We start from the raw sequence: 144,179 nt of genomic DNA, 5'->3' as shown, positions 1-144,179 counted from the left end.
TCTTCCATGAAGTTCTGGTAATGTTCACCAGTGAATCCATCTGGGCCTGGACTTTTTTTGTTGGGAAACTTTTATAACTGCTTGAATCTTCATACTTGTTATAGGTTGATTTAAATGGTTTATTTCATCTTGATTTAATTTTAGTAGGTCATATGAATCAATGAAATCTTCCATTTGCTTCAGGTTTTCAAATTTAGAGGCATATATGATCTTAAAGTATGCCCTTATAATTTTCTGAATTTCTTTGGTATCTGTTTGTTTTGTGCCTTTTTCATCACTGATTTTATTAATTTTTTTGTCTCTTCTCTCTTTCTTTTGGTCAGAGTTGCTAAGGGTTTATCAGTCTTATTTATCCTTTCAAAGAACCAAAACTTTGCTTCACTGATTCCTTTTTTTTTTTATTTTTTTATTTTTGGTTTGTTTGTTTCTGTTTCATTAATTTCTGCCCTAATCTTTATTATCTGTTTCCATCTACTGATTGTTGATTTGCCTTGTTCTTCTTTTCCCAAGGTGTTAAGGTGAAATATTAAAATTTTTACTTGTGAACTCTCTAATTTTTTAACATAGGAACTTAGAGCTATCAATTTCCCTCTTAGGACTGCTTTCATTCTGTCCCAAAGGTTTTCATGTTGTATTCTTGTAATCATTTTTTTCTAAGAATTTATTAATTTCTTTTTTGATTTCATCAATGACTCATTAATCATTGAATAGTGTACTGTTTAGTCTCCATGATTTTCTGTATGCTCTGCAGTTTTTATTGTTGCTGATTTGTCATTTAATCTACTGTGGTCACATAGAGTATAAGGGGTTATTTCAATTTTACTGTATTTGTTAAGATTTACTTTGTGCCCTAATATATTTTCTGTCTTGGAGAATGTTCCATTTCCTGCTGAGAAAAAAAAATGTATATTTGCTTATTTGTATATTTGGAATATTCTATAGATATCTGCTAGATATTTGCTCCTTGACACCATTTAATCCAGATGTTTTTCTGTTTCTGTTTTGCCTAGATGACCTATCAATTGATTAGAGTGGAGTATTGAAGTCACCCACTTACAATTGTACTTTGTGTTATCTGTGACCTTAAATCTAATACTTTTGTTTGATGGAATTGGGAGCTCCTATGTTAGGTGCATATACATTTAGAATTGCAATGTCCTTCTGTTGGAGTGTTCCTTTAATCCATACAAAGTGCTCTTCTGTATCTTTCCCCACTAATGTTGGTTTGCAGTCTGTCCTATTAGATATTAGGATAGGAACCCCTGCTTGTTTCCTAGGCCCATTTTCTTGAAATATGGTTTTCCATCCTTTCACCCTAAGACAGTGTCTATCTTTATTGAGAGATGAGTTTCCTGGATACAACAAAGAGCAGGATCCTGCTTTTGAATCCAGTTTGTAAGCCTGTGTCTTTTGGTTGGGGCATTGAGGCCAGTGATATTAAGAGTTATTATTGAAAAGTTTATTCTTAATCTCACATTCTTCTTATTTTGTAGTGCTTCTTGCTTGGCTTTACTCTCTAGTTTGATGTTGAGTATGTTTTTTTTTTTTTTTTTTTTTTTCCTTATGGGTGTGCTTTGCTTTCTCTTCTGCGTGAAGGATTCCTTCAAGTATTTTTCTGTAGAGCTTGCTTAGTTGTCATAAATTCCTTTACACTGTTTTTGTTGTGGAATGTCCTTATTTATCCTTCAATTTGTATATATAGTTTGCATGCTAAATTATTCTTGGTTAACAGTTGCTATCTTTCAGAACTTGTAAGACATCATTTCAACCCGTTATGGCTTTTAAAATTTGTGTTGTGTAATCTGCTGTGATCCTGATGGATTTGCCTTTATGTATGACTTGCTTTTTCTCTCTCACTGCTTTCAATATATATCTTTGTTTTGTATCTTTAGTAGTTTAATTATAGCGTGGTGAGGAGAGATTCTTTCCAAGTTTTGTCTGTTTGGTACTCTAAAAGCTTTCTGTATCTACACTGGCATTTCTTTCCCAATTTGGGAAATTTTTTTCTCTATGATTTTGGTGACATGCCTACTAAGTTTCCAGATTGAAATTCTCCTTCTTATACTATACCCTGAATTCTTATGTTTTATATATTCATACCATCCAATCCAGGATATCTTGAAATACTCATTCATACCTTCCTATTAGCTTATCTTTCTCTTTGTTGGACTGTCTTAAATCTTCCACCTTGTCTTCTAGTTTTGATACTCTGTTTTCTCCTTCATCCATTCTACTGGTAAGTATTTCCAAGGGTTGTTGTTTGCATTTTCTTTGTTTCTTTTTCTTTTTCTTTTCTTTTTTTTTTTTTTTGAAGCTTTACAAAGCTTTTATCAGAGCTCAACAGATCATTCAGGTAAGAGCTTGAATGCTCAAACTACTGAACAAAGTGTGGACTATGGAGACTTGTAAGGTTTCAGAGAAGAAATGGATGCCAATTCAACTTGGGCTAGGGCTGTATTGACATTGTCCTGAGAAGCTGGGCCAAGTTGAATTCAAAGGTGATGCACTAATGCATTTGGCAGAGGAAAATGCAGAGCTGCATTATACGAAATAAGTTTGGCATAACAAGAAGTATGGATAGGTTTTAGAACAGATCTAGAGATTGTGGCTTTTGAAAGGCAGAGCTCAGGTGGATGGCCCTTCGTCCTCTTCTTGGGAATGGCCTGCTTCCCTTCTGCCTTCAATTTGCTCCGTGATTAGTTTTGCTCTTCTCATTTCTTGCATTTTTTTTTTTTCCCTGTGAGAGGTTTGTGATTTTTTTTTTTTTTCCCAGAGACTGTGTTTTGCAATGCAAGTATTTCTGTCTGGTTTTTCTTCAGTATTTCTATTTCCTTACTCATGTCTTGTAATGAACTCCTTATTTCATTGAGCTTGTTTCCTTTGTTCTCTTAGAATTCCTTCAAGAGTTTCCTTTCTTCTTTAATTCCTTTGTTTCCTTCTTTGATTCCTTTGATTTCTTTGAGTATAGATAAAATCATTTTTTTTTTAAAGTCTTTATCAGGCATTTCATTTAAAACAGTCTCATTCAGAGCTATTTCTGATGGATTTATCATTTTGGGTAGGATTCTATTGTCTTGAGTCTTTGTGTTTCTTGTCTTATAGTGTTACAATTTTTGCATCCTGAGTTGACTTGTTGCTTGGGTTTTCTAATTATCTGTTATGCTTTTAGATTTGGAAATCCAATTTTATGTACCGTCAGAGTAGGAGTTTAAGGTGCCAAGCGACCACAGAAGTAATCCTATATGTTTAGTTTGCCTGTGATTCAAATATTCTAGTGGGCTCAGTAGAGCATTTTACTGTCAAATTCTAAAATTCAACTGAGCAATATACACATTCAGTAAAAACCAGCACAGAGTAGGCAAATATGGGAATAGAAACAAACAGATAACCTTATGAAGCCAAAATCCCTAAGAGTGTGTGTTGCTCTACACCCTTAATCCTGTCAGCTGGTTAAGATTTCTTTTCTGAAATTGTTTCCAGTTTAGCGGGTGTGATTCAGATCCTGCCCACAATAATGACAGAAGAAAAATACAAAAACCCTATGAATTTGAAAACATCAAAGGCAACAACAGTCAACCCCCAAATATAGCTTAACTGAGAATGGTAAATCCAACCAAGAATATGTAACCCATATCCTGCCCTAAAATGGAAAAAGAGATTAGCACTTCCAGTGCAGGCCTATGTACTTGCTTTAATGCCAGTCATCCTCCTTTTGGGGTGGCTTCAAATCTCACCAATGCTGAGTGCCCGCCTTGACCCCTCCATGCAGTCCTTTGAATCTGGTGTTCTGATCAGCTGTGTTGGATGCATTGCTGCCAGGCGCTGAATGTATGTGTTACAGTCATGTTTGCATTGCTGGTAGAAATCACCCAACCAAGAGGAGCTAGCGGGAAAAAGAGGTTTATTTTAGCTTATGGACCAAGGGGAAGCTCCAATATGGCAGGAAAAAATGATGGCAAGAGCAGAAGGTGGACATAACCCCCTGGGCAACATAAGGTGGACAATAGCAACAGGAGAGTGCACCAAACACTGGCAAGGGGAAACTGGCTATAATACCCATAAGCCCACACCAACAATACACTTCTTCCAGGACATGTTAATTCCCAACTCTCCATCAGCTGGGAATCTAGCATTCAGAACACCTAAATTTATGGGGACACCTGAATCAAACCACCACGTTCTACCCTTGGGCCCCACAAACTGATAACCATTCATGATGTAAAATGCAATGCATTCCGTTTAACTTTAAAAGTATCCATATTTTTTTACTAATCCCAGTTAAGTTCATATATCCCCATAGTCCAAGATCTTTTAACTGAGTCATAATACCAAAAAATAACATCAGAAAAATCATAATGGCACAGAATAAACATTCATACTGAAAATGTGGCACAGTCAAGAAATACTTAAGAAATATATGATTTAAACAGGGCAAACACCAAACTCTGTAACTTCAAGTCCAGCAACTCTAACCAGTGACAAGTCTCTAATTGTAACCAACAAGTCTCTGGAGTTCCAATTCTGCCCCTCCAGCTAGTCTACTCACAATCCTTGAAAACTTCCTTTGGGCCAGCAGCATTCCTTAGCTGCCATCTCATGGTCCCAGTATCTCCACAGGGTCTCGGCTGCAATACACAATTCATCCTCATGGCCCCATTGGGTCTCCTTTCAGGCAACCAGCAAACCTGCTTCATACTTCCCATGGCCATTTCCAAAGCACAAGACCATGTTGCAAACTCAATGACCCTCTCTTTCCTGCATTCCATATGCTCCACAATACCAGGTAGGGTGCCAATTTGTTAATCCAGAAGGGAATAAAGCAGACTTTGAAGAACAGGACACTTCTTGAGCACTCAGGCCCCTTCGAAAGAGTCCACATTCTTCCTGTTGCCCCAGTGCAGATTAGCTAGCCCAGTCTCAAAGTTTTTAATCACTCAAACAATTTGAAAGTGAATGGGCAGCAGTTTAGGCCAAAATATTTCATTTATTTTCTGTGCCATATCCCTTTGCTTGCATACTAGTTCATTCCTATGCAAAGTAACCCTGCACAACTTCTCAGAACATGGGCATAACTGCAAACTTTTCAGTCAACTTGCCTCTAGCCCAGTCCAAGCAAAGCTCTTTCTCACCTTCATAAGCCAAACCTCACAGTCCATCATTCTTACTGCATTCAGGTCTTTCAGCTCTGACCAGAATAGTCCGTGAAGCTGTACTTACAGCACTGCAATGCATCACTTAGGCCTTCCACAATCCTCTCAAAAACCAGCTACAAAAGTCCAAAGCCACACAGTCAGGTGTCTAGCAGCAATCCCACTCCTCGGTACCACTTTACTGTTGCAGTCAGGTTCGCATTGCTGGACGCAATCACCTATCCAAGAGCAGCATGTGGGTAAAAGAGGTTTATTTTGGCTTATAGGCTTGAGGGGAAGTTCCACGATGGCAGGGGAAAATTATGGCATGAACAGAAGGTGGACATCACTCCCTATCCCATGTAAGGTGGGCAATAGCAACAGGGGAGTGCACCAAACACTGGCATGGGGTAACTGGCTACAACACCCATAAACCCGCCTCCAACAATACACCACCTCTAGGATGCTTTACTTTCCAGTTGTCATCAGCTGGGGAACCTAACATCTGGAACACCTAAGTTTAAGGGGGACAACCGACTCAAACCACCACACCGTCCTACAGAGGGTCTGTTGGTTGGGGGATGGGAGGGTGCTGGAACTGCTCAGCTGCTCCTGCCTGTGTCCTCTTCAGCAGCTCCTCAGCTAACCTCTGCGTCTCCCCTTCAGGTTTCTTGACCTCGCGAGGAGGCTGATGTGGTTTGAAAGTCCCTCTGTTTGGTCTCTGCTCCTGCAGCTGGTGTCAGGCTGGCACGCAGACCCACACAGATCTGTGTGGACTAGGTCTGGCTCTACAAGTCCCTCAGTGGGATTCTGGCTGATTTCCTACTTTCTGATAGATCTTATTCTCTCCAGCTTCTCTGCTGTGGTTGATAAAAACCTATACACTTTCACTTTTTGGACAAAGAGTGCATTTCATTGTGGTTTTGCTTAACTCCCTCCCTAGGCTTGATTGGTGTGACTCCTATGCCTGGCGGTATAATTTTTTTATTGATACCAAAGGAATCAGTCTTTCATGGCCTCTTGCCCAAATTGTGAATATGCAAAATTTATGCCAGGTTTTACTCATGCTCATTTAAATTCATATTATACTCATTTCTGAGATAGATTTTTCTTTTTCCTTTATTTATTTATTTATTTTTGAGGTAGTGTCCTGCTTTTGTACAGGCTGACCTGTAGTTAATCTGTAGTCCTAGGCTGGCCCCAAACACACAGAAATTTTCCTCCCTCTGCTTCTCAAGTGCTGGGATTAAAGGCAGGTGCCACAATGCCCAGCCACTGAGATTGATGTATTTCTGAAAGTCTTGTCATTTTCATTAAAAATGATCCTGCATTCAACAAAATAACATGTTTTTCATTGTCTTACATGTTATGAATATATCTGTAAATATATAAAGACAGATACAGGCATTCATACATATGTGCCATGAAAAAAAATATTACCACATATAGATTATACACATATCAAAATGAGAACTCATAACACGTCCAACACTGGAAGCCCAGACTGAAATAAATCATTGCTATTTGAATTTTAAAGGAATTGTAACAGTGGTGAAATTAACAGATAAAGGACAATGACCATAGTGACATTTGAAAGATGGGAAAATACTCATTTACATACAAAAAAAAATCTTGTTTGGGAGGTGGAGAATAGGAAATGAGAATCAACAAAAACAAATTGTATATGAAAATATCAGAATTAAAATTTTAACATACTTTTAAAATTTACTTATGAAAGACAGAGAGAGTGAGAATAAAAGAGAGAGAATATGGGTATGCCAGGGCCTCTCACCACTATTGATGAAATCCAGATGCATTTGAAACCTTGTATATTTGTTTTTTATGGATACTGTGGAATTGCACGTTGGTACTTAGGCTTCATAGGCAAGCGCCTTAATTGCTAATCCATCTCTCCAGCCCCAGGATTATTTTTTCTGTATAAACTAAAATATCAAAAATAAAAGTTATATAGGATTTCAACTCCCCAGGGTATACTAACATTGCTTAAGTATTAATATGATACAAAGCAGAAACTGACCAACACAAATTGTTCGGTTCTTTTATTCAGTAGAAAAATGCAGTGAATTGCTTTATAAAGATAAAATGAATTTATATTTCATGAAATATTAATTATGGGTTTAAAAGTAAAAGACATCACTATATTTTATAAAATGTAAATTGTTTCCACTTGAAAAGAAATTGGTTTGCCAACTAATGGTACCTGTATTAGTACCATATGTGTGTGAGTGTGTGTGTTTGTGTGTTCATTATCTAGGTTTTTGAAAATGTGGCCTGAAGATTACCAGAAGAGGCTGAATGACTGCCAGTGTTGTTACTATTTCACTCTGCTACCTAGATGTTGAATAAAAGGCTATCATTGTAATAGGCAGTTTCTCTCATGAGTTCAAATCCTTAGGATAAAAATGAGATATTATGGTATATATTTAGTTGTTTTAAATGGCTATAGATATTTGATGATTTGACAATGATAGACCATACTTACTGTGTATATACTTTATACCAGTCATTCACTTTAACACATTATCCTTAATGCACACCACAGTCTTTGACATTTGGTTATTAATAGTCCAATTTTACAGAGAGAGAACTGAAGCTCAGAGATGCCAAGCGCTGCATGCAAGCCCACACAGTATGCTAGCAGTTATAGTGGGATCCATGTAAGATGTTGCCTCTCCCACACCAGGATGTCGGAGGACCACCATAAGTGAGAAAAGCATATATAGCCAAAGCTAGGACTAGCTGGAGACCAGTGTAAAAAAAAAAAATATATGTATATATATATATATATATATATATATATATATATATATATGTATATATATATATATATATATATATATATAATAATCCCCATGAGGATAAATATTTTGATTACAAAGTTGCTTTCCTAATCTGTGGTCCTACATTATTATCAAGAACCTTGGAGCTGAAAAGTCTTTACCAATCAATGTTTCTTGACTGAGTAACTTGCGTAGCTGCTGTGCTACAATTTGATCTCCATTCAGAATGAAGATGGAATCCAGGCTGGGTGTAGTGCAGCACACTTTTCATCTCAGCAGAGGGGAGGCAGAGGTAAGAGGATGTCATGAGTTTGACAGGACCCTGAGACTCCAGAGTGAATTCCAGGTCAGCCTCAACTAGAGAGAGACCCTTTCTAAAAATGAATAAATAAATAAAAGATAAAATTCAAGAATAATCCTCAACACAGATTCTCAACAGTTTCTGCAGAGCTCCTTTCTTGTGATGCTATGTAAACCTAAAAACAGAAAAGAGCTGGATGAGACAACCAGGTTCATCCATTGCACTTAAACACTTGTATGAAGGTCTGAGAAGATGCTGTACTCTAAAACATATTTAGCACCTCAAGGAATACCATGCTCTGTGGTCACTGAATCCAATGCTCACAGAGGTTATATACATCTGTGACCTATAGCAGACAAATAATGACATTGAGACCATCACAGAGAAGTCTTTGTAAACAATGAATAAATTCTAAAGAAAAGGCTAATTTAGAAACATCCTTATAGGTATTACCATACCCAATCTAAAGCTATTCTACAAAGTCATAGTAACAAAACAACATGGCTCTGGCATAAAAACAGAAATATAGATCAAGTTAACAAAATTGAAGACCTAGAATTAGTTTAAGTAGCTACTTCTATTTGATCTTTGGCAAAGGTGCCAACAACATAGAATGGAGGAAAGACAGAATCTTCAACAGATGGTGCTGGACAAACTGGATAGACCCATTCTTCTCAGCATACCCAAAAATAGAGTCCAAATGGATGAAAGAGCTCACAATAAGACCTGGCACTCTTCAACTACTGGGAAAAGATAGGAGCAACACTCTGTGATACAGGAGTGGGGAAGAACTTACTGAACAACAGCCCAATAGTCCAGGAAATTAAAAATTCCATCAGCCAATGGGATCTCATGAAGCTAAAATGCTTTGGCACAGACAAGCACACCATAATCAGAGCCAATAGATTACCATCTGAATGGGAGAAAATCTTCACCAGCCATACTGCTAACAGAAGTCTAATATCTAGACCCTACAAAGAACTCAGAAAAGCTAAACGAAAACAACAAAATCAACCAACACACTGAAAACACTTAAAATATTCTACATCCCTAACCATCAGGGAAATGAACATCAAAACTTCTAGGAGAGGGCTGGAGAGACAGTTTAGCAGTTAAGTGCTTGCCTGCGAAGCCTGAGGACACTGGTTTGAGGCTCAATTCCCCAGGACCTACGATAGCCAAATGCACAAGGGGGCACATGCACCTGGAGTTTGCTTGCAGTGGCAGGAGGCCCTGGTGCGCCCATTCTCTCTCTCTCTCTCTCTCTCTCTCTCTCTCTCTCTCTCTCTCTCTCTATATATATATATATATATATATATATATATATATATATATATATCTGTCTGTCGCCTTCTCTCTCTGTCTGTTGCTTGCAAATAAATAAATAAAAATAAACAAAAACTTCTAGGAGATTCCATCTTACTCCACTAAGGATGGCAGTCATTAAAAATCAAATGACTACAAATGTTGAGGATATGGGAAAAGATGAACCCCTCATTCACTGTTGGTAGAAATGTAAACTTGTTAAAGCACGATGAAAATCAGTACTAAGATTCCTGAAAAATATTAATATAGAATTGCCAACAGATCCAGTTATTCCCTTACTGGGCATTTCCCCTAAATGTTCCATACTTCACTACAGATATATGTGCTCAACCGTGATTATAGCTTCTCATTTCATTACAGCTAAGAACTGGAATCAACCAAGGTTCTCTTCACTGGATGAATGGATAATGAACTTGTGGCACATATGCACAATGAAATTCTACTCAGTGTTAAGAAAAAAATAATGATATGAAATTTGTAGGAAAATGGGTAGGATAAGAACAGATCAACAAACACACAGAATCACAGAAAGACAAAACTTCATGTTCTCACTCATGTGCACTCCCTAACCTGGATCAGCTATAGTCGCTGGCCTACCAAATAGGCAACTTGAAGCCCAGATAATAAGGATGGAAGCATCTGGGTGCGGGGGAGAGGAGAGGGGAAGTGAACACAAAACTGAATTCAAAATGAACTGTTATGATAGAAATCTTTCTCCTTGAAGGTAGCCTAAAAGGTATAACCCTTAAGATGAGTATAGGAGGAGCATGCAAAAAGAAGTGCCCTGGTCGGAACAAGCAAGGGTGCTGTCTTCCCGATGAACTGGATACCAGCACAAGGGTGAAGGAGATCAACACAGAGAAAAATTAACTCCTACCAAATCAGAGATCCAGAGCCCCAGAGGCCCCCAATACCTCATCATTGAAGCAGACCAAAAATGAACCCAACATGGCTCAGGGAAATTTTGCAGAAGAGGGGGCAGAAAGAATGTCAGAGCCACATGTTGGGTCATGATATGCAGAGACATTTATCATACCAATAACTGTGGGCTAACTCCACAATGCACGACCCATATACCTCAACAAGGAGGGGCCAATGGGAGGGGGTAGGTTACGGATGTACCAAACTGATTGTATTTGCTGAATACAAAACTAATTAATAAAAAAAAAAAAAAAGAAGTGCCTTGGAGAGGGTGAGATGAAGCCTAACCTTCAAAACTTTAGCTTTAACCTGTAATTTGCAGTACCAGAAATAGGTGCTACCCACACTGAGCTATTGATCAGAGAGACTTAGGAGGTCCCCAAAACAGGACAGGCTTCTGTCAGAGCACTTGATTTGCTGCCTGAGGTAAAAGTAAGACCCTATTGCCGAAGATACCATATGATGCTTTTATAGAACGTGGAGAGAACTGGCTGGAATCTGGAAGACAGCCAGTCTCCAGACAGACACTCTAGTGCTGGAAAATGCTACATGAGCTACTGGGGGAATGTGGCAAACAATGTTGTCAGCAAACAGGGGTCTAAGCTACTCAGAAGCAACCAGCCTGCTGAGAAGTACACATCAGTGCAATGGTGACACACAGCCTGGTGGGTAACCAGTGGCTTTCTGATTGGCTATGTGATCCATTCAGTACAAAGGAACATATATATGGAACTGGCAACCACATTAGAAACCTATGGAGACAAAAATAATGCTCTCCAATGTCAAGGTCTCACTAGTCTTTGGCTAAAAGAGGTGCTACATCCATCTAACTCTCCTCAAATTAATAATACTTACTCAATTTAACCTAGGCTGATTTTACTCTCAGTTGTGGGATCTGTTTTCCTTTTTCATGTGGAGATAAACCACCCCCATATCTCAGTCAAGCTCAGGCAAAACCGCAGAGAAAGTGCAGAGACTAGACAGTGTGGATTACATGATGAGCCTGACACCACCAGGGTGAAGGAGACAGACACTTAGAAGACTCGACACATACCAGAGCAGAGATCCAGAGTCTCCAGAAAGCTTATCTCTGAAGGAGATTTTTAAAACAGAACCAACCAAGGCTCAGGGAATTTTGCAGAGGAGACAGAAATATTGTAAGAACCACAGCTTGGGATGTCATGCCCAGAGGCACTGTATCCCCCCAGTAATGGAGTGATGCTCCACAATGCATAAACCACAACCCCAAGGGGAATACTAGCAACCCCAATTAGGAGGGACCCTTGCAGAATGGGGGCAAGGAAGAGGGAAAAGATGGTATAAATACATAATGGATTCATTCAAAATATGTTCTTAGTAAAAAATTAAAAAAGAAACACTTTCAAACTGGACTCAATTATTCATGAATAGGATAAGATGTGAAAATTCCTTAGTAAGACAAGTTAAAGTTCATATGTATTTTATTTTTATAATTGTATCTTTTTATATTTTTTATTTAATTACTGGAGAGGGAGAGAGATGGCGTAGAGAGAGGATGAGAAAATGGGTGCACCAGGGCCTCTAGCCACTGCAGATGAATTCCAGATGCATGCACCACCATGTACATCTGGCTTTTGGTGGAGACTGAGGAATCAAACTTGGATTCTTGAGCTTTGTAGGGAAGCACTTTAAAAGCTAGGCCTTCAGCCCAAAGTTTACATTTATGATCATTAAAGAGAGTTCTTGACTTGGGTCTGTTCTGTGGTTTTTTTTTTTTCCATATTAAGGGGTAAAAATAATTTTAGGGTACTACTAATGTATTTTTTCTCATTTTTAATTTTTGTATTGAATTTTTATTAACTTTATACCCATATCTACTCTCTCTCACTTCAATTATACTGAGGGTCTTCTTTGATAGGATTATTGTTATTCATTGTGGGGACCAAACAACATCAGTTAGTCTCTGCAGGTTGTGGGGGCATGGTGACTCAGGCTATTTCTACCCACCCTGAGGGTCCAACTCCTCTTCTACTATGTTCCCTAAGCCTTGGCAGGCAAAACAAAGATGGAATTTAGTACTGAGCTCTCTGAAGCCTCTGGGTCACTGATTTGCTGAGGTTTGAAGGAACATAATGTTGGTGACCATCTCCTTGCACCTGGTTTTCAGGCTGGCTTTGAGGTCAGTATTCATGTCACTGCCTCTTCTGAAATCACTTCTCAGTCAGGGAAGATGAGTTGGAGGTGGTCCATCTCATGGTAGATAGCTGATCATTTTTGATGTATTTATTTATCCTGGTCACCCCAGTGTTCTCCAACATCTGTAAGGTAGACTAGATTCTCCAACCAAGATTACCAAACCAAACAAGATAACTATGGTTACTAGAGAGACTTATTAATGTGGTTGTCTACTCTTTTTAGTTAAAGAACTGTGGGGATCCTCTATGGATCATATTGGTTTCCTGTCCTAGGGAATCTGGCTTGGTTCCCAGAGCCAGACATGAGTTCTTCCCCACTAAGTAGCTCTCATGTCAAATCCATGAGCAGTGGGTTACCCGCATCAACTGTGTGCCACTATTGCATAAGTGTGTGCTTTTTGCTGAGCTAGTTGCTTTGTAACTGACAGGATTTCTTCCTTAGTCACTCTGCTGGCAACCATTGTTACCCAGCTGCTCTCATAGCAGTTTCTAGCACTATGTGGGGTAGCTGAGAAGGAACTGGATTCCCTCTCAGTTCTACCATGGTCACCTGATATCCTGTGGCCACAGGCTGTGGTGTCTTCAGCAATAGGGACTTACCTTTTAGCCTTTGCATGTAGGCATGGCTTTGGCAGTAGCCTCTGTTAATTTGGGGAACTCATGTGTCTCAATGACCAGCAGCTCACTGTGGGGGCAACCCAATTCTGGCCCTGGTATTTACCAGCCAAAGCCCATGGTTTTAAGGTCAGGATGTCTCCACCTTCTGTGGAGTTCTTCTGTTCTTCGGTTTCCCCCTTGGCCTGTCCAAGGATAATGGTTTGTAGAATGGTATCTCGGAGCAAGTTTTCTATGGAGTTGAATCATGCTGCCATTAGATTTGTGACACCCCCTCCCATGCCTTCTTTCCCTTCCCCTACACAACTACTGGTGTTTTTTTAACAAATGTATCTTCCTAAAACCCATCCTTTCTCATTTAAAGTAAAAGAATTGTTCATAGACCACTGGCCTGGGGACAATAGTGAAGGAAGACGATGTGCAAATGATACATCCATTACATGGTGTACAAACGTCATCATTGCTGTATGAATTAAGTAACAATTTTGAACCAGACAGAACATGTTATATAGGTTGAAATTTTACTTCATGTGTGCTGACATGTACTCATGGGAGGGAACAAGTCAGGCAGAAGTGCTAAAACCTTTGCAGATCATGATAGTATCGGGAAAATAAAACAGTAATAGCGATCTTATACCTATCAAGACACCTCTCAGACTTTGAGGTGAACGGAAATTGGATGAGCCAAGAACAGGCTTTAAGTAAAACGAGATAAAAATCAAAACTAATCTTTCCCAAGTATTAATTTAACAAATATCCACTGATATCTTTATGTAACGGGCACAGACACACATGCAACAAACACCAAACAGGCTTTTACATTTCCATGAAGCTCACAATTTACAGAGCCAAACCAGATGATTAAAATATGCCAAAAAGTTCTATACTGTAATAGAGGAATAAAGTGAGAAAAGTTAGAGAGTAACATAGGGAGAAAATACATTTTAAACTGAGGAGTCTTGGCGTATCACTTTGGAAAAGCGATTGGGCAAAGTTCTAATGTGGTAAAACATACAGGTTATGGAGACTGCTGAGTCATATTTCTGGTGGAGAAAACCGCAAGTGCAAAAAATTCTTTACTAGGAGCTTAACATGTGCACATAACCAGTGTTTGAATGAGACTAAAATAAATTGAAGGGGAAAACGCCAGTGCTATTTATAGATCCTATTGTGTGGAGAGATCGTATTTTTACACAGGATCTTATCTGTCGTCTCTCTCTCTACTATCTATCATCTATCTATTATTTTATCTGTCTACTTTTATGGTCATATAGGTGTTGATGAGCAGGACTTGTATTGCCCGAATAGGCAATGTTATGCTGGCTGAGGCTGTGAATTGTCGTTGAAATTTGCATGTGCTTGTGTTATTTTCCTGCTTCTAAAGTGCTGGAGTTGGAAGCATGCAAGTTGTTCTCTTGAGGGAATAGCATGTGGCACTTTCGGTTAGAGTCAGATAAGATACAGGATACCTGTCTAATAACCTATCCTCAACTATGACAAATGTGCAGCGAAGGACATTCTAGTTGGGCAGGCTCAAGCAGGCAGTCCCTGAGCACCATCTACCTCATCTAAGGTAAAATAGTACTTTAATCTTTATGGCATTTAGCCACGGATTAAGTGGGCTTGTCAGTTTTAGTATAAAGCATTAATTATGCTAATGCCTATAGTTTTTTTTAAGAATATTTATTTTTATTTATTTATTTGACAGAGGAAGGGAAGAGAGAGAGAGAGAGAGAGAGAGAATGGACATGCCAGGGCCTCCAGCCACTGCAAACAAACTCAATGTGTGCATCCCCTTGTGCATCTGTCTAATGTGGGTCCTGGGGAATCAAATTTGGCTTTGCAGGAAAATGTTTTAACTGCTAAGCCCTCTCTCCAGCCTACATGTAGTTTTCATATGATGCTTTAAACTCATTAAAAGCCCCATAGTCAGCCAGAGCTCATGACATTGTACTTAAAGATAAAATCTAATATGAAACTATATACTTAGTGTGACACCAAACTACATAAGGTCAAACAATTGACAGAAATTTCCCCAATATATTGACCACATTTATTGTTAGGCAGACATTTTCATTCTTATTTATCCTTAGCTAAATTTTCTATTTTCAGACATTGGAAAAGTTATATGTAAACAACCACATATATTGGAAAAGAGAATAAACAAAACAAACCTTTAAAGGATGCAGAAGTGTATTCAATTCCTATGCTAATAACTAGCAGGGAAATGAGAGTCAGTCATTTGGTCTTAAGTTCTGATTAATAAAATAAGAATGAAATTTCATCTGAATATAGCCCGACTCACACAAATCACCTTTGAAGTGCCACACAGACGTTTGTCTTTGTAGCTAGTTTTCACAGTTTCAAAAAATGAGCTTCTTCTAATTCACAATTAAATTATGGGAGATGTTGCTCTAAGTCTTTTGCAACATTTCCCATGTTTTTACTTCCTACGTTATACAGAAGGCCAGTAATGTTAACTCACCTGATAAAACTCACATATTATAATCTTCTCTATCTCTTCGTGCTGATTTCTGTCCAAAGTTTTCATCTATACTTCACATGGAGCACAGAATACCAATAATGCTGCAATAAATGTGGCTATGTTTATGTGTGTGATGTTGAGAAAACAAATTTTCATATAGGAATATATGCATCTATATTTAGTACATGTACATATACTTATACATATTTACAGAATCATAAAATATTCAAATTATTTCATGATTAATTGCAAGCTTTCATCCTGAGATACTCTTGAGGTTATTTTGGCTAGTATTCAGAGTCTTTTTCTCAAAGTCCTGCCTTCCTATTCTGCATATACATGGAAAGCAGATTGGAGGCCATTGCGGGGGTGTTCCAATAGTACACCAGCATATGGCTTATATTTGAGATGGAATTCATGAGGCAGAGTAGATGGCAGTTGCTGAATGTTGGGATGGTCAGAGAAGTTGAAGTGTGTTTCTTCCTGTTTACCTCTGCAAGCATGGCCCACAGAGATACCTTCTCTTTGTGTTTCCATATCACCTATGAACAGGCTGACAGTGTTTTTATAATCCAGGGTATGCCTTTCTTGTCAAGGTCAGCTAACTCATCTCTTGCTGTTTATTGCCAAAGCAGAATTCTTGCTGATAGATATATGGTTGTCAGGCATTTAACTGTTGTTCAGGTTTTTTTTTTTTTTTTTTAAACTGGGATTAGTTCTTCTGCCACTCAAAGAGCAGTAATGCAAAGTATATGAAAAGGATTTTACCTTCCTTCTTGGAAGTAAGTTATGCCAGTCTCCATTCCTCAAGCAGTCTCTGGAACTAAATTTGCAAGTAGGGATTTTAAAACTGAGCTTCTGAACTGGAGAAATTACTCAGGGGTTAAGAGCACTTCTTGAGCTAGCATGAGAGCAAGAGCAGATCTGAAACTGCCAGAATTTGAATCAACACATCAGTTATCTCCAATTTGCATGTTAGAGACTTGAGAATCACTGGAGCTTGAGAAAAAAAAAAAAAAAGTCAATCCCCAAGATCAGTAGGAGACTCTGGCTCAAATAAGAATGAGTGGGGAGCAAACATTCTGCTCTGACCAGCACAGGTGACTGCACCCACTGCAGGTGAGCACGCAGGCCGGGAAGATGGCTCAGCCATTAAGACGGCTCATTTTACGAGCAGGAAGACTCGATTCTGACCACCAGTGCCACCAGGTCAGAACTCAAGCATAATCTATAACCCTATGACCCTAGTACTAAGGGAAGGGTGGTGACAAGGGGAGCGGTCGGGGCTCCCTGGTCATTCAGTGTGACCTGAAAAGTGGGAAGGGCCACTGACACTCTCCAGGTTGAGAGAATGTCTTAGGAAAATTTGGCAGAAGAACAATAGAGGAGGATACTCGATTACCTCCTCTGGCCTTCACATTCATGAGCAAAGTGTTCATGGACGCACACACATCGATGTACCATGCACACCACACGTACTCCACACCCCCCAGCAAAACTTAGCACATACTTTTGTGAATGTTTTCAGTGTGTGTATAAGCGTGTGGTATGTGTGTATGTGTGGTGTGTGTATGTGTGTGCACTGGGAATTATGTGATTGCTATTCACTTTATTTTATTTATTTATTTATTTATTTATTTATTTGATGTAGGGTCTCTTCTTTGAATCCGTTTTGCTGGGGACTCCCCAGTTTCCACCTCCTGAGTTCTAGGATTATAGGCAAGCTGAAACACCCACATTGCATTTAGTGAGTCCTGGGGATCCAAACTCAAAACATCTTCACTCATACAGGACAAGTGCTTTATCCACTAAGCCAACTCCCCCAGGCACTTATCATGTATTTAAAATTAATCTTGGAATTGAGTGATGTTATTTAACTACACCAACAGGGGGGACACGAAGCTCTTTGATGTCCTAGGACCTGAACTCTCTTTGGGGAATATTCCTCTCTTGAACACTGACAGTAATATCTTCATTTTAGGACTGCTGTCTTGTAAATGGATACAAATTATCTTGAATATTCCCCAATGCCTTCTAATTACATTACAGCTCACGACTCTAGTTATATTCAAAGTGTTCTGGGGCTGGAACTGCAAGATGTTCTGTAGAAGACAGCCCCTATTCCAAAACATCAAAGGTCAGTTTTCATCATCCATAATCAGAGATATATGCATAGTAAATCCAACCACCATAGATTAAGGAAGAAAATGTACAACATTGTTTTGGGCTAAATTTATGGATCTGAGTATATGTCTTCACACACTTGGAAGTGATTTCAACAGTGTCTGTTCTCTTTAAATGAAAATGTGTTCCCACAATGACCTACTTTCAGTAAGATTGAGATGTCTGGTATTTCTTTTAATATTGTGAAGGTGGAAATCCTGTGTGAGGGAACATAATCCTGCTGGAACATTTTACTCAATTATGAATGTGTAGTAAGCTACTCTTTTCCTTCTTTATTTGTATAAGCAATGGTTTCCAAAGGATGGACTTGGTTGGGAAATGTAGTTATTAAAATGGGACCTATGAATTAAAAAATATTGTTTTAATTTATTTATTTGAGAGATAGAATGAGGCAGATAGATAGATGGAGAAAGAAAGAGAGAGAAAGAAGAAAGGAATGAATGAACAAAGGAAGGAAGGAAGGAAGAAAAGAAAGAAGGAAGGAAGAAAGAAAGAAAGAGAGAAAGGGCACACAAGGGCCTCTACTGCAAATGAATTTCAGGTATATGCACCACCTTGTGCATATGCTTTATGTGGGTCCTGGGGAATTGAATATGGGTCATTTGGCATTGCAGGCAAGTACCTTAACTATTAAGTCATCTCTCAAGCCCTGGGAACTATGATTTTAAACAAAACTATAGAATTCCTGAACAAATAAAACTCATATATAGCATTTAACATTAAAAAAAAAAACACTTTTGAATTCCCACAATAGAAGACAAAAATATCTGGAAGTGCCTAGTATTATAAGTTATTTGACTATAAATTAGATATATAGACCAGGAAAATATATAAGTGGAAGCATTCTAGGTCAGGCGATCAGAAGCTTGCTGCGTTTTTGCAAACAGCTCAGGCATAAAGAGTACCCAATAACAGCCCAGTTACTGTATCCACAACCCTATAACTGAAAGGCAGCTAGGTAGAAGACATTTCCTACTATCGCAATTAATCACTCTCAAAATTACTTGGAGATATATATATATATATATATATATATATATATATATATATATATATATATATATATATATACACATACACATACATACATATATGGTATGTTCCCCAAAGGAATATACTTGTAGCTCATCTTGTTCGTTATGGGGAAAGGAAAGTATTCAAAGTTCAAGACACCAGGAATATCGGGACATGGATTAATTCCTATTTCTGGCCATGGACTAGAAGTCTCCAAGTTCTGCTCATTGCTTTGGAGTATCATTAAATCCATTCAACAAATGGTCTTTTGGTGTGAAAGTAGTATAACTACTAGGTCCTCTAATTCACATGCCTATCCAATAATTATTTCCTCAGTTACTATGTCCACAGTTAGAATAAACACATCCAATATTTCACCTGGCAACTTATTTCAAACAGAGTTGTTGTTTCTCCTAAAACAAGTGACCAAAATGGAGAAAAGCCTCTGCTATTTTTGCTTTTCAATTTTGAACCTTAGCTTTGCTGATTTGATTTAAAGTTCTTAGTTGCCAAGGGCAAAACGCTTCCAATAGAAGACACAAAAACGGATTCATAAAATTGGAAGATAAAAATCAGCATCTGACTCTATTTGTCTCCTAAAACACACAAAACAATAAGCACATAAATAAAATAGTTACTTTTTTGATTGCAAAGTGGATGCCCATCATTTCCTCAAGTGAACATATGTGTGTGCTACCAAATTAGGGACACTTAAGACTATGCCAAATTTATCCAAGTCTGCTTAGCTGTAGGATCCCAATATTATCTACACAAAACAAAACGAACACACAAACACACACAAATGTGCACAAACACAAACTATGGGATCAGACACCTCAGTCATACATCACCAGGTTATTCCATGAGTAAAGAATAGTATATAAAGTATAGTGAGACTTGTTTTCAAGTAATGCTGTTATGAGATGGATGCAAAGAGCAAGAAATCGTCAGTGTCCACTCTATTGGAAGATACCATTTTACTATCATTATTTGAAGGCAGACATATGAATCAATTGAATGAGAGTGGAAGAGCAGGGGAGGAAAAGGCATGATAAGGAAAAAAAAAAAACTGAAGGACTGGAGAGATGATTTAGCAGTTAAGCACTTGCCTGTGAAGCCAAAGGGCCCTGGTTCGAGGCTCGATTCCCCAGGACCCACGTTAACCAGATGAACAAGGGGGCGAATGAGTCTGGAGTTTGTTTGCAGTGGCTGGAGGCCCTGGCGTGGCTATTCTCTCTCCCTCTCTCTCTCTCCTCTCTTCCTCTCCTTTTCTCTCTCTCTCTCTCTCTCTCTCTCTCTCTCTCTCTGTCACTCTCAAATAAATAAATAAAAATTAAAGTGAAATATGGAGCATGCCAACTTCAGTAACATGAAACCTTTGCCAAAGGTTGATTTATTTATTTTTCATTTTACCTGTGAGGGGGGCAGTGGGGTACATTATGTATGTGAGTATCCTGTGGCTGGGCTTTTGGAGCCAGAGAAAATTGCATGTCCTCCACTATCTCTAGTCTGTGTATTTCTCTTGACAGTCTCTCCCTCAACCAGGAGGTGCTGTTTTTCAGTCAGAAATCTCCAGTGATTCTCCAGTGAGTCACCATTGATACAGGAATTTTGGGTCCCTTGTATGTCAAGGCACTAATGATTTGGGCTGTTCCTATGTCCTCATCATATGAATTCAAAAATGAAATCCATAAACCCGAGTGTAAGGTTCAGAAAGATTTTATTATAGCTTAAAACTTTTGGAGGAAGAGGAGAAGGGCGCCTTAATCCTAGAACACAAAAGAAGGAAGTAAGGTGGAGCTTTTAGTCAGAGAAGCAAGATGGGGTTTGAGCAGCCCCTCTGGAGATTCAGATCTGGGATTTTATGGGGCATGGCTGCATAAAGAAAGTTGGGATTACGGTATTTTCCAAGCCCCTTGGATAGATGGCTGGTGTAACCAGGGTACTCCTGATACCAGGAGTATGGGATCAGGAATTTTGGAATTCTCTAGGAAGGGAAAGGAAGGATCCCTAAGGGAGCAGAGATAAGGAAGGGCCAGATCCTTCCAATATGTCTGACCTGTGGTATCTAGTAATGAGCTAGGTTATTCCTACAGGCCAAGGGACAATTTCTGCACGTGGGGAAGAGAAAACTATTCATTTTGGCATCTGTCATCCCTAAGCAGCTTAGCCAATATTTGTGTCATTTCCTCACGCCAGAACTGGGATTCCAGATGTACAAGACCACACTCAGCTTTTAACCTGAATACTGTGGAATTGAGCTCAGACAACCTCAGGCCCTCTCAGCCTGCGGGCTTAGGTGGCAAGCAGTCTTAGCTACCGACCCATCTTCAAAGCCCCCCATTTTTAAGTTCTTTGAGATGGATGCTGATTTCCTTGCCAAACCCTGAGTAATGCATTGCACATATACTAAGCATGCTCACAATAGTTAAATATTGTTCTGAGCCTTTTATCTCAATGTTGTTATTTTTATCCATACTATAAGCTGTATTCTAGACAATGAAAAATCTATTTTCCTAAAGAGTATGTATGACACATATGAATATCAGAGGAGACAATCTCTCCAGGGTGCTTCATTTCATGCTCTGCAAAAGCCCGAAGACAGATGCAATGCCATCTTTTCTCCATCATTGTTTTCACATCAGTAGGCATATTGATTTAATGTCACCACGGAACTATGTTCTCTCTTGATTTTTTTTTTTTTTTTACATTTAATCAAGCTGGGATTAATTGGTAGCTCCAAGTGATATTGCCTTATGACCTCTTCAGTTAAAATTTGGAAATGCAATGATTTGAGTGGATACCTCCCTTTGCATCTCTCTAGGAGGAAATACTTGGTGCAACATAAATTCTTTACTTAATTCTTCTGGGTAAAGACATTCTGAGTTGATAGTCATCATTAATTTTAATTTACACAAATATTTATTATTTTATACTTTAGTTCCAAATTTCAGTGATGTAGGAACACCTGGAAAATAGATTGTGTAAATTACAGAAATATGCTAGGGTATTTGACCAGATGTCCTGGGAAAACTTAGAAAATGTGTATTGCCTCTAGTCTCATAATTTTCATTCAACAATATGGATTCTCATTCACCTGTGTTTTACCTGGTCACCATTTCATGAGGCTTTCTTTTCTTTTCGTCCACATGTCTCCAGTACAGGAATGTGTACTAACCAGGAACTGCTCTGAATAAGGCTAAATAAACCTTCCCCACCCAAATGTCTTCAATTCTACATAAAGTACTATGTTGAAAGTCTCCATGCTGTGTAATGATGTGGAATTCACTATGTAGTCTCAGGCTAGCCTCAAAGTCACAGTGATCCTCCTACCTCTGCCTCCCATGTACTGGGATTAAAAGAGTGTGCCTTTTTAAAATAAAACTCAAAATATTTGGCTTAAACAAAAAAGCTCATGTCAGATTGCTGTTTAAAATAAATTTCAAATTATACTATCATAGATTTTGGTTCAGAGCATCAAAAAGATTGTATTTTTTAATTAGTATGTCACAGATTTTTTTTTCTCAACTGTCCTAAAAATAATAGTTTAAGGGACTCTGGGTTAAGTAAAAGCCATCCCTTAGCTTCAGACTAGCAATATAAAAATGAAAACACTATAGTCTCTATCTTGTGGTAAGGTAGATCCAGGTGTACTCCATATATATTAATATGATATCTGAAGTATTTAGATGTATAAATATCATATCCTAACTAAGTATTTCCAGATCACATCCTCATTATATAAGTTAATTTACCTACAAAATCTGTATAAATTCTTCTATTAATAGATTATATACATTTCTGGGAGACAAAGTAATTCAGGGACTAAGAAAACAGAAACTGAATAGAAAAATTGATTTATTTTGTCATTCTCAAGCACTACTCGTTACACAGGGGAGACCATTGGTCTGCTTTGGTGTCAAATGAGAAGACAATTACACAATCATGTATTAGACAATTCACTGAATTTATCAGTGACAGCAAAGTTTCTAGGGTACTTCTAAACAAATGTAACTGTACTTTTAACTAAACAAGAATTCCACAGGTATGCTAGTCATGTCTTTTTGGATAGAAAGGAGGGTGGAATGCTCAAAGAAAGAGATAAGGGACACATAAAGCAGCAAGGTATTTACACATCTAAATTTGTTAAACTGTGCCATGAAGGGCCAATGTTTCAAGACATGATCAGAGGGAAGCCCAGTCCTCTGTTAATGAAAATGTCCAAATCTTACCCACTCCCTGGCGATTTCATCAATTACTCTCTTCTTGTTACTGTGATCAATATCTGATGAGCAGGTTGAGGGAGCTGGTCACAAAGCTCTGGGCACTGCTGCTCAGCCTGTTCTCTTCGTTATCTGTTCCAAGGTCCCAGCCCGTGAAATGTGCTGCCCATAGTTAAGGAGAGTTTAACCTAACCCTTCACAGGCAGACTGAGAGGCTGAATTCTGCACTGCTTATAGAGGCAATGCTACCCTACTGACACTATGAGGACATTAATACCACAATCAATTTATGGGTGATGTGTAGTGTCCCAAAGAATACTTCCTCATCTGCTGGATCTTTCATCCTTACCAACCTTTCTTCTGCAAAGCTCCCTGAGCCTTGGAGGGTATGATGGAGATGCTTCAACTAGTACTTTGTGCTCCCAGCCTCATATCCTGAACACTGTGACTAATGTTGGCTCTCTTCAGTGTTTAAGGCCATCTACATAAAGAACTTTCTCTGACCAAAGATGAGACTACTATAAACCTATGGACATAAACAAATTACCTAGAGGTAAATTGGATAAGCACATCAAAGCTATTTAGTTAAATATAAAGCTATTTAGTTAAATAGGAAAAACAACAGCAAACAACAAAACAGCCTTCTACATGAAATGCTCTTGTAGTGTGCATAGCTAGTCTTACTTCTTTACTTTAATTATAAATTATATAATTTTTAGCATTAACTTTCCTCCTGTGGTCTATACCATTTGCTGTGATCGTATTTTGAATAGGTTTTCAGTGCTGGGCATAAATTCTCTTTCCCAGTGGAGCCACCACAGAGCCAATCAGCGGAGCAGTTAGTTACCCTCACTATTGCACTTGTGGACATATATTTACTGGCTGGTTGGTTGTGTAGCAAGCAGGGAAGTTTCACCATCACATAAATGTTGATAGCTTCTGTCCTGTCAGCCTGCAAAGCACTGCATTGAGCTATGACAGCTGGCCAGCAGGAGTCTTCCAGCTCAGCTCAACGTTGATTATACAGCGTCCCGCAGTTAAGGCAGTTGAGGCAGTTGATGTCTTCAGTCTTACCATTTAGTTCTGGTTGGCAACTAAGACCTTTGACTATATCCTGTATAATTTTGAGGAATTTCGATGCTTCTCTAACCAGCAGCTCACTGGGAGATATCTGACCTTTGTTGCAGAACCTGTGACTTCAGAGTAAATTATTGTTCACCTATACAGGTATGTTTTTGTCCAAACTTTCTTTTATAATCTTAATTAGCTAAGAGAAAAATAGGTTACCCTATTACTTTTTTTAACTATGTCTTTCCTTTTGGTTAAACGCCTGTCCTTCTCCTCTCTTCCATTTTCTTCCCCTGACCTGTTTAATCTATCCACCCTCAGTAGTCCACCACTCTGCTTACCTGTCTGAAGTGCTAACCCCTCCATCAGCTTATGGAATTTATATTTGCTTTATAATCTACTTATCATAAGATGGATAAAAGGAAGTGCGAATATAATTTCAGCATCTATGAGATATGGGCAATAAACTATAAACAACTTAAAATTAGATAACATTTCAACCTATTTGAACATAGATAATTTATTCCTTCATAATTTTTATGTTTCTTTTCTAAAATTGTAATGACACATCTCATACACGCCTGAAACAAATGGTAGTAGGTTCAGGAGGAAAAACAACAGCAAACAACAAAACAGCCTTCTACATGAAATGCTCCTGTAGTGTGCATAGCTAGTCTTACTTCTTTACTTCAATTATAAAGATGTAATTCATTATTTACTATGTCCCTTTGTCATTATCCTTTTGTTAAAAATGTACTATTTTTCATCATTTTATTTTATCCTGCATCAACCCCATTCAATCAACTTATCATGAATATTAAAATTCAAAGATAACACTGACTTTCTATATTTGTTCGTTAACCTTTCTATCACTAGAATCTGTTGCCTGTCTGATTCAGAGCTCATGTGACCATCCCAGAATCCCACATTCATTTCAATATAATCTGACGTCTGTCATAGAAACAGTTCCTAAAATGCATGATTCATGTCTTACACCCATTAAATCTGCCCTCTTATTTCCTGATTTATTGAAAGTACTGGTTCAAATGTGAAGCCAGGTTTAAAAAAAAAAAAAAAAAAAAAAAAAAAAAAAGGTCAAGCTTACTCCGGTGCTTCTAAGAAATGATTTTGGAGTAAACCTTTGAAACTTCACTCATTTCTCATTCCTGCCATCATCATGAAAATGCAACAACAGAAATGCAACATCTGTCTTTGTTTGTTAGCATTAATTCACACAAGCTTTTGTCTGCATTTACTGGTACTCCTTCTGAGAAATCAGACATTTAAACACTAATTCAGTGATAATTGATCTAAATTTTAATTTTTGTTTATTTTTATTTATTTATTTGAGAGCTACAGACAGAGAGAGAGAGAGAATGAGGCAGATAGATAGAGAGAATGGGTGAGCCAGGGCCTCCAGCCACTGCAAACAAACTCCAGATGCGTGCACCCCCCTTGTGCATCTGGCTTGGGTCCTGGGGAATCATGCCATGAACCAGTGTCCTTAGGCTTCACAGACAAGCACTTAACCACTAAGCCATCTCTCCAGGCCCTAAATTTTACTTTTTTAGACAAAAGCAGGTGGGATCTCATTGGTCAAAAATAAATTCAATTTATGTTTTCATGTGTTTTTTTATTTAATTTCTTGACAGCTATAAAAGAAGGGTTTTTTTTTTTTTTTCAAATTTTGTTTATTTGAGAGCAACAGACAGACAGAGAGAGAAAGAGGCAGATAGACAATTGGCATGTCAGGGCCTCCAGCCACTGCAGACAAACTCCAGATGCATGTGCTACCTTGTGTATATGGCTTATGTTGGTCCTGAGGAATATAAGGTTTGAACCCAGATCCTTAGGCTTCACAGGCAAGTGCTTAATCACTAAACCATGTCTCTAGCTTTAGAAGCAAGCTTTTATATTTATTTATTTATTCAAGAGAGAGAAATAGGCAGGGGTAGAGAGATTGAGAGAATGAGAGAGAGAGTAAAAGAGAGAGAGGGAGAATAGGCATGCCAGGGCCTCCAGCCACACTGCCAACAATCTCAAGATGTGTGCACCCCCTTGTGCATCTGGCTGACCTGGGTCCTGGGGAATCAAACATAGGCGCTTTGGCGTTACAGGCAAGCACCTTAACTGCTAAGCCATCTCTCCAGCACCAGAAGCAATTTTTAAAATGTGATCTGCATCTTTGTGCAACAGTTAATTTTTTTTAAAGGGGGGCTTTTATGAAGAAACTGTAGAAATGGTCCCTGATAGTAGTCTTAGGGAGGCCTTCAAAAAATATCTCAAGAAAGTCAAAGTAGCACAAACTAATCAAAGACTGCACATCATGGAGACAATTAACCAGCTGATTACAGAATAAGCACAATTACACACAGGAAAGAGATCTTATCTGCACAGAAAATTGGCTTTATATTTTTTTTCTAAATTAATGGACATAAGCGAGCTCTAATATAATTATGTTTAAAGATGGCCTCATCCAGATCCAACTATATTCCCTTGATATTCACCTCCATGCAGCCCTTGTAAAGGGCCTTAATGGAAGTGGCACTGAATGGAACAATGGGAATTCCACTAGCTAAGTGACCACTCTTCCTTTCATTGTTTTGTCCAAGATAGCCGGTTGGGGCTAAAGGTATTTTAAGTACATCATATCATCTCTAAATGAAGTCCACAGCTCCAAGGTATTTTGCTGACTTTGACCACCAGGAAAAATTGCTAATTATAACACAGGTAGATGACTTCTATTGGAGACAGTATCATATTTTCGACAGATTCTAGGATATCTTGAGAATTTTCAGAGGCAGATTCCACCACATATAGGACAAAGGACACTGTTTGGTCAGTAATCACAGCAAGCATGACACCCGTGTCCACAGATGGACAGATATTCAAGGTCATATTCATCTGCGTACGATATCGTCTCATTGCTGAGACAAATATTGGGACAAAAGCAGGTGATAAAAGGAAAGTCATTCATTTTTACTTACAGTTTGGAGAGGAAGCTTCATGATGGATGAGAAACGCATGGCATGAGCAGAAGCTGGAATCACCTCCTTGCCTATATTGGGCAGACAACAGCAGCAGAAGAGTAAATCCCAGTTTTTAATTAATTATTATTATTTTTTTTTTATTTTCAAGGAAAGGTCTCACTGTAGCTCAGGCTTACCTGAAATTCATTCCCAGGCTGCCCTCAAACCTACAATCATCTTCCTACCAATGCTTCCAGATTGTTGGGATTAAAGGTGTGCATCACCACTCCTGGCACCAGTAGTTTTATTTTTATTTGTTTGTTTGAGAGTAAAAGAGACAAAGAGAGAAACTCCAGACACAGACACTACTCTGTGTATCTGGCTTTAAATTTAGGCCAGTAGGCTTTGCCAAAAAGTGTCTTTAACCACTGAGCCATCTACCTAGACCAGGGTCATTCTTAATAGCTCTACCTTGACTGCTTTTCTCCATTCCTATTGATGATATTTTGTCAACCCTTCAAATACTATAAATTCTTTAGAGATGGAATTAGCTAAGAACTTGTTCTGTGAAAATAAGATCTGATCAAACAGGAGCCTGCAAGCTTTTGACATTATATTCAGGGTTGTGAGACCCAGAGTGCTGTAGATATAAAACAAAAAATAAAGTTTGTGCTTATTTCTACCCCGTCGATGTAAACATAAGATTCTTTATTGTTTTGCCTAATGTGGTCTTGTGTTACTGAATTTGGGGGTTCAGGAAAGGTTTCTCAAACTTGTGAAGCTCAATTATGGTCCTTCATAAAGAATTGATAAAATGGGCTCAAGAAGGAAAATTATGAATTATTGGGTTCCTTTAGCAAGAAATCATACTTTGTGAGTTTATTTTTTAGTAGGTGTTATCTAGGAAAGGATAGAGTAGACACACACACACACACACACACACACACACATACACACACAGAGAGAGAGAGAGAGAGAGAGAGAGAGAGAAGATTGGGTATAGAAGTCCATTCAAACAACAGAGAGTGTAAAGAAAAAAATGAGACTTAGAGATCCAACATAAATCTTACATATAAAATCAAAGTGAGAAAGTACCCCTCCCCCAAGCATAACAGAGAGAAGGCAAGAAGAAAAATATTAGGGTTAAGAAAGTTCTGTCTCCTTCCAAGCCACTCCTGGAAGGAGAGGCAGACTCATATAGATCGCTCGCACCAGGTAGGCGGGCAAAAGGAGGAAGAGAGGGGAGAGAATTCAGTATTGTTCTTCTTGGAAGTATTGTTTTGTTTTCACACCCTCAGCTTTCTTTGTCCCGATCCAAGAACTAAGTGATAAGGTTGAGTTATCCTCTTACTGAGGCGGAGCTGTCCTTCTGCAGGTGCCTGAGCAAGCCTCCTTATTGTACTGCTTATGCCGAGAATGAACGACCCTGGTGACCTTTCACTCAGGTCGTTTTGCAGGGTTGCTTGTGTGAGAGGCTGAACACCCACAGCTCCACATTTCTCTCCTTAGCTCATCTACAGGGACAGGTACCCAAGATGTATCTTCTGCATTGATTCCATGGGACATGGACTTTGCGATAGGGATAAAAAATATAATGCAAATTATCTTTTGTAAGTCTGTTTTCTCATTTTTCTATAAGTTATAACAATTTTTTTTGTCCTCTGACTCAGATCTGCCAACTTTTTTTGTAGATATGATAAAGTGCCAGACACTGCACATTGATTTATGGCCTTCGCAACTTCTCTTATATCTACAGTTCACACTATGGACTGGTTGAAATTTCTTAAACTTATGTGTCAACTGGTGTTGCCTTATTTAAAAATCTTTTGATTGCTGTGTATGTAAGCTACCCCTATAGCTGTTGCTATTAGGATCTATTAGGATGAAGCATTGTATCTTTCTTCTACACATATTTAATTTTATTTTTCCCCATGTATTATAGTGAAAGAGAGAGAGAGAGTCAGAGAGAATGGACACACAAGGGTCTCTCGCTGCTGCAAACAGATTCCAGATGCATGCTCCACCATGTGAATCTGGCTTATGTGGGTACTGGGGAACCAAACCTGGGTCTGTAGAATTCTCAGACAAGTGCCTTAACCACAGAGCAATCTCTCCAACACCACTATATATATATTTTTTTATTTTTTTGTTTATTTTTATTTATTTATTTGAAAGTGACAGACAGAAAGACAGAGAGAGAAAGAGGCGGAGAGAGAGAGAATGGGAACACCAGGGCTTCCAGCCACTGCAAATGAACTCCAGACGTGTGTACCCCATTGTGCGTCTGGCTAACGTGGGTCCTGGGGAATCGAGCCTCCTCATAGTGGTGTCTTTAGGCTTCACAGGCAAGTGTTTAACGGCTAAGCCATCTCTCCAGCCCACTATATATTTTTAAATAAAAATGTTGGATTCATATCATCCTATATATATATTTGTGTGCACATATATGCATGTATATTCAAACATACCTGCCATGATGCATATATATTATGTCAGATATTATTTTGTAGTAGTAGAATATAATAAATATAATATAATATGTATGTTTGAACCTGCTTGTTAAAATAATTGAGTTGGTAATATAACTAATATCATAAAATTAATGGTCTATAAAAGGAAAATGAAAACATTAAATATGAAATAATATGTTTCTTATCTAACTCCTAGAAAAGTAACTAAATTTGAAGCACTATAATAATTATATTTCTTACTAGTAAAGGTACTGTGTCAAATTTAAATATTATATTGTATACTGCATATGGCACAATGATTCTCAATTTTGCCTGACTGGCATTTTATTGACTCAACAAACAAACACACAAAGCATTATGGTAAAGTATTATTTTTAAATTAGATTTTATAAAAATTGTTGTCAGTCAAATCTATCACTGTTTAGTCTGTCACTTAGTCATATTCTCCTGAAATTGCATATAGAATTGTGTACAGATAATTCAGTTCTGCACCTTATAACTTAAGCCTGATGCATACAACTACATTCTTCAAAACATTGGAAACCTTATAGCAATTTGTTGATAAGAACACTAATGTGTTGGTTTTTTGAGTCTGATTTTCTTGAATTAGTTGATCAGCAACAACTAGGAATAGTCATTAAAAAATCCTTTAAAACTGAAACATTAATATCCACAACAAGTTGAAGGTAGAGGGAACCACTAAATGGAGTGTGTTATTAGGTGGCAAGAGGTTTTCATTCAGTGTTTGATTCCTGAACACTTCTTTGTAAGATACATTAGCCAGTGTCCACTAGTCACTGAAAATATAATATAGATGCTGGAACTGATGTGTTTTGTATATTTATAAAGATTTTATGATTACAATTCAATGTAATTTTAACCTATTTTTATTAGTGCCATATGAGATGAACAATAACTCATCCTGTTCATGTACTAGTTGAGCTATATTGGGACTGAACCGATAAATCTCACAGATATCAATTCACTGATTCTCTTCTTTATCTGATAAATGGCGCCTTTGGCTGGAATTAATATAGAAAGAAGCATATCGATAATATAGAATATAGAAAGGGGGGTTCTAGAAATATCATGAATGTTAGAAAAGCCAAACTAAAACTCATGTTAATTATTCAGTAAGAATTAATATCTGACAGAAGCTGAGGACATGGTTGATGACGCTGTGTCGCAACAAGAACGGTGCAGGTTGCTGGAATAACTCACAATAAGGAACCTGGTTTTGTTACGTTTTACTGACTACACTGTGGGTAACTTCCATTCCCTTTACCATACTTGCTTTTTCCACAAGTACAGGAAATGTCATCCTATGCTGCAGTGAGAGGTGAAAGTACCTAAGCTCCAATTCTACTCCTCCAGGTGGGCTGAGCAGCCCCCGGGGGAAACTCCGTACTTAACCAGGAGTGCCCCACTGGAGCTGTTCTTCAGTCCTGGTACATCCAAAACACCATTAGTTCTACAATGAAAACCATAATTCATCTTCCTAGCTCCATATAATGGCTTACTTGGTGTCCTGAAGAGATTCCCACTGTGTTTCTCAGGCCACCTATCAGCAGTAGATTCTGGAATGAGTCCATCTTTTGCAATGACCTTCCTGGACCTCCACATAGGAATTACAACCATTTCACACCTCTTAGTGGCTTCTACAACCGTGTGCATTTCATGACCCACTTCCATGCATTTTTCATGCTTCCAATTCCAGTAACAGATAAGTGGAATGGCCAAATTTGTGCATCCAATGGGGAATAAACCTTGACTTGATGAACAGGTTATGCCTTTAGAATTCTGCCCTCAAGCTTTCTCCTCTGAAAAGACTTTTCATTCTTACTAACTGTATCATTCCATGGAAAACCCTCAGTGCATCATTTTCATTGTTTCAAAGCAGAACAGTGGCCTGTCCTTAATGGTGGTAATCAACTTAAAAATTGCAGCTTAAGTAACCTAAAAGTAGTCTCTGTGCCAGAAATTTCAAACCTGCTTGAATTTTTCCTGTCATAAACTATAGTATATCTTTCAGACAATTCTACTCCATACCTTCTGCCAAGTTCATTGCTTTTAAATTAAAGCTTGATAAAACTCTCTGGGAAGTAGAACATAGTCAGCCTTTCTGCCAATAGTCCAATTCCAAGAAAGTTCTCTTTCCCTTTGAAAGTTCATATGCCAAGCCTTCACCATCCATAATTCTCTCTGCATTTAGCATTTTTAAAATCTTACCAGAATAGTCCACATGGTCTACTTACAGTACTGAAAGTCTTCCCCAGTCCCAAGTACCCAAAACTTCTACATTCCTCCTACAAATATGTTCCAAGGGAAGAAAGACTGCATGGTCAGACTATTCTCAGCCACAGCCCCACTTCTCAGCACCAGTTTTCTGTGGCAGTTACATTTTTATTCTTTCATGAAACAGTAACAGAAGCAGCTTATTGGAGGAAGGGGTTTATTTGAGGCTTAAAGATTCTAGACGAAGCTTCATCATGGCAGAAAAATCTGACTCACTTCCATACATTTATGGCAGAGACACAACCAACAACCAGCTACCATGAATAGTCAGAGCTCAAACTGGATCTTTATACACCTTAGTGCTGGGTTAAATGATCCACCTGACGTGGTACCTCCTCTGGCAGGCAGCTGGAGACTTAGTTGCAAGCTTAGTCTTAATAAAAAAAAAAAAAAAAAATCCCTAAGGTTAAAGGGGACATAAATTTACATCCAAACTCAACACAAGTTTATTACATTTATTTTGACAATGTTTCAAATTACTGAGTATCATATTATATTATATTATATCATATCATATCATATCATATCATATCATATCATATCATATCATATCATATCATATCATATTTATTATATTAGATAATTCACATAATATCATTTTTAATTACAATATGGTATTTCCCCCCAAGGTTTTTTTTTTTTTTTAATAGGTTTCCTTGTATGAATGTAGTGTAAATTTGGCAGGGCTAATGAGTTAGCAATTGCAGTGTGCTAAACCGACAGGAATACATCACTGGCTCCCAGGCACATGTTTTATGTTTTGTGTAAGAGTCTGATACATCTTTCCTAAGTAGATGCCATTTGCATAATTCAAGTACTTCATAATTCACTATGAAAGCTTTGTATATCATGTGATTTCTGGAACATGGCTGTTGGACACGTTATGTGGTCCCTGCATCACCACTGGGTCTCCACTCCAACCCATCCTTACCGCTCCCTTGAGTCTCCATGCAGGCGATTGGCAAACCTGCTTCACACTGCCCATGGCTGTTTCCAAAACACAAGACTGTGTTGCAAATTCAATGACTGTCGCTTCCCTGCATTTCTTATACTACATAATACCAGGTAGGGTGCCAATTTGTTAATCCTGTGGTGGGGGGCAGGAATAAACCAGACTTTGAGGTACAGGGTGCTCCGTCAGCATTCAGCCCCTCCAAAAGACTACATTCTTCCTGCTGTTCCAATGCAGGTCAGTTATCACAATCTCAATGGCTGTAATCTCTCATACAATTGTGGTTGAACAGGCAGCCGTTTCATCCCCAAGATTTCTTTTCCTTCTTTCCTTTCTCTGTGTCATTTCCCTCTGCTCACACCAGTCAGTTTCTCATACAAACTGCTTCTAGTTCAGTCCACACAAAGCTCTTTCTCACCCTCATAAGCCAAAGCTCACAGTCCACAGTTCTTATTGAATTTAGATCTTTGAACTCTGTCCAGCATGGACCATAAAGTGGTACTTACAGTACTTCAAGTCTTCTCTTAGGCCACAATTTCAAATTCATCCACATTCCTTTTGAAAATCAGCTCTAAAAGGCCAAAGCCCCACAATCAGGCTCCAAGCAATAGTGACACGACTCTTTGTACTAACTTTACTGTTGCAGTTGGATTTTCATTACTGGCAGAAATCACCTAACTAAGAGCAGCTTGCAGGGGGAAAATGTTTATTTTGGCTTACAGACACAAGGGGAAGCTCCATGATGTCAGGGGAAAATGATGACATGAACAGAGGGTGGACCTCACCTTCTTGTCATTTATCGGTGAAAAATAGCAATAGGGAGTGTGCCAAACACTAGGATGGGAAACTGGCTATAACACCCATAAGCCCACCTCCAACAATACGCAGCCTTCAGGAAGCATTAATTCCCAAATCTCTTATCAGCTGGAGCCTAGCACTTAGAACACCTAAATTTATGGAGCACACCTGAATCAAACTACCACCACTATGCACCTATTATATTTCATATTTTTTTTTGCTAATTTGCTAACTTGACTGAAATATGAGGTATCATCTATTGGCCCTCACATATTTTCCCTATCACCCTAAATATATTGTCATTTTTCTGCTGCTTTATTGGATGGTATGTCTCATATTCTGTAATTAAAAACGTTTATATGTATATTTATGTGTTTATGCTCTCAAGTTTCTGACTTCTTTTGATTTAATAATGTATTTATCCTATTACTCATTTAGTATTTTGAATTTGCTAGAAGTTGAGACCAGGTCTCCTGTATTGTCCATGTCTGTTCTTGAATTTATAATCCTCTGCGTTTAACTCCTCGGTGATGGGATTTCCAGTGTACAGAATTACATTCAGCTATCCTCATTTTCTTTTTTTCAAGTTGAGTAAATTCCACATCTCCTTAAATCTATTCTTTTCTTTTCTATTTACTCCCTAGTGGGAAAAAATGTACAAAATAAGTAAAGACAAAGCTCAGAGACACAAGTGTGCATAATGGATGACATATGCTCTCTAAAGAGTGTGTCAGCATTTCTCATCTGCCCGACATAAGCCCTAAAATTGCGGATTGCTGCACAGACATCCCTTTTAAAATTATGCTTAAACATCACATAAAATTGCACATGTTTATGTGATACTACATGATACGTCAATAGTTCTGTATATTATAGGATGTTTAAATCCACAGGAGCATATACAGATCCTCAGGGGTTGATCATTTCTTTATAGAGGAGGCATTCAGAATCTTTCATCAGACTTTTTGAAATCCATAGTACGCTATTTTTAACCATAGTCATTCTACCATGAATTAACTTTTTAAGGTTATTTTTAAATAACCCTTTAATTTATGATTTCATTGAGTAGAATGTACTAATTGTACTGTTTGAGGGAAGTGGCCAAAGGTATATACATTTATAATTACTACCACAGTAAAGTATGTGCATAAGTGAACAAAATATCCTCACACCAATTTTATACGTTTTCTGCCAGTTTGTGACCCAGAATGTCACTGATAAGAGTTCTGTTACTATGGATTAACTTTGTACATTTTTTTGATTTTCCAGTAAAAATATAACTTAGTCTGCAGTATTGTTATGTTGACCCATTCTTTAAGTCGGCAGTCTTTCACATGTGGATGCATGATATACACTTAGTTTTGTATTCCATCTGTGTCTTATGTGGACTAGTGGCTAATAGTGTTTCATGGAGCACTAAGTCACCACGTGGGCCTGTCCACATGTTTTTATGCTTTCATAGTCTGGTGTGCGTTTGAGCTGTTTAGGATCCTTCACTATTAGGGATGTAGGTTTTACAGCCATTCACACACATCTAACTGTGGCCATGTTTATATATTTCCATGTAGAAGCCTAAGAGAAGAGATGGTACTAGCATCGCAAAATAATTGTTAAACAGGATTGTGAGATATAAATAATATATACTATAAATATAATATAATAATATAAAATATATATTAATATATTTTATATTATTATATTATTATTACATATAATACATATAATTATAATATCTTATATTAATATATTATATATTAATTATATTACTAATATAATATATAATATATATTCTTTTTCATGTAAGTATGTGTGCGTGTGTATGTGCATGTGTAGGTGAGAGAGGAAGAGAGAGTTGGTGTACCAGGGCGTACATCCACAATCAAACTCCAGATGCATGTGCCCGCTTGTGCTCATGTGAGACCTTGAATGCTTGTGTCACTGTGTGTCAGGCCTATGTGGGACATGGAGAGTAGAACATGAGCCCATAGGCGTCACACACAAATTCCTTAAGTGCTAAGCCATCTCTCCAGCCCTCTTTTATTTTCTTTTACTTTCTTTTTTTATATTGTAAACAGTCAACATGAAATTGAGACAGAGTTGTTACTTTTTATAAATATTAAAACAGAAGGCCTTTTACAATTATGTTTACCACTGGCCTATTGCCGGATTTGATTGATCTATGTGGTAGCTTTAAAAAATATATTAGTTTTATTTACTTATTAAAGAGTATGGGATAATTTATGTGATTATAATGGGTGATGAATAGTATTATGTGCAAATCAACACAATTATTATATTACTATTTTTTCAAATTATATTGCCTATAGTTATGGGGATATTTGCTCTTCTCTCATTTATAGTACAGAGTCTGATATTAAACTTTTTTGGACTTTTATGACTAAATATTGCAATATATACACAAAATTAATAGTAACATTTCCACTAAATTATATGAGTGCATTTGCTTTGAAGCTCTTATTTTACATTTTAAAAATTTTATTTCACTTATTTATTTGAGGGAGACAAAGAGGCAGATGAAAAAGATGAGCACACTGGGTCCTCAGCCTCTGCAAATGAGCTCCAGACGCATGTGCCCCTTTGTGAACCTGGCTTTATATGTTTAGTGTGAAATCGAGCCTGGGTCCTTTGGTTTTGCAGGAAAGTGGCTTAACTGCTGAGCCATCTCTCTAGCCCAAAAGTTATGCTTTTAAACTATTTGTGTCTTTACATTTAAGCATGCTTCTTGTTGACATCTATAATTAGACATTACTTTTATCCATTAGTAACTTTCAGCCTAGTAGAATGTTGTACTTAGCCAATTATCTTATATAATTACAGCCATTTTTCTTCCAGGTTTGTCCATTTGTCCCTTGATCCTGTCTTCTAATTGTCCTTGTCAACTAAGACCAGTTCTGTGCTTTTTGTGATTGCATTTTACATTTGCATTTATTTTCATAAATGTAACAAGTGATTAAATTACTCAATATTCTTAAAAGAAACTAGAGATTTTTATGAAATCAGGCAATTTCTTAGAATTTTAAAAACAAATTTTGCTTCTCTGCTTTTTTTGTTTTAAGTTTGTTATATTAAGATATAATCAATATATAAAATGTTATACTTATGGAAAATGTATACCTTGATAAATTTCCTGTGCTTTGCATTTCTATGTTCTCAAATTTTCATAACCATCTCACTGTTTTCCCTATATTTATTTAGTTGAGACAGATAGACAGAAAGAGAGAGAGAGAAAGTGGGCAAATGAATAGAGAGAATGGGCACACTAGGGACTCTATCTACTGTGAATGAACTCCACATGCATCTGGATTACATGGGTCCTGAGGAATTGAACCTGGGTCCTTAGGTGGCTTCCCTTTAGATTGTGTTCTATGATAAATTTAAAAAGCAAATTCATTTTTGTTGTAATTATTTTCTTTTTCTCATTTTATTTGCTTGAACAGGGAGTGATTAAGAGAAACACTGATCCTTACAGACTTACAGTGTGAAAAGTAACTTGTGAAGGGCCCATGCAACTTAGATATAAGAAAGAGACTGTCTAAACATCCCAATAATTCTTTCTTTTGACAAAAGTGTATACTTTCAAAGGAAAATACACACACAAAACCACTGTAAATGCATGAATGTAACAAGGATGTGCTTTCATTATTATGAAATTCCATTTTATTGCTGTAAAAGGAGGATGGTGGCAATCTCAGTGGTGCATTGTGATGAGAACAGAATAATAGTTCTTATTATAGTTGTATAGCATATTATACTATATGATATATTATAGTGGTACTGTAATTGCGGTAAAATTGTCTGAATAGCATGTTTACACTTTGTACAAAAAAAGCAGAACCTACATTTTTGCAATACATTTTATTAGAGTAAATAGTACTTTCTTTGCTCACGCAGTATGTTTTATTATTTTTGCAACTATGGGGCACAACTTCATTGTGAAACAGCACATTATTAGCCATTTGAACTCAGTTTAAGTCTTTTGCAAAATGCAAATGGCCATCCATCTCATTTCAGAGAGGACTATTAATTTGCATAAATCTTCAAAGAGAGATAAACTTGGAATGGGAACACACATCCTCACCATCTCAGCAGGGCATCCTGGCTCATCCCAGCCTTTGTGCTTACATGAAGCATTAAATATATGTTTTACTATTCGTAAAATTATATTTCTGTCAACTACTGCCATGCAGCTCCTGACTCCATGTCACTTTGAATGATACAGTCATTGACAATGTCCTGACAGTGTCTTGGCTGCCAATCTGCCATGCTGATAGCTATCACATCCCTTCAACCTAATTAAAGATTTATTATTTTCACCAGACTAAAGATGTGTTTTTCTCTTCCCATCAACTTTAACCTGGAGGTATCTGCGTGTACTATGTCCGTAATGATCTTCTGAGCTCATCCACTTTTCCCTATCCTGAGAGAAAAAAAAAATGTGGTTGTTTCTTTTTTATGAAGGAAAGTTTTAATGAAAATACCTAGAAAGTTTAACAGGGTCTCCACACTGCGCATAACACAGCATCAACAGCGTAGGGCTGTATATGTGAAATGGCAGTAACTGCTTTTAGACAGGAACATAGGAACAGGCTGGTTCTTTACAACAACAAGACATCTGCTCGATCTTTCATATATATAATTCCTAAGATCAGGTAATAAAATATAATATGTTTTATATTATATAATATAAAAATTAATGTGAAGACATAAAGTGCTATGAAAAGATGTGACAAACAGCCACTAACTCCCAGTGTTGTTTCCTTGTGTGTCCAGAATATGCAAAGGCAAACATGATTTTACTGGTCTTGCTCTAGTGCATATCATTGTAACTGCGATTTCTCTGATTATGTATCTCTCTTCCACATACAATAATCCAATAATCAAGCAAAGCATTGTGGTTTGAATGCAAATGTGCCTTGTGGCCTACTGTGTTTGAACACCTGGCTGCAGCTAGTGGCTATCCCAGGGAGGTTTTGAGAACGTTTGGGGCAGAGCCTTGGTGGAGGATGTGAAAAACTGAGGGTGGCCCTTGAGGTGATACAGCCCAGCCCAGGTCCTATTGTTTCTAGACTTCCTGTCTGCAGATGTGACTAGCAATGCTCCACCTCCTGCTTCTAGGCCTTCCTGTCATGAAAATTTACATCAAAACTATAAACTGTTTAACCACTTTTCTTTCCATTAGTTGCTTCTTGTCAAGTTTGGAATTATCTCCTGAATTGTAATAGCATCCTGGAGAGTTTATTTTATTTTTTCTTTGTAGATAGCTGGAGAAATTTTTCCAACAATCACTTATATATTTGGAGTTATAACACAACTTATTCTTCCCGCCCTCAAGGATTGAACCCAGAAAGTCATACCTAGTAGGGGCAAACTCTCTAACAGTGAACTGTATTCCCAGAAACACCTTTTTGAATGGCTCTATTTATGAGTTATTATTATCATAAGGATTTAATTGTTTTAGATTTTCCAAGAAGACACATCTCATGTGAAAAAGCTGTCTCATATTGTAGTCAGCTGTAATTACTTCATGACAGACTCCACTAGCTTAGTGATTTTGAAAGCAAATGATGTGTTTTAGTTAAGAAGTTAGTCTATGGAAAGGATGAATATCATGTTATGACAATTTGCTGTTTTCATTGATGGTACTTGAGAGAACTGGATTCTTGAAATCTCCCATAATTCTTCTTTTTCCTAACATCTATGAATTTATGTTCACCAATATAAACACAGACACACACACACACACACAGACACACAGAGTTCTGCAAATGTCTGAATCCCCCAAATAGACTGATTTGTTACATCAAGACACTAAACAAAGAAGTTGAGGACAGGACAGAATGGAAATACCTTCTATTCTCCTGGATTGGCACAATCAACACTATGAAAATGTATATAAGTCAAAAAAATCTATATATTTAATGTAATTCCCATCATAATTCAAAGCATGTCCCTCACAGAGCTCAAAAAAATTAATCTAGGAATTTATATGATAGCAGTGAAGACTTCAAACAACCAAAGTGAAGCCAAGGAGAAAGAACACAGCTTGAGGTGTCATACTACCTGATCTCAGATTATAACACCTGGTACTAGTGATAAAAACAGCCTGACAGTGGTACGAAAAGAGACATGTAGAACAACGGAACAGAACAGAAGACCTAAAAATAAATCCATACTATTTTGGATACTTACTCTTTGACAAATGAGTCAAAAATATCTAATGGAAAAATGCTTATTCAACAAATGTTCCTGGCAAAACAGGATATTTACATACAGAATAATGAGACTAGGTCTTTATCATTCTCATCACATAGAAATATCAATACAAAGTGGATCAAAGACATTGTAAGGCTGGAGATATGTCTTAGTGGTTAAGATACTTGCCTGCAAAACCAAAGGACACAGTTTGATTCCTCAGGACCCATGAAGGCCAGATGCACAGGGTGGCACAATTGTCTAGTGTTCATTTTCAGTGGATAGAGGCCCTGGCATTCCCCCCCTCTCAAATAAATAAATAAAATAATATATTAAAAAGGCATTTATTCTAAAGTTTGAAACACAGAAAGTACTAGAACAAAAAACATGGAATATCTTCAAGATATAGGCGTAGGTATGAACTTTCTGAACAGGATGTCAATAACACAGGGCATAGTTAAAAAATAAAAATATTGGACCAATTAACATTAAAAGGGTTCTTAATGGTAAAAACAACAGCAAGCTACTATCAATCATGGGGTACAAGAGGGCCTACACCTATTAAACTCTCTATCAAAAAAGTAAGTGTTATCTCAATTTTACAGGTGCTAACTTACTCTCTGTTGGAGAATCTGCTTCTCTTTTTCAGATAGATGCAGATCCTAAGGAGAGAGCTGCCCCAACATACCTCAAAAGGGGCCTGACTGAAACTAAGGACAGTTGGCGAAACAAGCAAGGGTGATGTTTTCTTGATTAACCGGATACCAGCACAAAGGGGAAGGAGACCAACACAGAGAAAAATCAACTCCTACCAAATCAGAGAGCCAGAGCCTCAGAGGCCCCTAACACCTCAGCACTGAAGCAGACCAAAAATGAACTCAACATGGCTCAGGGAAATTTTGTGGAAGAGGGGGCGGAAAGAATGTCAGAGTCACATGTTGGGTTATGATATGCAGAGACATTTATCGTACCAATAACTGTGGGCTCACTCCACAATGCACGACCCATTTACATCAACAAGGAGGGTCCAATGGGAGGGGGTAGATCATAGATGAGCCTAAAAAATGGTACCAACTGCCTGTATTTGCTGAAAAGAAAACTAATAAATTAAAATTTAAAAAGAAAAATTTAAAGAAAGAAAAAATACAACAGCAAAGTGAACATATGGACTATAGAATGAGAAAAATATTTGTTACCTGTATATTAGACAGTAGGGTAATAACTTGATTCTACCAAGAACTGCAAAAATTAAACACCAAAAAAAAATAAATTTGCCAATCACAAAATGGGTTTAATAAATGATCAGACAGTTCAGAAAAGAAGGAGCACAAATGGCAATGGGTAATTTGAAAAGTGTTTAACATCTGTAGCCATTAGGGAACAGAGAAATTAAAAAAAAAAAAAGAAAAGAAAAACTGAGATACCATTTTACCCTTGTCAGAATCACTATCCAGAAGACAGAGAAAATGCTGGTGAGATTAAAGGAAAAGGGGAACTTTCATCTACTGTTGGTGGAAGTGAAAAATGGTATACCCATTATGAAAATCACCATGAAGGTATGTTAAAAATTAGAAATAGAAATATATTTTGATCATATGCTTAGTAGAGAGTTAGCATTAACAAATCATAAACACTTTGCTCATTAAATTATTACAGTATTACTTTATATAACTTTATATATGTATACATATAATGTTTGACATAAAATATTTCTGCTAAACTAATACTATACATTTATTTCATAAAGCATTCATTTCTGGGAAATAAGAAAAATGGGAAGGCCACACACACAAATAAAAACAAAAAATAGTTGGCATTCCTACATAATGAATCATTACTCAGTGTATTAATTACATTTCTTGTTCCTGTGACCAAATATACAACCTGCTCGATTTATTGAAAAATGAGATTATTCAAACTCATGGTTAGAGGATTTAGTTCAACTTAGGGAAGAAGGCATAGTGACAGGAAGCAGTTGGTCACATTTTATCTCATGTGGGAATGCTGATACTCAGATTACTTTTTTCTTTGTTCCTTTTGTAAAAAAAAAATTAAATTTGTGAGTTCAGCCAATGAAATGATGCCATGCATATCAAAAGAATGTCATCTCTTCTTAGTACTAACTTACTGTTTATATCACATCACTGTGTAGTGACTCCCATTTAAACTTCTAAGAAGCAGAGTTGTAAATGAGATGAGAGAGATATGAGATATCAATGTGCAAAGCATTATATTTTAATATGTCAGTAAATACAATTGAATGAAAGATAGTATGTTAGCCATGAAAAGGCATCATTCATATATCCAGACACAGGAATCATCAGTTACTGCCATGCCTGCCAAATACTTCAGTCTCAATAACTGAACAGCTGTGATGAGGATACCAAGACAAAATCATGAAGGAGACACAGAATCAGTGCTTGGATGACTTACCAGCCCCCATCATCTGACTTGGAATGGCAGGACAATGGGAAAGTCCTTCCGTGCAAAGGCCCTTCCTTTGCTTTCTTTGATAGAAACATCGCCTTCCCTGGTTCATTGCACTAATCACATACAGCCATGGACTCTCCATTATTCTATATTCTCTCTCAGTCTATTGCCTTTTTATATCTGTATCTAGAACAGGCAGAATTAAATTTCTGCATCTGATACTGAGTATAAGTGAAGGAACCGGTAGTGAGGTGATGTCTGAGGTCTGGATAAATCACTACCTCACTTGTGAAGAAGTTATCACTGAGGTGAGACTGCAGTCAGGTTCACAATGCTGGTGGGAAACACCCAACCAAGCTTGTGGGGAAAAAATTAAAAAAAGAAAGGTTTATTTTGAATTACAGGCTCCAGGGGAAGGTCCACAGGGCAGGGAAAATGATAGCATGAGTACAGGTTATACGCCATCTCCTGCACAGCATCAGATGGACAGCGGCAATAAGATAGTGTGCCAGCAACGGGCAAAAGGAAGCTGGCTACAACATCCATAAGTCCACTCCCAACAACACACTGCTGCCAGGAGGCTTTAATTCCCAATTTATCATCATCTGGGGATCTAGCATTTGTAATGCCTAAGTTGATGGGGTCCACCTAAATCAAAACACCCCATTCCAACCCTGGCCTCCATAAACTGATAGCCAAATATGATGTAAAATCCAATTCATGAAAAGTCCCCATAGTTTCTGTAAATTCCAATGATGTTAAAACATCTCCAAAGTCAAATATCTTTTAACTGAGCCATAATACTAAAAACACCCCCAAAACCCAAAATGACACAGAATAAACATTTGCACTGCAAAATATGGCACTGGGCACAGCAAAGAAATGCGCAACCAATACAAGATTTAGACAGGGCAACTATCAAACTCTATGGCTCCAAGTTCAACTACTCTAACCAGTGATGAGTCTCCATGTCCAATAATTCTTACCAGTGATAAATCTCTGGAGTTTCAATTCCACCCCTCCAGCTGGGCTACTCACAGTCCCAGAAAGCTTCACTTGGTGCCAACAACTCTCCTTGGCAGCCTTGCCATAGTCCTGGTACCTCCATTGGGTCTCCACTGCAACCCAAGCTTCATCCCCATGGCTCCATCAGGTCTCTATACAGGTAATCCAACAAGTCTCCTTCACACTGCCCATGGCCATTTCCAAAATAAAAATGCTGTGTTGGAAATTAAATGACACTTTCTTTCCTGAACTTGTTATGCTCCATAATGCCAGGTGGGCTACCAACTTGTTAATCCAGGAAGGAATACAGCAGACTTTGAAAAACAGGACACTCTTTCAGCATTCAGACCCCTTCCAAAGAGTCTGCATGCTTCCTGTTGTCTCAGAGCACCTTAGCTAGCTCAGTCTAAATGGTTGTAATCTCTCATAAAATTGCAGCTGAACATTTCATTTTTCTGTGCCAGATCTCTCTACTTCTCACTAGTCTGTTTCTATGCAAAGCAACCTTGTAGAAGGTCTCAGGACACAGGCTTAATAGAAATACAAACTGCTTCTAACCCAGTCCAGGTAGAGCTCTTTCTCAACCTCATAAGCCAAACCTCACAGTCCATAGTTATTACTGTATTTAGGTCCTTTAACTCTGACCAGAATAGTCTATCACACTATACCTGTAGCACTTATACCAAGATTTCAAATTCATCCATTTTCCTCCTACAAAGCACTTCCAAAAGGCCAAAGCCACAGAATCAGGTTTCTAGCAGCAGTGATCCCACTTCTTGGCACCAACTTTACTACTGTTGCAGTCAGGTTTGCATTGCTGGCAGAAAATACCCAACCAAGAGCAACTTGTGGACAAAAAGGTTTGTTTTGGCCTACAGGCTGGAGGGGAAGCTCCACAAGGGGGAAATGATGGCATGAGCACAGTTTGTAGACTACCTCCTGGCCAACATCATATGGACAACAGCAACAAGAGAGTGTGCCACACACTGGCAAGAGGAAGCTGGACATAACACCCATGAGCCCACCCCCCAAAATACACTGCCTCCAGAAGGTTTTAATTCCCAAATTGCCATCATCAGGGGTCCTAGCATTCAGAAAGCCTAAGTTTAGGGGGGACACCTGAACCAAATCACCACAGGTGGTGTCTGAGTTCTGCATGAATCCTTACCTCACTGGTAAAGTCCTAGGATACCAGAGAGGTGAGGTCTGAGGTCTACACCTCAATGGTGACAATGATAACATACTGTGATGAGTGGGGCAGACAGGTGACAGCCCAGATGTTGAAAATGTTCATTCTGGATGACCTTGTAAAACACCCTTACTGAGGACAATCGTATTTAGCTATGCTGATTCAGACTAGTTACATAGGAGGGAAATAATTTCTCTAAAGATAGAAGTGTTAATGGTTTGAAAACTATACTGACACTTTAGAGAGGGATTGTTAGAAGCTTCCTCCACTGAAAATAAGCAAATAGAACCTCACAAGTGGCCATTTCCTATAGTCAAGGGGACAGACATAACCTGAGAAGCAACTGAAAAGTTAGTGGAGTCAGATCACTACAATCATTTTTTGTTCCTTCTGTTGAGACATATCCAATAAGCAAAGGTGTGGCTGTTGGCAAATGCATGACTCTGAAACATTCGCTGGGGTATCTTGGTGGAAGCAATGAGAGAGAACATTTTCAATGTGCTTAATCAAAGTGTACCTCAGCTTGTAATGAACAATCTTAAAAATGGTCACAAGTGAGAATAAAATAATAACCCAAATTAATTGAGGTTATTAGAAATATCCTCTTGAAGAAGGAAAATTTTCCTACTAAAAGAACTTCTTCAGTCAAATGAAAAATTTAAGTAGAACAAGTGGGAATAATCAAGAGCAATCAAGAAAATTGATATAATACTTTGGGTGTTTTAATACAAGTATAGACTATAATTGTATACATAGGAAGTTTTGCATAATTATGTAATATTACTATATTATATTTTCAGTAATGAAAGAAAAAGTTAAAATTACACAATAGTATATGTAATGCAGAAATTGGTTACTTCATTAGTTATGTATTTCTGTATCATTTAATGACTTTTAAAATCCTACTTGGTTTATGCTCATGTCCTTGAGCATAGAAGTTAAACACTATAACAATGAGTTATATCGACAGCCCCACAGCAATGTATTTCACATTAAAAAGTCAGTAATTTTCCTTGTTGATAAGGTTGGTAGAATACAGAATGAATTTATTCATTGTTAGACAAAGGTATAATTATGTTATTATACGGAAATAAACGGCTAAAATAAGAATTATTAGATCTGTATATATCATGTATTGATAAAATGAATAAATCTGTATAGTAAACAGTAAAAAGAAGCAACACTAAAACAAAGAAAAATCCCACTACATGACATAAAAAATTAAATGAATTTATGAAACCTATTTAAAATTAGAGATTAGTTCATTAGATATCAGTGCTGTTGCTATATACGGCTTATAAATGTTATATGTAATGAATGACTTCATTTTTTCCAGTTCATGTTATATACTTGTGGTGGTTTGATGCAGGTCTCCCCCATAAGCTTAGGTGTTCTAAATGATAGGTCTACAGCTGATGGAGATTTGGGAAATAATGTCTACTGGAGGCAGTGTACTGTTGGGAGTGGGCTTGTGGATACTATAGCCAATTTCCCCTTGCCAGTATTTGGCACACTCCCTTGCTGCTATTGTCCACCCTCTGCTCATGCCATCATTTTTCCTGCCATCATGAAGCTTCCCCTTGAGTCTGTAAGCCAAAATAAACCCTTTTATACCAAACGCTGCTCTTGGTCATGTTATTTTTGGCAGCAATGCACACCTGACTGCAGCAATACTCATGAGGAAATAAATCCCAGTCTCTTCAATCTCTGTCTTAATTGTGAACATTTATACTTTCTCACCTATAAACACTGACAATCGTACTCCTAGAACATCCTTATAAGGATCATGTATGATACAATAAAAGTGTAACATCAAGCATATTTAGAACTTCAATAAGTAGTTATAATAAGAACACTGTGTTCATTCAAAATTGCTAACACAATTCAGCATTGGAGTAATAATTCATTTAAACACTGTGCCTTTTCTGTTTATGTAGCTTAAGACTGATTTAATTTGGTTGGGCACTAAAAAAAAATCTAATATTGTTCAGAGAAAATGATTAGTTTAAATAAAAATTTTAGCCCTGAGGGTTTGGCAGTTTATCATATGGAAATTATTTATTGCCTTGCTAGGAGAAAACAAAATGAAACCCTTCTATTTGTGTACTTATTATCTATGACAAGAGAATGGATCATGATTGTCTTTGCTTTGCTAGAAGTGGACACAAGGGGAATGAAATGATTTTGTTCACTCAAGGACTATGAATATCACAGTTTTAAAAATATTTGCAGTGATAAATATTGCATTTTATTCCTATTTTCTTCCTGGAATGTTATTTTCATACTACACATATATTTTTTTCCTGGTCTTTTGATTCTCCTAAGACTTCATTTTTTCTTCTCATTTGATTTTAGGCTCCACTGTGTTCACTATTTTACTTTAGAACACTTAAAGTCAACAGATTTATTTAGAAGAGTAATCATATATAAGTGGCTTCTTAGAGAGTGTATCATTAAAAATATTTTCCTTTAAACATCCCTTATATTTCTAATCAAGTTATTAAGTAAATAATTAAAAGATCTAATTAAATTATTTAAATAATAGTTATGTTCGTATGAAGAAAATGGAATAATAGGAGATTGAGGAGCACAGGTTCCTAAATCTCATTATTTGTTTATTTTTTATTCTTATTTTTTGTGTATTGGGTATTGGGGATGCCAGGGACTCTTGCCACTGCAAATGAACACCAGATGCTTGCATCAGTTTTTATATCTGGCTTACTTTGGTGGTTGGGAATTGGACCCAGGCCCTACAGGTTTTGCATCCAAGTGCCTTTAATCCAAGTCATCTTGCCAGTACCTCACCTTTTAAGTTTTCATTGTCTAAAATGGAGCTTTATATTTATATCATGAATAATATATTTATAGTAATAATTAAACCACTTCAATCAGTGTAATCTGGAACAGTAGAATGCGCAACTAGTATTAGAACTTTCTACTTGTCTATCAGAGATCCAAACCTATGCATGGCTAAATCAGAATATATGTGTGCATGTGTGACCTTAATCACTGTAACTCATATGTAGCTGTAGGACTAACACAACCACTATTGTGCACAACAAAAATTGTACTTTTTAATCCCATAAAAGTAAAGCATTCCTTTTTTGCTACCTGTGCCCCTACTGGGAAACAAGATATATACAACAAAAGTTGTAGTGTCCGATAAAACTTGGTATGCTCTTTTAAATGATGAAGGATCTTGCTGGTTCATGTACCTCCATGAAAACATAGAATTTCTGCATAATCCTGCATGACTTCCTCACAGCAAAAGAAAAATGGAAAATTGGAGAAGGAGTAAGACTTTCATTTAAGAATATTTAGTGAGGTAAATATTTACACTGCTTCTGGGGCTGAGATTTCCTCTTCTTGTCTAGATTCCTAAGTATCAATTCCTATTTATTTGTACACGAGTCATGATATGGGGAGTGGAGCATGAAAAGGGAAAATAGTTATCTGAGAAGAAAACAGTCATGCCAGTCATAGGTACATAGACAGTTGTGTCAAGAGTAAATGGCATGATGAATCAAAAGAGGGTCCTACTGCAGAACAGCACTAAAAGCAAGTTCTATCCCAATCCTTTACAAACTACATAGGAACATTGAAGAGGAAAAATATACTAGAGAAGCTTCATTTCATTGGTCAATTCATGGCAGTTACATTTCACATAGGAGTCATATCAATAAAGGAGGGATCAGTTTATGAAGATGAGCTAAACTCTTGTGATGGTTTGGAAAACTAAGCTTCTCCTTAAAAAAAAAAAAAAATACTGGAAATTTTCTAAGCCTGACAAAAATAATACCGGAGGCCCAGGCTGGTAAAATTGAGAGTCAGAGATTTATTTGGAGAAGGTGATGAATGGCAAGGCTGCAGGGTAAAGTGTGCAGCATCATGAACATCCTGCCAGGTCCTCTGAACACTTGAAGCATTCCACAAGGAGCCCTTGGAAGAAAGTTCAGCTCATCAGCATGTGTAAACTGAGAGATGAGTAGGAGAAGATGAGATACATTCAAGAGTGTTTGAGTCCTCACAGAAAATTGAAAACATTTAAATGAAAGTATTGTTTAAATTCCAAAGCAGTGGAAACTTCCAAAGACATTTGAAAAAAAAAAATAATATAATACATGACACTAACTTGTGAATAAGGAATTATAAATGTGTAATAAGGCTCTTAAATGTATTTGTACATCTGAATCCATAAGTTCAGAGACTCAGCCTGTCACATAGAATCAATATGAAGTAAGTCTTCTCAACTGTGATCTTAATTTAGTGTTGACTGATTTGAGGGTGATAAACACTCTATTTTTGTTGTCAGAGTGAGGACAACACAGAAGCAACAAACAAGTCAGCACCTTGCAGAGCTGCCTACATCTTGTTGAGAATTTAACTGGGCACTTGTGACATGAGTGGAGAGATTATTTGAAGGAAGAACACTTGATATGTAATTGGAGGGTTGGCAGTTTATATTTGGGTCCTTGATTTCTATTACATATTGGCAGAAGTTCAGTCCAGACCATATGAATTAGCTAAATCACAGCAGAAATGATGAAGCCTACAGAATTACTGAAAATAGTATTCAGGGAGTGTTCAGACAACTGATATCCATATTTATTCATACTGATTTATATGACATCTGTGGAACTTTGCTGATACTAGTTGATATAATAGGTTAGTACGATTACTGTATTGTATATCACTATGTGAGTTTTGAGGCAGTCTAAGATTCTCTTTCAGTGATTCAGTCTTCTCATGGCTTAGAATCAGGATTAAGTGTGGAGTCACATGAATGTTACTGCCTGCAGATATATGTTATAAGGACAAGAATGAACCAAATGAGGCTATGTTCAAAGTGATAACATTCACATCCATCTACAGGTGGAGGCAATTGAACTGACCAAAGGCAGATGACTGACTGAACAAAGGGTATGTGATTCAGCCTGATATCCTTCTGTCCTCAAGAAGAAGGGAAGAAGAAGAAGTTTGGGAAGGTGAAAAAGCTCTTCGCAGTGGATGGTAGTGGTAGAAACCTAGAATGTGAGCACATTTACTAGGCAGAACTATACTTGGTAAAATGGTTGTACTAGTAATTGGCCATTATATACCTTATGCCATAAAAAAGTAGTCATCCAAAAACATAAAATGGAAAGTAGAACTTAAGAAACAGATATAAAGAAAATACCATTTAGTTAGTGTATTTACTTCATGTAAGAACTATGTCTGTCAAGTATTTAGGCTAAAATAACAAGAGGTGGGAATGTCTGAACTATTATGAAATATATACACATCTCTCCTTCTTCTGAAGCATAACAGATTAGGTGAATTCCCAAAATTTCTTGCATCTTCAAATGTATATTACATCATATATATATATATATATATATAATTTCACTTAAACTTTGGCATATCTCTTCATAGTAAACTCTAGACAGTTTATTGTAGAAAATGACTGCCTATATTTGAGTTACAATATGACTCTTCAGTGTTGCCCATCAATTATCAAAACTCAGTAGTCACTGCCAATATTCAGTGCCATTTATTCCTGAAGGGTATCATGCTTCATTAAATGCCTTTTGTTCTACCAAATTTCATTTCCTTACAAGAGGACATACTCAGTGGAAATACACATCTATACAAATCATATATGTGTTTTAGTGCTTATCTATTATAATGATTTTCCTAGTTTCTAATTTTCTAGTCTTCCATTTGCCCATAGATTTGTATTGGGAAACAGAAATTGACAGAAGAATATAATCTTAGGCAAATGTAATGATTCCTTTAAATAAATTCTGCCATAGCTCATTTTAATTTAAAACAAACCAGAGCTGAAAAGTTAATGAGAAATAAGGTGCCTAGAAGTGAAATTATTTTACTCTTTTTTTCCCTTTATGATTGAATTGTTTATTGGATAAAAACAAATAATAACATGATATAAAACTCTTCTTTAAGTAAGAAGAAGGAAACAAAAGGTGAGAAATTTGAGACATGGACAATAAAATATGTGTGACAGAATCTGTCCCCTTTTAGGTCATATGTTTACTTTGGGGTACATAACAATGCTGGAAGGTTAGACGATACATAGCACATGTTAAATGAGATTTTAAACACTTTGATGTAGATTTATCAAAGGTTTCAAATTTATGTTTTGAAGAGACTTGCAATACTACCTGAAACCTGGCATTGATGTATACTACCAATACCTGACAAGTTCCAGGAGTGTGAAAGAACCCGGGGAAAACTTAAAAAAAAAAAAAAAAAAGAAAAAAAAGAAACTAAACAAAACCTTTAAATCATGTGCCTAGTGTGCTTTGATATAATTACAAAATATTGAAGACGTCAGGTCAAGGTATTGGACTTCTGGTTTAGATGGCGCTGCCTAACCATGCATCAGCTCCTGGGGTAATATCAGGCAAGTATTCTGGGATTCAAGGGTGAGCATGTCTTAGCAGACCTCCACTGGGTAGTCAGAGGTGAGGGGTCACAGTCAGGAATATGCTGATTCCCATTCTTCCTGGTAGTCCACTAGCCCTGCAGGTCCCACTCACCACTGGCCAGCCTATTGGGAACAGTCTCGCCCACCAGCTTCCCCTCAGCACACAGTCGCAAGTCCATCTTGCTGCTTAGGTGCCTCTGCCTGTAGGCTGCTCTGACTGTGCCTCAAGTGCCCTGTCAGATGCATGGATACCTCACTGCTTTGGAGATCTGGCCTTCAGGCACCAGTGAGTGGCCCCCTCGCCAATGAACACTTCCCTGTCTCCTAGCTGCGCTATCCCTTGGCCTATGTGCCCCATCTTGCTGCACCAGTTCACAGCCCCTCCGTGCTCTGGGCTGCCTGCAGGCACTTGAGTGTGTCCTTGGGCCTGCACTTGGTTTCCCCTACGCCAGCCAACTTGCTGATCCAGCCTAGCCTGTGGAACCCAACAGTTTTCAGAATTGATAGCAAATCAACAAAAAGCAACAGCTGCATAAATGAAATGCACACAGATGTTTTCACAAGGATTAATTTAATTGACAAAAAAAAAACAGGGAGACCTAAAAATAGAAATAAATGAATTGAAGGTGATCCAAATAATAGAGGATCTGAGTAACCACCTGGTTAAGCTTAATGGAGACATAATTAAATGCAAGAGTAGATTCCAACAAACACTAAGAAAAGCAAAACATAACCTGAAATTAGAACTTGACAGAGGGATGTATCCTACAGAAATAAAAGGCAACATAAAATATAAAACAAATCATGTTTGTGAAAACCTCTCAAGAAACCGTTAGTAACAGAGTTAAGCACCTGGAGGACAGAACCTCAGAGCTGGACAACAAGAAAGAAGAAACAGCTCAGGAGTTCAAAAATTATGATAAGTTCAATAAATCTTGTGAACAGAAAATGAAGGAACTATGGGATACCCTAAAACAACCTAATATCTGGATCATGAGTATACCAGAAAGGGATGGAATTCAGACCAAAGTCATGAAGAATTTATTCAACAAAATTATTGAAGAAAACTTTCCCAACTTCTTAAAAGAGACTTCTACTCAGATAACAAGAAGCTAAGAGAACTCCAAACTGAGTGGACCCAAAAAGAAACTCTCCAAGGCACATAATCATAAAAACTCTAGACAGGGACTGCAGACATGGCTTAGCCATTAAAGACAGTGCCTGCCAAACCTATGGACCCAAGTTCAATTCCCCAGTGCCCACATAAGCTAGAAGCATGTGGTGGTGCAGGCATCTGGAGTTCGTTTGCAGTGGCTAGAGGCCCTTATGCACCCATTCTCTCTGTCTCTCCCTCAAAAATAAATAAATATATATATTTTTAAATCTCCATACAATGAAAACAAAGACAGAGTGATAAAAACAGCAAGAGAGAGAAACACATTATGTAGGCAATCCCATCAGAATTACCTCATATTTCTCACTGGAAATCCTGAAAGCCAGAAAGGCCTGGACTGGTACATTTCAAAGTCTAAAAGATCAAGGCTTATAAACCAAACTACTGTAACCAATGGAAGCATCCCTCACAATAGATGGTGAAAGGAAAACTTTCCATGATAAAAGCAAGATCTATGATTATATTTATATGAACAAAAAGCCAAACCTACATACCTGATCTTTCCTGTGGTATAAATTTCAATGAGATAATCATTCTGCATATTCAGAAATTTGCAAGCTTGGTCAGCATTGGCCAGTGAACTCCAGATTCCCAGGCTCATTGATTTCCCAGTGTCAGAGGAGATTGCACAGGCTGGGAAACAATCTATCAGAAAAAAAAAAAAATCATTCTAAACTTATTTTGCCCACTACTACACTATTACATGCACATAATTGTACAATAACATGCTCGGCACGTGAGCATTCTGTCTTTTTGCTGATTCAAAGCTGATAAAGTCACCGTTGTTTTGAACTGTGCCTCAAACTGAATTTAGTTTTTATACACAATCTTTTATAATTGTGATATACCATTGAGCATATCAAGTCCCTTAACGGTACAGTGGTGATATAATTTATCATTTCAACAAAAACACTTTTCAGGATGAAGAAAAGAACAACACAGTAACTAGGTGAATCTGTAAGTGAAATCCAGTCCTGATGAAAATGGAACATGCGGCCATCCTACCTAAAATAGTATATTTCTCCTGAATAAAAATAGTGCCTATTAATTTAGATTAAATAATTTCATTATGACATTTCCACCCAAGAAATTAACCATGGGGGAAAAAAAAAAAACGAAGAAGTTTTGGAAATACTTTTCATGGACTTTATAGGTAACATTTCTGTGAAATTACTTTTTCTGTTAAACTCTTGGCCTGACTTGTAACTAAGTTCTCCAGTTAACTAGGAACCATATAAACGGTCTGCTTAGAACAATGAAGCCAAATTGTAACACCCTGGAATTTCTTTGTCCTGAATTTCACAGGTGATTATATTGACAATATTAGATATGCTGACATGACCTTAAGGCATATTTTCTTCTTTTTTTCCTCAATGACTTAGCTGTGTTCATAGGCCAGGGCAATATTTTCTTATTCTGGGATGTGTTTGCCATTATTGAAAGCAATGAATGTCAAAAGTAAGGATTTTCTACAAGAATTTTGGAAAAGTCACGTGTGGACTTAGAGTGATAGCATCTGTGAAGGGCATGTGTGTATGTGCATGTGTGTGTGTGTTCTGGATCACCAGAATTCAACCAATACTCCCTTTAAGTTCCTTTCTTTCACTAAATATTTAAGGGATTTTTTGGCATCAAAGTTCATTGTCCCTTGTCCACATATTGCTGTCACTTGCTCATATGTTAACGTTTTCTATGTTCAATGGAAACACCAGCTGAGTGCATGCCAGCAGAAACAGCAGCTACATGAGCACCAGCGGCAGTGGCAGCAGAAGCAGGAGGTTCATTCTTGGTTTAAAAAGGCTCCAACATTTAGTTTCTTTATTTGAGGTTTAAAAATAAAACATTCATTCATTCATCCATTCATTCATTCATTCATTTGACAGAGAGAAAGATGGAGAGAGAGAGAGAGAAAGAGCACACAAATGGGTGTGCCAGGGCCCCGAGCCACTGCAAACAAACTTCAGATGCATGTGCCACCTTGTGTGTCTGGCTTATGTGGGCCCTGGGGAATTGAACCGGGGTCCTTCGGCTTCACTGACAAATGCCTTAACTGTGAAACCATCCCTCCAGCCCTATTTCAGGTCTTAATCCTGGATTGTAGCTGGGCCAGTTTCTGGCAAATGACTCTGACTGTCAATATCTGTATTCAGGGCACTGCTGCATTTTAGCACCATATGGCTTATAATATGCTCTGTTTATGCTCACACATATGTTACCTTTTGTTATCCTTCATCCGCCCTCCCTCCTATTACCACATCCCTAGTAGTTCCTCCTTTAATTTCACATTACTTTATTTACATATATTCATCGTGTGATTGAATTATTCATAGAGCATGCAACTCCAGTTCTACCATCCCAAACACGCAGGCAAGGTTGTGAGTCCTCATCAGTACTAGCATACTTACAAAAATATCTGGTTTTGTTAAAGAATTCATAGGTTAAAAAAGCAAAGAAAAATTGATACCTTTAAGTTTTAAACATTGCAGAACCTTGGGGAAAATCAAACAGATAATTCAACATGGTTGAGACTTACAGTCAATGTTAGAATTGTGAATTAGCATATAGCTGAATTATATAATGGCGAGATTCACTGTTTTAGCTTCTTTTGCAAATGCATGTGTTCTAAAACAGGTCAACAGCGAAGAGGATGACCAGGAAGCCCCTGGGGTCTTCTATTGAGTCCCAAGTAGCAGATCCAGACTCTGATGCTCAGACAGGCGGCACGAGCTTTTCAAAGAAACAGAGCTAAGCCAGGTGGAGTTAGATTTGGAACTTGGTTCTCATCCTGAAACTACTTTTTGTAACAATGGACACTTCATTCTTTTTTTTTTTCTTTTCCTAAAAGTAATTCAGATATCTACAACTTTTGTTTTCTTTGTCTGATGCTTCTTTCTAGTAAGAGTATGAGACAAAGGGGAAATGCATGATGCTGTGTTGGTCATCTTTACCATCACCTTGACCGTATCATTGAGGAGACACAACTGTCCATGTTTATAAGGGCATTTCCATAGAGACCTAAATGAGGTTAGAAAACCCAACATTATTTGATGAGGGTGATGCCATCTCATGGGCTTGGGTCCAGGAATGAATAAAAAAGATGCTGCGCCAGCATCAGCCTTCTCTTAAGTGGCTCCCGACTGAGAGGAAAATGTGACTGGCATCCCCCTGTGCTCACTGCTGCGCCTTCCCTGCCATGATGGATTACTCCTATAAACTGTGGTCCAGAACAGACTCTCCCTTTATTGTGTTGTTTTTAGGTGTCTTGTTCCACATTGAAAAATTAATACAGATGTAGATATATGTATTTAGGTTGTAACTGCATTAGAATGGGTCAGTGTTTTCTGAATCCTCATCTAAATGGTTAGCACTATATTTAGTGACATATGATATTTAGAAAATGTTAATTTTAACCATTTTACAAGTTGACAGTGTTTTATAATGGACTGCATTGTTTTAAAACTTTTATAGAATTAAAGAAAATCATTAAGCCATGGAAGAATGCTATGTTTGAGTGTCCTGTCCTGCGGGACCTAGTTATTCATGGGGGCGAGGAGGACCCTAACCTGAAATAAGATGGGCGAGAGAGAGGAAGACACTCAAGCAAATGTACACTTGTCAAGAGTCCAATTTTATTGAGCCGGAGTGGTCTTTTAAAGGGTTAGGGTTAGGGTTAGGGTTTTGGGTGGGGGTGGGGGCTGGAGGAGGCAGGTGGTGGAAAGTTACAGAATCTTCTTGACCTTTGGCCTAGGACAGTTTGCGGTTATTCCAAGAATTCAGGGTACAGTTCTCACGTCTCTGCAGTTGCCAGGCAGGGTGTTAATTAGTTAGGTGGCGGGGTGGGGGGATGGAATCAGTTAGGTGTGGCGGGGTGGGGGGATGAGGATAGGTCAGAAGTTGCTCAGGGCAGAAGTTGCTCAGGGCTTGTCTCTAACAGTTTGAGTATAATTAAATCTATCTATATGTAGGTTTTTGGTACTGAATTTGTGGCCATTTCTTTACTCCAGATCTGACTCGTGATGATATTTATTTAAACAAATCAATACAAAAGGATATGATCTAGAAATTTTGTCTAGAAATCTACATCTGTCCAAATGATTTTCTGATTTAATAATCCGCAGCTAAGTGACCAGAGAAAAGAGTACAGGCATGCAGTGGGATGCTCACCAGAATTCAAAACAAGCTCCTCCACAAAGTGGTGTTGAAGTCAATGTTACCCACAGGAAGGGGCACAGGAAGATGGTATTTTCCACTGAAGATTTGTGTGTATAATGGATGCAGAAGCTCCTGACTCGTGGTAGTTGAATGGAAAATTCACAGATACAGATATAAAGCCTACATCTAATTATGTGTGCTTTCTCAGATAAATAATCGACTCCTCATGTCTCCAGAGAAGATGTTGGCCAAAGCTGTAATCAAACGCTTTTTCCTTGCCTAAGAATATGTGCTAAGGGTAGTATGATGCATGTGGTGTATGCATATGTGTGTGCAGATGTGTGTAGCTCAATGACTACATGTGGAGAGACCAGAGAACCATTTGGGAAACCTTCCTCTATCAGTCTCTCTCTGAACCCAAAGATGCAGTTTTCATGAGCCCCAGAAATTCTGTGGTCTCATTTCCCCCACAAGACTGTGGCTACAGATATGGGTGGCTACACTCGCATGTTTACATTGCTGCTGGGGAATTAAACTCAGGTGACCTCTCTCGGGCACTCTTTACTTATAGCAGACACTCTGACCTAATGAGATATATCTCCAGACCCTAATCAAAGATTTTAAATAGCTGATAGAAAAAATGGAACTTTTCTCCCCAAAATTTATTGTTCCAAGCTATTCCATAATGCTTGTAAGCAAATATTGCATATAATTTATTTTTAAAAATATATCACATTGAATTGTTTTTTAGAGGTGATGTTTAATTATAAACTAATACTATAGATTAGTTAAAAGGATAATGGAATTCAGTTTTTTCTTTCATTTTTAAAATATTTATTTATTGTGCTATTTACAAAGAGAGTGAGAGAGGGAGGGAGGAAGAAAATGAGTGTGTCAGGGCCTTTAGCTTCTGCAAACAAACTCCAGATGCATGTACCACCTTGTGCATTTGGCATTACATGAGTACACACTACCCATGTAATTAGGCTTTGCAAGAAAGTGCCTTATACTGGTGAGTCATCTTCCCAGCCTAGAATCCATTCTTAAAATGCTTCAACCTCATTTGTCCATGACTTATATCTGTAACACCATCATAGCAAAATATTTATTTACACTGCTAGAGATCCTGATACAAGTTGGGTGAAGTACTGAAATTGACTTTCATTATAAAATTACTGATGTGTGGATTGCTCATTTGATTTTTTAATTCATTTTTTATTACAAACATACTTGGTATGGATACATCATATGTTGGTACTGTCCCCTTTTACCTAGTAAGGGATGAACATATCTTATTCTGAATATCACAAAATAATATTAATACAATAGTCTATTTATAATCTTAAGGGAATTTGAATATACACCTGAAATAATATTTCAGAACCTCTGTATAAAACCATCTGACTAAAAGAATGACTGTATGGTATTTCCAGAATGTATAAAAATTTGCTAAAGATATTCAAATTGTTAATCAACTTACAAGCACATATTTGAATGACAGTCTTTAAAATGATAACATTTTATAATTGAATGTTAATACATATTGTTTATTAAAATTAGTTCATTATTTATACAACAGAAAAATAAAGACATTATAAAGTATATGTTCTAAGAGGTAAAGGTTTAAAAATAAGACAAAGTAGAGGAAATGAATAGTAAGAAAGTGAAACTATTACAATGCAAATGATAAGCTGAAAAATGAAAAGTAATATTTGGCAATGTCAATTTCTTGCTTTGTTTTAATTGTCAATTGTATATTCTAAAAGGGAAATTTACATTAATTTGACAATGTATATTAAATAAAATAGGCAAATTATCCTTTTATGTTAGGGGTCAATGCAGTCTTCAGTAGTTTTTACACAGATTTTATTATGTTATCCATAAAGGTTTACATTCAATCTACTTCTAAAAAATACAAACTTATATGACTTCTAAATTTTACAGATAAAAACATAGTAACCACAATAACTAGTTCTTATGAAAGTGAAACAAATATTAAATTAAAACATGGAAACTTGTAGATTTTTCCTTCCCTTGTGATTTTGAGTATTTCTTTTATGGCTTTAAGTAAAGGGTTATTATTGTAGAGGGAATGTTAAAAGTAACAAGGATGTCTGCAACACAATAATCTGGGAATACATTGTCCCAAGAAACTATAAGTTACTCTTTTATATTATCTCTCACTTCAATAAAAAGAATATTAAAGACATTTATCAAAATGTACTTTCTTTATATTTTCTTAAAAACAATACAGGTATAGATCCACTTATAGTAGTACTTCAACAATTATTTAAACTTTACATACAGATATTTCTTCTCATCCTATCGTATTTTAACTTACATTTTACCACATTAAACAATAAACTTTTATGTGTGATTACCTTATAGCATTGATTTTTGACATGAGTACTCCAAAGAAAAATAGAAATAATTGTATTTTAGCAATCACAAGTACAGATATGTGCTATTCAATTTAGTTTATCTATATGTATTTTACAAACACTTTGGAAAACAATTGTTTAACTGAAAATGATTTTGTTCAAATGAAAAATTAACTTTAAAGCATAAATTCCTGTATTTATATTTATGTTTAAATTAATCAATATAAATGGATGGCTAGTATTCAAATATCATAGCAGTTATATAGTAGTCCATAAAATGTAACTTTTGGGAATAGAGAAATGGCTTAGCAGTTAAGGTGCTTGCTTGCAAAGCCAAAGGACTTATGTTCAGTTTTCCAGGACTCATGTAAGCCAGATATACAGGGTGGCACATGCATCTGGAGTTCATTTGTAGTGGCTGGAGACTCAGTCAACCCATTCTTTCTCTCTCTGCCTCTCTCTGTCACTCTTTAAAATAAATAAGTAATAAAGATTTAAAAAAGTAAAATTCCTCAGATTCAGTTTTCTAAATGACTCTATGCTTATACAATTATATATTATTATAATTATAATTATAATTATAATTATAATTATATGAGTGCAACCAATTGTTACAATTTTTTGTAAGTTCATGATTCTATTTTTTTTGGAGTATTCATGTCAAAAATCAATGGCTATAAGGTAATCACACATAAAAGTTTATTCTTCACAGGATTTGAGGGCCCTTTTCCACTAGGAATTTCAACTTTAAATATTTTTCATAAGGACCCCGGTTCGAGGCTCGGTTCCCCAGGTCCCACGTTAGCCAGATGCACAAGGGGGCACACGCGTCTGGAGTTCGTTTGCAGAGGCTGGAAGCCCTGGCGCGCCCATTCTCTCTCTCTCCCTCCATCTGTCTCTCTCTCTGTGTCTGTCACTCTCAAATAAATAAATAAATACAAAATTAAAAAAATAATAAATAATTGCCTACATAATGTATAATAATTTAGAGTATGGCTATTGTCAACTTCTATTTTCATTTGAAAAGAAAAATGTAATGTCTTTATCTTCATAATGAAAACATAAATATTAACATATGATAAAAAGAAGTACATTGATATGGCAAGATTAACAATCTAAAATTTAAATCTAAGACTGGTAAGATATTTATTTCTTTTAATTGCATTTGAATAATACAAAGACTCTTTCTGGAATGGATTGTGAATTTCAGACCTTAAGTTAGCTAATATAGAGGCATCCTCTTCAAGTTCCTAAAAGATATGAAAATGGTGCTTGAGGTATTGATGATTTCAACTTAACAAAAATTAATAGAAAAAAGTTATTAGATTCAAATCTTGACAGACATTTCTGAGTCTATGGGCTTGTAACTGGAAATAAACTATAGAGGATTTTGAGTTAAAATTAAAGGCACAAGTAAGTGGGGTTTTATAAAGCTAACAAAATGTAGTAGCAATTAGCATGAACAATCCACATGAAGCTTATTGAGTCCAAGGAATAAGCCTATCACAAGGTCAATCCCACCCTGCAACACAGAAATCATGCTTAAGAATTTTCAGTAGTGAAACAGAGTCAATTTTCTAGAACTGAACTATGTTTAAAAATGCCATTTTAGTTAGCATATAATAACTTAAGTGTGATTTCTTATATATATTTGTACTCATTGTAATATACCACATAAATAAACTGAACTATAAGTACCACATGGTCATCTCAATTGATACAAAGAGACAAAATACAACACGACTTTATCACTAAAACCCCGGAAAGAGAAGGCATGGAGGGTTTGTACCTCACTACAGTAAAAAGTATATATAACATTCTTAAAGCACAAATAATGCTTAATGGGGAAAATCTCAAGGAGTTCCTATTAAGATTGGGATCAAAATAAGGGTATCCACTCTCACCACTGTTCTTCAACATAGTACTAGAAGCACTAGCCCAAACAATAATAGAGGAGACAGAAATAAAAGGAATTCAAATTGGAAAGGAAGAAACCACGTTAGCCCTATTCTCAGATGGCATGATCCTATATATAAGTGGCCCAAAATTCTCTATCTCAAAACTTCTAAAGGTGATAAATTCCTTCAGCAAAGTGGCAGAATACAAAATCAATGCACAAAAATCAGTAGCTTTTCTGTATGCAAAGGACAAATCTACAGAGAAAGAAAACAGTGAGGCTGTCCCATTCTCAATAACAACAAGAACAACAAAAACTTTGGAATTATGCTAGCCAAGGATGTGAACAATCTACATAAAGAAGACATCAAAACACTAATGAAAAAAAAATTGAAGAGGACTTGTGAAGATGGAAAGACCTTCCATGCTCCTGAATTATATAGAATTAATATGATGAAAATGGCAATTCTACCAAAAGCAATATAAATATAAATAAAGATATAAAGCAATACCAATAAAAATTTCTAGTAACATCCTTCACAGAAATTGAAAAAAACAATCTCAAAATTCATATGGAATGTCAGAAGGCCACAGATAACCAAACATATGCTCAGAACAATAAATAAATAAGTAAAAGACCTCTGGTGGTATCACTGCAAATAGATAGACACAGAGAACACTCAACATCTACCACCTCATCACTGAAGTAGACCTAAAATGAACTCAACGTGGCTCAGGGAAATTTGCAGAAGAGGGGGCAAAAACAGTGTTAGAACCATAACTTGGGTCATTATATGCAGAGACATTGCCTCTCCCCCATCACTGATGGCCACCCCCACAATGCAAGACCCACAATCCTCATGGAGGAATGATAAGCAGATGGGCAATGATAGTATCATCATGGCTGTCTACACACTACAAACATAACTAATAAAAAAATCAAATGAAAGAAAATGTTGTGAGGATGTGGAGAAATAGGAACACTCATTCACAGTTGGTAGAAATGTAAGCTGGTACAACTACTATGGAAATCTATATGGAGACTTCTGAAAATAATGAATATAGAGTTACCAACAGAACCTGTTATTCCCTTCCTTGTCATTTGCCCTCAAAGCTCCATGACTCAGTTCAGAGATACTTGCTTAACCATGCTTATAGCTGCTTAATTCACAATAGCTAAGAACTGGAATCACCCTAGGTGCCAATTATTGGATGAATGGATAACAAAGATGTGGTATATCTACATGATGGACTTCTACTCAGCAGTAAGAAAAAAAAAATGTCACAACATAATTTATAGAAAAGTGGTAGAACTTGGAACACATCACCCTATATGAACTGACACAAACATGGAAAGACTACCATTTCATGGTCTCACTCAACTGCAGGTCCTAATCTGGATTAGAGTGAGTTATGAATTGAACTGATATCACAGAATTCTATATCCTGGAAACAGAGTAAAAGGTGGAACCCTCAAGAGGACCTTAGGTGGGACACCTGAATTGAAGGGCCCTGGTGGGGATGATACAAAATGAAACCTTAAATTTTTCCTGTTTCTTTTCTCTCTGTCTTTTTCTTTATTCTTTTCCCTTGGTACTGGCCTGTAATTCCCTATACCCGGGTGTGGTTTACATCCATAATGCACTGTTGATCAGAGAGACCTTCTTTATCTCCCAAATTAAACAAGACAGACTTCTGTCTGAGCACTTGATTACCCATCAGAGGTTTATGCTAAGACCCTACTATTGAGGAAACCATACGCTATTGCCCCATACAATGGGGAAACCTGGTTAGAACCCAGAAGAAAGCCAGTGCCCAGACATTTAGCCTAACAAGTGCTGGAAGGTACTACGTGATCAACCTAGGGAAAGTGGCCATCATCTGTCCAAGTGACTCAAAATCTAAATAACTCAGAAGGAAACAACCTAATGTGATGCTCACACAAGTGCAATAGTTGCACACACAGCCATGGTGGGTAACCAACTGCCCTTGGATTGGCTAACTGATCTGCTCAGTGGAAAGGAAATCATACCTGGAACTGGGAAACAAGTCAGAAACATATCCAAATAACAATTCTGCTTTCCATTTTCAAGCTCCCACAAACCTTGAGCTATAAGTGGGTCTAAACCTTTTAAATTCTCTCTAAATTAATAATGGTTATCCCATTTAACAGGCATTGACTTCACTCTGTTAGAAAATCTGCTAATCTTTTTCAGACGGGAGCTGTACCTGAGGAGATAAACAACCCAGTACACTTCACTCTGGACCCAAGTGAAACCACAGAGAAATAGGGGAAATGAGCAAGGGTATTGATTTCTTAGTAAATCTGATATCAGCACAAAGGTGAAGGAGATAGACACTGAGGACACTCAACAACCACCAAACCAGAGATCCAGAGGCTCCTAAGTGCCCATCACTGAAGTAGACTTAAATTGTCCCCACCATGGCTCAGGTAACAGAAAGATTGTTAGAGCCCCAAGTTGGGACATTTTGCACAGAGACCCACAATCCCCATGGGATTGGCCTTCATCCCCAATGAGGAAGGTCTTTTCAGAAAAGGGACAGTGGGGTGTTGTTTACATACTAAATATGCCCATATCTAATTTAAAAAGAGAAAAACACCCAAACAGAAACAGCTTATGGTATGAAAGGATTTATTTCAGGCTTACAGAGTCCAGGGGAAATTGCATCAGTGGTGGAAGAAGGTGGTTCATTTCCATAGATCCAAGGAAGAAACAACTGCAGCAATCAGCAAGTACCAACAGCCAGCCAGTAAACATGGATAGTCAGAGCTCAAACTGGTTTGAATTCACCTAGTAGGGATGGTCCTGTTCCCAGGAGGGCTTCTGAAGATTCAACTTACACAATTAGTCAAAAATACCTCGGGCTATGGGGGGCATATTTTCACATAACCACCACATAATGTACATCATACCCTAATGAGAAATACCAGTATGAATAAAACAGATCTGTTGTTCTACCTTAGATACAGTGACATGCAATAGTTAGATGCCATAGAACATTCTGGATACAATGATAGAAGCTTATGTCAAGTTCAAGGGAGAAAAAGACTTAAGGATTCACTTTACTGAGAAGGTTAGGTAAATATATGATGTGGTAATGTTTTATATGAGAAGTGTCCTTGTAACTCACTTATGAAAATGCAGGTTATATGTGAATAATAATTGAAAAAAGAGCATTTACTCCAAGATTAGTAGGATAAGCGAGTGGTGTCGGGCTGCATATGCAGTAACCAAAATGCATAGAAATACTGAAAGCTACGTGTAGCCTGGGAGTACCAGGTAGGATCTAGATACTGGAGAATCTTCTCTCTTAAAACAGAAGTAGAGGGCTGGAGAGATGGCTTAGCGGTTAAGCGCTTGCCTGTGAAGCCTAAGGACCCCGGTTCAAGGCTCGGTTCTCCAGGTCCCACGTTAGCCAGATGCACAAGGGGGCGCACGCGTCTGGAGTTCGTTTGCAGAGGCTGGAAGCCCTGGTGCACCCATTCTCTCTCTCCCTCTATCTGTCTTTCTCTCTATGTCTGTTGCTCTCAAATAAATAAATAAAAAAATTAAAAAAAAAACAGAAGTAGAGCTGTTGCTTAGGAGACAATGTGTAATCATTACACATTAATATGTACAGGAAGTTTACTCCTAAAGTTATATAAACAAGTGATTCGTGTGACTATGTAAAAAATGGTATTCTAATTAAAAAAATAAAAATAAAGTGGTAAAAGAAACACAAACACACACACACACACAAAAAGATAGAACTGGAGAACTATAAAAGCCAAACAGCAGCATAAATAAAGAATATGTCAGATGAATGAATGAGCCTGGGGAAAACTGCTTTCCTTATAGCAGTTAATGTATCTATTTGTGAACAGTGGGCATTTTTACACCGAGTCAGGCACTGCAGAGATACTGGAACTTATCATGGTTATTAACAGTTTGTGCCATTTTACAAGGTGTAAGAGCACGCACCTGCCTTACCTCCCTTCCTCCTGGGTTTAAAATGCTGACAACATATAATGTCATCAGGTTGCTCAGTCCATTTCTTCCTGAAGATGTTGACATGATGTTCACATGTGGCACTTGTTATTTTATTTTTTCAGATAATCCCTTCTATTATGTTTCAAAAATGGAACTTTGTAGTGCTCATATAAATATTGACAGATGTGAAACATTGTTTTCCATGAAATAAGTATAGATTTCCATTGACAACAAATGTGTATTCCATGAGAGAGATGGGACACTAACTCAGTGACATGGTTCATGGTTCATATCCATTATATTGCCCTTAAATATCTTTTTTTTTTTAATTTTTAAAAAAAATTTATTAGTTTTCTTTTCAGCAAATACAGGCAGTTTGGTACCATTGTTTAGGTTCATCTATGATCTACCCCCTCCCATTGGACCCTCCTTGTTGATGTAAATAGGTCGTGCATTGTGGAGTTAGCCCACAGTTATTGGTATGATAAATATCTCTGCAAATCATGACCCAACATGTAACTCTGACATTCTTTCCGCCCCCTCTTCTGCAAAATTTCCCTGAGCCATGTTGGGTTCATTTTTGGTCTGCTTCAGTGATGAGGTGTTGTGGGTCTCTCAGGCTCTGGCTCTCTGATTTGGTAGGAGTTGATTTTTCTCTGTGTTGATCTCCTTCCCCTTTATGCTGGTATCCTGTTCACAGGAAAACATCACCCTTGTTTGTTTTGCCAATTGTCCTTAGTTTCAGTTGGGCCCCTTTTGAGGTATGTTGGGGCAGCTCTCTCCTTAGGATCTGCATCTATCTGAAAAAGAGAAGCAGATTCTCCAACGGAGAGTAAGTTAGCACCCAGAAAATTGAGATAACAATTACTTTTTTGATAGAGAGTTTGATAGGTGTAAGCCCTCTTGTTCCCCATGATTGATGGTAGCTTGATATTGTAGAGTGGGCTTGTGTTTGGATATGGTTCTGACTTGTTTCCCAGTTCCAGCTATGAGTCTAGTACCACTGAGGGGATCAGTTAGCCAAATCAAGAGTAGTTGGTTCCCCACCATGGCTGTGTGCCACTATTGCACTTGTGAGGGCATCACATCAGGTTATTTGTTGCGAATTAGGTTAGACAATGAGTTGCTTGGACAGATATTGGTCATTTCCCCCAGTGGCCCATGTAGCACCTTCAGACACTAGACACGCTAACTGTCTGGGGACTGACTCTCTCCTGGCTTCCAGCCATGCCATTCCATTTTACGTGTCAGCTGCGTATGGAGTCTTCAGCAATAGGGTCTTACCACTGGCCTTTGGTGGGTCATCAAGTACTCTGACAGTATTTGATGACTCTTAAATATCTTTTATTTTTCAGGAATTGAAGTCCTAACTTATAATGTGTTATAAGGTCAGTAAGCCAAAAACATTATTTAGTATTAAGTTTTTCTAATTTAAGAACACTTGTTTGCTTTGGCAAAAACTATGTCATGATCCATAGCATTTGCCAAAATGCTTATATATGACCCAGATAATATTTCAGTTATGTACATGTGTTTCCATTACAAGTTCTGTAGACCCCCCACTTGAGACAAGCAATGAAAGTTAGGAATGACTTCAACTTCCTTTTTCTCCCCAGTACCATGAGCTCATTCCCCTGGCTCTGCTTCTGAACTCTCAAATGTCATGTTCACAGGGAAATAATATCCAAGAAAAAGTGGCACAGTCTTTTTACTATGCTATTTGAGGCTTGGTGTTGACACTTAAAGCTACATTTCTTTTTATGAAAAATTGATGGTTGCAGTTACTTTTCATTGCTAGGACAACACACAACCAGAAGAAGGTTATGAGAGGCAAGGGTTCATTTCAGGTTTACAGATTTGAGAAGTCCCATTGATGGCAGAAGAATCTGGCTCAATTCGATAGATCATAGCAGAGAGACACCATTAAACAGGCAACAAACAGGAATATCTAGAGTTTTAACTGTTCTGAACACCTCTTAGAGCCAGACTTAAGATCTACTTCCAGTGACAACATCTGCAGCAGGCTGCTGTGGCTTAAGTTGCAAGCTTAACCAGAAATACCTCAGGCTATGAAGGACATACATTCACATTCAAACTACCATGTATATATTTTTCCTAGAAGTAGTGTTTCTAGAAATTTTCTAATGCAATTGTCCAGACTCAAGTATACTTCCACACTGAGCTTATGTTTTTGTTTCTGGAAGGAAGTAGTTCTCCAAGTGGTAGACTCTAACCTCAAGGTCCTTCTTTTAGACATGTCCCTTGATAAGTCAATCCAAGTTTCCAGTAATATTCCTTTTGTCTTCCTCTTCAATAGGCACCTAATTGTGTGGAAAAAAGACTTGGCCCTGTTAATTCCTCCTCTAATCCTCTTAGTTATCTTCATTTCAGTTTAGTTTCAACACCTGAGGTCAAACTTATCCTCCCTGAATTCAAAATGTCTCAAGGTTTCTGGCCATCTTCTTTTCTTACATCTTGGAAAAAGCCCCTGGCCATCAATCCCTTCATAGATATGTCTCTGCAAATAATCTTTCTTCTCTCTCTTCTTTCTGGTTTGTGTGTGCATATATGGACACACACATAAAATGAAGAGCATGTGCTGGCAGCAGAAGACAACCTCAGTGTGTCTGTCCTCACCTCACACCTGATTGAGACAAAGGGTCTCCTCTTATTTTGCTGTTGTTACTGCTAGACTAGCTCACTCATGAGTTTAAGGTTTATCTTGATTCCTCCCCCATTTATCAAAGGCACTTCAGAATTACAGACAGGGGTACCACATGTGTGTCTAACTTTATGTGGGTTCTAGGGATCTGAACTCCAGTCATGAGCTATGTAGAGCCACTGAGTAATCTCCTTAGCCCGTGATTTTCTCCCATGCCTCTCCATTAATTTCTTGAGAACTTAGAATTTTCTCCAACAAAATCTGCAGAGACTTCTCAATACCTCAGAGGAGATAGAAGGACATTTGATAAAGAGTATATTTTGGAGTTCATGAATTAGTATTTTAAAACTATAAATTAAGCCAGACATTGTGGCATATGCCTATAATTCCAGCACTTAGGAGGCAGAGGTGGGAGGCAGAGGTTGAAGTATACTATGAGTTTGAAGCCAGCACCATAATACAGAGTGAGTGTCAGGTCAACCTGGGCTAGAGTGAGACCCTTCCTTGAAAAACCAAACAAAAACAACTATAAATGACATTAAAAATCCGTGTTTTTACTTATTTTTTAAGAAACCATCTTTTACCTGAAATGTGATTATTCTTTGCTCAATGGTGTCAATTTGTTCTCTTCCTGACATTGCTATTAAGTTTGATATGAGATTTTAAAAAATGGATGTAATCAATCTTTATTTGTTGTTAAAAATACTTTATTAGTTTGAGAGATATTAAAAAAAAAGAGAGAGAGAGAGCCAGATAGAGAGACTGGGCATACCAGGGTCGCTAGCCATTGCCACAAATTCCAGGTGCATATGAACCTGTATTTATATGGTACTAGGGAATCAAACTTGAGTGCTTTGGCTTTTCTGGGAAGTGCCTAAAACTCTAGGTCATCTATATAGCACAGATATATACCTCTAGAAATAACTAATGATTTTTTTCAGTCTATTTCTTGATGGTGTTAATTCACTACTGTGTCCATTAGTTCATTTTTGGACTGTAACTTCATAATTCTCTGAAGGAGAAATAGAGATCTTCAATAAATGGTTGGCTTGTTCTTCTTTGAAATAAGTAACTCAATTCTGTAATGAAATGTGCCCAACAATATAGGATTTAGACATTTGCTAGAAGTACTTCTTGATAATATTTACTAATAGCATTGAGTTTAAAATACTTATACTAAAGAAAAATCAAGAAGAAAAATGGATATGCGTAAACAAAACTACCTACCTATAGCCTCATAAATAAGTGGTATAGAAATTTAAGACTCATTTATTTGAATTTTTGTTTAGATTTAGTGTGTATATATGTGTGTGAGCATCTTTGTAAGTGTGTGTGTGTGTGTGTGTGTGTGTGTGTGTGTGTGTGTCAGAGGAAAAGTTTGGGTCAATCATCATTTTCTACCTCCTGATGAAGAAGGACGTCTTGTTGATCACAGCTCCACTTCTTTGGTGAGCTTTTGGGAAATTCATGTCTCCACCTCCCCCATCACCATAGTCACTCTGAGATGACAGAAGCCTGTCACAGCTTTGGCTTTTTATGAGTTCTAGAGATCGAAAATCAGGCACTGAGAGTTTTGTGACAAGCTCTTTATTGACTGAGCCATTTTACAGCTCTTGAATCTAATTTTCATGACAGACAAGTGTCATGTCTTCCCAGATCAAATAGAAAGCAGACTCTGTGATTTTTTTTTTTTTTTTTTTTGAGGTAGGGTCTCACTCTGGCTCAGGCTGACCTGGTATTCACTATGTAGTCTCAGGGTGGCCTCGAACTCACGGCGATCCTCCTACCTCTGCCTCCCGACTGCTGGGATTAAAGGCGTGCACCACCACACCCGGCTTTTTTTTTTTTTTTACTGATCTTGACACAAAGATGTTAATATCATCATCACTTCTATTTCTTTGTAAGGACTAAGGTGAGTGAATTTGGATATACCAAGCACAGGTGAAGTAAGGGAGAGCACATGGGCATTTTCTGAACCAGCACTGACATTATACTCCTATTAATTTTATGCATAATGCAGGTTGTTTCAGACAAAATAAATATTCTCTTCAGTTTAAATGAAACATGCAGCTGGGTTTCTGAGATTAAGGTTACTGTGCCTCCTAAAATATATGGGATTGACCATGTAAAAAAAGGTTTCTTTCATCCACTAATTGGTCATAGGCACTCTGTCTTTATCCTCCATGTTCATGATAATAATAAATATATGAAATGCCAATGCATGTTTTAGAAGAAAGAAAGAGAAAGAGGAGAGACAGGAAAGAGAAATAAAAATAGAATGGGAGAGATAGTAATAACAGAGAGGAGAGAGAGGATGGGTTATTTAGCGGTCCAAAAGACAAGAAGTTGAGATTACATTTCCTTAGGAGTATAAGATCTGTGATTGAAATACATGAGCATTTGTATGCATCTAGTGTTATGGGTATTGAGCACTACAAAGATAATGAGCAAAAGCGAGATGGATATGAATATCCTCATCCTGCATTCCCATGACATAGAGGAAACATCTTTCTGTAGAAATTTCTACCAATGATAATTACACAAGCCATATTTCCAAGAGTTTTGATATTGATTGTCTGTTATATGCCTATGATTTTATACCCTGTCATTTCCCTAGTTGATTGGGAGTTTTTATGCAAATACTATGCTATCTTAGTTAATATATCCTAGAAACATTTTACTTCTTCTTATTGAAAACACATATATTTGTCCATTTTTAGTGTTTTGACTATATTTCGTTCTTTATTCTGCTATCTAATTTGAGGGAAATTAATGTTGTACGTCTAAGAGAGAATCTAATATAGTATAGAACAAGCCATGTGATCTGCCCAAAAGGCAAAACACATGTAATATCAGGAAACTCACTAAATCATTCACTATTTACACTAACATCATGGAAAGACAGATGAATTTATAAAATTCTACAACATGTTATTCTTTGGAAGAGCTAAGATGAGAATAGCCTTTTATTCAAAAGTTTAATAAAAATCCCCAGATGGTTTGGACCATGTCCTTAATTTCAAAATTTTGGAGTTCAAGAGAGAGAAATCATAAGTTTGAGGCCAGCCTGGGGTATAAGGATAGAATTTGTCTCAAAAAGATGTTTCGATAAAATTACTCTGAAAAGCACCTAATGTTTCCACCCATCAACCAAACTCTTCACTCCACCAGCTTTCAATTTTAAATATTTTATCTTTATTTATTTATTTGACAGAGGAAGAGAGAGAGAGAGAGAGAGAATAAATGGGCACAGCAGGGCCTGCAGCCACTACAAACTCCAGATGCGTGTACCCCCTTGTGCATCTGGCTAACGTGAGTCCTGAGGAGCCAAACCTGGGTCCTTTGGCTTTGCAGGCAAATGCCTTAACCATTAAACAATCTTCTCCAGCCCAGCTTTCAATTTTACTTCTTCCTATACTTACTTAAGAGTTGCCTTTTGGAAAATAAACTTCCTTCTTGCCACTTGAAAGCATTATTGAGACCCAGAATCAGAACTAGTTCAAAATAATCCTTTATTTTTGCCTTGGCCATTTTTTAAAAAAATTTTTATTGAAAATATCACTGGTTATTTTTTTCAATTTCTTAACTAATTTTAAGGTCACTTATAGATCAACTGTTGATTTTGTTTTGTTTTATTTTTTTTTCTGTTGCTATTTTCCTAATTCCATTCTTTTTACTCTTTTTATTTATTTTTAATATATTCTATTTTTACTTATTTATGTGAGAGAAAGAGGGAGAGAGAAAGGAGCAGACGAGAGATAATGGGTGTGCCAAGTTCTCTGGCCACCGCAAGCAAACCCCAGACTCAAGCAGCACTATGTGCATCTGGCTCTTTGTGGATACTGGGAAATCGAACCTGTGTCCACAGGCTACACAGGCAACTGCTTTCACTGCTAAACTAAGCTCAAGCCCTCTTTTTATTCTTAAGTTACTATTCTGCAAGACTTAGAAGTGCAACTCTTAGGTCATTGTGTTTTCCTCTACTCTTGGTTAGTATTTGACTTCTTTGGTTCATGAGATATTTAAGGGGAGGTTACATGATTTATGATATTTGGGTGTTTATAGTTATATTTTTATCATTTCATATATTGAAATCTTGTAATGAAAATGTAATTTGCAAACCACAATTTTTGAAATTAATGTTCTGATTTTATACCATAATACTTCACCCTTACTAAAGTTTCATATTTTCCAAACATGTGATTCTACAATTGGCAATATATACAGTCTGTATCTATCTAGCAAAATCAAATCATTGTTATAGTTAAAAAACCATGGATCACAGTAACTGCTAAATTCAGAAAAAATATAGAAATAACCTATGCTTACATTTATAAATTTCTAAATTTTTTAAAGTAATTTTGGTAATTCCTAATCAACTGAGTGCCTTTTAATAGCTTAGGTAGTATAATATTTTTTTTTATTTTTTTAAATCCTGGTTAATTCAACCTGTTTCCATTATCTATATCACTAATTTTGTTAATCATAAGATTGATTTTACTCATGTTTATTGATTATTTTCCTTAATGGTTGTTTATTTTATTCAGTATGATTTCTTTTAATTCTTCTTTATGCCTGAGTAACTCTCAGCTGTTTTTATAAGTTATACCATCAGATTTTTTTCTGTTTTGTCATCTCTAAATGTTTTATTTATTTGTTTCTTTGTTGTTGTTGTTTTCTTTTATATCTCTGCAATGGAGTTCTCACTGATTAGTCCAGCCTGTTCCCAAACTGATTAACCCCATGTCTCAGCCTCCCACTTATTGAGGTTATAGAAAAACCCCCAACATTTCTGTCCATCAGTTCGATTGTTTGCTTTACAGTAAGAGTTATTAAATTCAATAAAATATCTGCCCTTATGTTTATGTTTCTTACTTTTATTGATACATATTTATTGAGAGATATTTGGAAATTTTTATTAACAATTTTGATATATGCTTTCACAAATTTATTAGAAGCCTTGAGAATTTTGGAGCTTTCTGAACTTCCTGAATTACCTGGAAGTTGGATGTGTTTTCTCCACTCTACTAAGAGAATATGTGTAGGTAGTATCAGGCACTGTGAGGTCATGGATATCCAGGCCATATTGTGTTTGGAGCTACAGGTTGGAAAGAGACCTATCCTGTCCTTCCTTTGGCTCTGACATTCTTTCTGCCACATCTTCTGCAATGGACCTTGAGCCTTGGAAGTTGTGACAGAAATTTCAGTGCTGAGCACTCCTATGTCACTTTCTTCTCAGCACCATGGGGCCTTCTGAGTCATCCCAAGGTCATTCCCATCTGAAAAGAGAAGTTTCTTTAACCAAAAGTGTGAGTAGCATTAATATATGGGTATGACATTAAGAGAAGTGGTTATTGGGCAGTTTGGTGAGCACAGTATATACATTTAGGTACACAACTGCAGATGTTACACCCCTAGGGCTCATGACTACTCTTGTTGTAGGTTTTCAGTATCAGGGATGTATTCCCTCCCATGGAGCGGGCCTCCAGCCCAATTAGAGAGCAGTTGGTTTCCCCCAAAACAGATGTGCCACTATTCCACCCATTGGCTCATTTGGCCAGGCTGGCCAAATATAACGCTATCAGTGTCCACTATTGAGTATCTTCACTGGTGATTTCTCTCTCTTCCCTAGAACTGAATGCCGCATGGCTTTATCCAGTTTTCTGTCAGCTGGTCTACATGGAGGATGTTTTCAGCTCAGCTCCAGCAGGAATTCTCAGTAACCTTGCATCCCAAGTATGTGTAGTCTTCAGCAATAGGGTCTTCCCATATATTCCTGGTGGGAAACAAAGGGCCTCGACAATGACCTGTAATGTTTTGGGGGCAAAAGGAACCTCCCTGGCCAACAACTCAATGGAAGGTATCCCATTTCAGGCACTGAAAAATCTCTACTAACAATCTATGGCTCCTGAGTGTTCCATTGCCCCCCCCCAAAGTAGGTTTCCCTATGACTTATTTATATCCTCTTAGATTTTGATTAGCCCTCCCTCCACCTTTCCTCCATGCAGTCCGTTCCCTGACCTCACTTAGGACTTTAATCCCCCATTAACCTGTTCTACTTGCATGTGTACAATGACATTCTATTAATTACCCTCTCCCTCCCTCCCTTTCTATTATTTTTCTATTATGGACATATTTATAAAGAAACATCATGTGTTGGTATCATCATTTCCCTTCTCCCTGCCCCTAATCCTCTGAGGGCCCACTTCAGTGGGGTTGCTGGTATTCCCCATGGGGTTGGGAGTTATTCTTGTGACAGAAGAAATCAGTAACTGGATGGGGATGCCTCTGGCTATGCCTTCCTAGCCTATGGCTCTTACAACTGTCCATCCCCTCTTCTGTGAAATTCTCTGAGCTGTGGTGGATGTGTTTTAAGTCTACTCCAGCGTTAAGCTCTCATGAGCTTCTGGATTTCTGCTTTGGGATGTGTTATGAATCCTCAGCATCTGTCTCTTTCACTCAGGTGCGGATTGTCGGGCTCGCCATGGAAGCAACCCTCTTGTTCATCTCACCAAGTACTCTTTGGTTTCACCTGGGACTTGGCTGAAGTGTGAAGTGTGGTTTATCTCCTCTAGTCTCACTGCCTTCTGAAAAGGAAAAATGAATTCAGCCGTGAGCACACAACTATTTTTCTTCTTTGAAAGAGATTTAATTCCATTTTGATGGGCACTTTTATTAATGCACTAATAAAATCGTTGATGTATTTATTGCAATTATATTGTTGTCATGAATTTACTTTCTAAGAATATCTTACCTATGTTGATGGTTATGCGATAATTTGCGATGATAAGATCAACTACAAGAGAAAAATATGTTGCTGAAGAGATGAATCATCAGTTAAAGGAATTTGCTAACAAAGTCTGATAAGCCTGGATTGGATTCCCTAGGGCCCATTTAAAGGCAGATGCACAAAGTGGAACTCATATCTGGAGTTTGTGATGGCTATGAGAGGTCCTGAAACACCCATTCTCTTTCTCTCTCTCTCTCTCTAGACATAAATTAATAAAAAAATTAAAGAGGTCAAATAACTGAATGAATAAATACACCCTCTATCTCTGACTGGAGTGCCTATGGACTTTTACAGTGTAGAATGCTTTTAAGTGAAGAGAAAAAGAGCAGAACCTAAATCATCGTTTTCAGTTTGGTAAAAGAGCAGTGATTTGTAGAACTCTTAAAATATAAAGTTAAAATGAAGAACCATATTCACTTTGCAACAGTGGGCTGAAAGTTTAATGTATACACACTTCTATCAACTCTGAGCATATTATTATAGCATGGAATTTTATGAAAGTTGATTGAGAATATTGAATAACAGAAAAATTCAAGTGATGAACATGGTTAGGTGGAGAAAGTAAAGATATTAAAGTTTTCCATCTGTAGGGAAAAAGTCAAAATACTACCTTACTCTGATCTTTACTGCCTTATAATATGCATTGTGAAATTGAAAAAAATATTTAAAATAAAGTTACATGTATAATATTAATGACAATACAATAGAAATTATTTGATAATAGTACAGAGATATATTATATTTATAGCATATTAGTACATAAATATATATTTATAGATGATGTACTATAATATGCATCATATAAATATATACAAATGTAAAATAAATATATGTATGCTGAGGGTGGAAAATATTTATATGTATATGTAATTACATGTAAGACAAATTATATATAATTATTTATATTTGGTATATTAATTAATACACAATAAATATATGTATATTCATAATGGAAGAAATTAAACAAGTTATGGGAGAGTAAAACATAGTAGAAATTAATCTAAACATAACATGATGTATACAAATGAGTAGATGTCACTAGACACAGTTTTAAAACATTTAGAAAATTTGTCAACCAAGAATGTTGAAATGTCACTTTGAGTAACTTAACGAAAATATTATTTCATGCCCATTTTTCCTTATCATTGGAATGACTCCATTTAAGTCTAGAGTAATGAACCATGGACCCACAAATTTACTGAGGATGTATATCTTTAATAAATTTATTATATATATATTTATACATATATATGTATGTATGTATCATTATGTATATCTATAGCTACATCATTATGTATATCTATATACATAATGATACATATATATATGTCATTATGTATATCTACATCTATCTATAGATATATATAAATATACAAATACATATATACAAATATATATATATATATATGCACACACATGTAAATATATTGAAATGTTAGCAGTAGAAAAAGATTGCCTCCTTTAATCTTACACATGCCATCATTATTTTATGTCTCCTCTGATATACAGATATCACAGTTCTAATATATACTGCTTATTTTATATAGTTTATACTTTTTACTTTGTCAGAATAATGTCATTTATTTAATTTCCTTTACTTTAATCCTGTTTCTGTTCTGTTTTGAAGACTTATATTTCACATTTTATTTTCCTGTAATGATTGAAACTATTTTGACTTTATTTCAAGGTCACTGATACAATTATTAGACATATGTAGTTGTGAATCTTTAAACATGTACTATTTAACTTGAAAAGTCTTCTTTTAGATATTCTACTTACTTCTTGGTATTTGATTCATTTAAATTTTCACTGGGTTTATATTCTTCATTTCTCCATTTTCTTCATTGCAACTGGTAATCCCAATGATATCAATAATAATGGTGTATATGGCTCACATAATTCTTGACACAATTCTTTACAGTTGGTTAAACGAGAACATTTACATTAATTATTAAGAGAATTATAATACTTCACATTCACTAAGACTTCCAGGTGCAGGGGAGCACGATCAATTGGTAAAGTATATTCTCCGAAGCAGGAAGATTAGAGTTTGGTTCAGAAGCACCTGTGTAAAAGGCCGGTCATGACAGTGCACCAACGTACTCTTAGACCCGAGGAGACAGATCCAGGGGATTTTTGACAATTGATTTCTGGCTGAATCTGTCAGCACCAGTTTCCGTAAGAGATCCTGCATCAAATATAAGGTGAGAAGACTGAGAAGACAGTGATGCCATTATCTGCCCTGCAATGAACACACCTCCCCACACATAACCATGCTCACATGGGCTCCTGCACACACAGGTGCACAGACATAACGTCATGTACAAACTAGAGTCACACACATACACAGGCATTCAAAAAATTATTTCAAAATCTTAGTACTATACTAAGAAGTGTTCTGACAATATATATCATCCTTATAAAACATTTCTTGGTATAAAAGCAAAACAGCATGATGCTAACTATATTTAAGTGCATGAAAATTGAAGACAAACTTTGTGAGATTGAGTATTAATTTTTCTACTTTATATTAGCATGATAACAGAAAATTGTTTAACTTAATGATCTCTCAGTCTCCTTATATGTAAAAGGATGCTAAGTGAGCTGATAAGGATATTAACATGATGTAAAAAAAATACTTGATATAAAATCCCATAAGTGCTTCCTAAAATATATAAACATTATTTTCTTTTTTCCAGTAAGGAAATCATGGCAGAGGTGCTAAATAAATTGTTCATTTTATTTCACAATATGTGGAATATATTGTATCCACATATCATCCTTTGAGCTTATCCTTGTTAAATAAAATTAAGAATCTGAGCCTTGTAGATGTTGTTTACAGTTTACAAAATACATGTGACCACCATAAGTGATATTTTCTAAAATCGTGATTATAAGGTAAAAATATTTTAGGAATATTTTAAAATAGAGTTTTTGTTCATGAATAACTAATACCCTACCATTTACTTAATTGAAAAAAGTAAACAAAAAAAATTGATAAAATGTTTTGTTCTCACTCAGCCTAAATGCTTTAAATATGGTCAGAAGTATATTGATAATTCCCATTACTTCAGACTCTTGTCTGTTTGTTCTCCAGCATCATACCACATGGGCCTCAGAAGGGCATCATATCCTGAAGTCCACAGAAGGATCAAAATCAGAGAAATGGATTCTTAATGAGGATGTCTAGAGGGAATATGACAAATGAAAGCATGAAATTGAAGAAAAATATGTATTATATATGTATATATTTTATATATGAGATTATCTAACCAAGTCAGATATATTTAACAAAAGAGGATATACCCTTTCCATTTTACATAGAAAAATAAATTTAAATCAACAAGCATGAGTTTACAATGCAATGATAAATAAGGGAATAAGGGAAATATTTGTATTTTGTTTATCTGTAACTATTGCTTTACCTTGTGATGTATAGAAACACGTTTGTGAAAAAACTTAAAGTGATTACTTCATAAAGCCATGAGATTTTCATAAACTATTAGAATAAAAATTGATTTAGCTTTGATTTTCTGCAGCTTCTGTTTGGAAAAACAAATTGTTAAAAATAATAGAATGCACTACCCATGTACCTCAACAAGGGCCAATGGGGAGGGGGTAGGTCACAGATGAGCCTAATAATGGTACCAAACTGCCTGTATTTACAGAATAGAAAACTAATAAAAAAAGAAAAAAAATAGAATAGTATTCAAACTCTTTGATGGAGAGCCGTTCAATGTTTCTCTTTCATATTCTTATAGCTTGTGATTTAGCAGTATAAACAAAGTTTAAGTACAGACCAAAAGGACAGCTTCATCTCACAATCATTTCCTCTCATGCCGTAGGCTTACATTTTAGCTTTATTCATTACTGCCCTAAAGCATCTGCCTTCTAAATGTGTAGGTTAGAGAAAGTACCTTGGAGTTCACCTGCTCAAGATTAATAATATCACTTCAAGAAGATTAGAGCTATTACTCTTCCTGACCTGATCCAAATGGTACAAATGGGATTTTAAGGATGGTATCTGTTCTGAGATCCAGCAGGCTGATGAGGTGCAGGGGATAGCTACCCAGAGGAATCAGAAAAGATAGACTGCAGGCTTGTACAAATGATATACCATTAGCTTTAGCTATTATCCAAAGAAAAGATTATGGCTATAAATAAATTCACCCCAACTCTAATACAGTGGTCAGGAAGACCTGGAGAATGGGTTGTCAGGGAACATTACTATTATTTTGAAGAGAAGCCTAGGGCTAAATTCTGATTTTAATAAAATTATAGATAATACTAGATTCTATATGTGACTTTAAAAGCATCAACTCATTGTTTAGAAATCTAATTTATCAGAAATTATCTTCTCTCACCCTAGTTTTATATCCTCAGGTTTAGAACAAAACAGATTAATAGTTATCATTTATCTGATAAAATTTTCTCTGTATCTCACTTTATGATGTATTCCAGAATGTAACAATATATGTATATATTTACCTTGGAGAACAACAATTGACATTATGCATACAAATATGTATTCACACATTAGATATTATTTTATTTTTCATTGTAGTGTGAATGATGGCTTTCAGGTGAATTGTATTTTTCAGTTCACTTATCATTGTGAAAAATAACATAAATTAAGTAAGGGGAGAGAAGCTCTACTATGCTCAAAGTTTTGGGAATATACTTTATAATAACCAGAAGAAATGGTGGACAAGAAATCAATAGCTATATATATTCAATCCCAACTGGGTCCTTCTTTTTTTGACTTGTATTTATTCTGAGTCCAAAACCGATTAGCTATTATTGCCTACTACATTCAATGTAGGTGTTATACCCACAAATAATATCTTTTTGTATACTCTTACTGAAATATTGATAAGGATGCTCTGTATATCTCTGAAGTGATTCTAAATACAGGCACCTCAGAATGAAACACTAACCATTCCAACTCCCCTCAGGGTCAAGTGAAGACTATTGATCACACATCAACCATTGTCAACTTGAAATTCTCTATGACACATCCACCCTTGCCATCAGAAGACTAACAATCAGACATCCACACTTGTTGCCTGAAGAACAACCATCACATATCCACTCCTTATCAACTGAAGACTTTCCACAACATATCTACCATGTCAACTGAAGAGTAATCAACACACAACCACTCTTGTAAACTGAAGACTAACCATCACACTTAAACCCTGTCAACTGAAGACTAACAATCATACATCTACCCTTGTCAACTGAAGACTAACCATCACACATCCACCCTTGTCAAATGAAAACTAACCATCACACATCCACCCTTGTCAACTGAAAACTAACCATCACACATCCACCCTTGTCAACTGAAGACTAACCATTGCACATCTTCCCTTGTCAACTTGCCACTAAAGTTATCACTTTACATTACAACATTACCATAGCCTCTAAGGAAGTGTTATTTTCATTTCATAATGAAAAGTACATTAGATCTATCTCACAATAAATGCATTGAATACATATCAGAGCAGTTTTAAAAACCCTAACATTTTTTAATATCCAAGCTCAAAGTTTCATTTGAGGTTAAAAGAAAAACAAAATAGATACACACAATTATAATGAATAACCGTTCCCATTCCCAAAAGGAAAAATTGATGATTAATTAGGAAGGACCAGACCAAAGCAAGATTAGAATATATCAGGGCATACACTAATTCTTGTAGTTCCATGTCTTCATATCTGTGGCATGTTATAACAGAATAAGAGCTTAAAAGAGCTTGGCCACACTTTCCTATACCTTTAACATTGGTAGCCCCTTGTTCTTGGGTTGGTGTCACTAGTTGCTCTGATTCTTTGGAAAACATTCAAGTTCCTGGCTTTCATGACTTCCTAAGGTCTCCTTTACAGCTATGTCTACCCCTTCACATGTTCACACATAACCTTCTCTGATGATTCCTTTAGGAAATCTGACATGGAAACATGTTATTTGGCCTTTTAGGCATTCTGTTGGACCCTTGGCCACAACTTCCATGACTTTATAACTTTTTGCATCCTTACATGTGTGCAATCCTAGCATCATTAAAATAATGCAGAAATGTGCTGACATTCTGAGCAGTGGTCACATACTCTAACCCATAGCTATAGCCACCTCTGAGTTCCTGTGTGGTCCAAACTGGAAACATTTTACTAGGTGTCCTGGTGATAACAGTATGCCCCAGCAGCACTCTTTCTAAGACCATATTTGAAATGCATTTGATCTTAGATGCACTGGAGTCCTGTCAATGGTGGGGTTGTTGCCTGTTCTTGAAATTCCACAGGTATTATTTCTATAGTCTCAGTGCCAAATACAGAGCCAATTTTTTTTATTATTATTAGTTGTTGACATATTCAGTATGTAAATAGCACATGTTGGTACCACCCTTGCCCTCATCCCTGTTTCCCCCTCTGACAGGACCCTCATCATTGGGGATGACAGTTGTCCTTATGGGAAATTGTGGGTCCTGCACTGTGGGGGTAGCCATCAGTTATGGGGAAGAGGCAATGTATCTGAACATAGTGTCGCAATGTATCTGAACATAGTGTCACAATGTGTGGCTCTAACAAACTTTCCTCCCTCCCTGTCACAAATTTCTCTGAGTCATGTTGGGTTCATTTTAGGTATACTTCAGCCATGGCCTCTTAGGAGTCTCTGTGTCTCTGGATCTCTGATTTGGTAGGAGTTGAGTGTTCTCTATGTCTATTTTCTTCACCCTTGTGCTAATATCATGATCACCAAGAAAGCAGCACTCTTGCTCATTTCCTCAATACCTCTGTGGTTTCAGCTGGATCCATGCTGAATTGCAATGGGCTAATACTCTCCTCAGATTCTGTGTCCATCTGAAAAAGGGAATCAGATTCTCCAACAGAGAGTAAAGTAAATCAGCATAGATTAAATGGGATAGCCATAGTTAGTTTAGAGAGAATTTAATAGGTGTAGGCTGTCTTATAGCCCAAGATTGGAGGAAGCTTGATATTGGAGAGTGAACTCATTATTTGGATATGATTCTGACTTGCTGTATCCCAGTTCCAAAAATGGGTTCCTTTCCACTGAGCATATCTGTTAGCCAATCCAAAATCTACTATGGCTGTGTGCCTCTATTGTACTTGAGTGAGCACCATGTAAGATTGTTTGCTTCTGAGTGGCTCAGACCTTAAGTTGCTCAGACATATGTTGACAATGTCCTCCCAGTAGCTCATGTAGAAACTATTGGCAGTAGATGGGCTAACTGTCTTGGGACTGGCTCTCTTCCAGATTCTAGACAGGTCTCTCCATGTTTCATACCATCAGCATATGGTGTCTTTGGCAATAGGGTCATGACATTAACCTCTGGTGGGTAATCAAGTGCTTGGATAGAAGTCTGTCTTGTTTTGGGTAAACCTTATAGGTCAGTCTCTCTGATCAACCACTCATTGTGGATGTTAAATGCATCCTGGTACTAGGAGTTACAGGCAGCACTAAGTGAAAAGAAGGAAGAAGAAGATAGGAAATGTAAAAGAGAAAAACAAAAGAGAGAAAGGGAGAGAGAGAGACATGAGAACATTAAAGTTAGAATTCATCTCACTCTCTCCAGAGACTTTGACTTATATGTTCCCTTTAACGTCCTCATGAGGGTTCAAACTTTTAGTCTGTCTTCAAGGATATAGGATTTTATAGTACTTATTCCATTCTGGTCCAGGTTTCAACACCCCCATTCCCTCTCCATCCCCACTCTCTCTACTGTCCAGTCTTCGAGATGCCTATTAGGTATGTTAGCATTTTGGGTTGATACAGTTTAGGAGCTACATATGAATGAGACCATGTGACAATTGTCTTTCTGTGATGGGGTGACTTCACTGGAAATGATCTGTTCCAAGTTTGGTCATTTTTTCTACAATTTTTATTGTTGTTTTTTCTCACTACTGAGTCGAATTTCATCATGTAGATATACCAAATCTTGGATATCTATTCATCCAATGATGGGCATCTGAATTGACTCCAGTTCTTAGCTATTATGAATTGAGCCTCTATCAGTATTCTTGAACAAATATCTATGAACTAAGACATGGATCTTTTAGGATAAATGCCCAGCAAGGGAATAACTGGATCTGTTGGTAACTCTATATTCAACGTTATGCTATCTTATAGCCTTATTACAACAATCACTTATTGCATTGCCTTCTCTGTGCTCACAGAAATTAAAAAAAAAAAACAATGCTTTATTGTGCTATAATTGTAGCATATAGCACAGTGCTGAAAACTCAGTACTTGGATGCTAAAAATTTGTGAAAAAGATGAGTATAATAAATGATTACAAATTGCTAATATCTATAATATAAACAATAAACTGTTCATAGAAATAAGGAAGAGTCATATTTCAATGAATATTGCAGCTTTTAGGAACAATCAAATTGTTGAATGATGTTACTTTTAAAATATAGGACATGAAAGGGAAAGGTCAGTGTTGGAGAAGGAGAGATTTAATGAGAAAGCTTCATGACATACTGATTTGAAGAAAATCATGATATATTTTGTAGGGTGATTTCCACAGAATTTTACAAAAGAATAGTTAGAGCTATTTTAGTGTATGTCTTGGGATTGGAAAGGAAGTCTTACTCACTAACAAAATGTGGAGAAGGTTTAATCATCAATGTGGTCCAGGAAAGAGGAGGAAAAGTGAAGAGCTGTGGATAGAATTTTTTTTTTTAATTTTTATTTATTTATTTGAGAGCGACAGACACAGAGAGAAAGAAAGATAGAGGGAGAGAGAGAATGGGCGCGCCAGGGCTTTCAGCCTCTGTAAACGAACTCCAGACGCGTGCGCCCCCTTGTGCATCTGGCTAACGTGGGACCTGGGGAACCGAGCCTCGAACCAGGGTCCTTAGGCTTCACAGGCAAGCGCTTAACTGCTAAGCCATCACTCCAGCCCCTGTGGATAGAATTTTATTCTACTTCACAGGTAAACAAAGAGGAGGAAAAATCTAATGACAGAACACTTTTCTAAAAGTGTGATCCACAACTCTGGGTGTGTATGTTTATTTATTTCAATTTTGATATCTAATTGCAATCATAGAAATGATGTCTATTCTGTATGCATACATGTTTCTACATTTATTCACACAAAGAAAACTGATGTAGGTGCATTGTAAAGAGGTATATGAACCTTGTAACTTGTTAATTAAGCAATTTGAATCTTTTCATTCTCTCATGGGTTTATATTTATTATATCAATCTTTGTTATATCAGCCATGTTTCTTTTAAAGACTTTGGATCCAGGAAATAATTTTAACTTTGCAACTATGGAAATAAATATAACCTTTCATGTAAGAGGGTTTTTTTTTTAATTTTTTTTTCCTAAGCGTGGCATACTGGGGTGTGCCTTTAATCTCAGCACTCAGGAGGCAGAGGTACGAGGATTGCCATGAGTTCAAGGCCACCCTGAGACTACATAGTGAATTCCAGGTCAGCCTGCACTAGAATGGGACTCTACCTCCAAAAACAAAGCAAAACAATAAAAAAAGGACAGAGTCACTTCTTTTTTTTCATTTTCTAGTAGTGACCTCAATTTTGGTAGGATGAATTAGAAAACCTCGAGTAATATGATCACAAATTATCTTATATTCCTTTTTCTCTCTAGTATTTATGACTTGAGAAAGTAATGATTCAAGCTATACAAATGTGTTAACCTGATATAAAATACTACTAACAACTTTTTAGGTGGGGAGGGTGGTTAAGGTAGGGTCTTGCTTTAGCCTCGGATGACGTGCAATTCATTATTTAGTCTCAAGGTGGCCTTGAACTCATATCAGGCCTCCTACATGTGCTTTGAAGTGCTGGGATTAAAGGCATGGCCACCATGGTCATCAAAAATGATATAAATTCCCCTTCTTTTCCCACTTCCTGTTACTATTTAAAAAGAACTTGCAGAAATTTTAATGTATCTCTCTTAATTTGAAAATCAACTTCTACTCATAAATGATAGGTGTCTAAATGTGCATTTTTCTAAGCATATACAATCAAAGAAATATTGACATATGGCCAGGACACAGGGAAGCAGCAAAAACTAAGGAAGAAAATAACAAAGAAATAGAAATGTAATAGCATAGTTCTTACTCCAGGAAAATGCCACATTACCTTGTAGATGTCAAGTGAAATAAGTTAACATGGTTTAGAATATATGTTTATGTATTCTAATATTCTGTGAAGTCTTTAAGCCATTCTCAACTCAAAACCAAAAGATTTATCCTAAGCAGTAGAGTTTCCATAATTACAATACCAAAATTTTATATTTGAATCTTATATTATTTTGGAAAATGCATCCCTTATGCTAAAATAGCTTTTTTTTTAAATCTGATAAAACTAGCTTTGTTCTTGGAATACACTAATCATGATGTAGATGGAATAACTTAGGTGAATTAAAATTATATGCTTATAAAAATGTCAGTCATTGATTTCCATGACATGAAGAAACTGTAGCAGGTGACACAATGTTGTGAAAAATAAAGCCCTAAATTTTCATAGTATTATGAGATAGGTTTCATAAATGAGAAAAATAGTCATATAAATTTTCAATCCTGCAAATTCTACTAAGAGACAAAACATCTTTATTTATGCTATTGTAATTAAATACTCTTTGTACCATAGACTGCCAGTTTACAGATATGAATGTTTGTTGCTAACTGTAATGAATTCAGTGCTGTATTTGCAGCAATGGTGTACATTAGCAGACCTTCTGTCATTATGGAATTGTAAAGGGTATCACACTCATATCATATCCACAAGAAAACAGGAACATGAAGAGAATGAGAATAAAGAATCACACAACTTGTAAGAGTCCAAACTTAGGGTTTCTGTTAATCTTCCCTTGATACAATGAACTTTATCCTACATTTGTCTGATGCTTGCTTGGATGTGTTTCTGACAGTGACACTGAAAGCGGAGGGGTGTGATATTATTTTTTGATGTTTAACTAGATAGATTTAAATACTTGACATCAAAAAATAAATTTCACAACCTAAATAATAAAAAAATCAAAAATCCAGTCACAAAGTGGAACAGAGAACTGAAAAGGGAGTTCTCAGAGGAAGATATACAAATGGCCAACACACACTTAAGAAAATGTTCAACATCCCTAACCATCAGGGGAATGCAAAATAAAACAACTATGAGATTCCACCTTACTCCAGTAAGTATAGTGAACATTAGAAAACCAAATGAAAACAAATTTTGGTAAAGGTGTGGAGAAATTGGAACCCTCTTGCACTGTTGGTGAGAATATAAGATGGTACAACCACTATGGAAAGCAATATGGAGACTCCTAAAAATGTTGAGTATAAAGAGACCAACAGACCCATCTATTCCTTCATTGGGCATTTACCTTAAAAGCTCTCTGTCTCAGTTCAGAAATATTTGCTCAACCATGTTTATTGCAGCTCAATTCATAATAGCTAAGAACTAGAACCAACACAGATGCCCATCACTAGATGAATGGATAACCAACATGTGGTATATCTACATGATAGAATTCTGCACAGCAGTCAGAATAAAATGACAAAATGCAATTTGTAGAAAAATGGTTGAATTTGGAACAGACAATACTCAACAAACTCACTCAATCACAGAAACGCAATCATTGCATGGTATCACTCATCTGTGGCTCCTAACTTGGATCAGCCCAAGATGCTAGCATACTTAATAGGCATCTGGAGGCCTGAACTATAGGAAGGGTATGGCTTGAGGGGAGGGTAAAGGTAGGGGTGACACAAAAATGAACCCAAATGGAACTGGTACCATAGAATCCTATATCCTGGAAAAAAGACTGAAAGGCAGAACCATCATCTGGACCTTAGAGGGAGCACCTGCATTGAAGAGCATTGGAGAGGGTGAGATGAAGTGTAACCTTAAACTTTTCCTGTTTCTCTCTTCTTCTTCTTCTTCTCCTTCTTCTCCTTCTCCTTCTCCTCCTTCTTCTTCTTCATTATCATCTTCTTCTTTCTGTCTTTCCTTCTCTTTTCTTCTGTTTTCTTTCTTTTCCCTTGGCACTGGCCTTTACCAGGATGTGCTTAAGAACCACAATAAACTGCTGATTAGAGAGAACTACAAGGGGTTTCCCAAAATAAGAGACTCTGTCAGAGTACTTGATTATCCACCAGAGGTTAATGGAAAGACACTATTGCCAAAGACACCATATGCTATCTGTACAGAACATGGAGACAACTGACTGGAATCTCAAAGAAAGCCAGTGCCCAGACAATTATTCTGTCTAGCACTAGAAGGTGCTACATGAACTACTGGAGGAAAGTGGCCAACATCTGTCTGAGTAACTGGAGGTCTAAGTTACTCAGAAGCAAACAACCTGACATGATGCTCACCCAAGTGCAATAGTGGCATAAAGCCATGGTGGGTAACTACTTCTCTTGGATTGGCTAACAGATACATTCATTGGAAAGGAACCCATATCTGGAACTGGGAAACAAGTCTGAAATACATCCAGATAACTAGTTTGCATTCCAGTATCAAACTCCCACTAATCTTGGGCTACAAGAATACCTGCACCCATTAAATTCTCTCTAAAAATAAAGATTATCCCATTTAACCTGTGCTGACTTCACTCTCCATTGGAGAATCTGTTTCTCTTTTTCAGACAGAAGCAGGACCTGAGGTAATAATCCATTGTACTTCATCAGGGCCCCAGATGAAACCACAAAGGAATTGGGGAAATGAATTAGAGTGCTGCTCTCTCAGTGAACCTGACATCAGCACAAGGGTGAAGGAGATTGACACTGAGGATACTCAAAACTTACTAAATCAGAGATCCAGAGGCTCCTAAGAGCTTATCATTGAAGTAGACTTAAAACACACCCAACATGGATCAGAAAATTTCACAGAAGAGGGAGCAGAAAGATTGTTAGAGCCACAAGTTGGGACATTATGCACTGAGATATTGCCTTTTCCTCATAACTGATGGCTCCTCCACAGTACATGGCCCATAATCCACAAGGGGATAGCATGCATCCCCCAATGAGGATGATCACTTTGGAGGGGGTTATAGAAGAAGGTAAAGCTGATACTAACATGCTGTTTACACACTGAGTATGTCCATAGCTAATAAAAAACAGATTCCTATATTAAATATGCTATAGATATGATGTTGTCAAAATGTTGTAATACATACAGAGTAGACATATATTTTTGAGTGGGTAAAATAGGGTTCAATTGACTTTATTAATGGAGAGATAATATTCACTAATGTATCTATTCCCTCAAAAACCTATATAAGGCATTATTATGTGGCAAAGTAAAACAACAAAGAAAACAATAGTTGCCTTCTATGACAGTGCTATACTAGAGAGACAGATTCCAGTAGCCATAGAATTAAATGTAACATTGCAGCCACTGTATTGAATGTACAGGAAATGAACACTTGGAAGCAAATAACAGGATCATTTGGTCTGACTGTGACTATGACTGTAAATGCCACCTAAACTCTGGATATTGAAACATTAACCCTTAGTGTGACAGTGTTTTAGGTCAACTCTTTGGGAGATGTTTAAGTCCTGGGGTCAGAATCCTCATAAGCATAGCTCATTCCCTTATGATGAGATCCTTACCTTTTCTAACATGTGAGGGCACAGACAAAGGTGGCAGTCTATGGGCCAGGAAACATTTCACTACCACAAACCCAGTTGGTTGGTGAGTTAACCTTAGACCTGCCAGACTCCAGACTGCAAGAAGTAAACTTTATTTTTATTCAGCTAGCTGATTTTTTTTTTTAACAGTGTGCTGTCAGAACCTAATAGACAAAGAGCTTAGGCATAGTCACTTTCTGATATATCAGGGATTCCTTCTAGAAGAAGTGATGGGGACCACAGTGATGGGAAAATTCCAGCAATGAATATAAGGTGAAAAGAAGAGAAGAGAAAGAAGCATTGCATGGTGATATCAACCTATGGACGAGCCTGTATCTTCAGTAGGAATCAAGAAATATGTTAAAAGTCAAAACCTGAAAGAAATCCATATGGTGGTCATCTTGTAAGTCCAAGAGATTTATACTGCAAGGTCACATTTAATAGTCAGTTAGAGTAAAGTGAATTAAGGAAAAGAAACAGTCTAATATTTTCACCACCCTATATAACAGTTTTCACTAATAAAAAACTGTGATACTAGTCTAGATCATGAAGTCCCTTTCTCTTTGTTCTCTTGTGAGAAAAATTGATTTAACAAGGGTCAGAATGTAAGAAGATAGTGCAATCAGAAATATATTGACTTAGTCAATTATGGTAGCCTTGACTTTGAAGTCAGAGATTAGGAAAGGTATAAGATACTATATATTCACATTTTAACAAGGAAGGCTTCACAGTTTCATATATACTTCCTGACAAAAGTCACCATCAGGTTTACTGGATCACACTGACTAGGTGATATTTTATCACTCACAGCAAATGCAGAAGGCAGAGAACATCTTAGTGTTACCTTGACACCTTGTGTCCCATACTTATGGGACAACATAATGAGAACCATGTATGACACTAGAAATGCAATGAGTGACATCCCTGGAGTGAATCCCTGAAGATAGGAGACTCAAAATTTATATAGGCTAGCTAGAACTCCTGCCCTTATCAAACCCCAGCAAAAGAAATGAATTTCCTTATTATGTAGGTATCCTCAGAGAAGGAAGTTAAAGGTGTCATTACATTAATTGTCTGCAAAATGTAAATAAATGTTCCTTAAAAAGGAAAAAGCTTTCCTCTCTTTCTTTTTATTTTTGTTATCATTTTTTTACTCTCTCAAGAGTATTTATCCTTTTTGTTGTTGTTGTTTTTTGTTTGTTTGTTTGTTTGTTTTGAGGTAGGGTCTTATTCTATCCAAAGTTGACCTGGAATTCACTATGTAGTATCAGGGTGGCCTCGATCTCAGTGATCCACCTACCTCTACCTCTTGAGTGCTGGGATTAAAGGTGTGTACCACCATGCCGTGCTAAGAGTGTTTGTCTTTTAGCAATACACTATCTTTGACTTCTGAAATAGTCTGTCATTTTTGGAGAGTTGTTTTTCTTAGTACTGTTGCAAAATTGGAAGAATTATAAACAATTATCTCCCAACAGTATATCTCTACAGATATCGCTCATTATAGCAAAATAGGACTAGCCTCCAGAAGTCAACAGCAATTACTTCAAATAATGTACACCTCACAGAAAGGGTACAGATAAGCCTGGGTGCTTTATATCTTGTAAAATATAGCACAGACCATTGGCCTATGCTCAGATATTTTGTGTGGCTAAAAAGGATGATTTGCTTCAGCTATCTATTTCTCCATAACAAAATACTCAAAACTTAGAGGTTTTCATAAAAATGTGATTTTACATGGAATCAATTGAGCATGATTCAGCTGTGTGGAGCATTACCAATTAATCAGTTATTTAAAAAGAAGCATCCATGTCAAAGATGCTCCACTTCCCGAGGTTGTTTGCTCCCCATTCCCTACCGTCTCCTCCTCCTGTCTATTTTGGTGGCATTGTCATTGTTCACTGAGGTCACCTCATAGGTACACTTCAATACGGAGGTGATTTACTCCAGAAAACAAACAAACAAACAAAAACCATTCCATTGACAATTTCTTAATGGCAAGCCAAGACACAATGAGTTGTTATCTTTAACCTACTTTATGATTCATTGTAAACAATAATTATGTGAAGAAGAATGTAAAATAAGATTTATATTGCTCTTATAATAGGTGATCATAATGCTATTCTTATATATCTATTATCTCACTCTTCCGTAGATCAGCCTTCCTAGCTAACTTATGATATATGCTTACTGTTTTACAAAGCCAAAAGTGTTGTTTGGTTTAAGATTTTACTTGGAAGCTATATATAGAACAAAAGACACGTTCAAGTTGCTGCAGTTACTTTCTCCTTGCTGGGATAAACACTCAACCAGAAGATTAATGAAGGAAAGTGTTTATTTCAGGATTACAGTTTCCAGGGGAACCTTCATCATGGCAAAAAAAAAAAAAAAAACAAAGTTTGCTCACTTCATCATACATCTGCAGCAGAGAGACAACAGGACCACCAGTGGCAGGAGATAACTCTGAATGCACAGGGCTGCAATCAACCCCAAGGGCCACCCCTGTTGACGGAGTCAGTCAATTTTGTGGTGGTTTTAAAAGTAAAAATTGTTGTACCTCACAGACAATCAAGCAGAATAAAAAGACAACAGAATATGAAGAAGAGATGAAATTGCCAAAAACCACCGAGGACTGCCCTTCACATCAGGCTCGAAGAAAAGAAGACATGATTATTCCCTAGAACCTAAACAGGATACACAGTCCAGCTAAAATTTAATTATCACTTCCAAAATTATGAAAAGCTTTTAAAAAGTCAATGCTTAAGCCCCAGAATTTAGAGTAAATGTCATAGTAATCTAGAAACAAGAAGAGTAGATTTAACTGCATCTATGAAGCTCCTTTGCCGAATGTGACTAGCATGCCACCAGTGACTAAATGTCCAAAGGCTGCAGTTCTGCTACACTCAGCATTCTCACCCAAGATCCAGTCTCTCCAATATAATGACATCTTTTTCCCCCCGTGTCTCAAAATGTTACCTTGGAAAACTGACTCACATTCCAAAAATCTCATGCTAATTCTACAAGTATAACTGTTCAGATCTTTTAAGATGGACATGAGCTCAGATACTACCCTCCCAATAGTGCAAATGACATATACAGAGCATTTTATTCAACCAATTTCTCACTCTGTGCAGAGTCCTGGTTAAAAAAAATAATAAAAATAAAAATAAAAAGTGGGGGCTAGAGAGATGGCTTAGCAGTTCAGGTGTTTGTCTGCAAAGCCAAAGGACCCAGGCTCCATTCCCCATGACTCACATAAGCCAGATATATAAGGTGGTGCATGTGTCTGGAGTTCTTTTGCAGTGACTGGATGCCTTGGCACACCCCTTCTATCTCTCATCCCCCACCCATTCTCTGCCTTTTGCTCTCTCTATGTCACTCTTTCTCTCTGTGTCAAATAAATAAATAAAAACATATTTTAAAAAGGAATAATTTATCTTTACTTAATTCCCTCTATATACAGGAGCACCGCAGCCATTTTTTCTTATTTTTTTTTTTTTCAGATTGAAACATTTCATCCTGAAGGTTACAAATTGAAATATAGTCGCCTTAAGGCTCAGGAAGTAAACAGTCTCAAAATGTAAATACATGTAACATATAGGAAGTTCCTAAATTTATTAAGCTTCACAAAGTAAAATAAAGGCTGAGGACTTTACATGTCTGAAGAACTTCTTGAAACTTGTTAAGACTCAGGAGGCTCCTTTCCAAGGTTGTATAAGGAGTAAGAAATTATTGTGATGAAGAGACTTTCCTTTTTTAGCAAAGTAGCCTACAAGTTGTACAGTGAGATCCAAAGAAGCAGCATCCATGAATCTCCACCTACAATGAGGTAGGATTTCAGGGGATGTACCTTTGAGTCATTCATGCTTCTGTAGGTAGACCTCTATCTCTACTCCTGGAAATAAAAAAAAAAAAAAAAAAAAAAAAGAATCATTAGTTCACTATGGACTTTTGTGTGATCATTATTCTGTTCTGTTCCTGATGCCCTATGTACGGGGCGAAAACAAGTATGGACACCATGGCTTAAACAAGGGAAGTGAAATCTGAGAAAAAGAAATCGCTGTTTCAAAGACATTCTGATATCTCTTCTGGCAAAGCTCCTCTTAGTTTCTGGAATGGAGAATCATCCTCCTTGGCTCTCCTACCCAGCACAGGTCTTGAAGTTTCTTCTGGGAGCTCTCACTTCTGCTCTCTCACGCTGCTCTTTTCCCGAAAGTTGACAGAGGCTATGGCACAGTGGTACCATCATGTGATTTTCTGTCCATAGAAGTTTGGTTGTACAGAAGTATTTCTTCAAGTATCTTTTCCCCATCCATGTTCCATTCAAACCAGCAGTGTTTCTGTTAACATAAAGTTCCCCCCACCAAAAAAAAATCTGGAGTTTGCACACATTCCGAAAAGTAGAATTATATTTGAATAACCCTCTTCCACAGACCTTCTTGAGATATCTTTTCATTTCTAGAGATAAGTGAGAGGTTTGAATTAAAGTTCCCCAAAAGTGCTGTATCTATAAGAAGGACAAGACCCCCCGGAGATCATGGAAAGATGGAATAGTGCATGATCACAACTAGATTACCTTGGGCTATCTTTAGTCCTATAATAGTCACTTATTGCCCACTTATATGTTTTACCTGACATCCATATTACTTTCAGTGATCAAGTGAAATGTTTTTGGCATTGTACTAACAGATTAGTAGCATCTACCAACCCCAAACCTAAGAATGTCATCAGATATCATCTAAAGTCTGATTTACCTGATTTGCTGTCATCTGCACTCCTGATGATTCCACCAAAGTATTTTGAAAGTGTCTTGGCTTATGACTTTTTTTTTTGGTAACCATAAAAACTTCATTAAATTGTTAACACATCCAAATATGTCATTGAATCAGTGTTTTCAGGACATGGTCACTCATATTTGGCTCTGAAATAAACTATCTCTTTTAGTTGAGAGCTGCGTTAGGTGGACACAGGTATATCTTTCCAATGATCAGGGGACCTCTATTTTGGGGGAATCTGTGAGTTACACAGTTAATGTCTTTGAGTGACAGTACTCTCAAACTTGATCTCTTGATGTGATAAGGAAACATAACATGATCCCACAGTCAATTGTTTTCCATATGTAAAAATGTCTGAGGCAATATCTACATTTTAGTGACTTGCCATCCGCATAGGTGAAAATTTCTTACAGGTGAGATCAAGGTCTGTCTCCTTTCTGTTTATTTCCTGCTTCTTGTTACTCAGTTTCTATGGGTTGTATCTTCAAAATTTTGAAAATTTAAGTTGTCGTACACATATTCATTGCTTAGAAGTTTGTGTATCATAAAATTTCAAGAGCTATTTATAAGCATTTTGAAACTAAACATTGGAATCTTACTTCTTCTAATATCTAATGAAATCATTCTCACTACTATCAAAGCCCTCACTAGAAAAACCTTTAATACCTATATTTCATTCTGTATCCAACTTATGTGAATTTAGATGTTCACATTTGTGGTACTCAAAATTTTCCCAGTCTAGGGCTGGAGATTTGACTTAGTGGTTAAGGTACTTATGTATGAAGCCTAAGGACCTTTTTTTTTTTTTTTTTTTTTTTTTTTTTTTTTTTTTTTTTTTTTTTTTTTTAAGTTTTTCGAGGTAGGGTCTCATTCTAGCCCATGCTGACCTGGAATTCACTATGTAGTCTCAAGGTGGCCTTGAACTCATGGTGATCCTCCTACCTCTACCTCCTGAGTTCTGGGATTAAAGATGTGCTCCACAACTCCTGGCAGTACCCAGGTTTGATTACTCATAAGCCAGATGCACAAGGTAAAGCATGCGTCTGAAGTACATTTGCAGAGGCTAGAGGCCCTGGTGTACCCATTCTTTCTCTCTTTCTCTCTCTCTCTCAAATAAGTAAAAATCATTAAACATATTTTTAAAAATCCCAGGGGCTGGAGAGATGGCTTTGCAGTTACAGTGTTTGCCAGCAAAGCCTAAAGGATCCCAGTATGACTCTCCAGGACCCAGGTAAACATGATGCACAAGGGGGTTCACACATCTGGAGTTCATTTGCAGTGGCTGGAGGCCCTGGCACACCCATTTTCTCCCTCTTTCTCTTTATCCAATAAATAAACAAAATATATATTTAAAATCCCAGCCTATTACCACTAGCCAACAAATTAAACTATTTCCATATTTATAGGCACCATAGTGTCTACATGTTGGTGAAATTTTTACAAGTAGGCTTATGTCCTACAGAATAAGAAAACCTAGAAAATTTCTCATGGAAACTTTAGCAAGGAATTTGTAATATCTGTAATTATTTACTCTGCTTATGAAGAAAATAATTCAGTGAGAAATTGTGACTAAAATGTTTCAGTAAACAACCTAACTTGAAATAGTACTTAAAATTATTCAATAATCTCACTTCACTATCTGTTAAGGCTGGCATTTATGGTATTCATGTTTTCAGTAAGATAATGTATAACTATATTTGAATTTGTTAATTAATATTTTTCTTTATATTTAATATATACTTAAAAAGCTATTATAGACACATGTAACTTATTTATATTAGATTTTTCTTAATCTTGAAGGTCAGTGATGGTTATTTCATGCTTACTAAAGATTGTTCAAAAGTAATTTCAAAAAAATCTAAATTTTACTCTTGCAGTTTAATAACCATGAAAACAAAGCTAATGAATAAAACCAATGATACATGTGTATGAAGAAACCATCCGTTAATATGCTAACCTGAAAAGATAACATGAAAAAGAGGGAGGGGATTATAAATAGAATGTAACATGTGTACACATGGAAGAAGAAAATATATATATAGTTATTTATCTAAACTTTATATTTTATTTTACTTTTCATTTATTTTAAAATTTTTTTATTAGTTTTCTATTCAGCAAATACAAGCAGTTTGGTACCATTATTAGGCTCATCCGTGACCTACCCCCTCCCTACTGGCCCCTCCTGTTGAGGTATATGGGTCATGCATTGTGGAGTTAGCACACAGTTATTGGTACTATACATGTCTCTGTATATCATGACCCAACATGCGGCGCTGACATTCTTCTGGTCCCCTCTTCCGCAAAATTTCCCTGAGCCATGTTGGGTGCATTTTTGGTCTGCTTCAGTGATGAGGTGTTGGGGGCCTCTGAGGCTCTGGCTCTCTGATTTGGTAGTTGATTTTTCTCTGTGTTGGTCTCCTTCCCCCTTGTGTTGGTATCTGGTTCATCAGGAAAACAGCACCCTTGCTTGTTTCACCAATTTTCCTTAGTTTCAGCCAGGGCCGTTTTGAGGTATGATGGGGTGGGCTTTCTCCTTATTATCTGCGTCTCTCTGAAAAAGAGAAGCAGATTCTCCAACGGAGAGTAAGTTAGCACCAGGACAAATGAGATAGCCCTTACTTTTTTTATAGAGAGTTTAATAGGTGTAGGTCCACTTGTAGCCCATGATTGATGGTAGCTTGATATTGGAGAGGGGATAAGTTAGTGAATCAAGAGTAGTTGGTTCCCCACCATGGCTGTGTGCCACTGTTGCACTTGTGTGGGCATCACACAAGGTTATTTGCTGCTAAGTAGTTTTGGACCATGAGTTGCTTGGACAGATATTGGTCGTTTCCCCCAGTCACCCATGTAGCACCTTCTGGCACTAGACAAGCTGACTGTCTGGGGACTGACTCTCTCCTGGCCTCTAGCCATGCCTTTCCATTTTACTTGTCAGCTGCATATAGTGTCTTCAGCAATAGGGTCTTACCACTAACTTTGGTAGGTCATCAAGTACTCTGACAGAAATCTCATTCTTTTAGAAAACCTTATAGGTTTCTCTGATCAAAAGCTCCTTGTGGGTGATAGCCCCATGCTGGTACTGGGAGTTACAGGTCAGTGTCCCCTAAGAAAATGAGGAAAAATGGTAACTAATATGTAGGAGTTAGAGAGGAGAGAGAGAGAGAGGGAGAGGGAGAGGGAGGGAGGGAAGTTGTAGAGGATTTAGGTCAGACTTGGTCCTACCCTCTCCACTGTCTTGTGGTGCAGGTGTTTCGTGTAAGGGCCTGGTGAAGGTTCAGCCATTTGTTCTGCCTTTTAGGAAGTAGAATTTTATGGTACCATTGCCATTTGGGTCTAGATTAGTGTTTCCCACCCCTTTGATGCCCTCTCTCCTTCCCCATCCCTCCTAGTGTCTGGACCATGAGATGCTTGCTGGCTGTGTAAGGTATCTTGGGTAGATTCAGATTAGGAGCTGTAGATGAGTGAGATGAGTGAGACTATGTGTTTTTTTTTGTTTTTTTTTTTTTTTTCCTGTGATTGGATGATCTGTTCCAGGTTCAAGCATTTTTTCTCAAATTTCTTTGTGTCATTTTTTCTTACTGCTGTATAGAATTCCATTGTGTAGATATACCACATCTTAGTTATCCATTCTTCTAGTGATGGACATCTGGGTTGATTCCAGCTCTTAGCTATTATGAATTGAGCTGCTACAAACATGGTTGAGCAAATCTCTCTGGCCTGTGGTTTGAAGGTTTTAGGGTAGATACCCAGTAAGGGAATAACTGGGTCTGTTGGTGCTACGTCCACGGCGACCTCGCCTGTGTAGCAAGCAGAAATGCTTCTGCACTGGAAGAGAGCTGGGGACAGAGGGCCAGCACTCCTCGGAGGGATGCCCCCGGTGACCCCTTGGCAGTCAGTTACTGTAAAGGTTCCTGCTGCCCATGAAGTCATGACGACCTAATTGCCGGTGCCAATCAGCTGTATTCTGCGCTCTGTTTCTTTCCTGCTCCCTTCTAGTTGTTTGTCAAAGAACAGCTAGTTTCTACGCTACACTTACTATTAATCTTGCACACAATCAAAAGTAACAATTTGAGTATTGAATGTGCCCCTCCTATGATTAGGGCAATAGAGGAAATGTATAACTCTACTAGGAATAAAAAATTAACTCTAAAACAGTTTTTAGATGGTGTAGAGTAGAAACAGCTTATGATGTTTGAGAACGATACTGATCCTGAGAAAGTGAAAGTAGAAATGTTAATCGGTAATGTTCATTAGAAGTATGACAGTTCTACAGATAAGGAGTTATAAAATTTAGGCTTTCCCATCAGGAAACTTCCTGGGGGGTATGTTCAGTACTTGATCAAGGGCTGATAGTAGACTCCCAGAGCTGGGAACTACCTAGATCCACTCCCCTATGAGGGAGGATATGATGAATTCAGTAATAGATGAATGAATTATGAAGGAATAAGGAGGCTATGGCATTCTCTTCCATTTATGAAATGCTTAGCAAGGACATGTAAGCCTTGGTGCTTATACTCTAGACAAGAAAGAAAAGAATTCCTGGAAAACATTAAACCAGCCTTAAAATATTGGTGGTCTTTTGGATAGAAACACTTTTATAATAAATATGAGGATTATATAAATAATCTTATAAGTGAAAAGAGATGGCTCTCTGCTCGGTTTATAAAAAATAAATAACCTATTGTTCACCTTACATCCCTTACCCCAAGCTTCTATTCATGTAAAGCTGTGGTCAATGATGCAAGGCGTCCTTCTTAAAAAATGGGTACAGTTCCTGCCTGATCAACATTGCATGTATGCTTACAATAGAACAATACTTAAGATTGTTTAGATTAATGATTTCTGAGATCACTTGTTGGCTTGCTAAGTTTCCCTGTTCAATCTGTATAAAATCTTCATGAAACCTTCAGTAAATCGCAGCAGCATATTCAACTTGAGTGTGTCTGTCTGTCATTTCCTCGCCGAATCCCGAGTTCTCCCTGAGCCTTCGCCCTTGTTCTCCCTCGGTCCTGATCTCCCCGAGAGTCAGTCCGCGGCATGTTGGTATCTCTATAGTCAGCTTTTTCAGGAGTCCCCATATTGCTTCCCAAAGTGGTTGTACCATCCTATATTCCCACCAACAGTGGATGAGCATTCCTGCTTCTCTACATCCTCGCCAGCATTTATTTCCGTTTGATGTTTTTGATGTTTGCTATGCTTATTGGGGTAAGGTGGAATCTCATAGTTGTTTTAATTTGCATTTCTCTGATGAGTAGGGATGTTGAATATTTTCTTAAGTGTGTGTTTGCCATTTGTATTTCTTCCTCTGTGAACTGCCTGTTCAGCTCTTTGCCCCATTTTGTAAGTGGGGTGTCTGACTGCTTACTCTTTAGATTTTTGAGTTCTTTGTAGATTCTAGAGAGTAGGCCTCTATCAATTGGATAACCCACAAATATTTTCTTCCATTTTGTGGGTAATCTATTGGCTTTGCTTACTGTATGCTTGTCTGTAAATAAACTTTTCAGCTTCATATGATCCCATTGGTTGAGTGACTGTTTAAGATTGTGAGCTACTGGGGTTTTGTTCAGGCAGTCTTTTTCCATTCCTATATCATGGAAAGTACTTCCTAAATTTTCTTCCAGTAGTATTTGAGTTTCTGGTCTTATATTGAGGTCTTTGATTCATTTGGATTTGAGTGTAGTGCATGGTGAAATGTGTGGATCAAGTTTCAGTTTCCTGCATGTGGTTATCCAGTTTGTCCAGCACCATTTGTTGAAGATACTATCTTTTCTCCAGCCTATATTATTTGGGCCTTTGTCGAATATCAAGTAGCTATAGCTGCTTGACCCAAAGTCCAGGTCCTCAAGTCTATTCCATTGGTCTATACTCCTGTTTTTATGCCAGTACCATGCTGTTTTTATTACTATGGCTTTGTAATATAGCTTTAGAACAGGTATGGTGATGCCACCAGAGGTATTTCTTTTCTGAGGATGTTTGGATATATGAGGCCTTCTGCCTTTCCATATGAAATTTGAAATCATTTTTTTTCTATCTCTGTAAAGAACACTGTAGGGATTTTAATTGGAATTGCGTTAAATCTATATATTGCCTTTGGTAGGAATGTCATCTTCACAATGTTAATTCTGCCTATCCAGGAGCACGGGAGGTCTTTCCATGTTCTCAAGTCCTCCTCAATTTCTTTTATGAGTGTGTTTATGTTTTTGTTGTATAGATCTCTACTTCCTTGGTTAACATTATTCCAAGGTATTTTTGTTGTTGTTGTTGATGTTGTTGTTGCTGTTGAAAATGGGACTATGTACCTTATTTCTTTCTCTGTATCTTTGTCATTTGCATATATAAATGCTACCAATTTTTGTGCATTGATTTTGTGTCCTGCTACTTTGCTATAGGAGTTAATCACCTTCAGGAGTTTTGGGATGGAGTCTCTTGGGTCTCTTACATATACAATCATGTCATCAGCGAAGAAAGCTAATTTAACTTCTTCCTGTTCAAATTGTATCCCGTTTATTTCCTTCTCCTGTCTCATTGCTTGAGCTAGGACTTCCAGTACTATATTGAAAAGCAGAGGTGAGAGAAGAAAACCCTGTCTTGTTCCTGATATTAATGGGGATTACTCCAGTCTCTCTCCATTAAGTATTATTTGGGCCTTTGGAGCTTTGTATATTGCCTTTACTATGTTAAGATATGTACCATCTATGCCAATTCTCTCCAATGTTTTTTTTTTTTATTTGTTTGAGAGCGACAGACACAGAGAGAAAGACAGATAGAGAGAGAGAGAGAGAGAATGGGTGCGCCAGGGCTTCCAGCCTCTGCAAACGAACTCCAGACACGTGTGCCTCCTTGTGCATCTGGCTAACGTGGGACCTGGGGAACCGAGCCTCGAACCGGGGTCCTTAGGCTTCACAGGCAAGTGCTTAACCGCTAAGCCATCTCTCCAGCCCTCTCCAATGTTTTGATCATGAAATGATGTTGTATCTTGTCAAAGGCCTTTTCTGCATCTATTGAAATGATCATGTGGTTTTTATGTTTAAGCTTGTTTATGTGGTGTATTACATTGACAGATTTCCGTATGTTGAACCACCCTTGTGTTCCTGGGTTGAATCCCACTTGGTCAAGGTGGATGATGCTTTTGATGTGTTGGTGGATTTGGTTTGCGAGGATTTTGTTCAGTATCTTTGCATCTAAATTCTTTAGGGAAATAGGCCGGTAGTTTTCTTTACTTGTGTCATCTCTGCCTGGTTTTGGAATTAGGGTGATACTAGCTTCATGAAAGGAGTCAGGTAGCTTTCCCTGTTCTTCAGTTATGTGGCACAGTTTAAGGATGATTGGCTTGAGTTCTTCCATGAAGGTTTGATAGAATTCAGCTGAGAAGCCATCTGGTCCTGGACCCTTCTTTTGGGGGAGGGTTTTTATTACTTTTTCAATCTCTTTGAGTGTGATGGGTTAATTGAGGTGATTAATCTGCTCTGAGTTGAGCTTTGATAGATAGTATGTGTCCAGGAATTTATCCATCTCCTCCCCATTATTCAGTTTTGTGGAGTAGAGGGTTTTGAAATAAGTCCTGATAATTCTCCCAATTTCACTTATGTCTTTTGTGATCTCTCCCTTTTCATTTTGAATTTTGTTAATTTCAAGCCTCTCCTTTTTTTTTGCTTGATCAAATTGCCAGGGGTTTGTCAATCTTGTTTATTTTTTCAAAGAATCAGCTCTTTGTTTTGTTAATTGTCTTAATTGTTTCCTTAGTTTCCAATTCATTAATTTCTGCTCTGATTTTAATTATTTCCTTCCTTCTGGAGCTCTTTGGGTTGGATTTTTCTTGTTTTTCCAGTGCCTTTAGGTGGATTGTTAGGTTATTGATTTGGGATCTTTCTGTCTTTTTCATGAAGGCATTGAGTGCTATGAATTTTCCCATGAGGACTGCCTTCATTGTGTCCCATAAGTTTTGGTATGATGTGTTCTCATTGTCATTCAATTCCAGGAATTTTGCAATTTCCTTTCTTTTTATTTTATCCACTATACATTTATTGTTTAAGAGTGTGCTGTTCTGTTTCCAGGTGCCGTTGGGATTTTTGGTGTGTCTTTTGTTGTTGATTTCCAGCAATATAGCATTGTGATCTGATTTCATGCAGGGAATTATGTCAATTTTCCTAAATATGTGGAGGTAGTCTTTGTGACCCAGTATATGGTCTATTTTAGAGAATGTTCCATGGGCTGCTGAGAAGAATGTGTAGTCTGTGGTTTGGGGTGGAAAGTTCTGTAGATGTCTGTTAGGTCTAAGTGCTCTATGGTTTTGATGAACTCTCTTACTTCCCTGTTGAGTTTCTGTTTGGATGATCTGTCTATTACTGATAATGGTGTATTGAAGTCCCCAGCTATGATGGTGTTGGTGGTTCTTTCTGTTTTATTGTCAAGTAGGTTTTGTTTTATGAACTGTGGGGTCCCTGATTTGGGTGCATACAGATTTATGATTGTAATATCCTCTTGATGGATCGTTCCCTTGATAAGTAGGAAGTGGCCTTCTTTGTCTTTTTTTGATTATTTTTGGTTTGAAGTCTATTTTATCCAATATTAATATAGCTACATCTGCTTGTTTCTTATTCCCATTTGCTTGGAATATTGTCTTCCACCTCTTTACCCTGAGGATATGTCTGTCTTTAGTGGTGAGGTGGGTTTCTTGAAGGCAACAGATTGAGGGATCTAATTTTTTGATCCATCCTGTTAGCTTGTGTCTCTTGATGTGTGAATTAAGGCCATTATTATTTAGGGTTATGACTGTGAGATTTGATTTGATCCCTGCCATATTGTGGTGGTAGATGTGTGTTGGTGTTTTCATGGGCTTTGAAGTTTTTTGTGCCTACTCTGGGTTTGGTTGTTGTGATCTGCTTCTTGTAGGCATTTGAGTTTGGTTATTTGTTTCTTCTCTGTGGAGGATTTCCTGAAATACTCTCTGTAGTTTTGGTTTTGTGTTCATATAATTGTAAATCTGAGTTTTGTCATGGAAAGTTTTTCTTTCACCATGTATTATGAGGGATACTTTGGCCGGGTAGAGTAGTTTGGGTTGGAATCCATAGGTTCTTAGACTTTGGGAGAGTTTAACTCCAGGCCCTTCTAGATTTCAGGGTTTCCATTGAGAAGTCTGAAGTAATTCTGATGGGGTTACCTTTGAAAGTGGTGCACTGTTTTTCCCTAGCTGCTTTTAGGATTTTCTCTTTGGTGTCAATGTTTAGAGTCTTAATGATAATATGTCTTGGAGAGATTCTCCTTTGGTCCAGTCTGTTTGGAGTTCTGTTGGCTTCTTGTATCTTAATAGGCCTTTCTTTTAAGATACTGGGGAAGTTTTCTTCAATTATTTTCTTAAATAAGATCTGAATGCCTTTGGTCTGAAATTCTTCTCCTTTTGATATTCCAATGATTCTGATATTAGGACATTTAAATGTATCACACAATTCCCTCATGTTCTGTTTGCAAGAACTTTTCAACTTACTGAAGTTTTTGAACTCTTGAACTTCTTGTCTTCCAGATCAGAGTTTCTAGCCTCCACTTCACTGACTCTATTCTTGAGAGTCTCTAGAGAGTTTTGGATTTGTTCAATTATGTTTGCATTTTCTACTACTTTTCTATGTATCATTTTCATCACTCTGTCAAGCTCCCTTTTCACATCATTTTCTGATTTTCTTGATGATTCTTGGAATTCATCCTTGCATTTCTTTATGTCTTCATTTAGTATGGCCAGCTGACTTTTAGGTCTTCTTTTTTTTTTTTTCACTCTCCCTCAAATCTATGACCTCTCTTTGAACTCCTTCCAATCTCTAATCAATTTGCTCTATCATAGTGATGGAGCATCCACATGGTTATCAGTCCTTTGTTGCTTCCCTGCAAGTTCTATCAGTAGGTTGGTCAGGGTTGCATTGTTCATAGGTTAAATTTGATGTTCTGATCCTAATGGCTCTTCTATGTGTTGATTAGATGTATTTTTCATTGTAGGACTGAGTGATCTAACTGGATTTTTTGCATTTGATTTTTCATGCTATTTCTTTTGTGCTGTGATCTGCCCATGACAGTGTATGGGCAGGTAGGTGGGTGGATCAGCCTGAGCTCTAGTGCAATGGGAATCTGAGGCAGCCTAAGGCAGTTGCCAAGCAGCCTGGGCTTTGGCTCCCATGTACCAAAGCCTCTTATCTACTGCCTGACAGGGGTGCCAAAGTTGCTTGAATTCTCAAGCGGAAATGTGCCAAAGTTGTGTGCATTTGAGCTTGGAGGGGGACTGAAGTACCAAGCCCTAAAGCAGCCCAAACTCTGGCTGGGAACACTGGGACCCAGAAACAGTCTGCGCTCCCCAGCCACAGGAGAATGGGGGATGGCCGGGCATGGCACTGCAACGGAGTGCAGGATGGGTTGCAGCACAGGGGTGCTGCGACAGGGTGCCGTGATGGGGCATGGGACAGGCACGGGATGGGGCGCGGGCAGGGCACGGGACAGGGCTCTGCAACCAGGTTGCAAGGCGGGCATGGGATGGGGCATGGGAGGGGGCATGGGATGGGTGCAAAGTGGGGCGTGGCAATGGGGCTCGGGACTGGGTGTGGTGGGGCACCCAGCTATTTGGTGGAATGGGTGTTCTACCCACCTGTGAGGGGATCCACGATTCCCTGTTTTCTCCCCCTCTGAGCCCTCCCACTAACAAGAAGACCCAGAAAAACCTTAATGTCTTGCCTATCTTTCCCCGGGATTTGCAGCACAGCTAGGCAGTCGCCATCTTGTCCAGAAGTCCTCATAAACTTGATATTTTAAATAAGTGCACTTGTAAAAAGAAATAAATTGTTGAAGGTCTCACAGAACTGCCCAAAGTAACATAAATGAAATTCAAAAAGCAACATGGAGAGATTTCATGTAACTTAACCTTTTCCACTTAGGCACCTAGGAAGTAAAATACCAGATTTTTGTTCAAATTAAAATTCAGTGACATTTTATTTCCCAAGAACAAAATATGTTTAGAAGTTGGGCATGAAGTCAAGCATTTAGGGAAGTTCAAAGGTAGCCTAATTCAAAAGCTCAAAAAGATAAAATCCCGTGAGTCTTCAGAATCAGTGATTTTTTTTAGAAAGACTAAACTTATTGATTCTTGGAAATTTAATAACATTGAAGTTGTATTTTTAAAATGAAGTTAACATTCAAGTGGGTGCCATGAGTGTGAATCTTTGAGAGACTAGTACAAAATAAAGAGTAATGCATCTAAGAGCCATTAGATGGAAAGGGTGTTATTATATTTAAAGAAAATTGTTCATTTTTACTAAATTGCAATTTAGTTTAAAATAAGACAATGACTTTTAATGATTATGTTTAATAACAAATATTTTTTTAAGGTTTGAAAAAAATAAACTTATACAAAAGAAATAATGTCAGAAGTCTCCTGAAGGTGCTTAAAAAATAGATAAATTCTAATGAATGAAAATGAAAAAAAAAAATCAACCTTTTCTTATCCTCTGTGTGTGTTCTACATAAATGCATATGCTCTTTATCTAACAAAGCTAACCACATATTAGAAGAAATATTTATGTATTTACTTTAATTTTTTAAATATTAATTTAGTTATTAGAGATAGAGAGTGGGAGGAAGAGTGAGAATGGGCATTCCAGAGCCTCTAGCCACTGCAAATAACTCCAGTTGCATGTACCAACATGTGCATCTGGCTTACGTGGGACCAGGAGAATTGAACTTGGATCCTTAGGCTTTGCAGGCATGTGCCTTAACCTCTAAGCCATCTCTCCAGCCCTAAATAAAATATCTATAATTATATAAATTCTATTAAAATATATAAATTTATATGTAAATATTAGATAGCAATACAGTATAGATTATTTATATAAGCACATAAGTATAAACTATGGCACATTAATTTAAGATGTATATTTATATGATTCTCTTACCCACTGTATGTATGTGTGTGTGTACATATATGTATTCTGTGCTAATAGAAGCTTTTTGGATTTCTGTCTGTGTATTGTTGTGGATATTATGAACACAGATATTCACCCATGCTAGCTATGGGCTCTGTGCTATCCTAACCACAGGAAATCTTAATCTTTTTTTTTTTTAATAATTTTTATTTATTTATTTATTTGAGAGCGACAGACACAGAGAGAAAGACAGATAGAGGGAGAGAGAGAGAATGGGCGCGCCAGGGCTTCCATCCTCTTCAAACGAACTCCAGACGCGTGCACCCCCCTTGTGCATCTGGCTAACGTGGGACCTGGGGAACCGAGCCTTGAACCAGGGTCCTTAGGCTTCACAGGCAAGCACTTAACCACTAAGCCATCTCTCCAGCCCAAATCTTAATCTTAATTGCATCTTTAAATCCTTATGATACTGAATACTGCATATTAACATTACTTATTCTTTTTACTGCTACAGGTGTCTTCCAATCTCTGAGTCTTCATTCCGAAATTTTCCTCTTTCTGTATCTCACTATATGGCTATAATGAATGACCTTTCACATGTGTCAAACAGTTGATAAAATTAGAAAATATAATGCAGGCATTTAATTTATTTTTAAAAACTGTTATTTATTTCACAACTACTAAAAGAGTCTGCTATACAGAAGTCTATGCTATGTAATAATATGGGCTAATAAAAATAAGTACACCACCAGGCCCTTAGAGGGAACACCTGAGTCACAAAGTACTGGAGACGGTATGATGAAGACTGACCTTAATCTTCTACAGCTTCGCTCCCTCTCTCCCCCCCCTCCTCTCTAACTCTTTTATATTAGTTATCTTTTTCTTCCTTTTCTTAGTAGGCACTGATCTGTAACTCCCAGTACCAGCATGTGGCCATCATCCACAATGAGCTTTTATCAGAGAGACCTATAAGGTTTCCTAGAAGAAAGACAGATTTCTGTCAGAGTAGTTGATGACCCACCAATGATTAGTGGTAAGACCCTACTGCTGAAGACACCTTATGTGGTTGACACATAAAATGGAATGACATGCCTGGAAGCCATAAGAGTGTCAGTCCCCAGAAGCTGACAATGGTACCAACTTGACTATATTCCCTGAGTATAAAACTAATTAATACAATGAATAAATAAATAAATAAAATTAAGAAATAATTTTTTTTTTCATTTTCATGTGACACCTTTCCACCAGATTTATAAAACTATTGTGGCAACTTTTCTATGGTTTTCAGTCATGGAATTCCTGTTCTGATTATATAGAGTACTAAAAAATAAAGTAAGCCTGGTGGAATCATTCTATAAGGGTGTATTGAGGTACCAAGGCATAGAAACAGCACAAAACAATTTGGAAATCATTGTGAAAGTGAACTCTGAACAAGACCAATAAAATAAAAGGATAATAGTACAATAAAAATAATAATTGGCCTTCACCAATTCAAAGGTGAATGTCAAGCATTCCCAATAGCATAAGAGAATTCACAATATTGGTGCTTATAGTGCAAAGTAGAAGAAATGGATAAAAACATGCATTTACTACTAGCATCCCACAAACATTAAGGGAAGATTTTGTACCCCCTTGTAGAGAAACATGACTTGTCCATAATTCTGCAAAAGGAAGTAAGTGAATATAAGTGTTTTTCATATTATGTTATTAATTCATTTTCCAAGTACCAGACTTTGCTTAAAGTATGCAGTAAGTTAAGGAGGTTGACCAAAAAATAAAAAAAAAATAAGTAAAATGAAAGAATGTACCTTACTGTCTTACATTAACACCCAAAGAAATAAATAACTATTAATACTGTATAGCATGTTTATGCACACATACACATGAATGTGAAAGTTGTATGTCTGTATTCACATACATTCAGACATAGGCAGAGATTTAGAAAATGTATGGATAAATTTGCAAAATACATATCCTAAACTTTCACATATACTTTATTGTTTCTGTAGTACCTTTGGAATTATATTACACTATACTTTAATGTTTCCTGGAAACTCTACTTCTTAGTATAAATTTATAACAAAATCAGTGAGGAGGGCTGGAGAGATGGCTTAGCAGTTAATCGCTTGTCTGTGAAGCCTAAGGACCCCAGTTTGAGGCTCAATTCCCCAGGACCCACGTTAGCCAGATGCACAAGGGGCACATACATCTGGAGTTCGTTTGCAGTGGCTGGAGGCCCTGGCATGCTCATTCTCTCTCTCTCTATCTCTCTCTGTCTCTCTCTCTCTGCCTCTTTCTCTCTCTGTCACTCTCAAATAAATAAGTAAAATAAACAAAAAAATCAGTGAGGATCAGCAAGCATAGAGTCAAAAGAAAGTATTGCTCAATTCCACTGAAGTAAGATATTCATGAGGATGAGTAAGTTCTTCAATTCTTCAAGATTCCATCCTACTCTATAAATATAAAAGATAATGGGTATACCTTCAATAATCACCATGAGTAAGGAGGAATGTACTGATAAACATCATCATACAAATCTATGTCCATGTGTTAATATATTTAATGTATTCAAGTTATCAAAATTTGTTTCAAGTGCCTCATGCTGAGGATGACTTGGATGCTTACCATAACGCAAAGCACAATTGAACTTCAGAATGGGAGAGTTTATATGTTACACTAATTCTTCCAATAATTCTGACATTGTGATAATCTCTTTGGAGCTCTGAGAAGGAATAAATACTATTTCAGCTCATGTCTATGGCACAGATGTATTTCCAAGGTGATTGCATTACCATCATAATAGTCAACTCATAAAAACACGAACGACTAGTAAGTTTGGTAAATCATATGTCCCTATACAACCCCCATGTCAAGAGGAAAGGGATCTGAAACGCAGCATGCACACAAGATCTGTGAGTTAGCATTTGCAGACATATTGGTACTCTTCCAGAGTTTTACTGACAGCCTGGCTAACAGGTTGCCACTATCCCAGAAACGATACAATCCATTCAGAGTCCAGAGGAAATACTGGCAATAGAATTCTTTCGGGGAAAAGTTTTGCTCTTCCCTGTGTCTGTCACGCTGGAATATGAACTTATTTGAGTGTCTTAGATCAGTTTGATATCTAGTTGAAGTTACTCCATCAAGAAAGGATGGGTTATTATAGTACTTGGCCACCATGGTGAAGTCTAAACACAAGGAAGACTCGTCATTCTAGTTCAAAGATGTAGCCCTGCCCACTGCGTCATGTCTGCAGAAACAGCTGGGATATGAGAATCCCACATGCTGTTCCTTACAATCTGGCCATCTGTCATGTTTCCTGGGGTGGAAAGCCAGAGTGCTCAGGAGACCAGTGTGGTCATTCAGAGCAAAGTGAATGCTGAGGTCACTGCTTAATATTAACTACCAAATCTGCTTTAAACATCCCAGGAATTACTTTCTACAAATTATTTTTCTGCTATTGGTAAACAGTTGTTAACTTGAAAAATATTCAGTTGAGATATATTTGTTTTGAAACATTTAAACATTTTAACTGCGAGAAAACATTCCTTTCCTATGCAATCATTTATCAATAGATAACTTTGTTATATCATCAAAAGATAATGGACTTTTTTTTCTTAATAGTAAATATTGGTAGTAGACAAATTATTTTACACTTTTGAGCTCGAATGTATTCATCTCCAAAGTTCACATTTGCAGATAAGTTTCATAAACCATAAAGAATAATGTTGTTAATTTAAATATTAGTAAATGACAGACTGACTTAATTAATTTGATTATTCACTAACAAGATCAGGCTCTGGGAATGAGAATTTTACTTTCTATAATGCTATTGTGTTGAAAGGGTAAATTTGTTCAAAATAATTGTAATTTCCTAATAGTATTAATTGAAACAATTATTGATTTGTGAGGTAATTAATAATTCTTCTGTTTGATTTATAACTGCAAAAGTTTTCTTCTTCTTCTAGCTTTTTAAAGACTTAATAATCTCACTAACTTTATTGCTTCATCCTCATTTGTAAATGAAAAGGGACCCCCACACTATGGAGTGATAAATAGTATGGCTTTTCTACAAGTTATTATCACTGCCTTTTTATTGCAGCCAGCAGTGTGAATGACCAGTGCTTTGCCCCAGGAACATCAACACAATGAAAAGAACAAGTAACACATTCACATCAGTTATTTAGTTGTAATTTCACAGACCTTCTGACAGGATCTTGATGACCCTCAAGGGTTGATGGGCCATACCTTGAGAATCACTATTTTTGTGTTTATCCATTTTGGGAACAGGCAGAAGTTGCCACAAATAGCAGTAGCTAAGTAAGGTATAAACCCTGGCTACATTCCCTTCATATTTCAAGTTTTTATTTTACTCCCATCTTCTTTAAATTGCACATAGGTTTTAAATTTAAGGGAATTCTCTTGAATTGTGTGTTTTCTTCTGGAGATCTCACCTTGTAGCCCATACTGGCCACAGCTCAAAGTCCTTCAGGCCACATCATCATCAGGAATTCTGGGATTACAGGTGTGCACCATCATGCCCTGTTCAAATATTTGGTTTTAAAGTTATTCATAAAGAAAACATGATTATTGTACAGTTACACACACTTTCTTGTCAGTAAAGTCAAGAATTCCTTTACAATTTTGTGTACTCTAACATTCTTATTTTGAACTTTCTCTTTTTTATAATGGAAATTCTTTTTAGTTCTTAAAACCTCACTAATGACAGTGGTGCTAAGACAATTATATCTTGATCTCCTCACAGCTGCTCCAAGCAGTAAGGACAGCTCACTTTTTCCATGTAGCTAATAAGCTCTCCATGAATTTGGGGACTGCAACTTTCTCCTTTTTATTGTAGTTGTAGTTACCTGTATATATATATATATATATATATATATATATATATATATATATATATATATATATATATATTTTCTTTTAGCTCTCTGATGAACCATTCTTTGCAAACTGACACAATCTTCTTAATATTCAGGAAGTGTTTACTTAGTTGTACTGTATGCTGGTTATTTTATATTTATGTGTTTCAAACACACAATATGAGGTCGCTTTACAGAGCTGAAATAAAAAGCAGTCATTTAGGAGCAATGGTTTATCACAGATGGCTAACTAAGGCACAAAGGGGTTAAGTGTTTGTCTAAGAACACTTTTTACATGGTGGTGACTCTGTCCACACTCACTGATTAGTTTAGTGTCTGTTTCTTTTATTTCAGATGATGACTCCTTACTATAAAATGGTGTCTGTGACAGAATAGTTGCGCCTAGATGGGACCGTCATATTCTCCCTTCCTTGTACCAGAAGCTTCTCATATGTCAGCTACAATGTGAAAATGAGTTCATTTGAAGAGAAGGGTCTCCGTGTTTTCTGATATAAGAGAAAGAAATTTCATTTATACTTTAGCTTTCTTTTCTCTTCCATACTCAGGATTGTTTCTCTAAAGACTAGATACTTGTGAAGAAAAGGGAATTATGATCAAATAACATCACATCCTTTTGGCATTTTATCAGGAGCTTGAAGCTAATTATATATACGCAGTCCTGGTAACTCTTATTTTTACCATATGTATGCACTATTTATATTCAGCAAGATTTCTCCGAAGGGAATGTGCCTAAATTGAGAGAGTAAATACTTACTTTTGTATTTCTATTTTTGTAATGGTTTCTCTTTTCAGAAAATGTATTTCTTTGCTCCTGTACTACATTTATTTCTGTATTCTAAAATACATGTTGTGCCATAATGTTCTTAATAGATGAATATATATTAGGGCAAGTAGCATACTGTCTTCAGTGCTATTTCCCAATCATTGAATAAAATGTTTCAATATAATCAATATATTCAAAAGACATTTTTGAGTCAGAGTCCTATTAGGTAGACCAAACTGGCATCAAACTCATGGAAATCCACCTGCTTCCACCGCAGTCTCTCAAGTGCTACAGTTATGTGCATATGCCATTATGCATCATGCCTGGCTTAAAAAAAAAAAAATCATGTCTTGAGCTAAAGCAGTGATGTACTAATGATCCTAGCTGAGCAAACTAGTCGCTTCTAAATCTAGTCTCCACAGGTACCCAACTTTCTGTTGGCCAATTATCAGATAATTGGTAATCTATTGAATATTGTGTATACCTTTAAATTTGACATATTCAGAATTTCAGAGATTCAGTCTCTCCCTCGAGCACCCTCCTCTAAGTAATCAGTCAAATCACATCAATCACTACACTTGAGGCTCTGTGATAGCATCACCTTCAGTGTACCTCACCGGAGTCAGACATTAGGTGTCACATTCATTCCTTTAATCATTTTTTAACGGTTCATAGTTCAACACCCAAATATTTGTGGTGGGCTATATGTCAAAGACTACAGTTCTGGAGTACACAATGTTTAGTAAAGAGGCCACATTAAACTAAGAATTACTTGTCTTATGAAAGAAGGATGGTGACTAATGAAATGAAATGCCAACTGCTAGTGAGAATTCATCCCTCCAAGGAATTGTAGGATATATGGATGGTCCTGTAACTAACAAGTACTAATGTCTTTGTTGTTAAGTCTAAAATAACAAAAGCTCTTACTGCATATTGGTCAAAGATATGAGTATGTTGGACTTAATTTTGTCAAGTCTTTCCTGGTTCCTGTTGAGATTATATTAGTCAAACTATTTCTTATACAATAGGTGTGAAATGAAAATAAATAGAAATGGTCACTTTTCATCAAAGGGTGACAAATGAGTAAGTTCTTACAGCAGTAAATAATCACAGAGAGGTTTGGAATGAAAGACTAGTCTATAAAGTTTTGTTTCTTTAGCATGATTACTTAGATCAGTTTTAGATTTCTCCTATTATAATAGTAGCATGGAACCTACTCTATGTATACATGGATCTTTGACAATCCCTCATATTATTGGCATAAGTTCCTGTAAGGTAAGTTACTAGTAGAACGTTCTGAAATTGAATATATGCTCTTTTTCAGGAAATGTGTGACAATATGCATTCCTTTAAAAAGGATGGAAAAAGAAAGTTCAACACAATATTAACTGTCCATTTGGTCAAGCTTTTTTTATACAAAAAAAATGTTTATTTTTAGTTATTTATTTGAGAGTGACAGACAGGGAAAGAAAGAGGCAGATAAATAGATAGAGAATGGGCAAGCCAGGGCCTCCAGCCATTGCAAACAAACTTCAGATGTATGTGCCCCTTTGTACATCTGTCTTACATGGGTCCTGGGGAATCAAGTCTTGAACCAGGTCCTTAGGCCTGACAGGCAAGAATTTAACCGCTAAGCCATCTCTCCAGCCCTTGGTCAAACTTTTCATCTTGGCAAAGTATATAGATGTAAAAAAAATCCTTATTTAAGTATATCTTTGTAAAATGTTTGAAAAAACATTGTCTAATTGCATTATTCTGTTTCTTGAAATTAATCAGCCTTATGTGTTTTATTTTTCACTTTTTGTAGTGATTTCTTGGCTTTTCGTTTCGTCCATAGTATTTCTAAAAAAATTGGCAATATTTGGCTCAAATTTCTTTCCCTCTTTTCTTTGAAATTGTATTTGAATATCCTTTATGATTTTATTTTGTGATGTGACTGAATTGCTGCCATTCTCTCATATAACAGTTATCAACATCTAAAAAGCTATGTAAGTATGTGATTATATGCACATAATTATCTATCTCTTCCTGCTGCCCATGTGTAAACTCTATCCAAACAATGACTACTGATTCATTGATTTAGCACAAGTATTCAGAACAACAAATGAATGTTGATCAATAAACTTTTAGATGAATGGTAGCATTCTTATTGTCAATATATTTGCAGTGTAAATTACAAATCTGTTAGCACTAATAGGGTGTATTTCCCACGAAATATTCAACTATATTTGACTTACTGTCAAGCATATTGTTCTTTAACTATAGTAGGCATATATAAGTTTATTTCTTTATTTGGATATTTGAAAGTTCCATGTGTTTATCTACATAACTATTAAAATTTAGTAAATGATAGGTGTTGTTGTTTGGTGTCCACAATATACATATATGTTCTCTCTCAGGTCCCCAGCTGGTGGCAATTTAGGAATTGAAGCCTCATGGAGGCAGTGTATTGTTGGGGGCAGGCTTATGGGTGTTATAGCCAGCTTCCCATTACCAGTGTTTGGCATATTCTCCTGCTGCTGTTGTCCACATGATGTTGGCCAGGAGGTGATGTCCACCCTCTCCTCATGACATCATTTCCCACTGCTATCATGGAGCTTCCCCTAGTATCTGAAAACTTAAGGAAACCCTTTCCTCCCACAAGATGCTCTTGGTCAGGTGCCTTTAGACAGCAATATGAAGTTGACTTCAACATTATGTAGTTTATTTTCTTCATCATTTTAAATGTTTTGATTCCAGATTTTCACACAGTACAATAAATGCCATCTTAGGAGCCAGATCATAATGTTATATCATGGTTTCTGTTCTATTATAACTTTATGGAATAGTAAGTGCAAATTCTTGATGAAATATTTAAAACTAAACTAGTTTGAAAATGCATATATATATAAAGAGGGGATTATTTGTATGGCTCATAAAAGAATGTGACATATTGATTAAAGAACTGCTATGACTACAATGGAGATTTTTCCAGAAACACTTTTCTAATTAAGTATTTTGTTAGTAATCAAACAAAATATATATATTAATATTATAGTCATACCTTCATTTTATATATAATTTTTTAAATTTGCAAAATTAAGTACAGAAACAAAGCTATATAATTAAAATGCTTTAAGCATATAAGTAAAGTCTACATATAGATTTGCTACATATTTCAATTTAAATAACCTTCAACAGTTTACAAAGCTACATTTAGTATTTTCTTGTGAACTTTATTTGGTATTACTTATTACTGACTCCACTCTGCAGACATATTGCTGTTAGTCCTTATATTTGCTAAACATTATGTCCTGGAGCCTTGAAATTTTTTCCTCAATTAAAGTGTCTTTTCTTACTTATATATTAATATTCTCTCAAATATTCTCTTTTAAAGAAGAAATTTTCTTAGGCACTAGGACTAAGATATTGAACATTACCCAATAGTTCATGTGTTGAGGGTGTGACCTGATGGTGTTATTTGTAGGTCATGGGGCTCTTAGCACGTGGGGACTACTGGGAGTCTGAAAGACTCTTGGAACAAATATGGCTTGATGGGTGGTACTGGGGCTCTGCCTCCATCTAGTCACAGACACCATGAAGTGAAGAGCTTTCTTATACCATGCACTTCTTGCTATGCTCTCCTGATTTACCAGTTCCCCTCCTCCTAGAACAAGAAGTCAACTTACCATGGCAAGAATCATCTGGATGTATAAACCAAAATAAATCTGACCTGCAGGCATACCTGGCAGACAACTTGAGGGACAGACAAGAGGGATTGAAAGGTTTAAGGGATAGGGAATGGGAGGGATGGGGAGAGATATGCAGAAAATCAAATCCAAAATGAATTCGTACTATAGAGACCTTCTTCCTGGATAGGGGACTAAATGACTCAACCCCCAATAGAAGCATAGAGGGATCATCTGGTAAGAAGGACCCAGGAGAGGGTGAGATGAAGCCTAACCTTAAAACATATGGCTCTGGCTGGCAACTACTAGCAGAAAAATGTTGGTTACAATCCACATTGAGCTGTTGCTCAGAGAGACCTATGAGGTCCCCAAAACAAGACAGACTTCTGTCAGAGCACTCGGTACCCACTTGAGGTCAAAAGGTAAGACCCTATTGCTGAAGACACTGAAGGCTGCCCATGCAGAACACTGAGAGATCCAGCTGAATGTGGAAGGAAGCCAGTTCCCAGATAGTGAGCCTGTATAGTACTGAAAAGCACTACATGAACTGCTGGAGGAAAATGGCCAATAAGGTTGTGAGTGAGCAGGCAACACTGCTATAAGAAAACAACCAACCTGACCATATGTACATGCCTGGGCAAAAGTGGCACACAGCCTAGGTAGGCAACCAATGACTCTTTGATTGGCTAAGAGGTCCATCTACTCAGTCAAAAGGAATCTAAAACTAGAACTGGCAACCAAGTCAGACCCCTATGGAGACCAAGATAACAAACTCCAATGAGAAGCAGCCGTGAGTACTCATCCAAAAGTGAGGCTACACCCAGTACAATCTCTCTAAATTAACAATGCCTACACCTTTAACCTATCCTGATATCACTCTCTGTTTGATTTTTTTTTTTTCTTTTTCAGAAAAGGGCAAGAACAGAGGACAACCATAATCTACCAACAAGATAAGATTAGATAGCTGACACCCTGACAGGAGATGAACCAATGTTCACATAGCAGCCAAGGCCCAGGTGAAACCACAGAGGAACTGGTTCTACAAACAAGGGTTCTGCTTCCACTGGGAGCCTGTTAACCTGGACCAGGGTAATGCAGACAGACACTGAGGATAATCCAAACAAACCAAAGCAAAAATCCAGAAGCTACTGAGAGCTCAAAACTAAAGTAGAATGAAAGCACATCCAACAAGGCTCAGGGAAGTTTGCAGAAGAGGGGGCAGAAACAGTGTAAGGAGCCACAGAGTGAGAAGTAATATCCAGAGACATCATCCTCCCCACACTGACAGACTTCTGCTCTCACAACTCGTAACTCACAATCCCGTGGTGAATACCAGCAATCCCACTGTGGGGGATCCTGTGTGAAATGGGGACAGGGCACAGGAGAGAAATAATGTTACCAACATAAAATGTGTCCATAGAAAGATTCTACTTAAAATGATGATTATCTCTGTAATTTTATCACAGTGATGGATCTATCTGGATAATACAATTACCATATTCAGTTCATTTAAAAAAGTATTTGCTTATTTATTACAAACAGAGAGAGTGAGAGTGAGAGAAAATGGGCATTCCAGGGCATCTAGCCACTGTAAATGATCTCCAGATGCATGTGCCACTTTGTGCATCTGGCTTTATATGGGTAGTGAACAACTGACCCTGGGTCATTTGGTTTTTAAGGCAAGTGCCTTAACCATGAACAATTTCTGCAGCCCACATTTTGTCTTCTTGTAGTCATTATTTTTTCCATATATGAAGAATATTTACTTATGGGAAGAGACTTCAACCCTGCTAAATTCTTTGGTTTAATTATTGTCCCATAGCTTAGAAATAATTCATGATTTAACCTACATTTAAGTAAAATAGTGTTCAGAAGTACTAATTCATGAGCATTAATATGTCTCAGCGGTCAGCTTCATTTTTGTCTGTGCTTTTATTTTCTGATACTGGTACTAGAATCACATAGTTTATCTCTTATCTCATCAAAATGGAGAATTAGACTTCTCAGAATTGTCAGACAACAGACAACATGCTCATATCAGCGTGTTTGTTTGGTCCAGTGGAGTCAATGGTTGCTTGTAATTGGTTCAAATGTTTCTTGCATTCATGGAAACAAGTATGTCCAAGTTCTGGAAGACTGTGTAAAAGTGCCTGAGCATCACTCCCCTGCCAACAGCTATGGCAGACAATAGTTACCATCAGGAGAGAAAGATGTCTCGGTAGCCAACTTAGGTGAGGCAACCCTGAGCTGACTACATACACAAGTTATAATCTGAGCTGACAAATGCCACTGAGAAATAAAGTCTAGTAAAAACTACTTCTTATTGGGCTCATGAGAAACCTTTGTATATTCGCTCAAATAGATAATTTATGAATTTTCTAACTTTGTGGTCATTAGATATTTCTTGTGACTGGATCATAAGTCTTATGACAAATAATATGACATCTGTATGCATATATTTCTTAGATGTAGTGAAAATTGATATGTAAAAGATAATAAAAAGTCCCTCCTGAAGGTATTTGTATTCTCCAGGAGGAGGTTCTTTGTGAATTAAGTTGCATTCTTCTCCAAGTGCTAAACTCTGCTGAGTATCACTATAACACACAAGGAAGGCCAAGAGCTTTTTGAGCAAATACTTTTCTTTGGTCTTGTTAAGGACCAAGAGTGATTTACCAAAGTGGCAATTCAATCCTTAAAGTAGAAGGTACTACAATGGAAACTGAGCTTCACAAATCTCTGTTGGTTTTGAGTATACATGTGAAGTGTGATCAAGTCACCACTACAAAAAATAACCTCACACTCTTCTGATACAGCCATGCAGGTAAAACCGCTCCAATGGGTATTTAACAAGGGGAGAAACACAAATACTTCCTCATTGAAGCAATCAGTGGGAAAAGAGGAACTTGAGCACACATTTGGAATCCCGTATACTGATAAAGGTTTCTATCTTATGAAATGTTCATCAGCTTAAAAAGGTAATAACACTTGGGCTGGAGAGATGGCTTAGCGGTTAAGCACTTGCCTGTGAAGCCTAAGGACCCTAGTTCGAGGCTCAGTTCCCCAGGTCCCACGTTAGCCAGATGCACAAGGGGGTGCATGTGTCTGGAGTTTGTTTGCAGAGGCTGGAAGCTCTGGTGTGCCCATTCTCTCTCTCTCCCTCTATCTGTCTTTCTCTCTGTGTCTGTCGCTCTCAAATAAATAAATAAATAAATAAATAAATAAACTTAAAAAAAGGTAATAACACTTAAATATATTGACCTATGTCTATATCTTCAGAGGTAGATAAAATCACATATTATGTAAAGTAATGACGAAAGGGGATTAGAAATGTAAAATTCTCGATTTTGTTGTTTGTTTTCTTTGTTGTTGTTTTTGTTTTGTTTTGGTTTGGTTTGTTTTAGGTAAACTTTGTAGTCCCAGGCTGGTCTCTAACATACGGTGATCCTGCTATCTCAGCTTCCTGACCACTGGTGCTAAACACGTAAGCCACCACTCACCTGAGAAACTGAAAATCCTTGGAATTAGACAACGGATGTAAGGCCGTTCTCTGCCAGTTTACACCTTTGCTTCTGGGTTTGGAAATTCTTCCTATGACAATTTGTTTCTTGGGGTATAAATACAATGCAAATTCTCTCGTGGAAACTTAAGATTCATAAATTACAAGCAGGAAAGCCTGAGAAGGGTATCTACAACACAGACATGTCTATAATGATAGTAGGGTTGTGGGGTTTACAGGGTTTGTTCACTGTATCTTCTTTGCTTTCAAGAAGCATGTCATGATACTGTTTAGAAATAAAGCTCAAGCATTTCAAACTGTATCAACCATATTTATCCTTTACTACCAACCACTTTCCATTATGCTGCTATAGCTTTAGATTCTCGTTAACACACAGAGAGACTTGGACTTGTGTAGATTTGATGGGCTTTTGACAGAAAGCACTTGCAAAAATATATAACACCTCACTAAAATTAATATACCTGTATGATTATAAATTAATTTAAATACACTTATTATTATAAAGTATTATCCAAATTGTCCAATAGTTTAGCAATCATTGATCATTATTCTTAACAAGAACATTGGACCAGGAGTATGTTCTTTTTTAAAAAAAATGTTTATTCATTTATTTGAGAGAGTGAGTGATAGAGAAAAAATAAAGTACAGAGAGAGGCAGATAGAGAGGGAATGGATATGCTAGGGCCTTTAGCCATTGCAAAACTCTAGATGCATGTGCCACCTTGTACATATGGCTTACACAGATCATAAGGAATTATACCTAGGTACTTTGACTTTGTAGGCAAGCCCCTTAACAATGAAGCCATTTTTCCAGCCCCAGGACTATGTTCTTAATTCTGTCATATAACCATAACTCCAGAATATTAGTATTATTTTCCTTTACTATAAAACCACTCTTAACCTATCTCTTGTCAGTACTCATTCTATTTCACAACAATAATGCTTATGTTTCTTCAGTCTTTAATATCCCGTCTGGACTACTATAAACAAAATGCTATAGGCTGTGTGCCTTAAAGATGACTTTTATCCTTTAGTTCTAAATCCTGGGAAAGCAATGATCAAGGAACCAGCAGACTTGGTTCCTAGTGAAGGCTGTTACCTCATAAAGTCTTTTCACAGCAACCATTCATGACACATGGCACAAACCTTTTCTAAGAGCACCAATACTATTCATGGAAACTGCTTAACATAATCATGTCCCCAGCGCCTCAGCTTCTTGTGGATCCATGAACGCAGGGTAAGGATTTCTACACATCTATAAAATATGGGGATGAATACATCACATCACATTTTTTTCATATGTACATATTGAAATAATTTGTTGATTTTTAAAAAATAAAATATTGTTACAATTTCCTTCCCTTTCTTCCTTAATGTCCCTTGAGCCTTTGAGTGATAAGATAGTGATGTCTGGCTTAGTGCTGAACTCTCAACAGCTTAGTACTTTTAGCTATGAGGAGTTCTGAGTCCGCAATGTGTACTGCCATCCCCATGGAGGAGCTTATCTGGCTAACAGTGAGGGCAGCATTAATATTATTTCTGATATTTCTTCTGCAGTGTTCCCTGATCCATTGTGGGTTTAATAGGGATGGCTTACCCAGTGTGAAGCACTGGGCTTTCCTTTCTAGTCACCTTGATGAGTCTTGTGTCTCACTGGTATTCACTGCCATCTGAGAAAAAGAAACTTATTTAAACAAAACTTTGAAAAGTATTAATAAGTAAGTATCAACATATCCAATTAGAAGGCAATTTAATTGGCTCAAAATATCCATAGCCAAAGAGCAGTGGTAGCTTCACTCTCAGGTCTATTTTCTTCCACATCTTAAGGTTTTAATTTGGTTTTCAATACCAAGCATGAAGTATCTGCCATTGAGAGGGTCCCAAATCCAATCTATGAGCAGTTGGTTACTCAATAACTTATGTACCACCATTTCACTTGGTGGCACATCTTTCCTAGCTTGATAAATGTTTAACTGCTACTGGTTAAGACCATTGTTGAATTTTATCTCCCAGAAGCTTCTATAACACTTTCCAGCACTACGGAAACTAGCCAGCAGGAAGGTGGTTTGTAGCTCAGTATAAGCTTGATTTATCATTGTCACGTGACAGCAGAATACGGTGTCTTCAACAATATGGTCTTACCATTGAGTTATTGTGGGAAACCAAGAGCATAGGCCTTCTTGCATAAGAACTCACTGAGGGAGAAGGACAGGGTATTAAGGAGGACTTTGGGGCTCTGTTCTTTAGTCACGAGTTTATACATACATTAGTGACCTCACAGTGGTTATGGTTAATGCTGCAAGGCCTGCACAATTCTTAGACCATCAAAATTTTGGCATAGAGAACAGAGAAGGACAAAAAGAGTGAAATGAAACATCAATACAGAGAAAGGACTACTTAGAAAAAAGATGAATACTCGGTACAATAAGGGTAGTGGAAGGGAGGTAAGATAGGGTCATGGTTGTATTCAAACCAGACAAGGGCTCTAGCATCCACATAAAATAAGGTCCTGCTGTGTTGGGGTATTTGGTCATTACTCAGTGGTGGGAATCCATGTTGGTGAGACCCTATTGGAGTGGGTGCATTTAGAATGCACAGTCTCTCCACTGCCATCTCTAGAACTCATGGTGGGTTACCCACTGAGAGCTAACCTCAAAAGGTAGTATAGCTACATGGCAAAACATTTACCCTAATGGCAGATAATGTGAGAATGGGAAACAAATCCTCTTCATTTCTTAAATTAAAAGAAGCTAACATTTTTGTTTAATTTAATTTTCTCTTTCTCATTTCCTTACTCTGTTTTCTTTGTTCAGTTTGATATAGAGACCTATCCAAGCAGACTTACAATTTTTTAATATTAACATAAAAATTGCTCTGTTACCTTAATTTCTTTTTATTATTATTTTAAAGCCTTTACTGCCTGACCCTCTCTAGTCTATTATGATCTTTTTTTATTTTTATTTTATTTTATTTGGAGCAAGCAAGAGAGAGAGATAGAGGGAGAGAGAGGGAATTGGCACGCCAGGGCCTCAGCCGCTGAAACTGAGCTCGAGATGCTTATGCCAACTAGAGGGCATGTGTAACTATGTGCTTGTCTCACCTTTGTGTGTCTGGCTAACATGGGATCTGCAGGGTAAAACATGGGTCCTTAGGCATTGCAGGCAGGTACCTTCACCAATAAACAATTTCTGCATCCCTTTTTATTACTTTATAAAGTGATTAGACTATGAAATGGTCATGTGTCTTAGCATGGCATTTTCACGTACATGTGTCATTCATTACACTTTGACTTGCTTCTTTCCCACTCCTATTGCACATCCCGTGTTCCCTCACTGCTCCACTGATTCCCTTCCTACACCCAAGTAGTCCCACTTGGTACTTCTGTGCCATATGTATTCCATTGTCCTTTCTTGCCACCTCTCTAGCTTTTGTTTTGTTTTCTTTTGTTCCATCCCTCCCTTTCCAGTTTCATCACATTCACATGTATATATAGTTCTAAATCTAGACTCCAGATATGAGAAGGTATTTATAGTAGTTGCCTTCCTCAGTCTAAAACTAATATTTTGCTTACGAATGATTTTAAGTTAAATCCATTTTCCTGAAAATGTCATTTCATTCATCTTCATGAGTATGTAAAATCCCAATGTGTATAGGCACCACATTATCTTTATTCATCTGCCAATTGACACCAAGTCTTGTTCCCTTTCCTAGCTATTGTGAATAGCCACTGAGAAATCCTGCTGGAACTAAGCAGATAACCTCCCCCATGTAGACCAGCTGACAGAAAGCTGGAAGAAGCCATTCTACATGCAGTTCAGTGGGATAAAGAGAAACCAACAGTGAAGATACTCAACAGTGGACGTTGCAAGCCTTATAATTGGCTAGCCAGGCCAAATGAGCCAACAGGTGCAATAGTGGCATGTCTGCCACTTGTAGTATTAGATAACTATTCTATTCAGTTCATTAGCTCTTCATTCATTTATTGGCAGTTTGTATTCGGTTCATATTTTGTTTTAGCAGCACTTTATGTATTCTAAATAATAATTCTCTTTATAAAATATAGATGGAAGATCTATACTGAGGTTGTGCACAGAAAATGGCTCAGTAACTACTTTGAAGCAATTACAGAGTGAAAGTAAATATTCTTTAAGTATAAACAATGTCAAGTAAAGAAGCCAAGCCTGTGAACACAAATATTGAAAACTTTCTCTCATAAGTCAAAGAGGAAAAGAAAATATTAAATTAAAAGATTAATTAGTATAGTATAGAGGAACAAGGGGGAAGGGGATGAATTTATGAAAACGTAGAAGAGGTGAATAGATCAAAGTATGTTAAACATTTATATGTGTATTATACACATACATATTATACACATACATATGTATATATGCATATATATATATACTTATATATGATAAACCAAATAATTTCAAAAATATGTATTTTATGATTTGAATTCTTGCCTTACATATAGAAATTTCTTCACAGTATCACTTATCTTGTATCTTCAGCATATCTTAATGAAAACCAATTAACATAAAAATCAAAGCAAAAAATCTATATTGAATTTCAGGTTATTCTCCTTTTCTCAATATATATTTAAAATATCAAGTATTACCTAAGATCTTCCGAAGCATAACATACTTCATTCATACAGCAATTTTTACTCATTTAAAAATGAATTATTTGTCCTACTTTATTTTGTTTAGATGTGAGTAATTTACTTTTGTTTGGCTTAACTTTGATTCACATACTATTTCTGGAATGTAACAGCCATTGCTTTCCACTTAAATACCATTATGTTCAGAAGATATATATAATATTAACTATTTTTTGTGCTATTTAAAAGAGTTTCCATGAAGACTTGACAGTAATTATCTTGTGTGATTGTTGGATAAAATGTTTCAGATATTCTAGTTACCACTGGGAGGTTTGCTATCATTTGGAGACATTTTCCCATTTATGTAATGTCTTTTTCTCTACTTCTAAGTTGTTTACATTTTTCTGTTTCAATAGTTTGATTCAAGTGTGCTAAAGGTTATTTCTTTGCATTTAAATTGCTTGCTCATCTCATGTCAGTAATTAAAAATTTCACTAATTTTTCCAAAATTTATAGCTTATTTCTTCATATTTAAAAAAAATCCCCTCTCTTATATCCAAGATGTAGATCATATAATATGAAAACTTGTTTACTATCAACAGGCTGGTAAAATTCTTTTCAGTATTTTTTTCAATTAATCAGTTCATCATGTTATATAGTTTAAAATTATTCTTCCCTCCTTATTTTACATTATTATATAATTTTTCAGACTTAATCAAATTCACAAGCTAGCTTTTATATTTAACAACTCTTTCATCATAATTTTTAATTTGTTTTTAAACCTGACTTGTCATTTCAATAGTAAAACTCACCAGTTTTATAACTTAAAATTCATTATTGTTAATTTATTCTCCATTAGGTTCTAATAACAGGCTAAATTTAATATAAGGCCAACATGTAATTAACTATTCAATAAAATCTGAACAACCATTGCGGATTTTCAGTTCATTAGAAGTAAAATATTCAAATTCTTGCAAGAGTCATTTGCAATGCTAATTGTAACAATGAACTCCAAGAATGAAGGAAAAGATGGACAGAAACATGTTGATTTTACAGGATCCACCATTAGCCAAGTTATAAAATATTAAGAAGTGATTATGCAAAGCAACTGAGATTAATCGCTGCTAATTGACTAAAGTCACAATACCAAGTGTTGGTTTTACTTGTGATACTAATGTCATTTACAAGGTTAATTATGGTGTCATTTCTCAGCCCCCAGTTGTTTTTCAAATTGTCACAGGGAAATGTGAACAGATGGGCTGGAATAACATCTGGCTTAGGTGAGAAGCAAGGCCACAGCTGGCATCCTCCAGTGATTTCCTTCATATCACAGGAAGTAATGGGAGACATGTAGGTGACAAAAATAAACAATTGATTTATAAATATTAGCATACTGGCCCTTGCCAAATTCCAGGCAAGTGAAAGGCTTAATTAGCAAATAACAGTGTGATGGTAAAGTTCTTATCAATGAAACCTCTGAACAACGCATGTTTGATTTAGCTAATTTATCATTAATATCATACTTTCCTAGCTTTGCTGCATGAAATGAACATTAAAAAGAAATAAAACTTTCTACTTTTTTGGCAAATTGCTTTTTAAACTAAATTTCTTCTTAAACCTCAGGAAAAAAAAAATATATAAATTTGGTGGCACTACTTGATATTTTTATTAATAGCCAAGAGCCAGAAACGTTATATCATAATTTTAGGAGTGTAAATGGCAGAATAATATAGGAAACCAGAATTATTTGAGTTTAGCCTATTAAACTCATATTTGAAAGTATCTTATTTCATCCACTGGGAAAATGCTTTGGTCAGTGATAATTACTACTAGAAACTAAAGGTATAATTAACAAATTTCATTTCCAATTATATTTCAGTAATATTATTATGGCTTTGACCATCAAAGAGCTACCAATCTAAGTAACTTGCATCCAGTATTGTATTATTCAGTCTTATCCAAGATGCTAACCATTATTTTAGTGACTTGGTAGTGTATAACCTTGCCATTTCTCTCTTTTAAATAGTTTTTTTTTTTTTTTTGTATTTTTTGTTCATTTTTTATTTATTTATTTGAGAGCAACAGACACAGAGAGAAAGACAGATACAGGGAGAGAGAGAGAGAATGGGCACGCCAGGGCTTCCAGCCTCTGCAAACGAACTCCAGACGTGTGCGCCCCCTTGTGCATCTGGCTAACGTGGGACCTGGGGAACCGAGCCTCGAACCGGGGTCCATAGGCTTCATAGGCGAGTGCTTAACCGCTAAGCCATTTCTCTCTTTTTTAAAGATTTCTTATTTATTTATTAGAGAGAGAGGGGCTGGGGGAGAGAGTGTGAGAATGGCCCTCTACCAGGGTCTCTAGCCACTGCAAATGAACTCCAGAAACATGTGCCACCATGTGCATCAGGCTTACATGAGACCCGGAGAATCAAACCTGGGTCCTTAGGCTTCACAGGCATGTGTATTAACCATTAACCCATCTCTCCAGCCCATCCATATCATTTCTTGTCCACAAAACTTGCTAACATGGCAAAGACTTTCTGAATACAACCCCAATTGCTCAGGCAATAAAACCACAGATTAACCACTGGGACCTAATGAAATTACAAAGATTTTGCACCACAAAGGACACAGTGAAAAAAGCAAAGAGGCAACCTACAGAATGGGAAAAAATCTTCACCAGTTATATATCTGATAAAGGATTAATATCTAGGATATACAAAGAACTCAAAAAGTTAAATAATAAGGAATCAAACAAGCCAATCAAAAAATGGGCTATGGAGCTAAATAGAGAGTTCTCAAAGGAAGAAATATGAATGGCATATAAGCATCAAAAAAATGTTCTACGTCACTAGTCATCAGGGAAATGCAGATTAAAACTACATTGAGATTCCATCTCACTCCTGTCAGATTGGCCACCATCATGAAAACAAATAATCATAAATGTTGGCGAGGATGTGGAAAAAAAGGAACCCTTTTGCACTGCTGGTGGGAATGCAATCTGGTCCAGCCATTGTGGAAAACAGTGTGGAGGTTCCTAAAACAGCTAGAGATTGATCTACCATATGACCCAGCTATAGCACTCCTAGGCATATATCCAAAAGACTCATCACATTTCCTTAGAAGTACATGCTCAACCATGTTTATTGCTGCTCAATTTATAATAGCTGGGAAATGGAACCAGCCTAGATGTCCATCAACAGATGAGTGGATAATGAAGATGTGGCACATTTATACCATGGAGTTCTACTCAGCGGTAAAGAATAATGAAGTTATGAAATTTGCAGAAAAATGGATGGACCTGGAAAGGATTATACTAAGTGAGGTAACCCAGACCCAGAAAGCCAAGCGCCACATGTTCTCTCTCATATGTGGATCCTAGCTACAGATGACTGGGCTTCTGTGTGAGAATGAAAATACTTAGTAGCAGAGGCCAGTAAGGTAAAAAGGAGACATAAATGGTAGAGAAAGGAAGGGGGGAGGATACTTAATAGGTTGATATTGTATATATGTAATTACAATGATTGTAATGGGGAGGTAATATGATGGAGAATGGAATTTCAAATGGGAAAGTGTGGGGATGGGGAGGGAGGGAATTACCATGGGATATATTTTATAATCATGGAAAATGTTAATAAAAATTTAAAAAAAACTTGCTAACATGAGACAAGGTGAAAATATGAAATCAAAATGACACAATCACACTCGAAAGCAACTTTTCATCTGATACTCTGCGCTTATAGTCATCTATTAAACTTGAATCGAATGTTTTCTGCAGCTTGTTGATATCATGTGTATTTTCCTTTCATTTCTTTCATTGCCCTGTTGTGCTCATTACAGAGACAGGTAATATGTGAGCCATTATTGAAGTACTTCATGGTTAAGTGGGTTGGCCTTCATTCCCCTGTGTAAGGTGTCAAAGTCCTGGTGCTCTGTTGTCAGGAGGAAAACATGGTGCTTCACACTGAAATTAATTATCGCTGGGATCCAGCAAGGCTCACGATGCCTGGCCTTGCCTTTCTATGTTATCTAGATGTGCTTCACAATGCACTCCCTTTCTGATGATGCACTGCTGACCACGGTTGCTATGTGAACAGTCAGTGTTGTTTTTGTACCTTTAAACATAAGCAATTTACGGAGAAACAAGTTATTCAGGTTATATTTTTCCCTGTTTTTTTTCCATAATATTTTTCAGCCCACAAACATACATGACTTTCTGGGAAAAATATATTTTATCATGATAATTTAGATATAAAGAATACCTCAACAGACCTATGCCATTATAAGCCAACATGCAGTTACCTGTATCACTGAAGCCCATTTTGCTCAGATTTATTAACAATACTAAACACAATATAGTAGCATGTGGTTTGGTGTAAATTGTTTTTTATCCATTGTATCAAGATATAACACATAAAATTCCCCCATCAAATGTATGAATGTCAGTGGATGATTGAGTGCATGCGCGGAGTTGTATGGGTGTACTGTAATCCACGTCAGCCTAACTCTAACACTCCAGAAAGAAACGCGTAATCAGTGTGTGGGGCGAAAACTAGCGGGTGAAGCTCTCGTCATGCTAGCCTGCGACCTGAGTTTGGGTCAACAGAACCCATGTCAAAGCCAGCTGTGGTGACACACACTTCCAGTGTCAGTGCTAGGGAGGCAGGGACAGAGAACAGCTTTGGCTAGCAAGTCCATCCAATTGGTGACCTCTGGGATCAGTGGCAGACTCTATCTCAGACAGGATGGTAGAATCAGTAAGGTCTGGAGAGAGACTGTCATGCACACATGCACCTGTACACACACACACACACACACACACACACACACACACAAACACACACAAACATGCACACCACACAAACATGCAAAAAATGAAACACCTTCATGATCATTAGCATTGACCACTCACTTCCTCTCGGTACCCTTATTATTCAGCCTCCGATTATTGATGAAGGAATTTTGTCTTTTCCTAAAAGTTTTATAAATAACCTCATTTAATATGAAATCTTTATTTTTCTTTCAATTGCCAATATGCAAAGAAAACAAGTAACTTACCATTTTAACTAATGAATAATATTCTACATGGCAGGTGTATCAGTTTATTAACACATTCATTTATTGACCATTATCTGGTTCCTCCCACTTTTTAATTTTATTAATTGTTATAAACATTCATGTTCTGCTTTTGCCATGGTAATATGTTTTCATATATTTCACAAAATTCTTAGCAATATAGTTACTGGGTTTTATTATAGGCAATATTTCCTTTACAGAAAACTGCCAGTGAGAATCTCTGCTGCTCTGACTTATCTCTCATGTCTTGCTCATGACCTGTTGGCCTGTAGCTTTTTGGGTAGGTTTCTAGTTTTCTCAATGTTGTTTGTTCTTTGCAATTCTATAATGACAGAAAAAATGTTTATATTTTTATACACTTATTTCCATATACATATATTCTTTTTAAAATATTTTATTTGTTTATTTATTTATTTGAGAGAGAGAGAGAATGGGCATGCCAGGGCCTCCAGCCAATACAAATAAACTCAAAGACACATACACTCCCTTGTGCATCTGGCTTAAGTAGGTCCTGAGGAATCGAACTGAGGTCCTTAGGCTTTGCAGACAAATACCTTAACTGCTATCCCCTCCATATACATATATTCTTATTGAATTTATGATAAGGAATTTATTCCTATGAAAATTTACTTTTATTTTTTAGGTGAGTTGTTGTGGTTAATATTGGAAATATCTTCACATAGTTTGGACATGTCATATATAAGGCATTATATATACAGTAGGACACATATATTTCAATCTGTAGCCTTTAATTCCACTCATTCCATAGTAGCTTTAATAATAAAAGAGTTATATAAGTACATTTTAATTTTGATAAAATTCCAGCTTGCCTAGTGTCTCCTTCATGGACTGAGCTTTCAATATTTTAATCAAAAGCTGAAGTATAAAATTTGACCAACTCAGTTTCACAGAGGTTATCTACCATGGTTTCTCATTGTATAATTTTGCGTTTGCATCCATAATTTACTTTGTGAAGGGTATACTCTTTATGTCCATTTCACTTCATTGACTCATTGAGGCAAGGGCTTGCATGGCTTGAATTTTAAACCACAGCAGCTCCAGGATAGGATTTACAGATTCTTATCCACTGACGGAGACATTGGGGAGTGAGATATGAAGGCATCTGAAGGCTGTCAGTAATTAATCCTCAAAACTTGTGTCAGAGCTTTAGTGCATCTTAACTCATGACAAGAATTAGAGTGAAGCTTGAAGCATCTATGAATCCAAGGAAGCTACTGTGTCCTGATAAAGACTCACATGCATGTGCTTCTAGTAGATTAGTTTATAATTGACAAAATGAAGCAAATGAGAAGCCCTTCAGTAAGTGAATGAGTAAATCGTGAGAGGCATATTCAGACGAACATGAGAACACATGCAAGGAATGGCATGCACATTGCTGAGGCCCATCTCAAATCCCCACAGGCAACATGAATTCAATGACCCAATACTGAGAAAAGAAACCATTTTAAGCATAATGAAAGTATATGCAGCAAGCAAGGTTTTGGGCACAGGTAAGGTCAATAGGCAGAGACTATGGGATTTTTAGGGCAGTAAACTATTTCTGTTGACTACATAATGGACAATTCATGTCCTTATACTGTGTTTAGACTCAGAATGCATAACATATTGGCTGAATCATAGTGTAAACTATGGATTTGGGTGATAACAAGGTATTAATGTTGTTACTGAATAACAGTGATGTTGAGGGAGACCATGTGTTAGAGAGGTTATAGGAGAAATGTCTCTCCCTTATATCTTTTGTTGTGAACCTAAAATGTCTTTAAAGTAGAGTGTTTATTAAAAAAAAAAAACAAAAAACTTTAAATACTAGGATTATGTTGCAGTCACCTTGCTTTTTTTCTGGAACAAACACCAAACCAGAAGCAGCTGATGAGGGTTTGGGGGAGATGTATTTATTTTGGCTTATCAGCTCAAAGGGAAGTTCCATAATGGCAGGGGAAAGTGTGGCATGAGCAAAGGCTGGGCATTGCCTCTGCCTCAGCAGGTAAGAAACAGCAGCAGGAGACTGAGATAATGAACACTGGCAAGCTACTGGACTAATGAACCTCAAGGTCCACCCCTAGTGACAGAACTCCTCCAGCAAGGCTCCACCTCCCAAATTGTCATCAGCTGGGAACCCAGCATTCAAAGCAAATGAGTTTATGGGGAATATCTAATTCATACCACCACCGAATGTAAAAAAACTCTAGACGAATTATGATGTTGGTATCAAAAACAGAACGGAAGATGGTTCAATGTTAACATCTAAAAAGCAATTATACAAAAATACCACTTTCTAATTATTTAGTTACTGAAAGTAATACAGGTAGAATGCTGACTGACTATAACACTACTTAGGAATCTTTATTGTCCTTCCTTGTCTCCAGCTGTGGCCTTTTAACGCCCTCCACTTTTAAAAGAACATCTACAGAGACTGGGCATTTTTCTAGAGTGTGGAATATTTATTTGCAGTTTCTCATATTACCTAACTCAGAGCTAGATACTTAGTAAATCCTCAATAAATTGTTTCAAATAGTACAGGAACGGATTAGTAGACTCAAATGTACTGCTTGTAAAAATGTGATAGTGTGCCTGAGTGTTAGGAGTGGCTGATGGCTTAATTATCCATCGAAAGACTGAATTCTCATAAGGGGGCCTTTGCTGTGAGGATGAAGCCCTTGCTTGTGTTCTTGTTCCTACGTGCCCGCTTCATTGTGTGTACAGACCCCAGTCACGCTTTCGCTGGAGCACCGGCATCTGCTATCACTTCTAGCTACCTGCCCACCCACCCTAACTTTCCACATACAACCATATTCCATAAAAATGCGTGCAAGTAGTTTTTATTATCTGTAAATATACCCTATAATTCATTTCATGTTTAATTTTTGCTAATATTGCCAGTGTGACATAATAGGTTCTGCTCTGCCTTCTTTCACACGGATTTATCAGTCACAATGCTAAGTCTTACTCGGTTATTCATCAGGTTAGGATGGTTTATTCAATCTACATTGGCTTTGGTGGGATTTAAAAGCTTCAAAATTTCTGCTTGACTTTATGTTTAGATAATTATTTTAGAAATATTATTTATTTATTTATTTATTTGTGTGTGTGTGTGTGTGTGAGAGAGAGAGAGAGAGAGAGAGAGAGAGAGAGAGAGAGAGCGAGCGAGCACCAGGGCCTCTACCCACTGCAAAGAAACCCCAGATGCATGTCCCAGCCTGTACATTTGGCTTACGTGGATACTGGGAGAATCAAACCTAGTTCCTTAAACTTTGCCCAAAGGTACCTTAACCACAGAGCCATCACTCCAGCCACTGTTTATGTAATTTCTATCACTGTGTGTCCTAGCTTGTTACTCTGAAATTTAGCTGTTGGGACAGGAAACTCTGAATAGCACCTGACAACATACTCTGCTTGCCGTAACAGTCACTGTGCCCTGGTCACTTCAGCTGTCTGTGTCCATCCTCACTCATTCCTTTAGACTGTGGCTGCATTATTTTTAACAGCTTGTAAATAACAGCAGTTGCATATCCCTTATCTACTTCCTCTAAGTAAATTCTTCCCTTCACATCTTCCCATCTTTATGGAGCAGTTTATGGCAAATGTTGATGAAGTTTATAAGCAAACTGACACCACCCTTATTTGAACTTCACTTATATTACAAATGGTGCATTTGGCTATAGTGATCACAAAGACTACATTTATAAGAACGGTTAAGATACTACTACAAGAACATGCTGCCAATAACACACATGTCTCTCATTAATTTTTTCACAAGTTCCCATTTTCTGTGCTATGAATGCTCACAGATATTCTACATAACAGACTAGCATGTCTTTACAATTGCAGCAGTAAGAATATCTTTAAAGAACTGATATTAATGGTAAGGAACCAAATAAAACTACAAATAATCAAATGCCCTAAAAATCAAAGGTTGCATAAGTGAAAGAGAGTGGGGAAAGCAATTAACATTCATTCATTAACAGAAGAGGAGCTGCCATACCTGAATCCAGGCATCTTCTAATGGAGTTTTCCTCAGCACTAAAGACAGTAAGAAGCAGCTCTGCCCGTATGTGCAGTCAGGGCCATCAGTGCTGGGTTGGAGGCATAAATCATAATAATAATAATAATAATGATGATTTTAACAAAGTACCTAAGTATACATTTTCACATTAAATACAATTAAATTAGGTTTTGTTATTTTTTTTAGTAATGGTGATGAACACGTTCTTGTGTTAGTACCTGGGAAATATTAAAGGTGAAACAGTGACAGGACATCATTGCATCTGAGAGTGAATGCCCCAATGCCATGATAAGCTGGAGTTTTTACCTTAATGTCAAGGGTGTGCATTTGGAATGAGTCACAGGAAGGTGGGTCACATCTTCAACTCTGCGGGGAATGTTTAGTGATCAAAGTAATCAGAGCAAGAGGCATGTTCAGGAACTCAAGGACGTCTTTGTTCAGGAGCTCACATCTACCATTGTTCAGAAGCCCCCAATGGCCTTTGAGGCCTTCAGGCCATGTTCTGTATTGGCTGCACCTAGTTACAGTCATACACATTATCACGAAGCAGCCTAATTAGTGACAATTTCTCAAATTAATAAATAATCTGAGGATGGCTTAGCAGTTAAGCACTTCCCCGTGAAGCCTAAGGACCCCAGTTCGAGGTTTGATTTCCCCAGGGCCCATGTTAGCCACATGCACAAGGGGATGCACAAGTTTGGAGTTTGCTTGCAGTGGCTGGAGGCCCTGGAGTGCCCATTTTCTTTCTCTATCTGCTTCTTTCTCTGTTGTTGCTCTCAAATAAATAAATAAAAATGAACAAAAAATTAAAAATATAATCTGAGTAGACAGAGAGGTATTTTCATCCTATTACTCTACATCAGGAACACCCAACTGTGTACCAACTAGGAATACAATTTTTATGTGATATGAAATCATTTCATCCCACCTTTTGTGTGTGTGAGAGAGACTCCCATCATGACACACACATGGGGAGAGAAAGTCATCACAGGTGTGCAACTAGAATGCATGTCAGGTGGTTAAGAGATGTTAGCTAGACAGGCTTTGTCACTAGGATGTGGGATAGATGAGAAGTTACAAGTAGAAAATTCTGCAAAATAAATGAAAGTACAAATAATGTGCAATGGTTCAAATACACAGAATGCATAATCTTTGCTTTCAAGTGAGCTCACAACATTTTTATTTATACTTACTAGCAGTTCTCAGAAACTTGCTATTATGACTCGAAACATCCATATTTTTGTATAAAGACTAAACAGTTTTCATGTCCTAGCAAAAATTTTCATTAAATTGATTCCTAGACCTTCTGTCACAAATTCTCAGGAGAGATAAAACATTATAATTTTGGATTTTTTCATGGGTTTTGTATTTCAATAAGTTATGCATCACTTGCCCCTGGTTACCTTATCATGCTTTTAGTAAAATTCATAGTATTAAGATGTATTAGGGAAAGCACATATCTTGCACCCTTCAACTCTATTTTATTTTATATTTTCACTATCTTATGACCTAAGAAAAAAATGAGGAAGGTAAAAAAAAAAAAACTTCATTTTTAATACTTCACCACATATAGGAAAATAAATATTTTTAGTTTTGTTTTTCTGTACTAATTTCTAATATATTTAGCTACCATCGGGACTGTTTTAATGACCTTACTATGTTACAAATGTATTTATGAACAGATAGGTAGATAGCACTTTAACTAAAATGAATCATTTTCTCTCTATGTTGACTCTACTTTTGTTGAGGAAGCTATAAATTATGGACATGGAATTTCAGACTAATGTAAAATATACAGAGATATGGAGCAAAGCTATACCTTCTTGAGTATTTCAAATAATCACTTAAAATTTCCAAATCTTAAGGTTGAATATAATAATTCTTGTTAAGTCCCAAGTGGCTGTATAAGACTATGGAATACCACAGCCTTTCAACAAAATATGATCCACTACAAATTTTTGATAACATTTTATTGGAAAACATCCATGTTTCTTTAATGTATGTCTACAGGAGACTTCCTCCAGTGACACAGTTCACAAGTTTTTACACAGAAACTCTCTGATCCCAAAACCTAAAATATGTACTTCAGTGCTTTACAAAAAAAAAAAAAAAGTATATAAAAATAAATGTAAACACATATAACTCTAGATCTCCTTTTAGTACAAATTTTTAATAAAAATAATTAATGTTTAAAATCTGTTACATATCTGCTATATGCCAGTTATGACTTTGAATAACTTTACATTAACTAACCCCATTTAATCTCATCATATATGTATAATTAGCACCCCTATTTTACAAAATATAAAGAAACTGGGTCACAAGGGTTTGAATACCCAAAGCCACAGAGTTAGCAACAGACAGATCTTGGGTTTAAGTGTAAGTAATCAGATCTCAATTAAATCATATTTTTGTGCATTTTTACACAAATACTTAAATATATATATATATATATATATATATATATATATATATATATATATATATGGTAGTTTATATTTTTGAACACTAATATAGAACACCAAATCCAGTTTTTATTCAACTTGAGAAAAACTAAGCAATTATATTCATTGGAACTGTGGTAAGATTTATTTAAGAAGGGTTTTTTACTATTTTTAGATATTTGATTTTGATTTCTTACCTGAAGGACCTTTGAAATAATGTGTTAAATTCGAAATCATGGTTAGATTTCTGAAGAGCTAGTTAATGTCCATGGAGAAATTACAAAGATGAAAAGCCACTGCCTCAAACATATGACAAGCCAAAATTGGAAAAGAGTCTGTGAAAATACTAATTCTGTAGCAGGAATTCTTAACATCACACAAGATTTGCACTGGGATTTGGGAACTAAATGGATGAGGGTAACTATAAGTCACAAGAGAGTGTCCAACTCCCAAGCTGAACTGCACACAGACTCAGGCCTGCCTGAGAATTAGTTGTTTCACAGAGCAGAAGCACATAATTTTAAAACCAAGAATTATTTAGAATTTCCTTTTATGCTTCCTACCTACCTTTTCACAGGGCTGGAAATAATTGTTTTTCTTATTCAGCATCTCTTACCTTTGACCAGTGGCTTTTCTCTTAGTTAACAGTGGATAACTTCTTCCTGGGTAGGTAAAAAAAAAAAAAAAAAAAAGGGCCAGACAGAAACATCCATCAGTCAATAAAATATCCACATCTGGGCTGGAGGAATTGCTTAGCAGTTAAAGCATTTGTCTGCTAAGCTAAAGGACCCAGGTTCGATTCCCTAGGACCCATGTTAGACAAATACACAAGGGGACACAGGCATCTGGAGTTGGTTTGCAGTGGCTGGAGGCCCTGGCGTGCCAATTCTCTCTCTCTCTCTCTCTCTCTCTCTCTCTCTCTCTCTTTCTTTTAAATAAATAAATAAATAAATAATATTTTTAAAAAATCCACACCCTCACAATTTCTCTTTTAGTTTTTGGTCATTTCGTTTGTTATTTTTTATTTTATTTATTTTATTTTTAATATTTTTGTTTATTTTTATTTATTTGAGAGCAACAGACAGAGAAAGAGGCAGAGAGAGAGAGGGAGGGAGAGAGAGAGAGAGAGAGTGCATGTGCCAGGGCCTTTAGCCACTGCAAACAAACTTCAGATGTGTGTACCCCCTTGTGCATCTGACTAATGTGGGTCCTGGGGAATCAAGCCTTGAACCGGGGTCCTTAGGCTTCACAGGCAAGTGCTTAACCACTAAACCATCTCTCCAGCCCATTTTTTTTAATTATTAGTTTTGTACATAATGAATACACTCAAGATGGTACCATTTTTAGCCTCCTCACTGTCCTCCCCCCTCCACAGGGATCCTCCTTGTTGGGATATATGGGTAATGCATTGTGGCATTTGTCATCAGTTATGGATAGGAAGAAATGTCTCTGTGTATTATGACCCAACATGTGGCTCTGATATTCTTTACACCCCCTATTCCACAAATGTCTCTCAGCCATGTTGGGTTCATTTTAGGTCTGTTTTAGTGCTGAGGTCTTGCAAGCATATCCTGAGCAAAAGGAAACACTTCTAGAGGCATCACTATACCTAAAGCTATAATATAAAGCCATAGTAATAAAAATAGCATGGTACTGGCATACAAACAAGAGTATAGACCAATGGAATAGAATCAATGACCTGGACTGTGGGTCAAGTAACTACAGCTACTTGATATTTGACAAAAGCCCTAATAATATAGGCTGAAAAAAAGATAGCATCTTCAACAAATGGTGTTGGACAAACTGGATAACCATATGCAGGAAATGGAAACTTGGTCCACACATCTCACCATGCACAACACTCAAGTCCAAATGGATAAAAGACCTCAATATAAGACCAGAAACTCGGCTACTACTGGATGAAAATATAGGAGGAACTTTTCATGATATAGGAATGGAAAAAGACTTCCTGAACAAAACCTCAGTAGCACAGGATCTTAAACAATCACTCAACCAATGGGATCACATGAAGCTGAAAATTTTCTCCACAGGCAAACATACAATAAGCAGAGACAACAGATTACCCACATAATGGGAGAAAATATTTGCTGAATATCCAACTGGCAGAGGCCTAATCTCTAGAATCTACAAAGAACTCAACAACCTAAGCCATAAAAAGTCAAACAACCCACTCACAAAATGGGGTCAAAAACTGGACAGGAAGTTCACAGAGAAAGAAATACAAATGGCAAAAACAAACTTAAGAAAATGTTCACCATCCCTAATCATCTAGGGAATGCAAATTAAAACAACTATGAGATTCCACCTTACCCCAGTAAGGATAGCAAACATTAAAAAAATCAAAGGAAAATAAATGCTGGTGAGGATGTGGAGAAATAGGAACCCTCATCCACTGTTGGTGGGAAATGTAAGATGGTACAACCACTTTGGAAAGCAAAATGGAGACTCCTAAAAAAGCTGACTATAGAGTTATCAACAGACCCAGTTATTCCCTTGCTGGGCATTTACCCTAAAAGCTCCATGCCTCAGTCCAGAGAGATTTGCTCAACCATGTTTATAGTTGCTCAATTTGTAATAGCTAAGATCTGGGATCAACCCAGTTGTCCATCATTAGACGAATGGATAACTAAGATGTGGTATATCTACATGATTGAATTCTACATAGCAGTAAGGAAAAATGACACAATAAAATTTAAAGAAAAATGGTCAAACCTGGAACAGATCATTCTTAGTGAACTCACCTAATCACAGAAAGATAAGTGTCACATAGTCTCACTCATCTATAGCTCCTAACTTGAATCTACCAAAGTTGCCTACCTACCTAGCAAGCATCTAGGGGACTGGACAATCAGGTGGGCAGGGCAGGAGGGGAGGGCTTACGAGGGGCTGGGGAACACAATACTGGACCCCAATGGTAATGGTACCATACAATTATAACCCTCCGTATTTCGTATTTCTATCATTACTAGTTTCCTTTGACTTTTCTGTTTTGTTTACTAAAATCAAAGTATATTTTATGGCTTTCAAATGCTGTGTTCTTTGTTATCCATGCATTCAGAACCAGGTGACTATCATTGACATGGTAATAAAATGCAATGTTAAGCACAATATGGCCAGAACAAGAAGGGAAGACATAAATGACAATTCCAGGGTGGGACTTAGGGAGGTTATGGAGCAGTGAATAAGGTTTAGAAATAATGAGTATTCTGTCATTGCTCAGTACAGAGAATATTAGAAACAACACTTATATCCAACGTGATACAGAATCTTTGCTTTTGAGGTTGGTGTACTGGGGGGAAGAATGAGTATTTTCAGTGTGTCTGGTTATCTATACAGGGCATATAGATGTGTGTGGATATACAACCCCGCATGCATGCATGGGAAGGTCAGAGAAGGATGTTGGGTGTGCTTCTTTTCATTCTTTGGCTTTGTTTCCCTGAGACAGACTCTCTCACAGCCTAGAGCTTGTGCTGTTTTGTGTTGAACCGGCTGTCTCTCCTCAATGCTGACATCACAAGCACGTATGATCAATTCCCACTTTTTACACAGGGGTTAGTGCACAGATGCACTCTTACTTGGAAACCCAACTCCGCACCCACTAAGTGCTCAGTCATAAACATGCTGTTTCTTATCTGGGTGAAATAAAGGGTATTATTTGAAATACCTAACACACTGTTTCTTGAGTAAAAAGATATTTAAGGGAGTTAGGCTAATATTGATATTTCAAGGCCTGCTTATCTGTTTCCTAGAAAATTCTGGAGAAGCAAGAGAGAGGAGATGCTAATAAAATGAAACAATGAGTTCCTTTTGGCCAGAACCACCATCTTCCCGTAATTTGCAAAAAAAAAAAAAAAAAAAAAAAAAAAAAAACAAATAACAAAAAGGAAAGAGGAGAGGCACTCAGCACTAACTCTCTAGGGCTTTTAGAAAACATTGGAACTGCTCTTTTGTCCATGTACATGTGAATATACAAGAAAGGTGGTAATGTAGACATCAAGAGAATGGGTTCTGTCCAAAAAGGAATGCCCCACAAATGTCACCATGGGAAGACTGAAAGAGTCTACAATGTCCCCCAGCATGCTGCTGGCGTTGTTGCAAATAAGCAACTCAAGGGCAAGATTCTTGCCAAGAGGATTAATGTGTGTATCAAGCCCTGGAAAAGCCAAGCTAGCTTCCTGACACAGGTGAAGGAAAATGATCAGAAGAAGAAGGAAGCCAAGGAGAAAGGAAGCTGGTGGCAGCTGAAGCGGCAGCCTGCCCCGCGCAGAGCAGCACACTCTGTGAGGACTAATGGAAAAGGGCCTGAGAGGCTGGAGCCTGTTCCCTATGATTTCATGGCTTAATAGATGTCATAAATGAATGAAACACCTAAATTATAAGAAATTAAACAATGAACAAGAGGCAATATGACAGTTACAACGGAAATATAAGGAAGCATTAGACTACTCGGAGCATTTACACTGGAGTCCCTCCTCACTGGGGTCGTGATATTCACTGTGGGGTGAAGATAACCTAAGTCTTATTCTTGTGCCTTAGTGGTAGGACTCAGGGTATTCCTACCCACTTGGTAGCTCTTAACAATCTTCCTATCCCCTCTTCCATATTGTTCCCTTGGCCATAAATAGTTTATTTAAAATATTTATTTATTTGAAAACAGAGAGTCGGGAGAGAAAGACAGAGAGGGAAGATAAGTGTTCCAGGGTCTCCAGCCACAGTAAAAAGAGATCCACATGCACGTGCCAGTTTGTTCATGTGGCTTTACCTGCGTGCTGGGGAATCTGGTCATTAGGCTTTGCAGGAAAGCACTTTAACTGTTGAGCCATTTCTTCAGCCCAAATTGGACCATTTATTTTCCATACAAATTAGATAGACACATGTACCACCTAAAGTTTTACTCACTGAGAGAATTTTGACTCATTCACTGCTTTTTTTAAGGACACCTCTGGTAGAAATTATACAGTTGCTCCTGGTAATACTAGGGCCATTTTCTCAGGCTCTTATGAGATTGATCATGTGTTACTATGCTGATAAACATCTCCATCAATTGTTATACTCAGACCCCTATTTCTTCTAGTGATTTTCATAACCAAGTCCTAGATGTGTTGTCCTATCTCCCCCTCATTTCTGCTAACTAGGCTTAGTAGCTAAGTAGGGGACCACATCCTCAATGAGCCCAACACTTCTCTGAAAGAATTGTATTGTGACTTGAAATAAGTTATTAGTTTGTGGCTAGGGGAAAGCTGATGGTGTATTGGGAGAGCCGAGTTCCTTTTCTGTAACATGTAAGTATTTTCCTTGTGTTTAAGCCATGAAGGAACATGAGCCTCTTATAGGGAAGGGAACACGTGTCACTTCTCCAGAGTTCAGGGAGATTTTATATTTCCAAGATTTAGAGTTTCAAATGGGAACTTGCTAAAACTAATTCCCAGGGTCCATCTGTTGAATTATAGCAGTCAATCCTGCCACTGATGGCTTTCTGAGATCTCTGTGGTGTGGCAAAGTAAATCCTGGGAGTGAGCTTGTCTTTGCTCTGTTTGGCAGGGAGCTTGTCTCTTCTCTGACTAAAGAAGAGGTGCATTTTTTATATGTTGCTGAGGAAACCTTGTATCTTTTACCCTTTGTAGTAAACCACACTCTCTCTCTTTGTATTTTATGCACTGATATTCATTATCTTCCATTGATTATTACAAATAATTAACTTCAAGGCTGCTTTCTAATCCTGTCTTGTTAGGCCTTACTTTCACACGACCTCTGAAATTTCTGTCTGAACGAACGTGTTGACAACACTAATGTCCCTACTCCATCATCTCATCAGATCCCATTACAGAGAAAGTTGGTTTAATAACGATACTGTTATGAGATAGCAGGGAAAATAGTCAGTGTGGACCTAGTTGCCACTGTCTAGAGAACAATCCTGCTTCCCAATTACATCTTTCATGTTGCCTCTTTAAGCACCTTTAGGGACCATCTACCCTGATATTCCTGAGGGAAACAGATTCAGGAAGGAAGTAGTCAACAGGAAGCTCACTGGGAAATACTCTGGGATATACAAGGTAAAGAAGTGAAGAGAACAGGAGTAGACACAGGGGGAAGTGAAGCTCACATGTAGATGATGAAGGTCTTTCCCCATCCAATAGAAAATTCTTTTAAAGAAATATATATTTGAGAGAGAGAGAGAGAGAGAGAGAGAGAGAGAGAGAGAGAGAGAAAATGAGTATGAGCAACCAGAGTCTCCCACCACCGCAAAGAACTCCAGACCCATGTGGCACATTTTGCATCTGGCTTGATATGGGTACTGGTGAATCAAACCCAGCACATCTGACTTTGTAGGCAAACACTTTTAACCACTAAGCCATCTCTCCAGCCCCCACATGAAGGCCTAAAAGGAGGATGGCTTCCAGCAGTCAAGAATTTGGGGAAAACCCTGACCCTTTTGACTGCAAAATCAATTAGTGAAAAGTAAGTTTCTTCTGGAAGGACATTAAATCTTGCACAAGACAGTCATTGCCCATTAGGCTGAGGTTAATTTGTAGGCACCTGCTCAACTGCAGCCCACCAGCAGCTTGCACTTCCAACAGGAAGAAACTGTGTCTTCATAGTGAGTGGGGAATATAAGCAAGATTAGTCTGTTACTGTTTTGTGCAAAAACATAGTACAAAGTAAATTTCATAATATTTTTCATGGTGAGTGATTTATGTGCTTAAGCTAGTTTATTTTATAAATATGTTATTTATTTATTGCCTAGAAAAAAATTATTTATTTATGAAAGAGAGAGGGAGGAAGGGGGGGCCTCTAGCCCCTTCAAACAAACTCCACACATACGCACCTCTATGTGTACCTGGCTTACATGGGTTCTGGAGAATCAAATCTCTGTTCTTTTGGCTTCACAGGTAAGTGCCAAAACCACTGAGCCATCTCTCCAGCCCTCTAATTTCTTTTTTTTTTCCATATTTTATTTGTTTCCACTTAGAATTTGATTAGCTCTCCCTCCACCTTTCCTTTACTCAATCTCTTCCCCTAACCACACTTTGGACCTTTCACCCCCATTAATCTATTCTTCTACTTACATATATGTAATACCAAACTATTAGGTACCACCCTACTTTAATTTCACTTCCCTTTATATCTCCTTTTTAACTTACTGGCCTCTGCTACTGAGATTTTTCCTTCTCAAGCAGAAGCCCAATCATCTGTAGCTAGGATCCACATATAAGGGAGAAGATGTGACACTTGGCTGTCTGGGCCTGGGTTACCTCATTTAGTATAATACTTTACAGATCCATCCATTTTTCTGCAAATTACATAACTTCAATTTTCTTTACCACTGAGTAGAACTCCATTGCATAAATGTGCCATATCTTCATTATCCACTCATCAGTTGAGGAACATCTAGGCTGGTTCAATTTCCCAGCTATTATAAATTGAGCAACAATAAACATGGTTGAGCACATACTTCTAAGGAAATGAGATAATTCCTTTGGATATATGCCTAGGAGTGCTAGAGCTGGGTCGTATGGTAGATCAATCTTTAGCTGTTTTAGGAACCTCCAGACTGATTTCCACAATGGCTGGACCAGATTGCATTCCCACCAACAGTGTAGAAGGGTTCCTCTTTTTCCACATCCCCGCCAACATTGTTGATCATTTCTTTTCATGATGGTAGCCATTCAGACAGGAGTGAGATGGAATTTCAATGTAGTTTTAATCTGCATTTCCCTGATGACTAGTGACGTAGAACATTTTTTAGATGCCTATATGCCATTCACATTTCTTCTTTTGAGAACTCTCTATTTAGCTCCATAGCCCATTTTTTGATTGGCTTGTTTGATTCTTTATTAGTTAACTTTTTAAGTTCTTTGTATATCCTAGATAGTAATCCTCTATCAGATATATAGCTGGCAAAGATTTTTCCCCATTCTGTAGGTTGCCTCTTGGCTTTATTCATAGTGTCCTTTGCAGTGCAAAATCTTTGTAATTTCATAAGGTCCCAGTGGTTAATCTGTGGTTTTAATGCCTGAGCAATTGGGATTGTATTCAGAAAGTCTTTGTCAAGACCAATATGCTGAAGGGTTTCCCCTACTTTTTCCTCTAGCAGTTTCAGAGTTTCAGGTCTGATGTCAAGGCCTTTAATCCATTTGGACTTAATTCTTGTGCATGGGGAGAGAGAAGGATCTATTTTCATCCTTCTACAGTTACATATCCAGTTTTCCCAACATCAATTGCTGAAGTTGCTCAGTATTATTTTAGATATTTGAGGTTTTTTGTGATCCCAAACGAATTTTTTTATTATATTTTATCTATTTCTATGAAGAAAGCCTTTGGAATTTTGATGGGGAATGAATTAAATATGTACATTGCTTTTGGTAAGATTGCCATTTTCCCAATATTAATTCTTCCAATCCAGGAACAAGGGATGGTTTTCCACTTCCTAGCGTCTTCTGCAATTTCTCACTTGAGTGTTTTAAATTTCTCATTGTAGAGATTCTTTATTTCCTTGGTTAGGTTTATTCTAAGGTATCTATTTTATTTTATTATTTTTTTGATGCAATTGTGAATGGGAGTGATTCTCTTATTTCATCCTCTGTATGTTTGTTGTTAGCATATATGAAGGCTATTGATTTCTGTGTACTTATTTGGTAACCTGCTACATGGCTATAGGTTTTTATCAGCTCTAACAATTTGCTGGTAGAGTCTTTGGGGTACTTTTTATATAGAATCATGTCATCTGCCAATAATGGCAATTTGATCTCTTCCTTTCAAATTTGTATCCATTTTATGTATATGTCTTGCCTTATTGCTATGGCTAAGACTTCCAGTACTATATTAAGTAAAAGTGGGGACAGTGGACACCCTTGTCTTATTCCTGATTTTAGTGGAAAAGCTTCCAGTTTTTCCCCATTTAGTAATATGTTGGCTGTAGGCTTGCCATAAATAGACTTTATTATATTGAGATATGTTCCTTCTATTCCCAATCTCTGTAGGACTTTTATCATGAAGGGATGTTGGATTTTGTAGAATGCTTTCTCTGCATCTAATGAGCTTATTATGTGATTTTTGTCCTTCAATCCATTTATATAATGTATTACACTTACAGATTTGCGTATATTGAACCATCCCTGCAGCTCTGGGATAAAGCCTACTTGGTCAGGGTGAATGATCTTTCTGATATATTCTTGTATTCAGCTTGCCAATAGTTTTTTGAAAATTTTTGCAACCATGTTCATGAGGGAGATTTGTCTGTAATTTTCTTTTTTTGTTCTACTTTGCCTGGTTTTGGTATCAGGGTGATGCTGGCCTCATAGAAGGAGTTTGGTAGAATTCCTTCATTTTCTATTTTATGTAAAAGCTTAAGAAGTAATGGTGTTAGCTCTTCCTTGAAGGTCAGGTAAAATTCAGCAGTGAATCCATCTGGGTCTGGGCTCTTTTTAGTTGGGAGATTTGTGATAATTTTGGATCTCCATGCATGTTATAGGTCTATTTAAGTGATTAATCTCATCTTGATTTAATTTAGCTAGGTCATATAAATCAAGGAAATCATCCATTTCTTTCAGATTTTTATACTTTGTGGATTATATGCTTTTATAGTATGTCCCTATGATTTTTTTAATTTCTCTGGAGTCTGTGGTGATGTTACCTTTTTCATCTCTAATTTTATTAAATTGTGTCTCTTCTCCCTTTGTTTTGGTCAGAGTTGCTAAGGGTTTAACAATCTTGTTTATCCTTTCAAAGAACAAACTCTTTGTTTTATTAATTCTTTGGATTGTTGTTTTTTTGTTTGTTTGTTTGTATTTTTTTTGGTTTTTTGTATTTGTTTGTTTGTTTCAGTAATTTCTGCCCTAATCTTTATTATTTCTTCCATCTACTGATTTATGGTTTGCCTTGTTATTCTTTTTCCAAGGCTTTAAGGTTAAGCATTAGGTTGTTTACTTGTGACCTTTCTAATTTCTTAATATAGGCACTTACATCTATAAATTTACCTCTTAAGACCGCCTTCAATGTGTCCCACAGATTTTGGTATGTTGTGTTCTCATTATCGTTTGACTCTATAAATTTTTTGATTTCCTTCTTGATTTCTTCATTGACCCATTCATCATTTAGTTGTGTATTGTTAAGTTTCCATGATTTTGTGTATGCTCTTTAGGTTTTCTTGCTATTGATTTGTAGTTGGATTCTATTGTGGTCAGATAGAATGCAAGGGATTATTTCAATTTTCCTGTATTTGTTAAGATTTGCTTTGTGTCCTAATATATGGTCTATTTTATATAATGTTCCATATGCTCCTGAAAAGAATGTCCTGTATATATCTGTTAGGTCCATTACTTCTATGACCTCATTTAGTCCAGAGTCCTCTCTGTTTATTTTTTCCTGGGATGACCTGTCAATTGTTGAGAATGGGGTGTTGAAGCATCCCACTAACACTGTGTTTGGTATTATCTGTGACCTTAGTTCTAATACTGTTTGTTTAATGAATTTGGGAGCCCCCATGTTAGGTGCATATATTTTTAGGATTATAATGTCCTCCTGTTAGAGTATGCCCTTAATCAATATAAAGTGACCTTCCTTATCTTTCTTGATTAAGGTTGGACTGAAGTCTACCTTGTCAGATATTAGGATAGCCACCCCTGCTTGTTTTCTAGGACCATTTGCTTCAAATACCATTTTCAAACCTTTCACCTTAAGAGAATGCCCTTCCTTTGTAGAAAGGTGAGTTTCTTGGAGACAACAAATTGTAGGATCCTGCTTTTTAACCCAGTGTGCAAACCTTTGTCTTTTGTTTGGGGCCTTGAAGCTGTTGATATTATGAGATATTATTGAAATGTGTGTATTTGTGTTTGCCATTTT

General features: G+C 37.0%; 1 pseudogene; it reads left to right on the top strand.

Annotated features, from left to right (window-relative positions):
- Positions 1-27,098: 27,098 nt before the first annotated feature.
- On the top strand, positions 27,099-137,680 carry LOC101612844 (annotated as a pseudogene).
- Positions 137,681-144,179: the final 6,499 nt, after the last annotated feature.

This window comes from Jaculus jaculus, chromosome 15, assembly GCF_020740685.1.
Source record: "Jaculus jaculus isolate mJacJac1 chromosome 15, mJacJac1.mat.Y.cur, whole genome shotgun sequence".
Taxonomy (NCBI): domain Eukaryota; kingdom Metazoa; phylum Chordata; class Mammalia; order Rodentia; family Dipodidae; genus Jaculus; species Jaculus jaculus.
The sequence above is the reverse complement of the archived record's forward strand: the minus strand, read 5'-3'. Positions and strand labels throughout refer to the sequence as shown.